General features: G+C 40.2%; 2 protein-coding genes across 2 annotated transcripts in view; both read right to left on the bottom strand.

The window, feature by feature from the left end:
• Positions 1-23545: 23545 nt before the first annotated feature.
• LOC311289656 (potassium voltage-gated channel subfamily A member 5) lies at positions 23546-84986 on the bottom strand. Its single transcript, XM_084407858.1, has 2 exons — positions 81621-84986; positions 23546-23793 (listed from the first exon to the last, which is right to left on the bottom strand). Exon 1 carries the CDS (start codon positions 84215-84217, stop codon positions 82580-82582), a length of 1638 nt encoding a protein of 545 aa, XP_084263984.1. The 5' UTR covers positions 84218-84986; the 3' UTR covers positions 23546-23793; positions 81621-82579.
• A 58867-nt stretch (positions 84987-143853) lies between these two features.
• Positions 143854-144179, bottom strand: part of kcna1b (potassium voltage-gated channel, shaker-related subfamily, member 1b) — a 5545-nt gene continuing 5219 nt past the window's right edge. The window contains exon 2 of the mRNA XM_084407859.1: positions 143854-144179. This exon is cut by the window's right edge and continues 4407 nt beyond it. The gene's annotated coding sequence lies outside the window, so the exon portion shown is untranslated.

The following is a 144179-nucleotide window of genomic DNA, read 5'->3' as shown; positions in this document are numbered from 1 at the left end:
TAAGTGTTAATGATGAGACTCCTTTGGTGATATAGAACCTGGCAGAATTTAATAGGTTATCGTAATGGGAGTTTAGTCTAGGATCAGCTCGGCTAGGTCCGGACATGGTGTAGGATTCTGGTTTGCTGCTGGGCAAAGACGTCGGAAAGCCTGCAAACGAGAGCGAGAGAGAGCATCAGCAATGATGTTAGATTGTCCTGGTATATGTACGGCTTTAAGGATGAAATTGTGTGTGACGGCTTGCCAAGTTAGGCGTCGAAGTAGAGACATAATTGATGGGCATTTCGAACGCCCTTTATTTATTATATCAACTGTGGCTTGGTTGTCGCAATTCATTTCTATACGTTTGCGGGACCAAGCGGAGCCCCAGAGGACGCACGCTACGACGATGGGGTATAATTCGTGAAGAGCAATTGAGGACGAATTCGCGCTAAATGAATGAAAAGCATCCGACCATTTGCCTGAGAACCAATGCCCTTGAAAAAATCCCCAAAACCTTTAGAAGGGGCTGCGTCAGTATATAGCTCGAGTGCGACGGATGATTCGGGAAGATCGTTATAAAAAAAAGAGATGCCGTTCCAATTGTTAAGCAGGTGAGACCAAAACCTAAGGTCTGATCGGCACCCGTCATCTAGGAGGATTACGTCGTGCAGGCGGTCGACGGAATGGGCGAGCGTAAGGAGGCGAGAAATAAAGGAACGACCTTGGGGAATAATTCTCATGGCGAAATTAATATGCCCGAGTAGGGAGAGCATGTCACGTTTAGAGACCGTGCGTGCTGCGAGAAAAGATTCCAGAAACGCTCTTATTCTGGAAAGTTTATCGTTAGGAAGAGAGGCTTGCATCAGAACTGAGTCGAGAACGATACCCAGAAAAACGAGGGAAGTAGCAGGACCCATGGTTTTCTCGATAGAAAGGGGCACGCCTACGTCGTTGAATAATGATTTGAGCGAGTCGAGTGCTGAGCTGTGTGGTGAGGGAAAATCTATTAGTAAAAAATCGTCGAGTAAATGTAATACGAATGGAAGCTTGCAAACGTTCAACAGGATCCAACACAAAGCCTCGGATAAACAATTAAAAATATTAGGACTACTTTTACAGCCGAACGTGAGTCTTACAGCAAAATAGAGCAGAGATTCCCATTTGACGCCGAAAAGATGCCAGTCAGACGGGTGGATAGGCATGATCTTGAAAGCATCGGTAATGTCTGCTTTGGCTAGCCAAGCACCATGACCTGCTATTTTGATTAGATGGATAGCGTCGTCGACCGAAGCGTAGTACAGAGAAAAAGGCTCTGAAGGAATGCATTCGTTAACGCTCGCGAGGCTATCAGAATGGGGAGAAGACATGTCGAATATCAGGCGCTTTTTCCCCGAGTATTTGCGTGTCGCTATGCCTATAGAATTTACACGATACAGGGAAAAAGGAGATGCACTGAAAGGGCCAATTAAATAGCCTTTATTTAGCTCCTTGTCTAGCAGGCTTGAAACTGTTTCAGGTTCTGCTAAAGCAGACTGAAGGTTTTTTGCGACATAGGAGGTGGAGAGGGGAGAGCAAACACCGACACGAAATCCTTGAGAAAGTCCAGTAATTAAGTAGTCAACGAAAGAGTAATCGGGATGGGAAGAAAGGTAGCTGGAGAGTGAAGCGATGTTGATAGGTGTAGAAGGGTGACCATTTAGAATTTTTTCTGAGGCGCCGCTCTTCCTCTGGCCGCTGGTCTGAAGCGTCGTGGGCAGACCGATTTTGGATGTGGGTCTCTGCAGTAACTGCAAATATGCGAAAATTTACATTTAGCATAATTACAAACAGATTCGTTAAAGTTATTGCATAGAGGAATGCCATTGAAAGAGATTATAGGTCTGCCTTTTACATCAAAAGTCACGTGTGCAGGGTCAGCACCATGGACAGCGGCAGACTCCTTTGTTGCTATTCCTTTGGGGCAAAAGGCGGCCGAGTGACCGTGCGAGCTGCACAAAACGCAAGCCAGAGCTCGTTGACCACCGAAATGACGAACCAGAAGTTCGGAGTCGGCAACAGACCAGTCCAGTCTAGTGTTGAACAGGGTGGTGAAAGAGGCTGATTTCGCGGAAAAGGATTTGTGATACTCGTAGAAGAGCGTGCCTCCGTATCTTTGATTAAAATCGGCCAACATGGCAAGGTTAAGATCTAATTCTTCCCTGCGGTCAGGGAAAGCTTGGCATAATATGTCTCTGAAAATGCCGAACGCTATGACGAATTCGCCAAACGATAGGTTGCATTGCAGTCTGGGATCAGAAGATTTCAGGAAGACTGCCACGTCACCGCAGTCAACCATTTGACGATCAGCTGCAGGCGATGGTAGCAGTAAGGCAGCTAAATTAATATCCTTACCTAAGATGATATCGGATCTCATTTTTGAAGACACAGTGACTGCAGCGGGAGGGACGAAGCGCCTACCGAAATTTTGAGCTGGAGTAGCCGTGGAAAGACTGAAGCTCGGTGTAGATGCTGACGTGGCCGCGTTCAGGAATGGCGGTTGATTTGATGAGGAAAAGGCCTGAGCTGCTGACGTGGCGAGGCCCGTAGGCTGATCTACCACACCCGGAAAAGTGGGGTAAGCAGAGAATAAATCTGAAGATGTTGATGGCATAGTTGAACCAGTATTTTTCGAGGCAAAAGCAGTTTCAAATACTCGTAGCCTTGATTCAAATCCTTTGACTGTCTCCGTAAGACCTTGGATAGATTTTAAGAGCTGAGTGTTGAAACCTTCTGATCCTGATTTAGGTGAAGATAATGGCGTTGGTGCAGATGACTTAGCCTTTTTGGCTTGGACTGGTGGAGAAGACTTAGCAGTGCGCTTTCTGCCTGCTGGTTTGGGTTGAGGGGCTGGAGCCGCGATGGCTGGAGTATCCTCGTCGGGTGGGGCAGCAGTGGTGCCCAAAGTGTTTGAAGCCAAGAGTATTAGGTCGTTACGTGAGAGATCGTTACTGACCCGCAGCCCGCTTTCTTCCAAGAGAGCAACGATTCTCTCGGAGGTCAGTTGAGCCCAGGGGGAATCCCGGGTTTGAATACGGCTGCTCCTACGCACTGACTGAGGAGAAGGTGGTAGTAGATTGTCGTCTGAATCTGAGGAATCGAAATCCACGATTGCAATTTGGGACATATTGAGCTGCGTGAAAGATGCGTGTACAAGCGAAAACTTTTCTACGACACCTACAGCAACGAAAGGGGGAGGTAAGGTCAGTCTTTTATATCTGATGTTGAACTGTGATTGGTGGTGCGAAATTACATATTAGTGACGTGGCAATAGAGTCTTTCTGGTAGAACTTACGCTGACGCTTCCATTTCCACACAATGTTAATGTTTCTTAATGGTCCAGCCCTGGTTTTTTAAGCAACCTCAGGTCTGCACCAAGTGCACAACATTACTCTAATCGGGCTTCACAGAGAGTAGCTAGTTAGTCTTTATTAACCTTAGTCTGCAACTCCCTAGTCGGGTACTACTTAATCTCAAATAAAGCAATGTCTCGGAAAGCCTAGAATTAGCCTAGTCCTCATTTATTTTAAACTCTGTCTGGGAAACCGCCCCATAGTAACTTAACTGAACGTTACAAGAGTTATTGAATAGAATAAAGAAGGCATTTTAAACTACATTGTAAACAAACATTTAATGAAGATATGTATGTTAAAACTTCATTAAGTCATGGAAGTGAATATATATATCGTGTCGCGGGGAAGCGGTTAGTGTTAGCTGCGAAAGCAGTTATCTCGGGAGCACGTCCGTAGGAGCTTGTGTGGTTGTCTATTGCAGATTGCTTCACAAACCTACTGGTTTATAGTGCATAAAATCCCACCACAGAACCTGCGTGAAGATTAAGGGTTGAGTTAGACAGGTGAGGTTTTGTTAGGCAGGAATAGCTGGGGGGGATGCAATGGTTAGCTCTTGGTTTATGTTGTGCACTAGCTATTTTGAATAACCACTTGACTTTACAGTGTATTTGTATTTTTTTGCGATTACTTTGTATTTTGTTGTTGGCGGGTTGAGGCTTGACGCGGTTTTTTTTTTTTTTACCGTGTTTCTTGGTCTCATTTTGGAATTTAATTTAGAGGACTTTGTGGCTCACTTTGTGTAACGACTGAGACAAATCAGACACAATTATTTGTTATATTTAACAAACAATCTTTAAAACTCACTCTGGGATCTATGGTCCCAGCCCCCCAACCAGGGCAAGAAGGGTCTTGGTTACCATGACTACGATCAGATAAGTTAGTTTTATTGCTGTTAAAAATGTGGTCACGTGGAAAAAGCAGATGCCATAGAAAAGACCCACAGCCTTTAAATCAGATTTTCCTGCATCAATTTATGGATGAACTGATCTATAAATGAACATGTACCCCAGGACACTGTGTGAATGATTTACTGTCTTGTGTACTATTATGTCTTTGATACTACAGTATGTATTTTATGATACAACCAATGGTCAATGTAACCCCACCTGTATCGTGTCTCCTATCTAATTAATCCTCATTCAATGACTCACACTTTAGTGTACATCACCTTCTCTTAGAATGCAGTGTGTGTTTGTTATATCTATCTGAGTATAAATGGACACAAACAGCAAGGCCTATGTCTAACCACACTTGAGATAGAGTCATAAATCCTCCCAACAGAGGAATCTCCCGCTTGGAAATTCCCCCTTTCATATTGGTTGGGCACACCCTGAAAGGCGGGACCTATCTCAGGCTTGAAATGGTCTCTACACAAGCCCTTCTTTCTCTTGGCCTTCTCGGTACGTTCGGGGTGCTGTGCTGTCCTGCGTGGCCTCAGCAGGCCCTAGGGCAGCAGGCCTTGACTCACAACCAGCCATGTGCTCATGGAAAGAGAGAACTTTCAACCAGAACAGAATCGAACTAACCATGCAAGTTCATCATATCTTCTTCATCCAACGGAGAAGAAAAAAATTGCAACTTCAACGTTTGACACTCACGGAACCATCAACATCCTTTTTCAGGAACTTCAAGAATTGTTTCCACTGCAAAGGCCATGCAAGTATACATTTAATGAGGTGCTCTGAAAATGATAAGCTGATGGTTCTTTTCATAATTAAATGTATCTTTTCCATAGTTCCATTTGCTGCTTCCAGTTTCATTCTCTCTAGGGATGGGAATTGAAAACCGGTTCCACTCGAGAACCGGTTCTAAGTTTTATGAACAATCGATATTGTATGCCCTCGACGTTAACGATTCCTCTTATCGATGCTCCTGCTCCGAGTCCCAGCCATAGACCGTGAACTCACAACTTTCCCTTTTGTCCTTTATCGGGCACCATAGCACGCCGTCCTACACATCTGTGCGTCATGACGTCAAAGTGATTTGAGCAGAGGAGGTAATCATGGAGAGGAAGAGGCGATTTAAAGCTTGGCTTTATTTTACTAAACGAGACAAATTATGCCGTTTGCAATAGTTTTTCCTGCATTGAACATGTTTTATCGCCCGCCAAAGCGAATTTTTGTCCCGCCAAAGTCTTATTTGATCGGTGAGTAATGTAGATGAACTGCTGCGCTTGTGACAGGGCGCATGTTTAACTGAAAGAACGAGCAGAGAAAGAGACCTGGTTGCGCGCACGCACTCTACAAGACTTCACCGTCTCCAAACTAAGCACTGTCTTGCTCTCTCTCCCTCGCACATATTAATCAAAATAAATCGGCACGGTGGTCAAATTATTGCCTTTATTGTCATTGCATATAACAACGAAATTTTAATTGCACTTCCCATGGTGGTAACACATAATATGACAAAACTACTGTACATTAATACATAAATACATTATAAGAGAGAACAGATAACATAATAAAATAGCTAAAATATAGTCATTAAAAATGCAGAGCAGTCTAAATGCTCATGAGTTCAGGTATTTTATAGCATTTGGATAAAAACGATTCAAAAGTCTTGAGGTGCGACCCGGGAAAGATCTGTAGCGCCTTCCAGATGGCAACAAAATGAAGAGGCCGTGACCTGGATGGGAACAGTCCTGAATTATATTTTTTGCCCGCTGCATGCATCTGGTGTGATATATGTCCATGAGTGAGGGGAGCTGTGTGTGAATTATATTGTGTGCTGATTTCCTTACTCTGTCCAGCGCTTTTTTGTCAGCAGCGGTGCAGCTACTAAACCACACCAGAATATCGTGTGAGATTATACTTTGGACAGAACAGTTGTAAAAGGATAAAAGCAATTTCTGGGAGAGGTTAATTTTGTTGAGTGACCTGAGAAAGTACAGTCGCTGCTGAGCTTTCTTCACAAGGGCTGTAGTGTTGGTTGCCCAGGTGATGTCCTGTGAAATGTATGTCCCAAGGAATTTGAAGTCCTTAACCCTCTCCACAATTTCTCCATTAATGTAGACGGGGGCAAGGTCAATCTTCTTCCTGCGGAAGTCTACCACCACCTCTTTGGTCTTAGAGGCATTGAGAGACAGGTTGTTGGTGGAGCACCAGGCGGAGAGTTTTTGGATTTCATCCCTGTAGGCGGACTCATCATTGTTGTGAATAAGTCCAACTACAGTGGAGTCATCTGCAAACTTGATAATAGTATTACTTTCATGAACTGGGGTGCAGTCGTGAGTGTATAAAATGTAGAGTAAGGGGCTCAACACACAACCCTGGGGTGCCCCAGTGCTGAGTGTGAGAACAGATGAAAGTTGCGAGCCCAGACGAACTGACTGGGGACGATCTGTAAGGAAGTCATGGATCCATCTGCAGATGTTTGTGCTGATGCCCAGTCCATGTAGCTTGGACACCAGTCTACCAGGAATGATGCAATTAAACGCAGAACTAAAATCCACAAACAACAGTCTTGCATAGGTGCCAGGATGTTCAAGGTGGGTCAGCACACAGTGCAGGGCTGTGTTGATGGCGTCAGCGGTTGACCTGTTCGCTTTATAGGCAAACTGGTGCTGGTCCAGTGTGGGGGGAAGGGAAGATGTTATGTGTTTTAGCAGCAGTCTTTCAAAGCACTTCATAACAGTGGAAGTGAGGGCCACTGGTCTATAGTCATTGAAGCTACTCACAGCTGATTTTTTCGGGATCGGCACAATGATAGCAGATTTAAGGCACTTGGGAATGGAACAGGTAGACAGAGAGAGGTTAAAGATGGAAGTGAATACCCCAGCCAGCTGATCTGCACAATCCCTCAAGACTCTCCCAGAGATCCCGTCGGGCCCGGCAGCCTTCCTGGGGTTCATGCCAAGAAATGCCCTCCTGACCTCCTCTTCTCTCAAGGAGAATGTCGGGGCATCTTCTTTGGGCAAGAGTATTATTGGTCCGGCCGATGTTGACTCAGTCCCATTCGCCTCAAAGCGCGCAAAGAAATGATTGAGCTCCTCGACCAGATTGCTGCTGGTACTTGGGCTTGGGTCTTTTGAACCCTTAAAGTTCGTGAGGTGTTGTATTCCCTGCCAAACGCACCGTGAATCCCCTTCGTCAAAGTGCTCCTCTATCTTCCTCCTGTAGGCCACTTTTGCTTCCTTGATGCCTGTCTTTAATTTGGATCTGGCGGTGCTGTATAATTCCGTATCTCCGGACTTAAAGGCTTTATCACGTTTTTTCAGCAGCAGCTTGACCTCCCTGTTCATCCATGGTTTATTGTTTTGATAACATTTGACCTGTCTTTCAACAGTGACATTATCAATGCAGGTCTTAATGTAGTGCAAAACAGTGCAGGTGTAATCTTCAAGACTCTGCTGTGAAAAAAGTGCCCAGTCAGTGCGCTCAAAACAGTCTTGCAATTGTGGAATAGCACTAGCAGGCCACAGTTTTGTTAGTTTCACAGTGTGCACGGATCTCTTAAACACAGTAATGTACGCTGCTGTGAGAAAGAGGGTCAAATGGTCAGACTGCCCTAAATGGGGGTGAGCTGAGACCTTGTATGCCCCTCTGATATTACTATAAACATGATCCAGAGTATTATCACCTCTGGTTGGACATGTTACATACTGATGAAATTTGGGAAGTACAGTACACAGGTTAGCATGATTAAAGTCCCCTGCCACAATAAAGATTCCATCCGGGTGGGTGGATTGCAGTCTATTCATACTAGTTTGCAAGATGTCCATAGCTACATTAGCATTAGCGCTAGGTGGAATATAAACAGCCGTGATAAAAACAACAGTGAACTCACGCGGCAAGCAGAAGGGCCGGCATCTCAGTGTGACAAACTCCACATCTGGTGAGCAGTGTCTTTCAGTCACTGTGGCATCGGTGCTCCAGCTGTTGTTAGAGTAGATGCAGAGCCCCCCTCCTTTGCTCTTTCTGGAGTTGCCGGTTCTGTTGGCTCGGTGTGCTGTACGACCCGCTAGTATAATAGCTTCATCCGGAATCCCAGAGTGCAGCCACGTCTCTGTGATTACTACCAGCGAGCAGTCTTTAGCGTAACTGTTTGCCTCGATGATCATCGCCAGCTCATCCATTTTGTTGCATAGCGATCTGGCGTTGGACACAAAAAGGCTGGGCAGCGCGGGCCTGTGTGGTGCCCTCCTTAGCAGGACTCTAATCCCGGCTCTGCGGCCTCGCTTCTGTCGTCGATCTCTGCGCCGCCTCCTGCGTCTATCTCCTGGGGTAATAATCCACTTGCTCCCCGCTGGTCGCGCGATCTCTGGTGGTAAGTATTCAAAGTTGTAAGTTTTGCTTAGAACTAATTCACCATACACTGTCCCAATCTTTAACAGTTCCTGTCAATTAAATGTCCGGGTGTTTGTAGACACGGACGTAAACAAAACAAACAAACACAACCACATAGGGAAGAGCAAAGCCGCTGCAGTTCCCTGCGCCGCCATCTTTCCGCCAAAAGGTCGGAAGACCAAAGTTTCATGTGGAGCATTCGGAGATTTTTTTTTTCCTGAATTACTGCTGGGTGTGAATTGTGCTAAATAATTGCCTTATCTTCTCTGAAAAGCGTTCCGGACATTCAGCTGACATAAAACAACACTTTAATCAAACGAAAAAAAACTATCCAGTGATGAAATGTTTTCTGTGTTCCGGATGGCCCGTAACTGGATCTCTCTGTTCACAGGGCGGCAATGGAGATAGCAGCCAGACACAGCTGGGACGGGCTTCGAGGGGGGAAAACTCTGAGCAGCAGATGATTGGATATCTCCGTTCGTGGAATAACAGTATGAGGTGAACGGAGGAACAATGGCCCTCGAGTAAAGAACCTCCACAAGCAGCCAGCAAATTTTCTCCGTTCTCCAGGACACAGCGATGGAAACCAAACACCACGGTAGGTAACCGAATCTCTCCGTTCACAGAACTATGGAGGCAGAATACAGCAGTCAGCGAGAGAGGTATTCAAAGCAGCGGCACGCGGGCTTTCACCATTCACCGGACAACAGCAGATAACTGAGTGTTCCTTTTCCACAGGGCAGCAGAGGTGGAATACAGCAGCAGATAACAGGGTCTCTTCGTTCACAGAACAGTGGAGGCAGAATACAGCAGTAGATAACAAGGTCTCTTCGTTCACAGAACAGCAGAGGCAGAATACAGCAGTCGATGAGAGAAGTATTCAAAGCAGCGGCCAGCGGGCTTTCTCCATTCACCAGACAGCAGCAGGTAACTGAGTGTTCCTTTTCCACAGGGCAGCAGAGGCGGAATACAGCAGAACAGTGGAGACAGAATACAGCAGTAGATAACAAGGTCTCTTCGTTCACAGAACAGCAGAGGCAGAATACAGCAGTCGATGAGAGAAGTATTCAAAGCAGCGGCCAGCGGGCTTTCTCCATTCACCAGACAGCAGCAGGTAACTGAGTGTTCCTTTTCCACAGGGCAGCAGAGGCGGAATACAGCAGCAGATAACAGGGTCTCTTCGTTCACAGAACAGCAGAGGCCGAATACAGCAGTCGATGAGAGAAGTATTCAAAGCAGCGGCCAGCGGGCTTTCTCCATTCACTGGACAGCAGCAGGTAACTGAGTGTTCCTTTTCCACAGGGCAGCAGAGGCGGAATACAGCAGCAGATAACAGGGTCTCTTCGTTCACAGAACAGCAGTGGTGAGTACAGAATCCAGCAGTTAATAACTGAGTCTTCTCTTATCACAAGACAACAACAGAGGATGCGGCAATCCTCTGAAAAGGAATCTCGGGCAACGTGAATGACTGGATTTCTCTGTTCTTAGAACAACAATGGAACATAATACCATGAGCTTGAGTAGAGATCTTCACAACGGCACACAGGGCTGAACTTCTCCTTTCTACACCACAGCAGCCTGGACTGGGACACCTGTACAGAGCTTTACACACAGCAGATCAGATTATTTCCTGACGCCCCACCGGGCTAGACGATCCCCGGCAAAGGTTTCAGAGTGATGGTAACGTTCAATTCTCCCACACTCGTGCATGCACCAAAACACTTTAAATCTTTACACGTGCTCACTTCAATCTTCAAACACTGCAATGACACACTACCTCACAGTGAAAAGTAAGCCTTCACTCCGTCTTGCCAGGGCTAGCCAATCCACAGCCGTGATCTTCAAAGGGGGATATCAGGTTACATAAGCGATACGAGGATCGGGTCTCATTCATCTGCTTTGACGACACATAGCAAGAGGACACGTTGGCAGCAAACACAAGTCAGTAACAAAAATGCTCTTCCCGAACTCAAGAGATGTTATCTGTCACACAGTTGCCATTCGTGTACTTAACTTCTCTCACGATGATAACATGTACGTCCAGCAATGCTTTCACTCGCTCCACTCTCCCAGTCCTACTTGCCAGTCACTCGCCCGTTCTCGATCCTTACTGTCTTTATCGTGACTCACACTTTGATCGCGACTGCTCTGCTCTGCACCTTCAAACCGCCAATGGCTGCTTGATTAGCCGCTGCAGCTGCCGCTTCTCAACACGGTCGACCATGACATGTCACCGGAACCGGCCTGGTGCCACACCGGAAGTTTCTCCCCCGGATAATTCGTTCCACTCTCATAGTTCCCTCTTTTTCACCTGGTGACACTATCGTGCAGGGTATAGAAATGGGTTTCATCACTGTACCTCTTCATCGCATCTGGGTGACGTCTGCATTAGTTTCTGGATGTTTTAATGTAGCGGCTCGTTCTTCCCTACCTGTGAAAGGTATTGATTTTATCATGGGAAATGATCTTGCTGGAGGAAAAGTGATGCCAGTTGTGCATGTTACCAAAATCCCAGTTACTGATCAGCAACCAGATGCGCTCGCACAACATTTCCCAAATGTTTTTGCTTCTAGTGCAGTTACGACACGCGCTCAGGCGAAAAGTCTCGGTAAGGAGAATGAAGTGAATTTAGGTGAGTCTATCTTTGCAGAGATCTTTGAGAAAAATGCCGTGACAGAGCATGTGGATGTTAATTCGATCCAAAAATCTGTTTGTCCCAATCCTGACGTATTTTTGCCTATTTCGTGCGATGTTCTTACTGCAGCTCAGAAAAGTGATCATACGTTAGAGAAATGTCGTTTAAGTGCTGACACTAAAAAGTCATCTTCGTATAACCATCAGTTCTATTGGAACAACACTGTGTTAATGCGTAGCTGGAATGCTCGATTATCGAATGATGAAAATTTATTGGAACGTGGTCCATCAGATTGTGGTACCCTCGAAATTTCGACAGCATATTTTAAGCTTGGCACATGATCATCCTTGGTCTGGGCACCTTGGTATAAATAAAACTTACCATCGGGTGCTCCAGCATTTCTTTTGGCCTGGGTTGAAAGCTGATGTGTCTCGATATTGTAAGTCTTGTCATACATGTCAAGTAGTAGGAAAGCCCAATCAGATTGTGCCACCTGCTCCACTTCGCCCTATTCTGGCTGCAGGTGAACCATTTGAACGTGTCTTGGTAGATTGTGTTGGGCCGCTGCCGCAAACTAAATCTGGTTCTCAGTATATTTTAACAATTATGTGCACTGTCACACGGTTTCCAGAAGCAATTCCATTACGGAATATAACTGGCAAAAGCATCACCAAAGCTCTAATAAAATTTTTCACAACATTCGGATTTCCGAGAACTGTTCAAACAGATCAAGGTACTAATTTCTTGTCAAAAATATTCCGAAATGTGTTGAAAGGTTTGAGCGTGTCACATGTCACATCCAGTGCCTACCATCCTGAATTGCAGGGGGCACTGGAGAGGTGGCACCAGATGCTGAAGTCCAGTTTGCGAAAATATTGCCTGGAGGCAGGGAATGAGTGGGATGAGGGAGTCCCTTTGGTTTTATTTGCACTGCGTGAAGCGCGACAAGAGTCACTTGGTTTTAGTCCGTCGGAATTGGTCTTTGGACATAATGTACAGGGTCCTTTAAAAGTACTGAAAGATGAATTTTTCTCTACCGGTGTGACTGAGAAACATAATGTGCTTGATTTCGTTTCTCGTACCCGTGAACGATTGCGAAATGCTTGTGCTGTTGCGAAAGAAGCTCTTTCTCTTTCGCAGAAGAAAATGAAGCGTCGTTTTGACAAGCGCGCGGTTGTGTGTAATTTTACGCCTGGAGTATGTTGCTTCCTTTGCCTGGTTCTGCTTTAGCTGCGCGATTTGCAGGTCCTTATGTAATTAAGAGCAAGCTGAGTGACACTGATTATATAGTCCATACCCCAGAACGATGATGGAAGACACGTTTGTGTCATGTAAATATGCTGAAACAATATGTAGCTCGAACTGTGAAGACTGATGAGGTGACTGATTTGTCCCAGAGTGAGGTACAGCCGGTGTCAAATGTCGAATGAGTATCTTTGCTGTCCAGTACCATGGGTGCTGAAGATGTAGAAGATGATGGTTTGAAAATGTCAACGGAGATGTTCAGTGGCGGTCCTCTAAAGAATTCAGAGATTTTAAGAGTTTTACCATCTCATTTGTCTTATTTATCTAGCGACCAGCGTCAGGATGTGATTGACTTAATAGAAGATTATCCTAGATTATGATATTGAGGTGGGTAACGCACTTCCCATAAAACAGCATGCGTATCGTTCTCCAGTAGGTAAACGGGAGATCATGAAATGTGAAGTGAACTATCTGGTTACAAATGGTTTTGCCAAAAAGAGTAAAAGCCCGTGGAGTTCACCGTGCATTTTAGTACCTAAAGCTGATGGTTCATTCCGTTTTTGTACTGATTTTCGCAAGGTGAATTCTGTTACTGTGCCGGATGCATTTCCGTTGCCTCGAATAGAGGATTGTATTGACAACCTTGGCACTGCTCGGTACATTACGAAATTAGATCTTTTAAAAGGCTATTGGCAGGTGCCATTGACTGAACGTGCTTCTGAGATCTCCGCATTTGTGACTCCCGATTCTTTCTTTCAATATACGCGCATGGCGTTCGGTCTTCGGAACGCGCCTGCTACCTTTCAAAGGTTAATGTTTACAGTTTTAGGTGATGTTCCAAACTGTAATATTTATCTTGATGATTTTGTTATTTATTCTTCTACGTGGAATATCTGGCACATACATGAATATACATGGCACATCTCTACCTTGCACAATGTTTTTAGCCGATTAACAGCCGCCTCTTTAACTTTAAATTTGACTAAATGCGATTTTGCGAAAGCCTCCGTTACATACTTGGGGAAGCAGGTTGGAAACGGTCAAGTACGTCCGGTCGACGCAAAAGTGACCGCTATTCTTGCATACCCTGTGCCCACTACGAGGAGGGAGTTGCGACGATTTTTAGGCATGTCTGGCTATTACAGGTGTTTTTGTAAAAATGTCTCGTCTGTGGTTGCTCCCTTAATGAAGATGTGTAGCTCTAAAGTGGTTTTTAATTGGACTGATGAATGTCAAAGTGCATTTCTGTGTGCAAAGTCTCTCCTTTGCAGTGCTCCGGTATTGTCTGCTCCTGATCTGGCTCGTCCATTCAAGCTCGAGGTAGACGCGAGCGCGACCGGAGTTGGAGCTGTCCTGCTTCAGAGTGGTGCTGATGGCATATCCCATCCAGTATCTTATTTTTCGGCTAAATTCAATCGTCATCAGTTGAAAAAGAGACTCTAGCTATGTTGCTTGCTTTGCAGCACTTTGATGTGTATGTTGGATACAGCTCTACTCCCGTCATCGTCTACACGGACCATACCCCGTTGTTTTTTTTTAATAAAATGTACAATCATAACCAACGTTTGATGCGCTGGGCGCTAATGGCTCAATGTTATAATCTTGAGATCCACCACAAGAAAGGAACAGACAACATCGTGGCAGATGCCCTTTCTCGGGGCTAGGTAAATGTATAATTTAATTTATATGTAGGTGTGTAAATTTGTGTTATTGTGACTATGTTCTTGTTTGCTTTTACAGTTCGCTTCATCCAGAACCTGTCTAAAAAAGAAGACTGGTTCTTTCTTTAAGTGGGGAGTGTTACGGTTTGTGTCTAGTGTTTCCCTCTCCTTGGGATGACGTCATAACTCTGTGGGTTTTTTTCCGTGTGTCTGAGTTTATCAATAGGTTCGCACCTGCATATCATTATACACCTGCGGCTCGTTGGAGTCGTTCCTGATCTACTATAATAAGGACGCTGAAGCGGAGCATGGCAGGAGAGAGGAGAAACCAGCAAACAAGTTTTTTTTTTTTTGTCTTTTCCTTTATTTAAATTACTTTGCTGATCGTCTTGTTAATGTTTGTTAACTTTATATATTTGAAGTATTGTAGTATATTATTTTGTTTTCTTTATGATACGTGTTTCTCGAGTTTTTTCATGTTTGTGAGTATAATAAATGCCAACGCAGCGCACTCGAGTTTCACGTGTCCTTCTTTATGTTGTGAAACCCCTACATAGCCACTTCTAACAAAGGGTTCATAACAATTGGATACAGACATGTTATGGAAGTGTCATGTTATTCAAGATAAAACCAAAAGCGTCAATAAGTAGTTGACTAATAAATAACTGGATTCAACCTCGTGATAAACATGCAACTTTGTGTAATAGATTAAAGTACTGTCACACAACAGCCAACAGCATAGTTCTTCAGTCAAGCAGATTTAGGGCATTTTCTCACGTCTGTTGCGGTCCGAGTCCAAGCGCGATTGTTCCCAGTGCCCCCCACAGATTTGTTCTGGTTTCACACTCAACTTGATTCTATCGAAACCTGGTGCACTTGCGTTCATCTTACGTCATCACAAACGTGCACGCCACATGACAGAAAACAGAACGTGGGTCAATATTTTGTGGTTTTTTGATTAATTTGGTGCTATTATGTGCAGCTGTAGTTGGGTGCAGCCGAACTCAGGGCGTTTTCACACTGGCAGTTTAGTTCTGATCGGGGGACGATTCGCATGAAAAATAGAAAGCTGTCATACGGACCCTGAAGGAGGTGGTCTGAGTTCAGTTGCTCTCTTAACTGTTGCGTGTTTCGCGTGAATGTGAAAGCAGCACAGACTTGGGTGCGAGCTTGTTCAGTAAGTAAAGTAACCTGCGCATGCGTTTTAGCCGATTACGATGTATTTAGTTAAATAAAACACATGTAAGGGATGATAGTGTTGATGATTTACCTTTCTGCTGAAAGAGGAAGAATAGCCAATTGTGTTTCGTTTATATCACAGCTCGGCCAGAGCCGTTAAAGTTGATAAAGCACCACATTTGACAGCATATGACAGCTACAGTGTAATAGATTCCTCCTTTTAGATTTAATATGAAACTGTTACTAAAGCAAAACGGTGAACATAATCATGCTGAGGATGTGTAGTTTGAAAAGTGTGTAAGTTTTGTTGATGCCTGGCACTGGTGTTATCTCTTCTACTCGCAAGTTCTGTTTTTAATGCCAAGTCTCTAACCGTTTCTCCTCCTAATCTCCTCCATATCGCTTTAAAATCTAGCATTCTGTGTAGAATTCAAATGGGTCTGATATGTTTTATGGTCTGCGCTGACTCGATCATATGATCCGCTTTGTGCATCGTGTCTTTGGACTGAAGCAGACTGTGTGCATGCTTTGGCGGTTCACGTGACAATAACGTGAAACCAGACGTCATACGCCCCAATGGAAAGCATATATTTACACTGTTTGAATTGTTCCCTCTCTGCTATATAGTGCACTATGTGCCATTCACCATGTAGAAAATAGTAAATGTGCCGATTCTGTGCCGATTCAATGCCGATTCTGACTCGGTCTTGGATCTCGCGTGCGCAGAGGTAGCCCGTAGATTACAGGCTACAATAAGAATCTAGTGGCTTGGATCTCGCGTTTGCTGAGGCAGCACGTAGATTACGAATCTGCAATAAGAATCTAGTGGCTCGGATCTCGCGTTTGCTGAGGCAGCACGTAGATTACGGATCTGCAATAAGAATTTAGTGGCTCGGATCTCGCGTTTGCCGAGGCAGCGCGTAATTCCCCTTTCTCTCTTTTCTATTGTGTGCAAACTAATTATGTGTGTTGCAGACTATTATTTTTTATTATTATATGGTTCTTTTTGTGTTTGAGATTATAACATGAATATTCAGCCTGTCAATCAGACCACGTATTCTTGTCTGCTTGTTTCTTGGCTGCATCTAATTTTGAGGAATTAAATGAAATATTTGTCTGGCTTTGGAAGTTAGATGTCTGTATGAAAATACTATTATCAGCCTTTCATCCAGACCAAGTTTTTCATCTGGTTGGTTTTGGCCTGTGTTTAATTTTGAGGAATTAAATGTTAAATACTCATCTGATTTTGATGTCTGTATTAATACACTATATTCAGCCTTTCATCCAGACCGTTTTTACTTGTGTGGTTGATATTTGGCTGCATTTAATTTGAGAAAATAAAAAAAATATTTACTCATCTGACATTTGAGGAGTTAGATGTCTGTATTAAAATATTATTCAGCCTTTCATCCAGAGTGTTTTTACTTGTTTGGTTGATATTTTGCTGCATTTATTTCGGAGGAAATCTCCGAGATAGGCTAGAGATAGGCTTATCCCCCTTCACTCTAAAGGTTTATGTGGCGGCCTAGATGCTTACCACACATGTTTGGGTGGTGTCTTTGGAGAGAAACCGTTGGTTTATCGTCCGTGGTGCGTCGGATCAGGAGGAGTATAGCGTCTTTGTAAGCCTTATAATGGGGGGTATCCCTACAAGAGGTGTGTGATGCAGCGGGCTGGTCCTTTCCGCACACATTTGTCAGGTTTACAACCTAGATTTGGGCTTTACCCTGGGTCCCAGGTGATTCTGTCTTTGTTGTGCTTGCCTGATTTCACACAAGACAGGCACTGGTCACTATGGCAGCGTTGAAGCCATTGGAACTATAGACGTTCCCATAGCGTCAATCTCGATGCAGAGCGAGTTCCCTTGAAAGGGAAAGCCTCGGTTACAACTGTAACCTCGGTTCCCCGAAGAGGGAACGAGACGCTGCATTGCCCTGCCATACTTCTGGCGTGCCTGTGATCGACTTGCTTTGGCCTATCAGAAGCTGACAATGTTTGGTCTTGGTGCGCTTTAACGCAGAGATTCTGCACGTTCCCATAGCATCAATCTCGAAACAGCGTCTCGTTCCCTCTTCAGGGAACCGAGGTTACAGTCATAACAGAGGCGTTTTGAACACTTATATCTTCTAAATTCTAACTTTGTCATTGTTTTGGAGCACACTAGCTTATAGATAACAGTAAAGCTAACATATTCATACTAAAAGCCAAAAAATGTATTGGTTAAAAGTAACACATGATCACACAAATAATACTTCATATGAATAATAAATGAAAGACTTAATAGTTGTTGATTGTAAAAGTTCCTTACAGCATCCAAAATAAATACAAAGGTAAAGATGCATTACAATTTTTTTTCAGCACTGCAAGGTTTTTATTTGCATTATCCACTTCCAAAACCCCAGTAATAAAGTCTTTAAGAGTTTAGAGATAACTTGCACACAGAGGAGGGTGCGTCTTCCAGGCAAATGGCCCCCTGCTCTCAAAAGGAGTAAACCCTGAATGCAAATTCATTGTTAGCAAATGTTTCCATGCGAAAGAAGTTTCTATCTTGGTCTGGGTATATAATGAATTGCAAAAGGTTTTGCGTCAGATTAGTGACGACTAATATTTGGCGCTAATTCAAGTGTACGTGTTTTGCAAAGACAAGAAGTGAATTTCCGTTTAGGGCAGCAAAAGTGCTGCTTGACCAATCTAAATCTGGGTGTGTCTTACTCTGATTTAATTTAATGTTACTTTAGATAAGTGTACATGGGAAACCACGGCATGGCCAAACCAAAGCTATTATAAGACAGATAAAGTTGGGTGACTTACATCTGTAGTAGTGGCCATGCCTCTACTGAAGTAAACGTTACTTTAATTTCAAGTATGCAATCACGGGGGCTATACCAAAGTATCTTTGAATATGTAAGCGTGAATGCGACCGATCTCAGGTATATAGCAATTACCTCTGTTTAGTGACAGCTTTCTAATATGAATGGGTAAAATATAAGTAAAGAGTTAAATAGAACAATCAAATGTATTGCTAAACTATTATATAATTGACCAATAACCAATTGGCAATCTAACTTAAATTCGAGGTTGTGATAAAATGGAGTCAGATATAAAATGAAGTCAGATAAAAGCTTAAATGGAATGATATTACTTTGCCACGTGGAAAGACAGTAACATGCAGAGACCTTCACCCGTTCTGGCGGAAACCCCCATTTGGACCGATAAACGGGCTTACAGTGTAAAAACGGTATATTCTATCCCCCAAAACTTACCCATCACAGAAAACTTTATGGGTGCCATTTCTATACCCAGGACACTGTATGTATAAATATGCATGAACATTTACTCTAAAATACACTTTAATTTTAAGCAAAGTGTCCTGCATATTAATGAAAGAAAAAAATAAGGGAAGCGAAACAATCTAGGGTTACACTTTATTTTAAGGTGTATTTGTTACACTGTAATTATACATTTAAGTACTGATTAATATAATAATTAACTATAAGGTTATGATTAGGGTTTGGTTTAGGGTTAATTGCATGTAATTATGCATCATTTATAGTTATTACTATAGTAACTGCATGTAACATACGTATGTAACAATGACACTGTAGAATAAAGTGTTTAAACTTTATTCACAGAATAAAGAAACTTACCAATTCACTAAACTAACAGAATGCATAGCTGATATAAAAAATTGGATGACTCGTAATTTCCTACTTCTAAATTCTGAAAAAACAGAGATTCTAATTATTGGACAAAAAACTTCCTCACGTAATAACCTAGAATACTGTCTAACACTTGATGGCTGCTCTGTTAAGTCTTCGTCGTCGGTTAGGAACCTGGGTGTGCTCTTTGATACTAATCTTTCATTTGAAAGTCACGTGTCTAGTATCTGTAAAACCGCATTTTTCCATCTTAAAAATATATCTAAATTACGTCATATGCTCTCATTGACAAATGCGGAACAATTAGTCCATGCGTTCATGACCTCAAGGCTAGATTATTGTAATGCTCTACTGGGTGGTTGCCCTGCACGCTTAATAAACAAACTACAGCTAGTTCAAAACGCAGCAGCTCGAGTTCTTACCAGAACCAGGAAGTATGAGCATATTAGCCCGGTTCTGTCAAAACTGCATTGGCTCCCTATTAAACATCGCATCAATTTTAAAATATTGCTGATTACTTACAAAGCACTAAATGGTTTAGCTCCGCAGTACTTGAGCGAGCTCTTAACGCATTATACTCCTTCACGTCTATTGCGATCTCAAAATTCCGGCCAGTTGATAATACCTAGAATATCAAAATCAACTGCTGGCGGTAGATCCTTTTCCTATTTAGCACCAAAACTTTGGAACAGCCTTCCTACCATTGTCCGGGAAGCAGACACACTCTGTCAGTTCAAATCTAGATTAAAGACACATCTCTTTGACATAGCGTTCACATAATACATTATAGACTTCTATAATTCAATATTAGGCTGCATAGATTAGGTCAGCTGGAACCGGGAACACTTCCCATAAATCCTGATGTACTTGTTACATCATGAGAAGAATGGCATCTACGCTAATTTTAGTGTCTTTGTTTATCCCAAGGTTTTCCCGCAGCCTGCCGGATCCAGGCCGTTTCCAGATCTGATGAAGGACCTTCGCCTGGACCCGGTGTCAACGCAGTGCTGAAGTGCCAACTAGTCTCTCCCTATGGAGGATCCCTTTCCCACTCTACAGATAATGCGTCGTCGGGAAAACTCAATTTGCGTATCTACCCCGAATTGATAAAATAAAATAAAATTCTGAATCAAAACTATAAGGAAACACCAGTAATTTGTTTAGGTTTGGTTTGTAGGGAATTCCAAACCTGCACACATATATTCAAACGCACATAACTATAGAACCCGTTCTTAATGCGCATCTGAACGCCATCAGCGTTTCTCACAGGTTCGCGTTTAAAGTCTGTGTAGAGAGAATGGTGTCGTCTTGGCGGCCCTAATTTAAAAACAAATGATCGTTGCGACGGAAGCGAATCAATCAAAACTAACTTTAGCTGGAAAATAACTTTATTAAAGAACCGCTATAAAGCCAAAACAATCTTACGTTAAATTATACATTTATCTCTGTAAAGCTGCTTTGAGACAATCTACATTGTTAAAAGCGCTATATAAATGAAAATGACTTGACTTGACTTGTTACCCGATCTAGTTCTGTGGATAAAACCAGTTTGGGGTTCCTGGGGAAAATGATTCAGATCCATTCAATTCTCACAACCTCTATTCAGTGACAGGATGAAAAATTAACATACTCATCAACAATTCATATAAACAACATGTTCATTAGGACAATGACAAATTTAACATTTTATTGAGATATTTCCCTCTCATAACAGAACAGAATAAGCAACACTTGACAAAGACGTGAGTGAAGTAACAAATAAATAAAGCACTGTTTATATAGACACGACTGTATGATTTTGTAAAACACTACATCTATTCAGATAAATCAGATCAGTTTTCTCCAGCATCTCCATAAAATCCCAGTACAATTGCATGACCCGTACATGTGTTCTGAGAACTTTTGTGCCATTTCATCCAACAATAAATATTTCCGCTACTGTAGCCAGAGTACAAAATTACCTTTCTGCCAATGACAGGTGAATGAAGAAAATATACTGGCCAGAAAAGTTTTTTTTTTCTCTCAAACCAGGGCACCTGTCATAAATAAATAAATAAATAAATAAATAAATAAATAAATCATTCATTCATCAATCAATCAATCAATCATGATTTAGTGTGTCATATTTTCATGTTGGTGGTTTAATAGTGTGAATATTGTACAAATGTGTCATAACATGGACATACACAAAAAAAAAATATATATATATATATATATATATATATTCAGGCATCCAAGATCAACTTCTGTTAGATGTTCTGTTAGAGTCGCAACAGATGACGCACTGGATCCTTGTATAGCCACATCCTGGCCAAACGGTCTAAAGACAGCAGCTTAAAGGACACAAGTGTTCTCTACACTTCTAATCAAGCATTTGGAAATAATCCACAATGTATTTCAAAGCCTCAGTATACTTTGTTACACAGATATCAATGTGGATATGCAGTAAATAGCAATATACTTACTGGTACATATCAAGGAATGCATCCACAGGGTCAGATGACACAGATGTTAAGATTTTAATCAACTGATATTCTCATGGGTATAGGTATCAGTAGGTATAGTAACGTTTTTTTCTTTATTTTTTTTATATTTTTTTATATAAGCTAAATCTACAGTATAGATCAGTTTCATACTTTTGAGTTTGGTATGCAAAAGTCCTACCTGCGGGGATATAAAATGCACTTTATAGCATGTCAGAAGCAGCATTTTCAAGTCAATTTAAGTCACTGACAATGTAAAAAAAAGGTAACAGTTGACATGACAGTTGACAAATCTGAACATTATTTAATTTGTATCTTAAAGATATATTTTGCGCAGCAACACAATGACAATTCATTCTTCAGAATGAATGACAATAAAATAAATAGTGATCTATACTTAATATTCTGAGTAACATAGTTGACAGTTTTTTTTTTTTTTTTTTTTGCTGTAACTTCAGCATTAGGCAAGACTTTATATATTCTACAGTTGAAACATATAATCCAACTTAATTCATAAATTCTATAACCATTATTATTGAAAATCAGAGCCCCCTCGTCAATTTGTCATCAAAATGTCTGTCACTAAAGGTAATGATGTGAAGCACACATATGGCTTTGGGAGAAAAGGTTGCATATTTGCAGAATATATGTATTAGACTCAACATTTGTGAACAACAGCAAAGTGAAATATTTTGATTTGCTAGTGTAGTACAATATAAAAGACTATGTTCTTATTTCTTCATTTAGACCCAGATAAATATAAAATAATATAGATATTTCATCACATGTGCGTTTTGAGACCTAAACACGAAAAGCACACATTAAGAAAATCAATAAAAGCTGTTGATTTGAAACATGATAATCCAACCCGATCTCAAGGCAATTCATATGTATTTTACAAGGTGGCTAATTCATACGAATTCATACGATTTTTGCTAAATTTTACATATTCTACGAGTTGGCCAATTCGTATGAATTCGCACTAATGACCTACCCCTGACCTCACCCCTAAACCTACCCATCACTGGGGTTTAGACAAATCGTACGAATTTGTACAAATTGGTTTTGAGATAGCGTTAGCCTGGAAATAACCTGGCCTGGAATCTGAAAGATTAAGGGTCTGGCATCGACTAATGAAAATCGATTAGCCAGCTCGAGGGGCGGCACCAAGCATGCATTTGAAAATCTCACTGCACGCAATTGGATAACACTACGACCAATCACAACAAGTTATCGCTTAGCTACCAGCGGAGCAAACTGTTAGATTAGACTCTTACCGTATCCGGTCGGCAAAAGAGCAAAAACGCCCTTCTTGCAAAGGAACGATTTGAGCGCCGTCTTCTGCTCCTCTTTTAGATAAAAAGCCAAGTCTAACTCGTTCATTGTAGCGACCAAAGCCGTTTCAAACAACTGGTGTTCATCCATAACCACCTTGCAATGTTTACTAATGACTTTGACGTCACAGCGCTGTCGTGCTCACCTCTGACCCTCCTATATCAGATAACCCGATGTGATTGGTACAGCTCGGACACAAGGGCATATTTAATGAGCATCATTACTCGACGCCAGAGTAACTCGCTGAGCAAATTCAATTTGTGCTCTTGCGAGAACTCTGGATTTCCAGGGTAAGATAGCGTTGGATAATCGTATCAAAATCATGATCATTTTTTACTAAATAAAACATCAGATCCAAATATTAAATTTCTCTTAATCATCAAATTGTTTAAATTATAGGGCACACATACAGTATGTAAGGATGACACACAAATCAGCTAATGCCATTCTTAACATGATCACTGTTGTTGATGAGAGGTACTATGGCTTTTCCCCTGTTTAAGAAAGGAGGCATTTTCTTTGCCTAACACTATTTTATCTATAGGTGTTCAGAAGTGTCTCCTCCGTTGGAGAACAATATTGTTTTAGAAAAATATACATCAGGAAAAAGCTTTACAAAAATAAACCAACTGAACATAGTCATCCAAAATCTACTTAGAAATAAAGTTCACTCTAAAATAGACTAATATTGCACATGGGATTTCCTCTAACATGATTTATGTTCTACACATATTTGTTGGAATCCATGGATTTACATGACACCTGTTCAGTCCATAAAGGTGTCTGTCAGAAGTGGAGTACAAGTCATCATATGTTGGTCCCATAAATGTCCAGAAAACGACTGATTCACAGGGTTTGATCAAAGGCACAGGTTTTCTGCAGAGGTGTTTAGAGAGTCTGAAGAATCTGTTGTCATGATTATGAATTCCTCTTCTGGGATCTGTGACAAAATAAATAAAGAAAAAGAAAATGTTATTTTTTTTCAAATATGCAACTCCGAAATAGATTCCAATCATAAATATTTGCTAGCGCAGGTTAAAATCTCACATATTCTGATAATTTCATCCTTACATCTACTATAATACAATAGAATACAATAAATCTAAATATTTTGCTCGTCTGTGTGCGAGCCACCACCACTGATAACAGCATGATTGCTCAGCATGATTTAAAAACACCAGATTGCCCCTTATTTAACACAAAGGAACAAAATTAATAATGGGCTAGTCAACTAAAGATTTTTCAAAAAGTGAAAAAATCTTTTTTCCATAAATTATGCCTACGTGTGACAATTATTACCTTCAAATGTGTGTCCGTATGCAAGTTCGAGAGACTTAATTTAAATAACATACATACACCTCTTTAGCTATTCGCTAATCACACTAAATTATTAATTCGTGAATTGGCCTGATCCAATGGCATTTGTTCTTGAGTCAACAACTCACTGATTCAATTGATCTGGAGTGCGTTTCCCGAAAGCATTGTTAGCCGACTATGGTCGCAAGTTACGTTGTTATCAGTATATTTCAACGAGTCGGTGTTTCCCAAAAATATACCCAGGTGAAAAAGATGTGGTATTAAATGTATTAAAAATATACTTGAAATTCAAGCAGTATGTTTATAATACATTTGTATTCCCAACATGCTTATTTGAAGTGCATTAAAAATACATTGAACTGCATTTTAATATATTTCTAAAAAAGTATACTAGAGGTACATTGGTAATAAATACATGCTTAGTTACACTTTTAAGAAAAATGCTAAACACAAGCATACTTTTAATATATTTCTAACAAGTGCACTATAGGTACATTGGTAATAAATATATGCTTAGTTACACTTTTAAGAAATATGCTAAACACAAGTAAAAGCTCAATCACAAAACAAGCTACTAAAAAGTAAAAAAAAAAAAAAAAAAAAAAAAGCAGATAATAATAAAATAAAATACTAAGGCAATTCAGTATAATTTATTCATGCTGCAATGCATGCTGTTTTTTTTGCCCATAAATTTAAGTCCCGTAAAACATAAAAGGTTGCCACCATATTTTTTAAGGTAAAATACTGGCAACCACAGCTGCCGTTTTTTTACCGTAAATTTCAGAGTTTTTTTTTTTGTAATAGTGTAATACTCACAGGTTGCTTTATTGCTGCAAATAACTATATCATTGACTTTTTGATTGAACTTTGCTCACTGTAAGTTGTGTTGGGCTAATCTCATGTTCACTGTAACTCATAGAGTGCTCTATAGTGACGACAGACAAGAGGATAAAAATGGACACTCATGTCCAGCTTGATGAGGATATAATCAAAGCTTTGAAATGTAAACTGAGAAGTCAACAGAATTCTAATGCATTTCTATGCAAATTATTACACATATATTCAAACATGGATACAAAAATGTTAATCATTGGTTAATTTTATATAAATTCTTCTTCCCTTTCACAGATAAAGCAGTCTTCAAATACTACAGTGTCTTAACCACAAGCCCTCAGTTGCAGAAAATGCGAGTCGTACTCAAAGAAGTGATCGTCCACTTGAAGATGTGACAGTCAAACTCTTCTTCTGTTTCTTTGGTTCAGCCATTTGTAGGAATAAGTTTGTAAATAATGCATTATTCACTTCTGCACATTGTTTTTCCGTAACTTTTATTTTTCAGAAAATTTAATTGAATAACTGAAATGTTCTACAATTTTTTTTATAAATATAGCTCTGCCATAGCATTTCACTGATCTTTGTTATAATGTATTTTGTTCAAGAGAACATGCTGCTGTACTTTTTTAATGTACTCTTATGTATTTATTTTGCAATGTACACAACAATATACTATATTAAAGTTTTCTTGATTTCAAAGTCTGTGTATGTCTTAACATTTATATTAAATTATTTTTGCACTTTTAAAATACCATTTTGAATGCTGATTAAAACAGCTTTATAATAAACTATTAGTGTAATGCTAATACTGAGAGCTGAAATGCTATTTAAATGTCCTTGAAGTACATTAAAATTAAGCTTCAAATATATTATAACTGTAGTTTAAGACATATGAAAGTATATTTTAAATTAACTGTAAAGAAATACACTTAAATGCACTAAATGTACTTGAAGTGGTTCCATTTTAGCACAATTTAATATATTAAAATATAGTGCAAATAGCTTAAAATTGATCTTAAGCATATCTTGAAATACACGTAATATACTTGAAGTTGTTTCAAAATAATACATTTAATACTTAGTATAGTACAATTTAAATATATTTCTCTTTCACCTGGGTATATTGCTTGTATGTTTCGAAGACACTCATAATGAATTTGTAATGTACTTGTAACACAAATAAAGTACACTTTAATATCACTAATCAAGCAGTAACACTGAAGCGGTGTTAAAGGTAATGAGATAATTAAGTGATTAATTGAGTGATGATTGAGCATTATTGAAGACACCTAATGTAAATTAGTTGTTTCAAAACAGTACACTTCAAGTTAACTAATCATTAAAACACTTGAAGTATACTGATAATTAGTCTGGCTGCAAGTATACTTAGCTTTTTTTTATTTTATTACCAGGGTAGTCCCTACACACAGCAAAACTCCCAGTGTTAAATTAACACTGCTCAGTGTTTATATAATCCACACTCTCAGAGTGTTATAAGTAACACTGAAGCGGTGTTAAAGGTAATGAGACAATTAAGTGATTAATTGAGTGATGATTGAGCATTATTGAAGACACCTGATGTTAACAAGCAGAATCACTGAAGGAGAAAAAAATAATAATAATAATGAAGTCACCATTGTGGTGATCGGTGTTTGCTTTAGTTGGGCTCTTGACCCTTACATTTTTAACTTTAGATTTAGTTCAGCTGCTATGTCTGAGTTATAACTGCCAGATGAACAAAGAGAAAATGTGATCTGGTGGTGTTGGTTATGTTTTAACATAATAAGTTTTACTCTGAGATTTACTTTGTTGATTATAGGAGCACTGGCCTTGTCCAAAGGATTTCTTAAGTTATTCTGATACAAAAAATAAATAAAAAATTTTTTTAGGCACACACAGACATCAAGAATCAGCGTATGAATCTCAGCAATGGTGATAAACAGCATATTCAGATAAACAGATCAACTCTGAACATTAGAAAACAAGCGACTGAAAAGTCACATAAAAACATCAGAAATAAAATAAAATAGTAAGAATAAAGGAAATCACCAAGAAAATTAACCTCATTATTTATTCATGCAGCAATGCATGATTAATGAGTTTTGATTGGTGGTAGCCAGAATGCACTGCAACATGCATTATAATTGTCACCATTGTTGAGATTCACATGTATATGTCTAAATAACAAATAAAAAAATAAAAAACTTTGGTTTCAGAACAACTTTAAGGAATCCATTGGATTACATTGAAAATGCTAAAAAAGATGATATGCTAATGCAAGACCAGCGCTTTTATAATCAAAGTAAACCTAACTCAGTGATTAGGCTCTAAATGAGTTCAGTGATTCATGTTAAAAATGATTGTTTAAACACAACCAACACCACCAGATCACTTTTTCTCTTTCTTCATATGGTTGTTATAACTGAATTACAGCAGCCAAACTAAATCTAAAGCTAAAAATGTAAGGGTCAAGAGCCCAACTAAAGCAGACACTGATCTCCATACTGGTGACTTAAAATTTCTGATTTTCTCCTTCAGTGATTCTGCTTGTTAACATCAGGTGTCTTCAATAATGCTCAATCATCACTCAATTAATCACTTAATTATCTCATTAACTGCTTCAGTGTTACTTATAACACTCTGAGAGTGTGGATTTTATAAACACTGAGCAGTGTTAATTTAACACTGGGGATTTTGCTGTGTACAGGCATATACTTAAAGTATACTTAAAGTTGTTCCAATTTAGTTCACAAAAGTACATTAAATACACTTAAAGTTATGCTTTACTACAATTTAATTACTACTAAAATATACTTAGTACAAAATGAGTTGTTTCAAAACAGCACACTTCAAGTTAACTAATCATTAGTACACTTGAAGTATACTGATAATGAGTCTGGCTGCAAGTATACTTAGCTTTTTTTTTTTTTTTTTTACCAGGGTAGTTCCAACGAACATTCACAAACAGCATTGTAAAGTTTTGTGGTTGGAACTGAGGTGTATAGTCCAGGGGTCAGAAAGTATAAGTCCTGCTATATGTTTATTCCACCCATGAACTCAGCCAGCTGATTTCACTAATTAGTATCTCCTGACTGAATTAGCAAATCCAGGTGATTGGAACAAAATACTGAGGAGGACTTTTACTTTCTGAACCTGGACTTTACACCTCTGGCCACATGTCAGCCAAGAGCAAAATAAATAAACCAGAACTCGACCTTATCTGAGCCACAAAACCTGTGTATATTAAATATGGAGTCATCTCAGCCTTAATAAGCCTGTTAACAAGCAGAATTACTGAAAGAATGAAGAGAACCGAAAAAGAGCCAAGCAGAAACAACTACAACTGACTTCAGCCACAGCCTTAGATGAAATCAACTGAAGAGAAAAGAAGACATTAAATCTGTGAAGATCTCAGCAGAGGAGGATTAAACAACTCCACAAACAGCATTACCAGCTTCACTTATTACTAACCAGATTGACTTTATTTCTGTCAGACGTCTACATAAGTTGTTATTAAGAATTAACAAAGGTTTAACTTTAATGTGTTTCATTTGAAGTCACCATAACAGTGATTAGTGTTTCCATTAGTTGGGCTCTTAACTCTTTTTATATCTTTTGTCTTTTTTGGCCACTGTGACAGTGTGTTTGTTAAAGAAAGCTAAAGTGAAATGAGATCAGGTGATGATGGTTATTGTTGATGGTTTTAAAATCATCATGAAATAGCCTGAATCACTGATGTCATTTATATATAACAATTTTGTTGCTCCATTAATATTCACATCACAAACCCTGTGTTACCGCATCATGAAATCCAGCAGCATTATACCTATCAGTTAAAATATTTGGCTGCTGGGTATTTAAATTGGGATAGTATTTAAAATATTTTAACAAAAATGTTACCTACAGTGACACGCTCAGTTATCAACAATCAGCGTATGAATCTCAACAATGGTGACAATCAAAAATATTCAGATCAACTCTGAACATCACAAAAAAGCTACTAATGGCGCTTTGCCACTACACAGTAGTGTAGTGGCAAACTCGTCTCGCCTCGACTCGACTCGCCTTTGTTTGGTTTTCCACTGTGTAAAAGTTGTACCTGTACCTGCTTCCAGGTACTTTTTTTCGTATCACCTCCGGCATGGTTCTGAGCGAGCTGAGGCGATACTAAAATGTGACGTGAAAACACGGCAGACTGCTGATTGGTCAGAGAGAATCGTCACTATTCACTGCATCATCATTGCACGCGCCAGATGGAGTATCCTGAATAAAAAACAGCAAAAACAAAAACATCCAAAAAGAGCATACACTCGATTTCCTCCATTGTCCTGTGTGTGTGGGTAGCGGGTGTGTGTCGCGTATAAGATTAAGTCACGGCAGTTTCCTGCGGCGTCGCTATGATGACCAGGTACTATTGTGGAGGTACTATCTGCAATGGAAAACGGAGCGAAAAGCGAGCCGAGACGAGGCGAGTCGAGCTGGTACTGGTAATGGAAAAGCGCCATAAATGTCACAACAAAAACAACAGCAAAAAATACAAAGCAAATATTTAGAATTAAACAAAATAATAGGACCATTCAGCTGCATAATTTATTCATGTTGCAATGCATGCTGGGAGTTTTGTACTATGCTGGTACCCAGCATGCATTGCAACAAGGTATTTTTGATTGTTTCCATTGTTGAGATTCATGTGCTGATTATTGATGTATGTGTTTGTCATCGAAGATTAACATTTAATGCTCAAGTTTGTTAAAATCTTCTAACCGATGCTAATGATTTGGCTGGATCTCATGCTGCAGTAACACAGGGGTTGTGATGTGAAAATATTAATGGAACACAATTGTTAGATTTTAAAAACATCAGTGAAGCAGGCTATTTCATGATGATTATAAAACCATCAACAGGTAACCATCATCACCTGATCTCATTTCACTTTAGCTTTCTTTGCTGCTGTAAATGTGTTTGACAAACACAGTCACAGCAGCCAAAAAAGGACAAAATATATAATAAGAGTTAAGAGCCCAACTAATGGAAACACTAATCACTGTTATGGTGACTTCAAATGAAAAACATTAGAGTTAAACCTCTGTTAATTCTCAATAAAAACTTCTGTAGACGTCTGACAGAAATAAAGTCAGTCTGGTTAGTAATAAGTGAAGCTGGTAATGCTGTTTGTGGAGTTGTTTAATCCTCCTCGGCTGAGATCTTCACAGATTTAATGTCTTCTTTTCTCTTCAGTTGATTTCATCTAAGGCTGTGGCTGAAGTCAGTTGTAGTAGTTCTTCTGTTTCTGCTCGGCTTTTCTCTTCTTTTCTTCAGTGATTCTGCTTGTTAACAGGCTTATTAAGGCTGAGATGACTCCATATTTAATATACACAGGTTTTGTGGCTCAGATAAGGTCGAGTTCTGGTTTATTTATTTTGCTCTTGGCTGACATGTGGCCAGAGGTGTAAAGTCCAGGTTCAGAAAGTAAAAGTCCTCCTCAGTATTTTGTTCCAATCACCTGGATTTGCTAATTCAGCCAGGAGATACTAATTAGTGAAATCAGCTGGCTGAGTTCATGGGTGGAATAAACATATGGCAGGACTTCTACTTTCTGACCCCAGGACTATACACCTCTGGGTTGGAATGACAGCTCTCAACCTGTGGTTAGAAGCATAGTTTCTTGTTTGCATGACATGTGGACTCAATAAATCTTAAGCAAAATAAGCATGCTAACATTCAGTACAATCTATATATTTTATTTAGAATAAATACAAATGTCATTTAGGTGTTTTAGTTTGTCAAGAGATTTAAAGCACTGTTTTTGAAGAGTGCGCATGTGCGAACGTGCTCTAGTACATAAGAACAATCTGATGAATTCACAAGTCTGACTCAAAATTAAAGATCCTCAGAGTTTGAGTGAATGTGCGACTGATGGCACGAAAACTAAGTTACTAATGCAGAATTTTAAGATTTATTATTGTAAATGAAAATCATATTTAGGTCACGACTGTCAGTTGTTTGTGAACCAAATCTGCTGTAAAAGCTGTTTAAGCCCATTGTATGAAATGCTTGAATGGACATGTCCATATAATAATGCAAATTAATGCCCATGCATCTTCCCCCACTGAGGGTTGTGTTTAGGGTCAGGGGATAGAATACTGTTTGTACAGTATAAAAATAATTGTCTCTGGAAAGTCCCTATAAAACATGAAAACCCAACATGTTTGTAAGAATACATGCATTTGTGAACAGTGACAAACACATTTTGATTTTGAATTTGACTCCATCAATGAAGCTAATGTGTTTAAAGATGTATATATATATATATATATATATATATATATATATATTTTTTTTTTTTAAATACCTTGCAAATATTCAATATCAATCACAGGTATGCAGTATATGAACATGTAGACAATATAGATTGTTTCGTAGGCAGAGTTAAATGATCGGTAAAGTACATTAAATAAAAAAATAAAATGATTAATTGAAGAATGAAAAGGGTTGACCAAGATATAACATCTACCAAGGTTTGACCAAGATATCTAATGATAAAAAAAATTAAATAAAAAATTAAACTGGAGCAAGGAGTTTACAAAAATAAACTTAAGATATATTGTCTGAAAACAAGTATTTTTATCTCATGCAATGTTTATAAATATTTATTGGTCAACAGTACAAAAGTACAGTATTTATTTTGAGAATGATTTTCTGCTGTGTAAGACTCAAACCTACAACAACACAGCACTCCTCTGAAATTTGACCCACTGTTCAACAGTCTCTTACTGGCTAGCTGATTCTCTGTCAGTGCAGATCAGTGAAGGTTTGCGACGGATAAGTGCAGTGACCGCGGCTGCAATTAAAGCACTTTGGTCTTTGGTGTGACAGGCATCCCACCCAGAGCAGTGCACGCTGATGCTGACCCATCTGAGGTATTAGAGAGTGCAGCATACACCCGCTCTTGGAATCTTCCTCAAAGTTAATCCGGTCTGGTCGGGTGGGCAGCGATGCCAGATGGTGGCTGTAGTTATGAATGATGCCTTGGTCTTAAGTATTAAGTTGGATCAGTGTAATCCTGTGCAGCATATGCAGAAGGCCTGCAGGCCCGATCCATTGAGGACACACTTGCACTCCCCCAGTCACTCATTGATACACTACTGATCTTCTTCTCCAGCATGCAGCTACAGCTACTGCTGTCCGCCTCATGTTCTTATCCACGGCCAGTCCTGTTTCTCATTTATAACTTCATCTGAAATACTACCATGGGTTCATATTCAGCGTTTGATTGGTCAAGCCACACAGTTAGAATTGCACATAGGTTTATGATCTGATAAACCCATAGGCCAATAAGAAAGCCCCTTGCAACTACTCCCAACACCCTCAACCACATAACAATATACTAACAAACTTAAAACTGACAGAAACACAATGAGTACTCAGAACATATTAGCAACTGCAATGCCCTGGCAACCTCTCATGGTACTTTAGCATTGTGGTGGAGGTGACTTTTGCACAGGAAAAACACCACTCATTAACTACCATCCAATTATCCTCAGAATCCAGACCATCTAAGTAACCTTATAAAAGCCACGCATATCATGATATAGCCATGACCATCGATGTAACCAGTATGCACTGATAAAATGATTTATTTGTACAGTAAATATAATTTAACATTTCAGTTGAAATGTTTTAAGCGAAGTATATTACAGTTTTTCTCAATCGCTTTGGCACATTTTTCAAAACAGTCTTAACATTCTTTAAACTGTAAGTGCAACTGACACAACTGTTTGCTGGAACATCACAACTCTATTGTCTGCTAAATGCAATTATTACTCACCCAAAACATTTAATTCATGCTTCAAAACCTAGTTATTGTTAGCCTGACGTCGTCATACTCAGATTCTAGTCAGAATATGAGTCTGATACTGCTCCATTGGGCTGTGATTAAGGGGCGTGTTTCAACCGAACCAGGAAAGAAAATGCCTCTGCACTCAATTGGATAGACCTACAACCAATCAGAGCAACGGAGTAAGTGACCAATGTTCTTCATTCATCTTTCCGATCGACAAATGCCTGGATCGCGGTTCTCTATTCCTCTTTTAAAATTAATGCGCTGTCGATATCTTCTATAACAGACGCGATGGCGTAATCTACACATCTCAATTCTCCAGCTGCAGTCTTCTTTGTTGTAAACGAATTCAACCCAAGCGCTCTATGGTGACGTGGATGATTACGTTACTGTGTATCATCTGTTCATCATCGTATAAAGCCCGTCCTGACAATTTGATTGGTCCGAACAGCTCTGGTTCGAGCATAGTTGTGTTGGCAGTAAATTTCCCAATGCCACCAAAATAAAAATTGTTTTTGTCATCATGTGAGCTACACTGGTCAAAATATTAAGATGTTTTTCACCATAAAAATATTTGTTATATGCAAATTTCATGTTTTCTATTTTTAGTTGACACTGTTTTCTACACTATACAAGAATGTCAGTTAATGTTAGCTAATTACCCTCCTCCATCCCCAGCTCCTCCTCTCGTCCAGTCAGAATTTGGGATTCTGATTCCCCTTGAATCAGACTAAATTCTTGAATTATGTTGTACATTAAAATCTTGAATTAATGATATCTGCAATACATTCATGTTTGTTCCGTTCTATTTACCCTAAGGAGGGTTATTGCTGCTCTCCCTGTTCTTATCCATGCTAGGCTGCATGGATGTGCAGGGAGTTCTTGCCCAGAACGGAACCATAACGCCAATCCAAACTGTATGCTAGTTGCCAATCGTATTTGACAATAGTGGTCCTGACTGAAACAAACTATCAAAGAAGATCAGAGTGGCTAAAAGTCGCTACTCTGAAAAGCTGAAAAACCAGTTTTCAGCCAATGACCCGGCATCAGTCTGGACAGGCCTGAGGACCATCACAAAGTACAATTCACCATCCCCCCGATGGCTTTTTTTCCCCCAAAAAAACCCACATCAATGGACTTAATGACTACAGACCAGTCGCTCTCACATCTGTGGTCATGAAGTCGTTTGAAAGGCTGGTGCTGACCTACCTGAAGAACATCACCGGACCCTTGCTGTACCCCCTGCAGTTTGCATACAGAGTAAACAGGTCTGTGGATGATGCAGTCAACATGGGACTGCATTATATCCTACAACATCTCAACAGACCTGGGACTTGCGCAAGGATCTTATTTGTGGACTTCAGTTCGGCCTTCAATACCATAATGCCTGATCTTCTCACAGACAAACTGACACAGCTCTCTGTGCCAACCTCAATCTGTCAGTGGATCACCAGCTTCCTTACAGACAGTCAACAGCTTGCGAGACTTTGAAAACTCACATCCAGGACTCTCACGATCAGCACTGGTGCTCCTCAGGGTTGTGTTTTCTCCCCCTTACTGCTCGTCTCCCTGTACACAAATGACTGCACTTCAAAAGACCCCTCTGTCAAGCTCCTGAATTTTTCAGATGACAGTCATCGGCCTCATCCAAAATAGTGACGAGTCTGCTTACAGACTGGAGGTTGAACAGCTGGCTGTCTGGTACTGTCACAACAACCTAGAGCAGAACACGCTCAAGAGATGATCGTGGACTTCAGGAGAAACCCCCCTGCACTGTGCTTAACAATAACTGTCTGGTTTGGTTCAGCTACCAAATCAGACATCAGGAGACTACAACAGACAGTCAGGACGGCTGAGAAGATTATTGGCCCACCCTCCAAGATCTTTGAAATCTCTGAATCTCCAGAGTGAGAAAAAGGGCTAAGAAAACCCCTTTGGACCCCAGCACACTCTTTCTTTGAACTGTTGCCCTCTGGCAGGCACTACAGAGCACCGAGCATCAGAACAGCCAAGCACAAGAACAGATGGTCTACCATAACTGTACATTTGTACATAACATCTAAAATTGTACATCTGTAAATTACATCATAAACTGTTGACTTGTAAATAACCTATCTGTACATTCATTAAAACAACTATGTAATGCATATTTTTTTCTCTATATTTCTACTACTGTATATATCACATTTTTTAAAATGTGTTTCTTATATTATTGTTATATTTTAATTCTACTGGGTAATTCCCATGTATGTCTGCACTATGTCTGTACTTCTGCACTGGAAGCACCTGTCATCAAGACAAATTCATTGTGTGTGCAAATATACTTGGAAAATAAAGCTCATTCTGATTATGAATCATTCTGATTCTGAAGATGTCCCTTTATAAGGGCTGTTGTACCCCTACACTCGTAAGAAAAATAATTCTGAACAGTGCCCAATTTGGGTTCTTCAGTTTGTAACAATAGCAGAACCCTTTTGGTGCTAAACAGAACAAGGTTCCATAAAGAACCATGTTTTGAAAGTTCTATGGAATTTAAATATTATATTGTTTTATAAGGAACCTTTTTAATAATAGTTTATTTTCATTAATATTAATTATGTATTACAAACCATGAAATGATTAGCCACATACACGTCAAACTACACACGGATGTGAAAAATGTAAAACACTACAATATTGTGTCTTTTGCTTGTTTAGTGTGCATTGGAGTGTACATGAGTTTGTCACATGTACATGTACAAATACACTGTGTATGTATGCACAATTGATGAACTTTACTGTTATTGAACTGAACTGACTTGAGCTGAATAATGACATAATTGGCTTGTTAGAGCTGCTTTACAGCACAATTTGAATTTGTTACTATATTGTGAAGCTGCTTTGAAACAATCCCTATTGTGTAAAAAGCAACAGAAATAAATGTGACTTGACTTGTATGCATATTCAGTATATATTTACAAAATAAACAGAAATGCAAGGGTCAAAAATGTATTTGTTTCTCAAAACATTGAGTTTTGATTTCTAAGTGATCAATTTATGTATAAATGTTTCCACACGTGATCGTTGGGTGTAAGTAATTTGGGAATTTGTTGTGGCATTTACTGTTAATGGCAGTGTTTTCTAAATGAAACACAAGAGCTTGTTAGTTTTGAGGGATGTGTCTAATGTAGAGAACCGTGTTGGTAATACTTTATAATAACTGCACGCTATTAATCATTAGTTAAGCATTAGTAAACAGTTAATTCATCATTTAAAAAGCATTAATAGACATTAATAAGCAGTTTATAAATACAGCTATAAATTATTTATTCTTAACTTATAAGCATATCTATAATGTGTTTAATAATTGCATTTTTATAATTTATTAATGATCAATTTATCATTTCTAAATTATTGCATTATTTACAAACCAGTTATTTAGTTGTCAGTGGTTCATAAGATCACTTAGAAAGTGTAAGTAAATGATTAATAAACTATTTAAATGTACATTCATAGGCCTACATCTTAAATATTTCTGTGTTCTGTATCACTGTGCTGTGTTTGTTTTCTTTTTCTGTTTAGAAGATACTGAGCCTTTAAATCTATAAGTCATAAATAGTCCTCACTGACCACTACTAAATGCTTTATAACTACCTGAATAACCATGAATTACATTAGAAACACGTTAATAAAGCATTTATTGACACATTAAGTAATTATTACAATTTGTCTGAAAAATACGACGTATGAATGTACATTTAAATAGTTTATTAATAATTTACTTACACTTTCTAATTTATCTTATGAACAACTGACAACTCCTAAATAACTGGTTTGTAAATAATGCAATACTTAATTTCCAATTGATAAATTGATCAGTAATAAAGTATGAAAATACAATTATTAAACACATTATAGATATGCTTTTAAATCAAGAATAAAGCATTTATAGTTGTAAATATAAACTGCTTATTAATGTCTATTAATGCTTTATAAATGATGAATTAACTGTTTACTATTGCTTAACTAATAATTAATAGCGTGCAGTTATTATAAAGTGTTACCAGATTGTTTTACAAATGCAAACTAAGTGTAAAGCATATAATGTGCTTGCAGTGTTGCAGACTTGGTCTGAAGATAAAGTACACGAGTGAATGGTTTCAAGTACCACTTTTAGTGTGTAAGCAATTCTAAAAAAACTGTAATATTATTCTTGTTACCCCTAGTATTATAATATATAATTATATTAGGGTATTAGGCCTCTATTAGGGTATTACATAAAAACAATTAAATGAAAGCAAGTCGAGTCAATTAGGTACTTTTATTGACATGGGAAAATTGTAGCAAAAAAAGACAGTGCTAAAACAACAGTTATTATTATATTATAAATAAATGGTAATTGACATTAATCATTAAAGGTGCAATAGGTGATTCTCTACAGAAACATATTTTGTTATGCTGGTTGAAAGTCTCCTCATATCCTGATAGCAATCACTGTGTTAAGCGGTCTAAATGTATTTTTATAAATATACATAGTCTGTGGAAGGCGTAGGACAATAAAATGTTCGTTCAATCATTGCATTCGGTCCGAATTAAATGAAAGTATGTGTTCCCTGTCAGTCAACGTGTGTTTGCATACCACTGCACAGCCTGTTCACGCAGACATCATACATCATCAGCGCGTTTCACGTACACTGTGCAGACGGAGCGAGAATGGCAGGCAAACAGTTGTTTACGTTCATTATTGTAGTACTGTTACTCACTGTAATGTTTTTTCACAGGTGAATGACACATGATGTAATCCAATAACGGTGTCTCTTGTCATCTCGCTTCTGGCCTGTGTGTGTTCATGGTGTTTTGGAGGAGGCGTGGCTTTGGACACGCGTTTCACAGGGAGGATGGGATCGTATGCTTTCAATGCTAGCAGGCTAAAGTTAGCATTTTCCAGATCACCAATAGCACCTTTAATGAATACATAAAGAAATGAAAAAATAAATAAAATAAAAATTCACACAAAATAAATGTAATGAAGGCCAAGTTCCAATATCTTCTCATATCTTTACAATAGTCTATGTCTATGATATCTTAATGTTTTTCATTATGTGTGTATTTTGATGTAATTGAGTCTCTACAGATGATGAGATTGTGGGGTGATACACTATTTGTTTGGGTAGAAATACACAAATGAGTTTAGAGTTGCAGTGTGTCTCTTCCATTTGATAATAAAATAAATTAAGTTTATGAAGACCAAAAGTAACCATTGTGAATGGACAGAATGTCCCCTCTATATTTAAATATATTTTTTTATATTCTTATTTTTCTCAAGAAGTTGTTAGATAAAACAAGTCAATTTGATCATTTATATGCTATTTTCATAATAATATTAAACATATGTATATATGCACGTTTAGTTTAATTGGGTTGGGGTGCCGTGAAAAAAAAAAATGCTATAAAGGGGTGCCATGCTTTCAAAAAGTTTGGGAACCACTGGCCTAGAGAACATGTCATCCACTTATTGTCTGTAGGGGCCGTTCAGCAGGCATCCCCGAGGCATGGCGAACGACGCAGTGTCTTGTTTCATGTTCTCAGGGAACATAGGTTACAGTTGTAACCTGAGACGTTCCCTTTTGAAAGGGAACTCGCACTGCATTGATGACGCTATTGGGGAATGATATATAGTACCCACGACACCATGCTGAGAGGAGTGCATGCCAATTATGGCTGTGACAAACAAGGCAGAAAACGTAAGTTTCACTGAAATGCCAAACATTCCCCCTTCAGGTCACATAAAGGTTGTCAGTGACAGTATTCACTAAGGCCACTGCCCGAGCTATAAGCCTCAAAGAGGCCTCTGATACAACGAAGGCCTACCAAGGCCAATCAAATGCTTGGAACCAACAACTTCAAAGGAAGGGGTCCTATGATATATGGAATATGGCCGGGGGGTCCGAAAGGAGTCCCGTCCTGTCACTTTCTGAGGGGGATATAAAGTCAACCCCACATGCCACCAGGGAGGCTGACCTGGTCTAATTTACTGATCTAGTCTTGCCAACAACCAGTCTGTTTCCTAAACAGAGTCTCAAACATTATTTGCCTCAACTTGTGGAGGCATATGATGGGGAGGAATGCATATAGTGGCATCCTGGAGAGTAGAACTCAGCATAACGCTTTCGAACCCTGGCAAACGAAGGGAGTAACTCTACTCGATCCTGGATCTACACAGTGCACTCTAAAAGGGGCTGATCTAACAGGGAGGCCTTGTGAGAGTCCTTCGACCTTCCAACCAGACTTAGCGAGCTAAGTATTCATACAGAGCGATCCTTAGATAGAGTCTGGAACACTATGCTCAACCTGACAAGTATTGACCAGAATCTGGGCTAGAATCAGGGAGGCTACATGGGAGCCTGCAACGTGATATTTAATGCCTTTGCAATACTAAGCATCCAACTGGTTGGGGAGCCGCCTTCAAGGAGGCCTGTTAAGGCCTAACTACTTGATAGCAAGACTGTTAGCAGAGCTAGCCTCAGAAGCCAGGTGCTCTCACAGACATTTCTGTGGGCCTGGTTATACTTATTTAACATTGCCAACATGCAGTGTACTCGGCAGAAATTCTATCGACCCTTTAAAGCAAGGGGAGTACAATCTTATGCTACCGGACTATCGAGGAGGCCTACTTTAAGGCCTACAGCTTTGAATGTCATGGACGTCAGCCCGGGCAGTGCTTTGACTTTGAGCATACTCAACCATCCCAAATGGGAGGGGGTAACTAATCTGTCTCTACCTGAGCCTGGGTGGTGAAGGGTGATAACATACGAGCAATGAGTAGCAAAGTACTCTAAATAATGACCCATTATTTCAGACTTAGCATGACCCTGAGAAATGTATCAGGGTCAAGGCATATTATCTTGAATTTTTTTTAAAACAGATTTTATATTCTCAACTAAACCCAAGGGAATGGATGCCACAGTAAGTGGCCAACGGCATTTTACCTTATGACTTGAATTATTTCATTCAACGGGCTCAGAGGAAAAATCCTTTTTCAACTTAAGGCATTTCTGGATATACTAGCTACTATACTCAGCTTTAAAGGGTGGGGGCCTGAGCATACTGCTTCTTACTTTCTAGAAAGAAAGGCCTGCCAACACCCATGAGATATCTGCATGTGAGGCTTTTTGAAGATAGCCACTAGTATTTTTACACCTAATGCAAAAGGCGGGCCTTGGCTAGACGACTTGTAAGAGGAGGCCAGTACTAGGAAAAACTATTACAGGAATAAAATCTCCTGATGGGCTCTAGCTCTAAGGAACCTACACTCAGATACTGAGAGGATCGAGGTAAGAATGCTTAGCAGAACGCCACCAAATTCCAAGTTGCCAAGCCTAAGCCAGATATCGAGGCTATGTCTGAAGAAACAAAGTTTGTCGCATTATTTTCCTATTATCACTGTAAAGCTGCTTTGAAACAATCTGTATTGTAAAAAGCACTATATAAATAAAGGTGACTTGACTTGAAGTTCAGAGCTATAATCTCAAAACTGCTGCTCTAGTATAAGGTGGCTTTCAAGGTGGCCCGACGAGGGCCAATGATCGACTTTGTAGTTATATCTGGAGCTTGACAGTGCGGTGGCACTTAGTAGAATAGATCCCAATAGGAAGGAAGCCATCTCATGCAGAAATGTCTGTTTGATGCTCAGATGAATGGTGACCTCACTAGAGAATTGTCCATATAATAAAGCCAACCTGTACACTACCACAGATTGGCACTACCCACTACATAAGCCTAACGACTCTAACATAAGAGGAGGCCTATGGGAAGGGTATGCATAGCCTACCTATATATGGGATCTTCAGGGTCCTATTTTCACCATCCTATAAAAACCCTACCTAACACACCCCTTAATAATTTCTAACAGGGAACCTAGGTCTACTGTTCAACCTTACTAGAACTCTCGTAAAGAGATGAGACCTACTGAACAACATTCGCAAAATGGAGGCCTATCACCATTAAGAGCTCGGAACAGTGCACTTACTACCAAATCCGACAGCAGAAGGGTCCTTCAACAGAAGGGTTCCAAATTGAAGGAATAACTCATCATAGGTCCAGCCTCAGGGCTGATGTGTTATGCAAGGTTTAAATGCAGCCAGAGGGTGCTTTTGCCTCTCTGAACTTTCCCACCACCGCCTCGACGGAGGTGCCGGAAAGTTCAGAAGGCAACACTGGTGCAACAAGAAGAAAGGCTTTTTCTTTTTCCCTGATGTCAGCCAAGTTCAACCACAGATGTCTCTCCGTGGCCGTGGACGCTCGATAGCGGAGGCTGTTTGTTTGGTGGCCCGGAGAGCTAAATCTGTGGTTTGGTGCAGCTCGTCCACTGCCTCAGGGGAAAGACCCTGACCGTGGTCCAAATCTTTCAGCAGATCAGCCTGGTATACTTACAACACAGCCATTGTGTGCAAGGCAGCACCAGCCAGACCCGCCGCCGCGTATGCCCTGCCATTTAACCCCCTGAGGTCGGCGGTATCGCCGGCGATACCAGCTCGCTTTTTTTTATCAGTGTAAAAGAAACTCAGAAATACTCTGTTGACTTTGATTTTCCATAGGAGTTTCATACATCAATCGATTCTGTTAAATGTGTATTATTTTTGTGTATACTCACAATAAAACCAAAGTGTGGTGCTTTTTGCCAAATAAAGAAAAATAAACACGAAGCTAGGTTCTGCCTTCTCTCTGTCCGTGTAGTCCATTCTGAAACGCGTCCGAAAATGAATCATAACTCAGCGAATACTTCTCACACAGGCATGTGAGTTATGTCTTTATGAAGCTTGAAATCTCTTCTTTTAAATGAAGTAATTTATATAAAACACAAATGTTTTCAACTCATGTAATCCGCTTGAAAGCAAGGAGAGTTACCGTTTTTCCTTCTCCCTTCATTATCTCTAAATGAGCTGCGGCCGCCCCGCCCCCGGCGCGATTCACATGTAAATAGTTTAGGTGATCTAGTATGCATCGCATACGCCCCCCGATCAATGCCATAAAAACACAGTTTCTATCAGACTTACTGATAGTTCATCGCGTTTTGAGTATGGCACGCTTCTCCGGTAATAAAGACGCCCTTCAGATGATTCTGGACAGCGAGGAAGAACGCACGATACCGGGTTGTTTCCTCAGAGGAAGATTGTAACAGACGACGAACGGCAGCATATTGAAGAGCGAATTCCGCCGAGGACACAATTTCGGAGTAAGTTTTACTTAAAAGTCTTTTGTCTTTTATTTTTCGTGTTCGCATTTATGAGGAAAAAAACAATATTACCTGACAGTTCTCCATTATGGACGCGAGCGCTCTAAGCACTAAAATACTTTCAAACATTCACAGAGACCTCAAAACAGAAAGTACAAATCCTTTCTTTAAAACGAATTTCGTTTAGTATCAATTGTATCTTAATTTTAATAATTTTTTCATTAACAAATTTCCTGGATTTAAAGTAAATATAGGCTAGCAATCACAACATAAGGTCTGAATGGGTTAGATTTGGGTACAGTTTTTACTGTAGAATATACTGCCACATCAAATAAGCTTTTGTTTAGCAATTTCTATATATAAAATAGCCTACTATTTTTGTCAAAAATAAAGTCATCAACTAAGATGTTAGCTGTTCCAATGTTGGCTATATTCAAAGTAATGAATACATAGATAAAATGTAGGCCTATAATCTTTTTTTTTTTACAAAAAAAGAGTACACTTGAAATATTGTTGAAATTGTAATTATTGTTGTTGTAACCTTTTTAACTTTGAAATATGTATGATAAAATGTATACTTTAGTTTTTACAAAGAAAGATTACACTTGAATTGTTGTTGTAATTGTAACCTTTTTAATAAAAATATATATTTACAAGGTAGATGTAAACAAACTTTTAAAAGGTAAATATAAGCCTTTTCTTTAAATAATTTTTATTGTGTTTTATTAGTGACAAATTTGGGGAGAGGATAAATATTCCAAAACTGAAAATACAGTATGAGAATTAACTGCACAATTACTAGACATGTTTTCCTTGGATATTATAGGCCAAATTGCAAGCACAATATGTGGAAAAATAAAAAAGAATTGAGATGCTTCCAACTGTTGCTCTTGCATTCTTGTGGCTTAGTGACTCACCTGAATGAATGGCTAATTAAGTATGCGGTCCCCATTGTCTCCTGAGGTGTGAACCACTACATATGCATGATCTGTGACGCCCACTCCGCATATGGCCTTTCCAAACAGAAAGTGCTTTGCAAAATTCAAATCAATGTATTGTGTTATGTGAATGATTAGGCAGGGTGATTTTCACATCATTTTGAAGAAAAAACACTAGGCAATGACATCTATTAGACAAAAGTCTTATTGGCACATATTTAGTATGTGTTTTATGGCCTTATTTCAGAAACTTTAGTTTTTAGTTTTTTCAATAACCACGCATAAACATTATTCTCTCAAAAATGCAGACATGTACATTCTTGTTGCTCACATATTATGGTAGCCCTGTTTGTGCTAAATAGTGTGTAATTTTTTTTTTGCCATTAATATGTTTATAAGCAACTGAAAAAAGCACAAATGTCAGGGCATGTCAGAACATCTCAAGGACCCCAAAAACACCTCAGACCCCAGAGGGTTAAGCACAATGTCATTTTTTTGTGGCTTAGAAGGCAGGGCCGGTGCACTCAGTGTCGGTGCCTCTCCAGCTGGGAGATAGTTTGCGAATGTCTCATCAACTGGGGGCATCGACACATATCCGTGTTCGCGCATCCCTTCAACATCAGCATAGGTTGCTCGCTAATGGTGATGGATGCACGCTGAATACAGGTTCTTCCATGACTTTTCGATCTCATTGTGTAGATTGGGCAGGAATGAAAGGCTCACAGGAGCTGGAGCGTTATGACTGTCAAGTCTGCCACAAGCGGTCTGAGATTACACTCAACATCTCAACATACGTGGGGGACAGGGTGGCTGTGAGGGTTCGGGTTCGGGTTCTACATCCTCTTCACCCTCATCAGCCATCTCCTGCTCTCTTGGACTGGGTGCCAGCAGAGCACTTGCTGCCAGATCAGAGGATGTTAGTGACAACACATGCTCATCTGGCAGCTCACTCTCACGAGCCTCCGGGGGGCGTGAGAGATTAACACCTCTCTCAAACTCCTCGGCGAGCTCCCTCTGAGAACCCCACAATTCTAGTCTCCGCTCTGCCTCAGCGCGAGCGGGACCTGAACTGGCTGGCACAATTGCCTGTCCCTCCTCCCTTGAGAAGAGGGCCAGACGAGAGCAGAGTTTTCTTAAGGGAAAATCCCTCAAGAACTGATTGTGCATGCTCTTCGCCCAAACAGTAAATGCACAAGTTGTGTGTGTCATCAGGTGTCAAATATCTTAGACACGGATCCACACACTTCCTGAAGCGTTTTTCACAAGCCATGATTACCTTTTTAAGTTTCAGGTTGAAGTGTACAAACAACAGTCTCTGAAGACGAAAAGAGGATGACATGTTCTCTAGGCGCCCCTTACATACTTCCAGGTCGCATTAGTAGTGACGACATAGGCTGTTGCCGGTCAATACGATTGCCGTGATTGGATAAGCGTTTCAGACACCGGTTCACGCGAAGGCGTTCCCTGATAGCGTCATCGACGCAGTGCGAGTTCCCTTTCGAAAGGTCGCAATTTAAAAGTTAACATTTATAGACATTTTAAAGAACATGTCTCGTGTCTCGTTCCTGGTTTGTTTTCACAAGGACCCTTTAGTACTGTAATGTATTTCTCCTTTATTCACTTGCTCTCAGGTCACTGAGTCTGAAGAAAAAAAATTTTCTCACACACTGTCATCTCATTCATCTTCAAAGAAAGAGAAATCCCTCGCTCTGGGATGAGGACAGCTGCTCCAGCTGCCAGAGGGGACATTTGTGAAGCACTGCTCATGTGTACCGCAAAAGCAGCGAAAGGCGAGTGCTTTTGAGTCAATCTACAATAGGTGATGAAGAAACACAGTATGCACAATATGATTGAAGAAATGGCCACAATATTTGCATTAAAGACATACGCTAAAAAATATATATATATAAAAGACACTGTCATGACACAGTAACAAGGCCTTGGTTACATCAGGGGGGAAATAGTTTCAGAGATTCAGACCATAGCCCATGTCGACTTTAAGTGCCTCTCTTAAGCTACATGTAAACAATCCCAGGTTTTCATTTAAATGTGTTAAAAAGATCCACATCACACAGGTAAAAATATATATAGTTCTCTCTCTCTCATGAGACTCTTGTGGTCAAATTCTGCTTCACTGGGTATTCTAGTTAGTTTAATACTGCTTCAGTGGATACATGCACATAAACACTCTGACAGCACAGAAGCCACATGTCCACCAAAGCCCACAGCATCCACTGAGCTCCTGGCACTTACCATCAATAGGCTACAAAACAAAGCCTGAAACTTTTACAAAATGAAGAATTTTTTCTTTTTCATTTTCAACACATGGTCAGCTAAAATGCCTATGGCCCGAGATGCTGGAATCGGCTCCAGCATCTCTGCGACCCTATAGGACAAGCAGTTTAGAAAATGGATGGATGGGTCTGCTAAAGGAGATGCTTAACCTTTAGCAGACCAAAGTAAATATTATATGAGGTGTTTCTATTCATTTTATATAAACATAAATGTACAGTATCAGTTTTTGCAGCCCTGTTACAGCCATTTGGATTATCTAAACTAATTTTATCTAATTTGTGTGATTGATTTATTTATTTTCTGGCAAAAATATAATGTAATTATCAAAATGAAATAATAATAATAATTAATTTTTATATATTGTCTTTCAGGCACTCTATAGTGCTCAAGGTCGCTTTACAAAGGGGAAAAAAAAGAAACAACAAATTAATAGTATATAAGTCTGAACAGAGACCAGCAGAAATCAAAACAAATAGATAATCTAAGCAAACAATAGCAGAACAAAAACGAATGAAGTGAGAATCGGGACAGAGTTAGAAACAAGAAATATAAGAATAACAGAAGTGAAGTGAGATTTCTTTTGAGTTTTGAATATCTGAGATTTCACTCTTCCATTTAGAGGTTGTGATATATTTTTCCAACATTTAGTAGTAGTGACTATGTAGGATCTATCCTATTGGAGTGACTTACTAGTTTTTGTGATAACATGAGCAAGTTGTAAACACTGAAGTATTTTAGGTAAACCAACTAAAAGGGAATTGCAATAATCTAATGAAAGCATGAATAACAGTTTCAGCTTCCTCAAGGCAGGACTGAAGACAAGCAATATGGCGGAGATGAAAAATGAGGACCTGATGAGATGGTTATAGTTTTTTACATTTCTCAATACTTAACAGTGAGCACAACAGAGATCTATGTGGGCTAAACTATGGATAATTTATCATTGATTTAGCACAAAATGTATTCAATGATGATGCCATACTCTGTGTACCTCAGGCCAATTTGCACATGAATACATACTGTAGACTATTGTTTTCAAAACTGTTAAACTTAAATTCAAAACAATAACATAATACAAAACTGAATAAGAAATAAAATATGCTAAATTTCTACAGTAATATAGAAATGAAATATACTGAATCTAAAAAATCAAATACAATCAAAGTAATTAGATAAAACTGAACACCTACACAAGTGTTAGTCTTTCAATTTCATCATCATTCATTCAAAGGGTAAAACTTTGGAATAATTTTGTACTGCAATGTAAACATCAATCATGTAACATAAACTGCAGTGAATTATAAACAGTAGAGAGTGTCATTCTTGTTTTGTAAAGAAATTGTACAAAAGAAAATATTGTATAATGCTACCTGATGTTAGTGTTTTTTAGGTCTGTGTTTTATGATTGACAAAGTGTGTTTGGGTAAAAACCTTTGCTAGTGTTCTGTAAGAATGAGTTCATTTGAGACATGAATGAACTGTTTTGGTAGATTAGTGCATTTTGAATGTGAAATTAACTGCTGTGCCTAGATGAAAGTTGGTAAGGAGAACTGTGTGAAGAGTTTGTAAAAAAAAATGACCTAAGTATTGAGAAATGTGTCCTAGCGATTGTATAAAATAAAATAAAAAGCGGCTTCAAAACTGAGAGAGGAATCAAATACCACTCCCAACATTTTTAACAGTTGGTGAGAGAATAAGCAAACCACCATCAAAATCTAAATATAACGTGTTTGGGGACAACTAACAAAATTTCAGTCTTGTTGGTTCAAAGAATCAGAAGCCATACATTTTTTTTTCAGAGCTTGAATTCTGTTTGTTAGGGAAAGAAATTAGGTATACAGATAGAATTGGAGGCTATGATGTAGATTTGAATGTCATCTGCATATTTAAAACGTGCTGACAAATAATCTGACCCATGGGTAGCATATAAATTAAAAAGAGAGGTGGACTGAGAAGCGAACCTTGAGGAACACCTCTAGAAACAGAAAGAAACAGATACATTTGTAAAATGTGCCAGTGTACATTACAGCTAGCCTAAATTAAGCTCACTCAGTGGGAGTTAGTTAGTTAGTGATTAAATGTTGATTTTTAATTGTTGTAAATGTGTATTTTTCTTCAATTAAAGATAATTCTTTGTTTGACATTTTTTTACTTACAATAACTTTTCTTACAGGGTTAAAATGTTTGAGCTTGATGAACGCAGCAACACTAAATTTGAATAAATATTGAAAACATTATTTATATTAATTGGAAAATTACATACAGTATGTGTAATGTTGTTTTTCGCCTCAGTCTCACAGTCCTTCATTGACCACCTAATATTGCATATTGCACATAAAAAGAATAGCAGGCTGAAATCACAATCTCCAATCTGATTGGGTGGCACTTTGAAACATTTAGAAGTCAGGATATACAGGTTTTTATCAGTCAGCTAGGAACAGGGTTCAAGGAAAAATATGAACTGTTGGAGCTGTGTCCTCAGACGGTTTACAAAAATGATGGACCAAAATAGACCAGACTTCTCTGTCTATGCTGCTACACTAGTGTGCATATATTGAAGGTTGTGTTGATATTGTGTGGACATGACAGTTAATCTACACATATAGCCCTACAATTTGAGAGATGCCATTTGATGCCAAATTTTTCTTTTTCCTCTTTTTTTCCCCCCAAAAAATAATGTTATATAATTATTTTGATAAAGTTGAAAATATGAATATGAAAATATGATTGTAGGCAACCAATTTATTTATAATTTGTAGTAGTAGTTGATTAATATCCAAATACATTGTACATTGTCTACCAAAGTTTTGCCTAACGCCACTAGGTGACACTATTCAACTGTTCAAATCTTGTTTCTGAACAAGGTCCCATATCTCAGTCTGCTTCAACTGCAAACTCCACTACATGTTTGCCAGCTGAAGTATGTTATCCATGAGAAACAATGGTAAAACAACAAATAATTGTAGAATCCTCTCATGTATGTATTTTCATGACTTTGTTATTCTAGTGGACACAAAGCTACTTTTGTGAAGACTGTAAAAAAAACAAAACACTCAATATGAATATGACTCAGAGTGCTCTGGCTCTGCCAAGCCTGTCAACTATTGCCGCCTACATGTGCCTATGGAGGGCAGATGAGCTGTGTAATCTATATTAAGATTGAAATGGCAGTGTCCACATGGACTTATTTTCCTAGGACTCTGCAGCACTAATGTAACCTCCATGTAATGATGCAAAGCAGATTAAATACAGCTTTATGGGGAAATCTCCAATGGAATGGTGGGAATTTACCTCTCAGGGATGCGTGACTGGGGTCAATAGTTATTGACGTGAATTTAGGAAACACATTTGCACATGATCTACACTACATGGCCTAAAGTATGTGGATGCCCCCTTCTAAATAATGGGTTGGCTATTCCAGCCATTTCTGTTGACTAATCATAATGCACCAGATTGTGTACTTCTGATTTTGTTGGAACAGTTCTGGTGTGGAAGAACTTGAATGGCCTGAATAACGCCTAGACCTGTTGAACATCTGATGAAAAGCCAAAGTGAAAAGCCAAAGAACATTGGAATGTGTTTGTCCTGTGCTGATCTTTGCTGCATAATATTCTAGGGATCATAATGCAATGTATTCAAATATGGAAAAAAGAGTCCATGCTGAGGTCAAACCGAGGCTGACCAAAGCCTGATCCCAACATAAATTCTATTGTTGCATAGAATCTGTTTTTATTCTGAGCTAGTTATAAATACTACATCTGCACACGGATGATGATGTGCATTATATTGGATAATCTCTGCCTGAAAGGGTCACATGACACACATGTGTTCTCTGTTAAAGGAAATCAACATCATGTCACAGTAGCCCGGCTTGAAGGTTTGGTTTGTGACTAAGACATGTCATATAAATAAGCCTAGTTTGTGTTAGAGATTTTGTATGTGGTTGCATGTGTTTGGTACATGCAGTCAGAAGGGCTGGTTCAACTGTTTTGTGTGATTGCTGTGCTGTATGTGGGTGGACTTAAGCGGAGCGGGCTTGTGTCATATCACAGCATGGCGTTATTCACATAGGACACTTAACCACAGTGTTTTGAGTGTAAGAACATAATGAAATGTCCAAAAATAATAATTTTCAGGTATTACCGGGTACTGTAATCTCATTAAACAATTTTAACATGCAGGACACATTTCATCCCAAAATTTTAATTAAAGATTACAAATATTGTCTGGTCAGTCTATTCATTTAATAGAAGATGGACCATTAGGATTTTTTTTTATTTACATCATCAATCTATTCTTCAAAAACGTGTCCTATATGTAGGGTCGTGGGGATGCCGGAGCCCATCCCAGTGTCTCGGGTCGTAACTTCCAAGTAATGCATGAAAGGGATGTGATTTTAGGTTAAAGATGTGCTTAAATGTTTGTGCATAATTCACAATTTGAACATTCTCATTTCTCAGTCTCTTATTCATTTGAATGTTTGTAGTGTAGTATACTCTCAGCTCAGCTCAGCTGACAGGATTGTATCTCTCTCAGCCATTATGACTACTACAGTAAAACCTCCCAGTGTCTAAATCAGAGCCTGAGGATTTGAGATTGAAGTAGGTAGACATAAGCACTGGCCTTTATGCTCTTTATGTTCAGTTTAATTCTGCATTTATTACAGCTGCATAAATCCTTCTGCTCACCACAAGAGGAACACAATCAGCAAAACATAATATCTAATACATGTTCAGGAAATATTACAGGCGGTTTGTTAGAATAGCAGGGCCTGAATTTCATTTTGGAAAACACCTAAATGTTTTTACAATTTACAGAAGCACAGAAAAATACAATAGAATAAAGAAACTTTTTTTTTTTTTTTTTTTTTTTAACAGCGCTGTATGGTTTTCAGGTAGGTCTAACAGAAGTATTCAGGTAAGAAATACCACAGAAACTGAATGATCAAATATAAAATAACTCTGCATAGTCTTTATTGTAAAAATGTCATTTAGATTTAATCTTTATTAAAGCTACAATAGTTCTTAATTTAAAGGGGTCCTTGATTATAATTTCACTTTTTGAACTTTAGTTGGTGTGTAATGTTGCTGTTTGAGCATAAACAACATCTGCAAAGTTACGACGCTCACAGTTCAATGCCTGCAATCCCACACTGGAATTTAGGCCCTGAATAGACTGTAGGACTTCTCAAAAAGGTTATAACATGCACACTTGGGTTGATAAGTAACACCTTAGCAACTACCTAGCAACACCTTAGAAATTACATCCAACACATTAACAACCTTGCAATACCTTATAAACCTTAGCAACTGCATAACAAGCAAATAGGATATCCTAGCAACCTCATAGCAATGTGATTAAAACACTCAACCAGAGGTGATAATAGTCCAGGGGTCAGAAAGTAAAAGTCCTGCCATATGTTTATTCCACCCATTAACTCAGCCAGCTGATTTCACTAATTAGTTCTATCTCCTGGCTGAGAAACTGTGCTAATTAGCAAATCCAGGTGATTGGAACAAAATACTGAGGAGGACTTTTACTTTCTGAACCTGGACTTTACACCTCTGCACTCAACACACCTTAAAGGTAAAGTATGTAGTTTCTGCAACACTAGTGGCATATAGGGGAATTACAAAAATAAAGCATATTTTGAAAAAAACTTGCAAATGCGCTTTCGCACATTGAATTTCTTTATCCATGTAAAGCATCAGCCAAGATCTCAAGCCCAAATTCTACATAGTTTTTTACTTGTACACAAGTGTATGCGTATAGTCAAATGCGTAGCCTTTCAAAGTAAACTCCATTTGACGCAGGAGGTCGATACATGCACTCTAGAAAGTTTCATCTTTGTCAAGTGTCTGCACTATTTATCGCAAGAATTTATGACCAATCAAAATGTCTTCGTTTTCTTTTAAACAAAAGTTGCAGCTCTCTCTTAACACCCTCACACAAGCGCTTGTCAATGCGGCTGTCTGTTGTTTTTGAAGTCTCCGGTTATTTGTTGTTGTTGTTCCTTCTCTTTATTTTCGTTTTCTACTGTAAAACAATGGCCTGGGCCAAGTGTTGCCACCTTGTGGAACTACTGATTAGTGCAAAACAAATTCAATGCGCCCGTACAAAATTCGGGTGGTGCGGGTCCAGGACACGCATACTATTCTGTGTGATGAAATTTGTGGGCCGTCACGTTTGCGTAAAAAACCAAAGTATACTTTGGGCTTCATAGTGGCTAAACACCCTCTGGCTCCGCCTGCAACAGTAGCCACGCCCCAAACTCTCGCTATAGGTTGAAGCTGGAAAGAGACTGAGCAGACTGTTCTCAATTGGCGCTTTTCCATTACCAGTACCAGCTCGACTCGACTCGCCTCGCCTCGACTCAGCTCGGCTCGGCTCGCTTTTCGCTCCGTTTTCCATTGCAGATAGTACCTCCACAATAGTACCTGGTCGTCATAGCGACACCGCAGGAAACTGCCGTGACTTAATCTTTTACGCGAGACGCGCGAGACACACCCGCTACCTACACACACAGGACAATGGAGGAAATTGAGTGTATGCTGTTTTTGGATGTTTTTGTTTTTGTTTTTGCTGTTTTTTATTCAGGATACTGCGTCTGGCGCGTGCAATGATGACGCAGTGAATAGTGACGATTCTCTCTGACCAATCAGCAGTCTGCCATGATTTCACATCACATTTTAGTATCGCCTCAGCTCGCCTCAGCCCGCTTAGAACCGCGCCGGAGGTGGTACGAAAAAAAGTACCTGGAAGCAGGTACAGGTACAACTTTTACACAGTGGAAAACCAAACAGAGCCGAGTCGAGTCGAGCCGAGCCGAGTCGAGTCGAGCTGGTACTGTGTAGTGGAAAAGCGCCAAATGTCTCAAAGTGCCTGGGAGACGTAATAACTCAAACGTAAAAATGTAAAAGGAAGTAATAGTGCTGTTTAACTCAAAAAATAAACCATGCAATCAAAATGCAAAGAAAATGCATGATCCTTCAGAAATCAGTCTGATATGCTGATTTGCTGCTCAACATTCAATATTATTATTATTATCAATGTTGAAAACAGTTGTGTACACATTTTTTTTATGGATTCTTTGATGAAAACAAAGTTCAAAAGAACAGCATTTATCTGAAACAGAAAGCTTTTGTGGCATTATACACTACTGTTCAAAAGTTTGGGGTCAGTAAGAATTTTTATTTATTTTTTGGAAAGAACACAAAGAATTTATACATTTATTCAACAAGGATGCATTAAATTGTGCACAAAAGTGACAGTATAGACATTTATAATGTTACAAAAGATTATATTTCTGATAAATGCTGTTCTTTTGAACTTTCTATTCATCAAAGAATCCTGAAAAAAAAAAAAAAAGTGTTTTCAAGCATTTCTTGAGCAGTAAATCAGCATTTTTTTTCTTAAGGATCACGTGACACTGAAGACTGGAGTAATGATGCCTTTAATCAGAAGAATAAATAATGTTTTAAAATAAATTCAAGTAATAATAATAAAAAAAAAACTTATTTTAAATTATAATATTTCACAATATTACTGTTTGTTTTGTATTTTTAATCAACTAAATGCAGCCTTGGTAAGCATAAGAGACTTCAAAACATTAAAAAACATACAGATCCCAAACTTTTGAACAGCAGTGTATGTCATCTTTTATTTTATTGAGTAACATTATCTGAGAGACGTGATTGCCAGCACTGCCAGTCATGAGATTCAAGTTACTGCCAGATGGAATAATTGGACTGATTTAATTAAATTTTTTATGTTATGATATTACCACACCCATTATTGTCTACAGTATAATGCTATCCGATCATTGCACTCAAACACAGAGGATTTGACTCGTTTACGATGATCAAACCACTTATTTTTGGCCTGGAAATAGTCCTTTATTTAAACAACTTCAATTTGATCTAATTATATCGTAAAGTAAGTGCATGAAATAAAGCGAACATTATTGTTTACTACAATATTCCCCCAAACCTTTGATTTAATCCCCCCAAAATAGACTTTAGTTGTAATTATTATTTTAAGATTTAACTAATTCTAATGCTCTTTAATGTGATTTGTTGTTTGTATTGTATTCTTGCAGTTCTGCAATAAAATAAGGTGATCAGACTCTGAAGTATTGAGCAATACACATACATTATGGTTTGACCGCTCCCCTTTAAATCACTCTCTGAATATTATGACACCTTTTTATTTGCTTCACAATGCTCAATTAATGATTGTAAACTGAGTTTGGTGTCTTTAAAAGAAGTATCTGTGCTGAATTTTACAAAAATAAATCACAACAATCCCGTGTTATTTGCATTGATACAGGCTGCAGAGGAAGCTTTTTTCACGTTCCTATTTGAAGCTTCTGCTTTTCGAACGCGGAACTGTGATAAAGGCCTATTGACGGGATTTACATGTACTGGTATCTGCAAGTACCAAAAATCAATCAGCCTAGTTCTGGAAAAAGTGGTATTGGTGGTCCCCTAATAATTTCTGATAAAATAAGTCATCTAAATAGCTGTAAAAGTAATCTCTTGAGAATTAAACTGACCTTAATAGGAATTTGTTTTCCTCATCCCCCTCACTGCCTCTGGGAATCATTATGCCTTAATTTAACCTGATAAAGAAGACACAACACTCGCTTCGCTGGTCGTTCTGCTTTTATATGCTGCTTCAACTTATATAACCAGTACATCATGTATTTAAGCTAAAAATAAAAAAATAAAATGATTTTTTTGTTTTTTTTTAGTGGCTAGAATGCACTATAATCCTCATTTTTGATGCTGAACATGTTGAGTGATCTAGATCAGCATATCAGATTCCTTGATCAAACACACTCATTTGTTTCTGTAAGCAGCTGAGCTCAGTTTCCCTGAATAATTCAAGTGTGTCTGCGGCTCATGAGGTTCTAGTGTTGTTATGTCAAGGATGGATTATTATCCTGCAAGACCCCGGGGCACCAGACGCCTGGATGCCAAAAAGAATTGCAAGCACCTTGGAAGGAAAGGATATATGATACAAGAGCTTGTGACTTCTATAATGCCTTCAAAGACTGACTATATATGAACAAACAGCATCCAAAGTCTGAAGGAACATTTCATTGTTTGATTTAATCGAAGTTGCTGAACACTATTTTAAGCGGGACTCTGAGCGAGACATTTCATTCATGAACAAACTGAATCAACTGGAACATTTCCTTTTTGAATAAGAAGAGAAAGGAATCAAAAGAATTGTGAATGTATATGACTGAGATTACTGATGAACATATACAATTAAAACAAAATCCTGATTAAAATTCCTGCTTTATTTAGGCCATAATTTGTGTCCTTTTACTATATCCTGTGTTGATGTGAAGTCTCTTGAGATTTGTAGACACAAATGTCAATGAAGAATAAGTTCTGCTTGGTCGACTTGGGCATAAATATTTGAAGTGGAACACAGCCCGTCCCTCACTAGCTTCCCTTTGTCTCGAGGAATCGGATGTATCTCATTGTTTACGTTGAGCGAGTGCATATAGACAAAGGCATATATAGAGACTTATCATCGTGCTTTACTGAGACAATGGAAAATCAGTACACGTACGATCGACAAAGACAAAAACAAGTGTAAAAACTGATACGGCATACACGATTGCGTAGACCACTTTCTTAACTGAATCAACACCGAACTGACTTGAGTTTAATAATATTGTCTTCTGTAGAGCTGCTTTACAGTAGAATTGAATTTCTCAAATTGTATGCAGTTTGCATGACTGATTTCCTGTTTATTACTGTGAAGCTGCTTTGAAACAATCTGTCTTGTATAAAACAATGTATAAAAATTGGTGACTTGACTTAAAGATTTGATGATGGAGAAAATCCTGAGTAGAGATTCTCAAGCTGCTTCTCTTTTGTTGGACAGAGAAGATAATTAATTATTGAGTAGTCACTCTCTGAAACTCCTTAGTATCTGTGTAATTCACATAAAACGTAGAGATGATCATGCTAAACCACGTTGATAGATTGGAATGCAGAGTGTGGTATTGATACTTAAGGCCAATTCACACCGTAAAAACGCCAACAAACAATCAAGTTGGCCGTTGGATTTAAAATTTTATGAAAAATAACTGTCATTTTCACACTGCCCCAACAGACACAGACAAATGTTGCCTGAACATGTTCAGCAGGGTGAAAACAAACCCTGACCAACGCCAACAGACGCCGACAGGAGTAACACACTGATCCGACAAAACCCAACAAACGTGTTTGTTGGCGTATGTCTGTGCAGTGTGAATTGGCCTTTAAAGTACACAAAGAATAACAATGCTAACTCTAGTAAAATAACCACTGAATGCTGAATTAATTAATTAAGGGAAATAAACAACAGTCACACTAGAATTTGGCCAAGCAAAATTTCTATGAACACAATGGCTGGCGCCAAGGCATTCACAGGCCATGCCCTCCCAAACAAGTTACTTTGCAGAGAAGAGTTCACCAAACTTAGGCTGTGGCCATGGCCCCCTATACCATCGTTCACTATTCCCTACATTAGTCCGCTATTATAGTCCACTTGAAGTAGTGAATGAAAACGAGTGAGTGAAGTCAGACACTGAGTGCGCCGAAAGGGCTATCGCTTTTTCAAAGTTTGTGCTTGCTGTTTAATAATTATTTAAAACTTAGCAAACAGGCAGTTCCAGTAGTAATGAAACTATGAACTATGTATAAACCTTAATTAAACAATTTAATAATCAATAATTTAATAAGGCGAGACATTACAGGTGAATAGGGTTACATTTTTAAATAATAGATATCACCATGAAACTTCCTCAGTTGATTACTTACACAAGAATATAAAAAAATGTATTACAAGTTTTTGAAATTTGTATGTTTAATTATGCAAATTAGGCATTATCTCATTAAATATGCGCGGTTTTGTATATATTTTCGGTAGATAGATCTGAACATATGATAGAGCCAGGTGCAAAATTCTTTTTTCATTTTGTTTACACACAAGATGAAAAAAAAAATTCTGAGGGATTTCAGGATATATGCTTTCATTACCTAGGAAATCAAAATATATTGTCCATAGCCTTAAATCGATTTTCTCCATTTTTTTTAATTAAAATGTCACATAAATCAGGCCATGAATGATTTATTAACAAATCCCTCTGAAAATATCTTCAGAATACTGCTAAGTGTATAACTGGAAAGTTTGGTGTACACAGGTGCTACATAGGCTGAGATGTTTGTACTGGAGAATGACAAAAAACTCATTTTGAGAAAATGGCATTTAAAGATTTAAATAGCTCTAAATGAGATTTCGTCATTAGCTTTAAATCCCCCTTTGGACATTCACGATTGGTTACTGATAGAAAGGAAATGCATGCCCATATTTGGGTTACATATAGCGTTGTGCAGGAGACTCAGAGCTTTACAAAGATAGGTCATGACAGACTTCAGCAAACAGACATAACTCGGCATGTCGCGTTGGAATGCCAACTTCTCTGGAAAATTCGGGAGAAACTTACTACTGCAAGTAAACAAAATGTAATAAAATAAACATCTTAATGTATATTTTCAACGTTTCCTTTATGGCAGCTTGAAAGAACACATACTGAAGGATGTTTTTGCCTGCCGTGTCTCACCTTAAAAACAGAATTTATACGTGTATGATATTATGCAGTAGCCACATTGGAGCGGTTTGGAAATGGATGGATGGTAGTGATGGGTCGGTCATGAACGATTCATTCATTTTGAACAAATCTTAAATATGACTCAGGAACACCGAGTTGTCTCAGAGAGTGATTCGTTCATTTTGTGTTGATCATCTTATAGGTCCTTGTACAGGAAACAGAAATTATTAGTTCACCTCTTGAGTCTTCGGGTTCGGGTACGAGTCATTCGTTCATCCCGTGACAGCCCCATAGAGGCTATGCTGTCTGTACCAGAAAGATAAATGATTAGTTGACCTCTCGAGTCTTCGGGTCTGAGTCTTTCATTCTTTTGTCACATGACATGACAGCGTATTGGACACAGAAATGAGTTAATAATTCTCAAACTTCCTTACAAAAAAAGCGCGTAGTCAGTTTTTTTTAACTCTTACAGTTACATGCTGTGTTTCTGGTCTCAAATTGTAGCTTTTTTATTTCTTACAATATATATATTTTTTTTAATTTATGTCATGGTTCTTTTCCATTACATTGAATGTGGTAATAAAGAGTTTAGTCAGGTCCGAATCTTCAAGATTGTGTAACCCTGTAGGCATTTTTGAGGAAAAGTTGTTATACCACATTTTTAGAAAGTTCAATGTCTCCTGAATAAGGATCCACCGTATAACATTGAAATAAGGGTCCCATTTTCTTGTAATTGTTATTGAAACAATAGGTGCATTATTCACAGCCGAAACACTACAGGTGGATAGGGTAAAAATTTTAAGTTATAGATATCACCATAAAACCTTTCCAGTTTTTCACTTACATAGAGACAGACATTTTTTGTATTACAAGTTTTCTGAAATGTCATGTTTACATATGCAAATGAGGCATACCAGTATATATATATATATATAATTTGAGGGGCAGGCATACCAGTACACGGTTCTCCCTTTCGGGCTAGCCCTGTCTCCTCGCGTCTTCACGAAGGTTGTCGAGGCAGCCCTTGCTCCTCTCGACGACTGGCTGATCCTAGCTCACTCTCGAGACAAGGTTTGCGAACACAGGGACCTAGTGCTCCGGCACCTAGCTTGTCTGGGCCTTCGGGTCAACTGGGAGAAGAGCAAACTCTGCTCCGTGCAGAGGATCTCTTTTTTCGGTATGGAAATCGACTCGGTCGCCATGTGCACGCAGCTTACAAGCGAGCGTGTGCAGTCACTGCTAACTTGCCTTCGTCAGTTCGAGGGCAAGAGTGCGGTTCCACTGAAACTATTTCAGAGGCTTCTGGGGCATATGGCATCCGCAGCCGCAGTAACGTCGCTCGGTTTGCTTCATATGAGACCGCTTCGCGATCAAGTCCCGAGATGGGCATGGCAACACGGCACGCTCCGAGTCCCAGTGACTTCGACCTGCCGTCAGACCTTCACCCCGTGGACGAACCTCAGTTTTCTATGGGCTGGAGTGCAGGAACGAGTTTCCTGGCATGTTGTTATATCAACAGATGCCTCCACAATGGGCTGGGGCGCCATGTGCAATGGACATGCTGCCGCGGGCTCCTGGACAAGACCCCAGCGCCTTTGGCATGTCAATTGCCTCGAGTTGCAGGCTGTACGTCTCGCCCTGCACCGCTTCTGTGCGTTGCTCAGGGGTTAGCACGTATTAGTCCGATCAGACAATACCGCCACAGTAGCGTACATCAACCGACAAGGTGGTCTGCGCTCCCGTCGTATGTCGCAACTCGCCCGCCACCTCCTCATATGGAGTCAGAAGCATCTGAGGTCGCTTCGAGCCATTTATATCCCGGGAGACCTGAACCGTGCAGCCGATCTGTCTCGGTTTCGGCCTCTCGCTGGAGAATGGAGACTCCATCCCCAGTCGGTTCAGCTGATTTGGGATCAGTTCGGGGATGCACAGGTAGATCTGTTTGCCTCCCACAACTCGTCCCACTGCGACCTGTTTTATTCTCTGACCAAGGGCACGCTCGGCACAGACGCACTGGTGCACAGCTGGCCGCGGGGCCTCTGCAAGTATGCGTTTCCCCCAGTGAGCCTTCTTGCGCAGACTTTGCGCAAGATCAGGGAGGACGAGGAGCAGGTAATTTTGGTTGCCCCGTATTGGCACAACCGCACCTGGTTCCAAGAACTAGTACTCCTCGCGACAGCACCTCCCTGGCCAATTCCTCTGAGAAAGAACCTGCTTTCTCAGGGACGGGGCACCCTATGGCACCCTCGTACCGATCTTTGAAATCTCCATGTGTGGTTCCTGGACGGGACGAGGCAGGTTTGAGTACCCTACCACCAGCGGTGGTGGCTACCATCACTTCCGCTAGAGCATCGTCCACGAGACATGCCTATGCGTTGAAGTGGAACCTCTTCGACCTGCAGGCATTTTCGGTTGACGAAGCATGCCTGGAATTTGGACCAGCTAACTCTTACGTGATCCTGAGACCCCGGCCTGGATATGTGCCAAAGGTTCCCACCACACCCTTTCGTGACCAGGTGGTGAACCTGCAAGCGCTGCCCTCGGAGGAGGCAGACCCAGCCTTGGCACTGCTCTGTCCAGTACGCACCCTCCATGCTTACGTAGACAGAACGCAGTGTTTCAGGACTTCAGACCAGCTCTTTGTCTGTCATGGTGGGAAGCTGAAGGGAAAGGCTCTCTCCAAGCAAAGGTTGTCTCACTGGATAGTGGACGCCATTGCTTTGGCTTACCAGCAGCAAGGTCGACCATGCCCCCTTGGTGTGACGGCCCACTCCACCCGGAGTGTGGCATCCTCTTGGGCTCTAGCGCATGGCGCCTCGCTAACAGACATCTGTAGAGCTGCAGGCTGGGCGACACCTAACACGGCCTCTGGGCGACCCCCACGTGTGTAGTCCACTGTAAGCCTCTCTGAGCATGTGTCTTTCCCTCGGCAAGCCACCTTGCCACCCCTGGGTTTGAAATATTCCACCTGCGGCTGGACACCCCAGTGATTCTCAATATGCAGCCCCCTGGGGTCATGTGTATTCCAAGTTCCCCCCTTCGGGCTGGGCATTATTGCATATTTCCACTGATATATGCTTCCCAGTGTACCTTGGCATAATTCCAGCAGCCATTAAAAACTGTCCCTTTCATGTTAATGTTGTTTTTTCATTGTCTACATGTTTAAATATTCTGAGAATGCATAGTTTAGTTATAATGTTTAATGTTTAAACTGCAATAAATGCATTAAAAAGTTTTTTTTTTTTTGCAGCCATTTTGTTTTTATTGTTTATGCCAAAACAGTGATGTTTAGAACTTGTTATATGGCAGAAATGGATTCAGCACCTAAAAATCATATAGAAACAACACTTGAAGTACTTTTCCTCAAAAATGCCTACTGCATCTTATCCAGGGCTATTTATCTATTTTGGGACTCGACTAGTTGGTAAAGCTTTAAACTTTATCTGTATGATGGGGAAAATCACTTTGATAAAGCAAAGATACCTACATATAATAACAACTTACAGTTACGTGACAAAAGACAGAATGACTCGAGAGATGAACTAATCAATTCTGTATCCGGTACTACAGACTGCATAACATCAGTATATGGGGATGTCACGGAATGAACAAACAACTCACATCAGGAGGTGAGGTAAACTATTAGACTGCATAGCCTGAAGACCCAGATAAGCAATGAATTAATTGTTTCTCATAATTTGGCCTTGTCCTTGCATTGCAATTTTTTTCTTATTCTAAATGTGATCAACATTTGATGTGTTTGGGGAATTTGGCAATTAACATGTAACAGTTCAATTATATTCTGCTGGAATGAACTAAATGACTTGCAAAAAGATTTGTTCATTTTGATGAACGAGATTCAAAGATCCGAGTCAGTAAAATGATCCGAACTTCCCATTACTAATGGATTGATGATTCAGCTGCAGGCGCCATCTTCTGGTCAGACGCGGGAATTCATTTGGCGTCTCACAGTGCATTATGGGTATTCTCTAGCCATTGAGCGTACATCGGTTGTACTCTCGTTATTGCGGTGCATTGTGGAATTGAATGAGTGCTCTCTACAAATGACTGTCTCCTCAAATATAACCCATTTGAGGGTATAGGGGGCGATGTCGGACACAGCCTTAATCTCTGGAATGTGGCAAAATTCTAATGAGCTTGTGTTCCCCGTCACCCGCATTCACATGCATATGAATGAGAGTCAATGGAACGAAATGTGTAGTGTGACCTCTTTATGCGGGAAGAACTATGCGGTTACATTGCAAAAAATAACTTCAAAGTATCATACACTAGAACTGTGTGGGGTGGGGGTAAGTTTTAAGCACAACCTACTATGACATCACAAATTGTTTGGATTTTGGGACCAAGTGTATATATGTGGGTTGGACTACTTCCCTTGCACACACTTCCAAAATAGCTATCAGGAAATGCTTAGGAAAGTTTGCGAATGTATGTCTAAAGATGACTCACTATACTGACATATAACGCTGTTACCTACAGTTAGAGTAACTGAACAAATCAATCAATGAACAAATCTTTTTTAGTAAACAGATTGAAAAGATTCAAATTACTGAGATAAATCTCCACTACTAGAAAAAAAAAAATTGCCAATTACATCTTAAAAATTATTTTATTATAATAACAGCATATGGTACGCGCACAATACAGAAACCACAATACAGCGTCTTTTTCTAGGATTCTTTGATGAACCGCACTCAAAGATGCAGAAGTTATTCAGCAGTGAAGGGAAACACTCAGATAAACCTTAAATACACTGCAAGTCACTTTGGATAAAAGTGTCTACTAAATATCACCTGCCATCTAAAGAGGTCACCAGCCCCGACCTTTGAACTTATAAATCTGATTCAGACGACCATGTTCGACTGATGTGAAAAAAAATCTATACAAATAAAGAGATTAACATTCAAAATGATCAGTAGCACTGAACTGTAATCCCATTGTTTTGTTGTTGTCATGGTTGGGACACAGAGATCATTTTTTCCCACAATAACGTCTCGGTTACGTATGTAACCCTCGTTCCCTGAGTAGGGAATGGAGACGTTACGTCAGTGACGACGAATGGGGTTTCGCTTAGAAAGCCTATCACCTTCGAGTATATAAAACGAGCCAATGGCAATGAAATGCCATGGGTCTCCGGAATTTGCATAGCGTAACTCCGCCCGACCTCGTGGGTATATAAGGAAGTACGGCGGCAACATGCAGATATGTCTTCGCTGAGAAGCCGAGACTGAACTCAGGCGTTCCAGCGGTACAGCGGAAGTGGCAGGGAGATATAACGTCTCCGTTCCCTACTCAATGAACGAGGGTTACATACGTAACCGAGACGTTCCCTTTCGTGGTCACTACGAGTTACGTCAGTGACGACGAATGGGGTTCCCAGTCTAATCACGCCACCTCGGCTGTCTTCCAGTGCCCTGCGTAAGTCTGAGCTCCCTGTCGTGAGACTGGCACGGACGAAGGACTCCTACTTAACACAGGAATACCAAGGTACACTGGGAAGCATATCTCAGTGGAAATATGCAATCATGCCCAGCCCGAAGGGGGGGACTTGGAATACACACATGACCCGGAGGGGCTGTATGGAGTATCACTGGGGTGTCCAGCCGCAGGTGGAATATTTCAACCCCAGGGGTGGCAAGGTGGCTTGCCAAGGGAAAGACACATGCTCAGAGAGGCTTACAGTGGAAATACACATGTGGGGGTAGCCCAGAAGGGGAACCATGCACATGGAGGTACCTAGCCAAGCGCGAAAGCTGCAGGTGGCATAACTCTGGCGTTGACGTCAACAGTGCTGGAGGAAACTCAGGGCTTATTAGGCTCACCTGAGGAGAATATCGCACGTATCCCGTCCGTGGAGAGGAATGGCGAGCAAGACACCTGAGCAGAATCTAGTACCGGCTGGTTGAAGCGAGTACATGAGAAGAAACTGGCTCCACTCAGAGATTGTAGAATCTCGCGAATGTGTTAGGTGTCGCCCAGCCTGCAGCTCTGCAGATGTCTGTTAGCGAGGCACCATGCGCTAGAGCCCAAGAGGAAGCCACACTCCGGGTGGAGTGGGGCGTCACACCAAGGGGGCACAGCAGCCTTGCTGCTGGTATGCCAAAGCAATGGCGTCCACTATCCAGTGAGACAACCTTTGCTTGGAGAGAGCCTTTCCCTTCAGCTTCCCACCATAACAGACAAAGAGCTGGTCTGAGGTCCTGAAACACTGCGTTCTGTCTGCGTAAGCACGGAAGGCGCGTACTGGACAGAGCAGTGCCAAGGCTGGGTCTGCCTCCTCCGAGGGCAGCGCTTGCAGGTTCACCACCTGGTCTCGAAAGGAAGTAGTGGGAACCCTGGGCACATATCCATGCCGGGGCCTCAGGATCACGTGAAACACATACTTGCGGAGGCCCCGCGGCAAGCTGTGCGCCAGTGCATCCGTGCCGAGCGTGCCCTCGGTCAGGGAATAAAACAGGTCGCAATGGGACGAGTCGTGGGAGGCAAACAGATCTACCTGTGCGTCCCCGAACTGATCCCAAATCAGCTGAACCGTCTGGGGATGGAGTCTCCATTCTCCAGGGAGAGGCCGAAGCCGAGACAGCTCGTCGGCCGCACGGTTCAGGTCTCCCGGGATATAAATGGCTCGAAGCGACCTCAGATGCTTCTGACTCCATATGAGGAGGTGGCGGGCGAGTTGCGACATACGGCGGGAGCGCAGACAACCTTGTCGGTTGATGTACGCTACTGTCGCGGTATTGTCTGATCGGACTAGTACGTGCTGACCCCTGAGCAACACACGGAAGTGGTGCAGGGCGAGACGTACAGCCAGCAACTCGAGGCAATTGACATGCCAAAGGCACTGGGGTCCTGTCCAGGAGCCCGTGGCAGCATGTCCATTGCACATGGCGCCCCAGCCCGTGGTGGAGGCATCTGTTGATACAACAAGTCCCTGTGTTCGCAAACCTGATCTCGAGAGTGAGCTAGGATCAGCCAGTCATCGAGATAGTTCAGGATGCGAACCCCGTGTTCCCGTAGAGGAACAAGGGCTGCCTCGACGACTTTCGTGAAGACGCGAGGAGACAGGGCTAGCCCGAAAGGGAGAACCGCGTACTGGTATGCCTGCCCCTCGAAAGTAAACCATAGGAACGGTCTGTGTCGAGGAAGAATGGAGACATGGAAGTAGGCGTCCTTCAGGTCGATCGCTGCAAACCAATCCTGCGGCCGCACGCATTCAAAAATGCGTTTGGCCGTGAGCATCTTGAACGGCATCCTGTGAAGGGAGCGGTTCAAGACGCACAGGTCCAGGATTGGTCGTAACCCACCGGATTTCTTTGGTACAATGAAGTAAGGGCTGTAGAAGCCGGACTTCATTTCGGCTGGAGGGACAGTCTCGATCACACCCTTTGCCAGTAGGGTGGCGACCTCCGCTCTCATGACAGGGGCATTGCCACCGACCATAGTAAAGCGGACTCCCCTGAAGCGGGGAGGAGACCGCGCAAACTGAATCGCATAGCTGAGCCTGATGGTTATCGCGACCCAGTGGGACACTCTGGGAAGCTCTAGCCAGGCTCCCAAGAACTGTACCAGCGGGGTCATGCGAACCACAGACGTACCCTCGGTGGTGCAGCGAGGCGGAATGACCGGCCCAGGCGTGGGTAGCATAGCGGCCCGGTGCGGGGGCACGGTCATTAGCCGCGTCCTGCCAGAGGAGGCCTGGGAAGGACCAGCGGAACACGGGGGCGTGCTCTGGCGACAGAGGGGGACGAGAGTGGCGAGGCTCGTGAGCGGCACGCACTGTCATCCGAGAACTCTGTGTGCTCAGAGATGGGTGTGTCAGTTCTTTCTTTAACTGATATAGGGTGCTGCTCGTCAGTGGGATTCGGAACACCAAGGATTCTCCCCCGGTCCTCCACCAGGGGAAGGAGCGGCCCTGCTACCGTCTCCTGAAAAGAACTGATTGCCATCTCTGAGCAGCCCGTCTCAGGAGCGCCGCTTAGCCTGGCATTTAGATTGGGCTGTGGCGCCTTCCTGCGGCTTCCTCCACGACGCGGCCCGGGTGAAGGCTGCTGCTGGGGCCGTGCGGGAGGGGTGGGAGCCGCGGGAGGGCACCCTCGGCGGCAAGCAGACTGAGGCACCTGTGCCGACGGCACCCTGGAGGCAGCAGAGGGCTGTCAGGGCAGGACATGTTTTAAAGCCTCAGTCTGCTTCTGGGCAACCGAGAACTGCTGGGCAAAGTCCTCGACTGCCCCGTCGAAGAGGCCAGCCTGGGATATGGGGGTGTCGAGGAAACGGGTTCGCTCGGCCTCCCGCATATAGGCCAGGTTTAGCCACAGGTGTCTCTCCTGGACCACACATGTGGACATCACCTGACCCAGGGAGCGTGCGGTCACCTTCGTCGCTCGGAGAGCAAGGTCGGTGGCGGCACGCAGCTCATCAAAGAGCCCTGGGTCAGTCCTCCCCTCGTGCATGTCCCTGAGCATCTGGGCCTGGTAGACCTGCAGAGTGGCCATGGCATGCAGTGAGGCGGCTGCCTGCCCCACAGCTCTATAGGCCTTCCCCACGAGAGTGGAGGAGAACCTACAGGCTTTGGAGGGGTGCTTTGGGTCACCGCGGGAAGAAGCACTCTGCGGACACAGCTGCATCGCAACAGAGCGTTCAACCTGGGGAATCCCAGTGTACCCTTTGGCAGCGGCCTGATCGAGAGGAGGAAAGGCAGAGGAGGTCGCGGCCATTGGCTCGTTTTATATACTCGAAGGTGATAGGCTTTCTAAGCGAAACCCCATTCGTCGTCACTGACGTAACTCATAGTGACCACGAAAGGGAACTACTGTTTCTGTTAGTAAAACATATGCAAACAAGTAGCATTGTCACAATTAAAACAGAAATACCAGAGAAAATATCTTAGTCAATATGGGTGGCATTCAAATATAGAGTAGGCCTACTGCAGCCCTAAAGGATGACAAATTTTTTGTAAGCCAAAACCTGGAAATCAAATCTGGAAGATACGTTTTTATTTTTTTTATTAAGCGTCATAAGCCGAACAGGTAAACTCATCTGCTCACTAGTTTAAAAAAAAATTAAGACTGAAAGAGTCGTCGAAAGCTAAATGGTGGTGATGGTGGTTCTCATTTCTGTATAGAGAGTGAAAAGGACCCATTAAAAGAGTAGAATATGTTTATGTGTTAGGGGTTGCACAGACTTTAGTTTTGTCATTAGTTGACATATTCATTCATGTAATCCAGAAGAAACACAACAATGCAGAGCCATAAAACAACCAGCCCAACGATTCATCTAAAGTCTCACAAGCTGTTTCATGCTGCTCATATAGGCCTAATCTCTTAAAAGCAAAACAAGCCATTTCTGATTGCAAAGCATATCTGAATTCATGTTTCTTAACCAGCAAACTACCAAGCAGGCTGAGAAACCTGACAGAATTTTAAGGTATAATGTCTGTTGTCATTTAAACTACAGAGCTCAAATAATACAAATCACATAACAAAAATAACCCTCATGTTGTTCCAGACTACTTGATTACTTATGTGGAACACAAACAAAATTTTTGAAAAATATTCTGGACAAAACGCACCATTAGAGCACAATAAAATAAATACAATTTAATGATATTAAAGGGATATTTCACCACTGGATGATACAATCCTATTTTTTGTGTGATACGTGTATCCCCTGTGATCTTTGTTCAATAATAAAAAAATAATAATAAAAAAAAGGAATTGATACAACTAGGCTACTAGTTGACTCGCACGGTCATTCGAAAATCACACTGGGTTTCTACTGATGCAAAGCTTAATGCTAATCGGTGAAGTATCCCTTTAAATGTACATATCTTTTGCGCTCGTCAAATCTTTTGTTTTACTTGGAAATATGTTAGAATTCAGAAGTAAAATCTGTTGAAAACAGAGAAATGGCACTTAGAGGAACATATTAAAGTGATAACATAGTTATCTGAATTTTGTCTGTCTTAAAACAAAATGAAAGCCAGAAAGTATATATTTTTTAAAGTGATATTTTAATCCACTTCCACTCAGATCATGAGGTTAAATCTGTTTCCTTTCACATCACATTTCCTTTCCTTTTAAGACGTTCTTTTTTCTTGTCTAATTGAAAGGCCATTTACGCTCTGTGAGCGGCGGTCAGAGAAGAAGTGCCACTTATATAAGAGACCCGGAACGGTTTTCTTGCTTCAAGCCTTTTTTTCTATTACAAAGACAAGATAAAACAGCCACATCAGGATAAGCAATCCAACTCTAACACACAACCTAACAACAGCACAACCAACCAATGGCTTTACTTCTACTCTAAAAACAACCACACATGATAACTAATTATATATATATATACATATATATATATATATATATATATATATATATATATATATATATATATATATATATATATATATAGATATATATATATATATATATATAGATATATAAACAATTTGTAATTTATACAATTATTGTAATATAATTTCTTTTGGTTTTCAATTGCAAAAAGTAAGGGTAACCATTTAAAAAATTACAGTAATATTTAAATACTCTTGATAATTTTGATTATGAACACTATCCAGTGACTATTTTCCTCAACTACTTTTCATTTTCCTGACAGTTTATTCCTCATAAGAATGACTATGTTGGACCACTTTTATGAGACTTCTTAAAGGGTAACTAAACCCTAAAACAACTTTTTTTAGTTAATGATCTGTAAGACTGGGGCTTTATTAGTGCTGTTCATTGATTTGAGTAAAAAAAATTACATTTGGGTATAAAGTGTTTTAATTCTACAAAATATGGTGTAAAAACGTCTGAGTGCTGCCCCTTTCAGGTAGAACGGTGGCTAATGCAGTTGAATTGTCCTATTGGAAGTTGTTTCCACACGTGACGTAAGCAGGCACCAGCTCACCACCCTTGGCATAGGCTCAGCCCCTGGTATAAAAACATCTTGTTCCGTCAAAACCACTGTAGCAAGTCAGGAGTTGGAATTGCGAGTATTGAAAACGATCAGGATAGCGTATATTAACATCTAGTTAGCATAGCATATATATAGTTATTTAGATTATTTTGCGTAGCCTAGGTAGTTAATTAGCATAGTTGTTAGTGTAGTATTGTTAGAAGCATAGTTAGTTAGTAGCATAGCATTGCATCAGTTAGGATAGCTTCAAGTTAACATCGAATTTTAGCATTAGCTTTATCTGTATTTAGTACAGTGATTGGGATGGGATGTGGGTGTAGTGTTGCTGGTTGCAACAGCACTGCTGGACTGCATAGCTTTCCAGCAGACTTGGAAATTAGGCGCCAGTGGTTGCATGCACTTGGCCTGGAAACCGAGAGTTCCCACCTAGAGCTGGAGTGTGCAACCTGCATTTTAAGCGGGATTGCTTCTCCAACGCAATGGAGGTGGAAATGGGATTTTCCAAACAGCTTGCGCTGAAAAGCGACACAGTGCCAAATGCTGCTCCTCCTGCATGGACTCCACCACTGCAGCGGCATCTTGATGTGAGTGAGCATATATGTTAAATCACAATTTATGTTTCTTCCTATTAGGCTAAAGTTAGGCTAAACCCTGTGGGGTCGACAAACGTGCCGGCGCGTTTTGCTGGATTTTTTCACATAGCAGCAAAATAGACTTAAAATAGTCTGTCATTTATGGTCATATAGACTTAAGAAAAATGAAAAAATAAACTGTAAAATGTCTACTTTTTTGTGTCCACTTACAATCGAAACAAAACATTGTGCTTTTGTAAAATAAAGAAAAACAGAATATGCTTTCTGCCTCTCCGTCTCCGTGAACTTTTTTATTCTGGAGCAGGTCTCTAAACTTAAACAAAACTCAGCGAATACTAGTCACACAGGCATAAGCAATATATCTTTATAAACATTTAAGTCTCTGATATTAAATGATCTAATTCAAAACGAAAAAAACTATTCTCTGTTTATGTAATCTGTATGAAAAGAGAGAGATGTCAGTCGTTCTCATGGCAACTCATTATCTGCTAATGTGAACATCCCACACCCCACGTCACAAACTACCTTGTAACCAATTAGGTCAATGTGTGATCGTCAAGGAGCCATGTGGAGCCATGTGGAACACTTCTATCATGGATAGATGTACTTTTATGATGGATAGATGCACTTTTATGGACTTCAAAACAGAAACAGCAATTCACTTCCATTATAAAGCTTGGAAGAGGCAGGACTTTTTTTTTTTTTATAACTCAGATTGTATTCGTCTGAAAGAAGAATGTCAAATATACACCTAGGATGACTTGAGGGTGAGTAATCTCATTTTTGGGTAAACTATCCCTTTAAGCATAAACAAAACATGATGCCTCCTTCGACTGTGCCTTAGGTAAAATTGCAGAACAAAGTCTTTTGTCACTGTAATTTTACTGTGGTCAAAATAGCGAAATGCCCAAAACCTTGCTATGGTTACCATGGTTTCAATCATCGCAGTTTCAAGTCATGTTCCGTACACACATGGAACGATAATTTAGGGGACTCATTCTCGCATTTAAATCCGGTTGTCACTCCTGTAACTTTACATTGTGTATGTGGAGAACAAGGCATTTGTATATAAGTCTCAAACTCACACATTTTATTTGATTTTTTTAGGGTCAGTGAGGGGACATGCTCATGAAAATTAGGATTAGATCTAATTTTAGCTGTGTTTCCATCTGAGTCATGTTTGACATTACCATGTATGATGTGTCTACAGAAAGGACTTGGAATTTTTACTTTCCTAGTTTAAATGGTAATCTTTTCAAGATTCACAAGTCAAATTGGTTACTGATTTACCAGTAACTCTATAACAGCTTTTAACAATCCTCACAGTGTCTTTGTAGGCTGATGTAGGCTGTAGTTTAGCAGCGCACTTCTGCCAGATTGAACCTGATTTATCCTGCTAGCTTCACTGCGTGTGACACTTCCTGTGAAAATATTAACACGAGAGGGAGGTGAGAATCACGCTGCTTGTCAATTCTATCTAATATAAGAGTTTTTTCTGCATTCCTTTAAAACGGAGTCACATTGTACTTTTGGGAGTCAAACATTTGCTGATCTTTGTAAGATTAAAAGGATGTTCTGGGTTCAATACAAGTTAAGCTCTATTCACAGTATTTGTGGGGTAATTTCAGCCTGTTCCTCAGTAAAAAATAAAATAAATAAATAAGGGTGTAACAATATATTGTGTCACAATATATCGCAATACAAAAATGCATAAATATGTATTGTGGATATACTGACAATATGTACTGTGGATAGTCTACTAAATAGGATGTTGAATATCATGTATGATAATGCAATGGGGGATATTTGTGGGTCCTGATAATGCCAAATGTCTTATGTTACCAGTAAAAAGTGGCCAACATTATTTTAAATATATCTAGTCAGTGACAGAGTTCAAGCAAATATTTCTGTATTTTCAGCTTTAGAATCATCAATATTTTTATTCTGGTGTAAACTGTCCTGTGCATTGGGTTACTAGCATCAAGTACAGGCCTATCCATTTACACCCACAATGTAATAACAAATTTAGCATTTTAATCAACAGTCATTTTTTGTTAAACTTTTATCATATGTCTTGGAGTATCGCAATAATATCGTATCATGAGTTCAGTATCATGATATGTATTGAATCGTGAAATGAGGGTATCATTACACCCCTATAAATAAATAATAAAATACACAATATTTAAAAAATGTGGAGGTTTCTAAGTGGACGAAACATTATACTTTTTTTAAAACACATTTTAAAATTATAGTTCACCCCAAAATTCTGTGATCATTCACTCAACCTCTTTCCAAACCTTCTGTGGAACACAAAAGCAGATGCTTAACAGAAAGTTGCGGTAAAAGAAGTCTTTGTGACTTTGTGAACCATATTCAAAGACTTCTGAAGTCCTTCTATAATTCTGTGTAAGGAACATACTGAAACTTAAGAGTACATTTTTATTTTTCACTGAAAATCATGCTTGAGAGTCATGGTCACCATTCACTTCCATTGTATGGAAAAGAGCATCTTGGACATTCTGCTAAATTTCTCCTTTTAGTGTTCAACTGAAAATAAGTCATAAAGTGAAGTGACATGAACGTGGGTAAATGTATTTAATCGAATTATATTATTTATTTTATTCTATTGTAAGTGCATTATAATAACTGAGATTTTTGCCTTTGACAAGTCAAAAACTACTTTCAGTTAAGTCCAAAGAGCATCTCAGTATAAACCTCTGAGACGTTAGATCGAACGTGACCGACTGAAAGGGAACTGCAGTTCATTGAAACAGTATTGAACCTTGAACATTCCTATAAACGTCATGCTCAAATTGTAACAAAGCTGCAGGATGCTGTACTGCCACACGCAGTACTGTGGGTCATAAAGAGTGTTTCACCTGGACAAATCAGTTGAACTACTGATTTGAATGAGAACGGCTAGAGGTTAAGTCTTAGATAAAGCCTGTCTAATGCCATTTTCATCGGTTATATGATGACTGTACCATTCAAAGGGTTTCTTTTTTAAATGCCTTGCAAATGAATAGCATCCTTTCTACAAGCTTGGCAAAAATTTATGGAGCTGTCTGTGGTGCTGAAATCACACTTTATCTGCAATATTGATGCATTTGACTGAAGAATGAGGAAATTAAAACATACTGAGATCCAATTCACCAACACACAGATGTTTGACTGTGAATAGACACAAAATGACCTAGACCACATTTATGCTGATTTTACACCAGCAAACTGTAACCCTTTTCTGAGCCAGGGTGGCAATTTTCCATCCTTAAGGATTTCAACATTAAGTTGAAACCAAGATATACATGAGTAAATAAAATGCCTAAAAGCGCTTCAAAGCTAAACTAATTATTGACCACCTAGAACACTGTAGCCATTGCATAACAACATGATAAAACACTAAGAAAACTATAGCAATGCTTTATTTATAACACCCTAGCGTTGCACATGCAAACACCGCCCATCTTTGCCTCATAAAAATCTTGTTAATATTCACTGATGACAGATGAATCGTTGTGTTAAATAACACTCTACTGATGCTCTACTAATATTTTCAACATAATCACCCCAAAAAAGTGAAATGCAGATATAATTACTAACAGGTATTACTAACTCCAGCCAGATGTTCACCAACAGCCAGATCACACTGACAAAAGCTTATCTATCGGTGTGCAGTGACAGGTTAGATTCTGAGTAATACAACAGCCTTTTGATTGCAAATGAAGCAAGCATTCTATGGTCAATACAGATAACTGATTCAATAAAGGCAAGCAATTCACAGTCACAACTGTTCAGTTTGAAGGGCCCCATTGACTTTCATAGTAAGGAAAAAAATACTATGGAAGTCAATGGTGCCCCACAACTGTTTGGACATTCTTCAAAATATCTTCTTTTGTGTTCTGCAGAAAAAAGAACCTCATACAGGTTTGGAACAACTAGAGGGCATTTTAGCACTTCTGGTTCTGTTGTCCTGAAGTCAATGGGATTTTTGAATGGGCTTTTGGTTAAATACCTGAAACTGGACATCAAATGACATCAGTCGGACAGGTGAACTCATCTACTCACTAGTTCGCTTTTATAGCCTCGTTGTGTTATTGCAAAGAACTCCAACTCAGACTTTCAGGGGGAAAAAAAAGTTTAAATAAAGAGTCGTCAGAAGCTTAATGGTGGTGACTAAGTCATGTGACTGCGGTGTAGCTTTTTACTTCTGGCGATTCTATTTAGACTTAAAAATTCGGAAACATGTTCATTTGTGAAGATTATCATTATGAACAAAAAGTCTAAGAATCATAATCTTTTGTTGGACATAGAGCTTATTTTCTAGAATTGTCCTAAAGCAAATGGAAAAATCCTTTTTGGATCTAGTGTAATGTTAAGGTCTGTGTTTGGCCACTTGGCCTACAAAAATTCGTCATAACTGCAGCAATAGCTATTTGGTTATAGTAAATCTACGAAATTGCTGTTTAATGATTGTGATGCAATGAATTACATTTAAACTTTTTTTATACAAGGACATTAAAGTATGGAGCACAGGTGATGTCAGAATATGTTATTCATCTCACTATAATGGCAAAGGTTTGTGCTGTTTTTGTACTATTGCAGTGCAGTGAATCTTGCTTTGAAAGCCTCCGTTGGTCCTTGTCAAATTCGTCCCCATTCGCAGCCTAACCATTATGTTAATCATGTTATATTTGGTTGAAAAGAGGGGTCTGAGCTTATCACATCTCCAGCGAATGCTTATGATGAGCTCAGACCCTCCTCTTCAACCAAATTTAACATGGTTAGCTTGCACACATAAAAAAAAAAAACAGACAGTTGTGACATGTTTGCAATCATGAAGCACTTTCAAGAGCTTAAAGGCCCCCTGAAATCTAAAGTCTTTTAGCTTTTAGTATGAATATGATTGCATTAAAGGGTTAGTTCACCCAAAAATGAAAATTCTGTCAGTAATCACTCACCCTCATGTTATTCCAACCCCGTAAGACTTTCGTTCATCTTCGGAACACAAATTAAGATATTTTTGATGAAATCTGAGAGCTGTCTTACTTCTCCATAGGCTTCTATGTTATTGCATCTGCCTGCCCAGAAAAGTTAGTAAAGACAATGTTTAAAATAGTCCAAGTGACTACAGTGGCTCAACCTTAAGTTTATCAAGCGACGAGAATACTTTTTGTGCGCAAAAAAACAAAACAAAAATAACGACTTTATTCAACTATTCATTTTCTTCTGTGTGAGTTCACAAGAGCGCCACGCCAGAACATACAGCCTATGAAGGAATGAGACAGCTCTCAGAAATAATCAAAAATATCTTAACTTGTGTTCCGAAGATGAATGAGTCTAACGGGGTTGGAACAACATGAGGGCGAGTAATTACTGACAGAATTTTCAGTTTTGGGTGAACTAACCCTTTAAGCCAAATTTATATTTCTGCGTCTGACCTACGGCGTATCCTCTATGCCATTGATTCTCAAAGTGTCAAAGAACGGTCAGTGCATCACGTGATCAACTGCTAAATTCAAACTGTGCTTTCGCGCGTTGGCTGACGCTGAGCCAGAGACGGACGCGCTCAGCGGAGTCAGCGCTTGTCATATATCATTCACAACTATTCAGGGATGCGTTTCCCGTACAACTATATAGCTCGCTGCTTAACTACCATAGTACGATGCATCGATGGAGAAATCAACTAGCTAGTCACGACTGTTTACCGAAACCGTATGTGGCAAAGTATCGTTCAACCACGTTGGTTTATGACGTCTCGCACATGGTGGACTAATAACTTATTTTAATTAATCTGTTTGAGATCGAATTAACGCTAGATTTTGTCATATAAGCTACAGACATGGCATCTGAAGACCATTTCAAATTTTTCTCAGTTATTACCAGACTCAATATTTGGCTCGTTCTTACATAGTAGAGCACGTTCGCACATGCGCAGTCTTTAAAAACGGTGCTTTAAATCTCTTGACAAACTAAAAGACGTAAATTACATTTGTATGTATTCTAAATAAATAACACGGGTTGTACTGAATGTCAGCTTGCTTATTTTGCTAAAGATAAGGATTTATTCAGTCTACATTTCATGTAAACTAGAAACTATGCTTCTAACCACAGCTCGAGAGCTGTCGTTTCAACCACACAAGTTTGCGATGCTGTTTGCGAACGTTCGTTGGAACGATGGTTTCGGGAAACACCAAATCGTTGAACTATGCTGATAACGACGGAACTTGCGACCATAGTTGGCTAACGATGCTTTCGGGAAACGCACCCCAGGGTTTTCAACCACATAATGTTTATTTTCAGGTTTCAGACATTTAAATTCACATAAGTACTAAAAAAACCAATACATTTAGAGTTTGTAAAATACACACTGATGTCTATGGAAGCAGCAATAATAATCCTATCCATTATAATCAGGTGGTGCCCATCGCGCATAGGCCTTTAGCTCAACTAACGTGTTCATTATAAAGGTGATGTAATGCTATAGCTAACAAATTTGTGACTATTTTGAATAAAAAAAGAAATAAAAGCAGATCATCAGTCATTCAGTGGCTGTGGTCACGTGACAAGCAATGATGCATCACCTTGGAAAAAATAAAGTGATACGTTCTAAATAACGGTCGCCTTGAAAAACTCATGCTTGGGGGACAGACAAATTTTTTAAACTTAAGTGTGTGAAAAGGTTAAAGATAAATGAATGTTAGGTGGGTGATAAAATTATGAAAAGTTCAAAACTGCTATCGTGGCTTCAATCTGTCGAGAAGTTCTGATCAGGAGGAGAATGTTTTAAGTACAAGAACTGAAGAGGATGAGAATGAACCGAGCACAGGTGCTAACAGTGGCAACTTTGATAGCGCCGGTGAGCAGAAAGAGAGAGCATCTGCAAGCAGCAGCAAACGCTACAAAATAGTGAGAAATTATGACCCGAACTATATAAAATTTGGATTTATTTGGAGCGGGAGAGAGGAAGAGCCCAGGCCGCAGTGTGTGGTATGTGGCAAAGTTCTTAGCAATGAATGCATGAAACGATCGCATCTCAAACCGCATCTTGTAACTAAACACACGGCGCTTAAGGACAAACCGGTGTTTTTTTTTTTTTTTGCGAAAGCGTGATGAACTGAAGCAGTCAAAATCCACCATTCAATCCTGTGGTACACCCATAATCAAAGCACAGGAAGCTTCATATCGTGGCAGTCTCCGGATCGCCAAAGCTGGTAAGCCGCACACAATAGGTGAACAACTGTGTCTACCTTTAACCAAAGAGATGACACGCATCATGTGTGGAGAGAAAGCTGCCAAAGAGTTAAACTTGGTGCCGCTTTCAAATAACACTGTGTCACGGAGAATAAAAGACATGGCTGACGATGTTAAAAAGACACTGATTGAGCGCATTAAAAAGTAAATATTTTGCCATCCAGCTTGACGAGACTACAGATGTCGCAGATTTGGCCAATTTATTGGTTTATGTGAGATAAGAAAATGATGGTGCAGCTCAGGAGGACTTACTTGAGACCAGAACTACAGCAGAGCACATATTGCAGGTACTGGATGCGTTTATCCAAGAGAACAGACTGGACTGGAAAAAGTGTGTGGGAGTATGTGCAGATGGCGCGAGGGCTATGACAGGTTGTCACAGTGGAGTTGCAGCTCATATCTGAGAGGTAACACCTGAGATGCGCTGGACTCACTGCAGCATCCAGTGCACTGGCAGTGAAGGAGATGCTTGATTACCTGAAGTCTGTGCTGGACTCTGCTGTGAAAACTGTGCACTTCATTAATGCCAGACCGATGAATTCTCGCTTATTTTGTGTGCTCTGCGAGGAAATGGGCAGTGAGCATGTCCAACTCTTGCTTCATACTGAAGTAAGGTGGCTTTCAAGAGGAAAGGTGCTTTCGAGGCTTTTCGAATTGCACAAAGAGGTCGAGATGTTCTTACAGGACACAAATTTCCCCTTGTCAGACATTTTTGAGGATACTGTGTGGCTTAGTCAGCTGGCATACTTGTCTGACATTTTTTCACGTTTAAACAAACTGAATTTGGGACTACAGGGACTCTCCATCAATGTCTTTGACGTGCTGGACAAAATCAATGCACTGCTGGTTAGGAACCTGGGTGTGTTCATTTGAAAGTCACGTGTCTAGTATCTGTAAAACCGCATTTTTTCATCTTAAAAACATATCTAAATAACGTCATATGCTCTCAATGAAAAATGCAGAACAATTAGTTCATGCGTTCATGACATCAAGGCTAGATTATTGTAATGCTATTATGGGTGGATGCACTGCACACTTAAAAAAACAAACTACAGCTGGTCCAAAATGCAGCAGCTCGAGTTCTTACCAGAACCAGGAAGTATGACCATATTAGCCCGGTTCTGTCAACACTGCATTGGCTCCCTATTAAACATCATATACATTTTTAAATATTGCTGATCACTTACAAGGCACTAAATGTTTAGCTCCCCAGTACTTGAGCGAGCTCTTAACGCATGATAGTCCTTCACGTCTATTGCGATCTCAAAATTCCGGCCAGTTGATAATACCTAGAATATCAAAATCGACTGCTGGCGGTAGATCCTTTTTTTATTTAGCACCAAAACTTTGGAACAATCTTCCTAACATTGTCTGAGAAGCAGACACACTCTGTCAGTTCAAAGCTAGACTAAAAACACATCTCTTTGGCCTAGCATACACATAACAAATTATAGACTTCTATAATTCAATGTAAGGCTGCATAGATTAGGTCAGCCGGAACCGGGAACACTTTCCATAAATCCTGATGTATTTGTTACATCATAAGAAGGATGGCGTCTACGCTATATTAGTCTCTCTGTTTATCCCGAGGTTTACCGCAGTCCGCCGGATCCAGGCCGTATCCAGATCTGATGAAGGACCTGCGCCTGGACACGATGACAACGCAGTCCTGAAGTGTCAACCAGTCTCTCAACCAGAATGAACACGTAATGCGCATGTGCGCGACGTCTCATTTTCAAGGGTTTACGTTTTTGAGGTTTGCGCAGACATAACGGATAATCATTTGCACCTTCGAATATATTTCAGGGAGTGCGTTCTCGAGACACCAGGCACTGTTTTGTGCGGATGGGCGGCCGGAGCGCATTAAGGATTTTCCTGTTAGAACGGTGTTCTGTTAGCGGCCCCTAAGTTAATAACCAATGATCTTCGCAGCGGAAGTGAATCAATCAATCAAAACTAACTTTAGCTGGACAATAACTTTATCCTAGAGCTGTTGTAAAGCCTAAACAATCTGTTACGGTAATTTCCTATTATCTCTGTAAAGCTGCTTTGAAACAATCCATATTGTTAAAAGCGCTATATAAATCAAGGTGACTTGACTTGACTTAAAAAGTTGGAGTTATTTGAAATCAAAGTCAAGACAGGTGATGTTTCAACTTTCCCTGCTTGGAGAGTTTTCTGTCTGACAATGACCTGACGCTTGTTGGTGGAATCAGGGAGGACATCACTGCACACCTCGTGTCGCTCAGACAACATTTCCTTGATTATTTCCCAGTGATGCCTGAAGCTGAACCTAGCAGCTGGATGATAAGCCCTTTCAACATCGACACCTCTCAAATGGTTTCAAGGGATAATTCACCCAAAAATGAAAATTCTATCATCATTTACTCACCCTCAAGTTGTTTCAAACCTGTAAGAATTTATTTTTTCTGCTGAACACAAAAGAAGATATTTTGAAAAATGTCTCAAACCAAACAGTTGATGGACCCCATTGACTTCCATAGTGGGGAAAAAAAATACTATGGAAGTCAATGGGGTCCATCAACTGTCTGGTTACAGACATTTTTCAATATATCTTCTTTTGTGTTCAGCAGAAAAAAGAAATTCCTACAGGTTTGAAACAACTTGAGGGTGAGTAAATGATGACAGAATTTTCATTTTTGGGTGAACTATCCCTTTCAGAGGACTTAACTGTTGGTGAGCCGGAGAGTTTAATAGAGTTGTCTTGTGACGAAACATTGAAGGCAGCTTTTAGAAAGCAGACATTGTTGGACTTTTAGATAAAGCAGCACAGTGAATACTCTGTGCTTTCCGACAAGGCCGTGTGTTTTCTCCCTCCTTTTGTGACAACGTATCTGTGCGAGAAAGGCTTCTCTTCACTTGTAGTCATAAAAACAAAGTACAGAAGCAGGGTGGATGCTGAGCCAAACGTGAGACTGAAGCTGACCTCCATTGACCCAGACATCTCAGGACTGTGTTCACAGAGGCATGCGCACACATAACATTAAGCTCATGTAAGTTGTCAACAACATGTACTTTTAAGTGCAATACATTTTAATTTAATCTTTAAGTACAGTTTTTATTTCGCTTTTAGATTCAATACATTTTAATTTAATCATTATTTAAGTTTTTTTTATTTACTTGTATGTAAGCAGCACTGTGCAATGTTGATGTTAAAACTGTGTTGTTACAATGTTTAAAGTTGCTGACAACAATAAATATTCTTATTATAAATAAAACTGCCTGGTTTTTGAGCTGTGCATAGCTTTAGCTGAATAGTTAGGCCTACTACTACTGTATTTTAATATTGGTCATAATGGTGGTACTTGGAGAGCCAAATATTTTCTGAGGTGGTACTTGGTGTAAAAAGTTTGAGAACCACTGCTCTATGCTGTGGAATACGCGACGGTTTTCATTTATACTTCTGCGTCGTTGCCCGCATTGATGTGCAATTACACATGCAGAGGGAGCATGTGAAACCTGGGGGAGGGGCTCTAGCAGACCAATCACAGCGCTTGCGGTCCGCATAGAATTGACGCGTTGTTACATTTTGTGCACGTCAGGGTATGGCAGAGGCTACGCGTGCTACACACAGCTTACGACGTAGCTACGGCGCGAGTTCGACACAGAAGCACAAACTGGGCTTTAAAGGAGAACTTGGTAACTTTTTTAACTTAATAAAACTGTCTAGAAATCATTTGGATGGTTAAACAACCTGTTCTGGTGATATTGGTGACTTTCCCCGCTCCCCCCAGCGTTCCCAGGCGGAAAACCAACCTTGCAACTTGGGCACTACCGTCCCGGCAAGATAGAAATTGCTTTACGGCAATTCGACATAAACACACACGCATGTATGATGTATTACCAGATTACCCACCTCGGTAGACATAGCTCCACACGATACAGTTGGCTTGCTCTGATCAAAACAAACGCACATGAGCAGCGGTAGAGAGGGGGAGGAGGCCGCCTACGACTGTGTTGTGAAATATACGCCCCCCCACAGCTGTAGGGGGAGCTCGTGGGGAAAACATGCGACAACAAAAGGGAAAATCAGCGAAGAAGTGACTAGAGTTCGCTAGAGTTACCGAGTTCTCCTTTAAGGTTATGAATAAGCTGGTGTGCTCCAAAACAATGACAAAATTTGCATTTAGGAGATATAAGCATTCAAAACTTATAGTCTCTCACTTCCGCTAAATGGATCTTGGATTTTGATGACATCACCGCGGACTTCAGCTTCTCATCACATCTTCTGTCCAATCAAATGCTCTCTAGAATCTAGAGCGTCCCGCGACTCCCGCCCCCTAAGCTATAAATGCCTCCTAAGCTATAAATACCACCTGGCCAAAGCGACCGTTGACACGTCATGGAACAATATGGGTTGGAGAAGTGTGTTCGGTTGCTCAAACGCTTTCGTTCCGTTTTCCAACAGTACGTTGGTTATGAATGAAATGACTAGAATTTATTCACACCTCTACTATTTAATCTAACGTATCATCAGCGCTCGGATTTGCTTCCATGGTGCTGTCAAGTCCGAATTGCAGTCTATGAGGTAAACTAAACGCTATTGGCTATTTAAAAAGGGAGAGGAGCCATTCAATATGTCTCGCCTTAGCTTCCTGTTTCAGTGGAAATTACATCTACGCATCATACAAAGCTGCGTGTTACAAGGCACTTCAGTGGGCCTTTAGACATAGCTGATGAAGAGCAATATTCTTTAGTCGCCACATCTCTTTAAACACTCCTCTACATCGCAGTTAGTCTATTGACAAATAGAAGTCCTCATGATATTGCAAATATTCCAGCAATTGTGATGGTTTGTCACCTGCTGAAAAACGAGGAACTGTGCTACAATGCAAAAAATGTTACGTAAAGAAAACCTAAATGCAACATTATGTCTAATTTAACTGACTAAATCAATCAGACTACATTAAACACACCAACAAATTATTATCAGTCAACAATTATCATTATAATGCTATCAGTCTTTATACTTTATACTCCTGACCTACACTGCCCACTGTCCAAAATGCAGCTGTCTCATGTATCTATGCAACCAAAATAAGCATGCAGTACACAAACTCAAACACTTTCTCGAAGGTTATGTGATATAACCTATAACGGGCATATCTAATCCTCTGTGAAACAGGATATGTCACTCCTCATAGAACAACCCTGTGTGTGATTGCCAGGGCCACAATCACACACACTTATTTTCTGGTTTCTGGCACCTAATAACACCTCACTCTCTTTCAAGCACTTGCATACAGGAGGTTCACACAGCATCAATAATGACTCTTATTTTGTCCATGATATGTCATTTAACAGCTCAACATGAAATAATATGAACTAATTATCTGAATTTTAGATCATTTCTCTGTGTAAAAATTTAAACACTTGTTTAGAACAATTTAAAGGGATAGTTCACCCTAAAATGAAGATTTTGTCATCATTTACTCACCCTCAAATTGTTCCAAATCTGTATGAGTATTTTTTTTTATATATAAATGATGTAAATGATGACAGAATTAAACATTTTGGGTGAACGATCCTTTTTATGAAATACTATCTTCACAGCATGCCATTTCAGGTGCTTTATAGGGGGTCAGTGAGGTAAATCCCAGAGTATTCCAGAATCATGAAAATGTTAAGTGTGTGTGGGACAACTGCTCTGAAATAAACATAGGCCTACTCAAGAATATGTACGTGCACATTTTTGGGGTTAACGTTTTTTTACGCTGTACATAAACCTTTTTTTTTTTTTGGCTAGTCTATTAGGGTTAAATGAACAAACGCTAAAATATTATAATGTCATAAAATATTAATGTACAATAACTGTGGTTACAATTGTGTATAAAAAAACACAACATTTCAAACGCAAGAAAAGCATTGAAAGCAAATGAAACAGACAGTGAAGACTAAATGAGGAGACTGACCTTATATGAAATCGGATCACTGGATTTTCTTCAAGTTCTCCTCTGGTGTCAGTGGATTATCACGGTTCAGTCATTTGTAGAGGTTTCTCTCTCCTGTACACGGCCATTTCTGCTTGAATACATCAAACTTCAGGGATAAAATTGACAAGGCTTCATCGTTTGTTCATCCGATTCCTTGGAGTGCTTCTTAGATTTCATACACCAATTAGTTTTAAAATTGAGTGAAAAGATATTGCTATAAATAAATTAAGATACTGATAGCCACAAACTTCACAAAAACTGTGTTTTAGACTAACAATAAAAGCGGTATTGATCAAGACCCTAAAGTCCAAACAATTATTTTACAGAAAATTATGTACATGCATTATTTATTTATTTTAAATAATATGCTTTAAAAGAAGAAACCCTATTTTGGCTTTTCACATAAGTTGGAGACATTGGGGAACTATATACAATAAAATAAGCAAAAGAGTTAAGGCCTGTGATTTTTGAATTTCAAAGCATCCCATCAAAGCAAGTTCTTAATATTTTACTTATTTAATTCATTATTATTTTGTTTTCTGCTCTGAATAACAAATCTTAAAAGTAACGCTTAAAAGCTGTTGGTGCCCAAGAGATCAACAGATTAAAATGTACTTTAAAAAAATAACTGCAACTTTCCAGGATTTTAGCAGTGCGATGATCCTTGGATTGCACAGATTTTGGGTGCATTAAGCATGGATGGACTAGAGGTTTGTCTTTCTCAGGAGCATTTAATATTCAATTTATCACGTTAGTCTTCTCAAACATTTTTGATTCCTCACTATATTCTTAATCTCTGGAATTTGAAGATTTCTTCAACACATGACAACAACACAACGCTGCTCCTGGTAAGTATCCCTGAGATTAAAATAGCTGGAAAGTTGGAAGTTGGAAACAATGACGGGCACCAGTAGTGCAATGGGGTGGTGGTGGATGAACTAGAGGTCTGTTTCTCTAGCGTCCAAGCAAAATGTATAAAGGGAACGTTTAATATCCATTCTGCTGTTAGCTTTCATGTTAGTCTTTTCAACAGGCGTTGTTTCTTCATTGTGTTCTGTATCTCTGGAGTTGGAGGTTGATGATTTCCTCAGCCCATGAATTTCATCACATGGGTTTGAAGGGCCACCATTATTTGGCTCGTCTCTGAGAGATGCCTGGTCTTGGTCAGTTTCTCTGTGGTAGAAATAGTTGAAGTTAGACACGATGACGGGCACCGGTAGCGCAATGGTCAACACCCCTGCAATGGCACAGAGAGAGCCCACAATTTTGCCCCCCACCGTCACCGGTCTCATGTCACCATACCCAACTGTTGTCATGGTCACCACCGCCCACCAGAAGGCATCTGGGATGCTGGAAAAGTGAGACTCAGGTTCATCTGCCTCAGCAAAGAAGACAGCACTGGAGAACAATATGACACCAATGAAAAGAAAGAAGATCAAGAGGCCCAGCTCTCGCATGCTGGCTTTCAGAGTCTGACCCAAGATCTGAAGCCCCTTGGAGTGTCTAGAGAGCTTAAATATGCGAAACACCCGAACCAAACGAATGACCCTTAGTATGGCCAGAGACATGGCCTGTTGGCCATTGTGCTCCTGGCCCTGCTGTTCCGCCAGCTCTGTGCCCAGTGTGATGAAGTAAGGCATGATGGACATGATGTCAATGATGTTCATGATGGTTTTGGAGAATTCTGACTTACTTGGACAAGCAAAGAAGCGCACAAAGAGCTCAAAGGTGAACCAAATCACGCAGGTGGTTTCAATGATGAAGAACGGGTCGGTGAAGGTGAGCGACGGGCGCTCTAGAGTACCATTGATCGCGCGACTGGTCACTGGAAGCTCTCGCTCGTCGCGAAACTCGGGTAAAGTTTCCAGACAGAAAGTTATGATGGAAATGGTGATGACGAGGACGGAGACGATAGCGATGCCTCGCGCAGGACTGGAGCTTTCAGGGTACTCAAAAATTAGCCATACCTGTTTCTGAAACTCATTCTGTGGCAACGGTTTCTCCTCTTCTTTGATAAAGCCCTCGTCCTCGCGGAAACGGTCCATCGCTTCTTCTCCCAGCTGATAAAAGCGGATTTCGTCGGCAAACACGTCGATCGACACGTTAACAGGTCGCCGGATTTTCCCTCCGGACTGATAGAAATAAAGAATTCCGTCAAAACTCGGTCTGTTACGATCAAAGAAATACTCGTTCCTGAGGGGGTCGAAATACTTTATTCTCTTGTCAGGATCTCCCAGTAAAGTGTCGGGAAACTGGTTCAGAGTGCCCAACTGGGTCTCGAACCTCAGCCCGGCGATATTAATAAGAACTCGTTCGTTGTTCTCATGGTCCATATCCATATCCAGAATGTCCTCATCAAACAAATGGGGACTGTAATAATCCACCGTATTCTCAGTGGAGCCCATCATTGTGTTGTTCATGTCGTTCATTTTCCATGAGCTCTGTTGTGGACTTCTAGAGTATATTTCTTTGTTGTGGACCAAGCGTGGACGATCCAATGAGTTTTGGTTCTGGTAGGTTTCTCCATCACTGCCTCCATCTCCTCGCTTATCAAAACTCACCAAAGCTATCTCCATTTCCAAGCCATTAAATATTCATTAATAAAAGACCTGTAGAATTAAAAACCAAAAAGCCACTCATAAATCCACACTCGTTTTCTTTGCCGTTAGATTCTGCGTTCGGATAAAGATGTGCATCATAATCCAAACATCCTCCCGTCACTCTGGTAATACATGTGTGTGCTCTGAGCGTAAGTACTGGAGTGATTCACAGGACTCGGTTCTTTTGAACGGATTCTTTTGAAAGAATCGATTCGCAAAGCGTTGGTGTATCACTCGGCTGAGGTGGATGGATATGGAAATAAATTCGCAGTGATAAACAAACTAAATTTTGATTTTATTGATAAGAAGCAGCCACCTGCTGCGCGGGGACCAGAACAAGAGTGGTCACACAAATTAATTGAATGAAGCGAATCATTTTGCTGAAATGTGTGGGGGGAGAGATTCCCTCCGTTCAACAGTAGCTATTTATGTTTTTTAATACCAAACATGCTATAAAATTAATTTTTAATAGCCTATTTAAGATTGAAGGTTTGAGTTTTTAATTGTTGATCTCTAACCCATGTAGCAAAGCCTTTTTTTTTTTTTTTTATGTTTGTAAATTTAAGTTAAGATTTCGTTTTTAATGTAAGCCTCAAGATTTCTATAAGCTAGTGTGCTCCAAACAATGACAAAATACGCATTTAGAAGATAGAAGCATTCAATACAGTCTCTCACTTCTGCCAATATGTATCAATGATTATGACATCACTCTGCACTTCAGCTTCTCATCAGATTTTCTGGCCAATCAGATGCTCTCTAGAATCTAAAGCGCCCCTCCGCCTACATTATAAATAGACGCTGAAGCTGCTGCTGAAATCAGTCACTTGTTCACACATTTACTATTTTCTACATGGTGAATGGCACATAATGCCCTATATAGGGAATGGGGAACTATTCAGACAGTGTAAATATGCTTTCCATTGGGACGAATGAAGTCTGGTTTCACGCGAACCGGCACACCACGCAAACAGTCTGCTCTGGTCCAGAGACACGATAGCACAGAGCGGATGCACGAGTTGGCGCAGACCAAAAACGTATATCAAACCCATCTGAATTCTGCACAGAATGCAATATTTTAAAGCGACGGAGGAGATTAGGAGGAGAAACGGTTAGAGATTAGGAGGAAACTGCGGCTTTGCCGAGCTCAACGGCTCTGGTCGAGCTGTGATATAAACTAAACGCTATTGGCTATTTTAAAAAGGGGGAGGAGCTGTTCAATATGTCCCCCCTGTCTTCCTGTTTCAGTAGAAATGACCTCAACACATTGAATAATGCTGTGTGTTTCAAGGCACTTCAGTGGGCTTTTAACCCCAAGCAACACTGTTAATGAAAGGATAACTAAAGTGAAAGCATTAATAAAAGATAAATATAACTATTGTCTTTGTTGTAGATTCTTTCATCATGCTCACTAAGCTTTTTATTTACATGTTTATATGTATGCATTATGCAATATACAAGACACGTAGGTTATTGTCTACAGACAATGGTGTATGAAATATATGAAAGCCTGCCAACTGCCATTTTCTGACTCTTCTCATGTGATTTACTTTCTGGCATCTGTGAGTTATTTTGAGAAACGGTGCACATATTCAACTAACCGAGCACAGAGGAATTCGCATGGATGATTCCTGTATGTGCATTAATTTAGAATTGCAAATGATGCATCACAATGCTCAATTTTACTTCAGAAATCTCACAGGACCAGATACTTTCTTCTTCAAATATTATGTAATGTCAACTTGCACACATTTTAAGCCTTGCATGAACACAAATGTCAAAGCTTTTGATTTGAAGCCTGATTTAAAATTAGATTTTCAAAATCTGGAATATTTTCTCCCACAGGGATAAAACTATGGCAACAGCACTTCTGATTGAGACACGTGAAGCCAACTTCATGACTCAGGTCATTAAGGTACCAAAATAGAATATGACTAAAAAATCTTTTTGACCAAATCTGCATGAACTATCAACCAACCATGTCCTAAATAAAAGTTTAAAATGATTAAGGACTTTTAACATTTGTTTTTCATTAAGGGTGGTACAGTAACACCACATAGAGTGTTTGACATCAAACCCTTCTTAAATAATAAAACCATTGAAGAGTCTTTAATTCAAGTTATTCAAGTCAATGTCAGTGTGATTTTTTTAAAAAAAATCTAAATGAACATCTTATTTTACCTGAAAGCCTGATTTACCTTAATTCGATTTACGAATATATATCATTACAAATGCCTTGCACATACTGTGTCTTGACTTGCCTTCATGGATTATCATCTTCTTCCGCTTCTTCGGCCCGTAGGCGCAAACGACAGTGAGAGACCTATCCCCGACCCGAAGGCACAGGGAAGCGACCCTCTCGTTCACCGGGGTGAACTCCTACACATGGTGGCTGAGCTGGGGGGCTATAAGCAAACCCTCACCAGCCCGGAGCCTCTCACCATGGGCAACTCCAGAGTGGTAAAGAGTCCATCCTCTCTCAAGGAGTGTGGTTCCAGAGCCCAAGCCGTGCATGGAGGTGATCCTGACTATCTCTAGTCGGTACCTCTCAAGCTCAGGCTCCTTCCCCGTCAGCGAGGTGACGTTCCACGTCCCTAGAGCTAGTTTCCTTGTCCAGGGATCAGGTTGTTGAGCCCCCCGCCTTCGACTGCCGCCCGATCCACTTTGCACTGGTCCCTTACGGTCCCTCCTGCCAGTGGTGAGCCCACGGGAGGGTGGCCCCACGTCACTCCTTCGGGCTGAGCCCTTCATGGATTAATACAGCTTTATTTATACTTTTCCTGTAGCATATATGCATTTCTATGTTGCGATTTGATGCATTTTAGGTACAACGTTTTACTGAGATGTTACTTTAAAACTTAAGATGTTACTGAAAATCCAGAGTACACAATTTCTCAGTCACGCTGAGTGAGACATGTCCCTTTTATCATTAGATTTTTATTTTATTTTTTGCGGGGAAGCTGTGATATCTTACAGAATTCCTTTATCCCTCAAAAACTGGCTCATTTGCCCTCTCCATATGCCTGTGTGGAAATAAAACACTGAAAAACTGCTGCCGTTGAAGACGAGTAGGGAAATGATAAATGCTTGAAAAAAGGAATGAGTGGGTTAAGTGTAAGAGGAAAGGAGAGAGATTATGTGTTGAAGGTGTCAAGCGGGTAACAGGTGATGGAGAACTGATCCCGGTGGAGTATTAGCAATGAGGTGGCTGAAGATCTGCTGCTGCTTCTCTTATCGTGGCATTTGCACTCTTTCTCATTCACTCCATTCTGTGGTAAAATATGGCTCACATGACCTCAGTCTTTATTCATGCTTCAAGATAATCTCCAGAGCTATATAAAACAGTTTAAAATAGAACTGCATTCACCTGTTTCTGTGTGTCTGTAGTTTGTTGAGGCTATCACTTGTTAAACCAGATGTATAAGTATTGTGACATTGAAATCAGGGTCAAACGTTCATCTAAAGCAGGGATATTCAATTAAAATTCCAAGAGGTCCAGTCTCTATATTTCCTTCCCAGCAGAGGTCCAGACAATACTTTTTTGGAACAGTCATACATTTCCATCGGGGCCAGCCGTAGTACTTTGTAAAAGAACAAATCCAAAACACTCAAAATATGAATCAAAGATGAGAATCTTGGGCCCTGAGAGCCAAAGCAGTAATGTCTAAGAATTTTTACCAATATTTACCAAAAAAAAGTTAATATTTCTCCCAACTAGATATGAATATAAAAAAGTGAGATTAGATCAGGCTATTATTTATTTATTTACATTTAAACACTTATGTCTATGGCACATAGAAGGCAGTGGGACTGAGAACATTCTTAGAACAACATTCCCAGATAACAAAAATATGTTCTTAGAATGTTTTTCTAACATTCATTAAGTTATGAAAACGTTATTTCTGAAAGTTTTCTCAATGTTCAAAACATCAGGGTTTTTTTTAAGTATTAAGAACTTCTTCTTTTTTTCTTTTTTTTTATGTGAACGTTAGAGGAACTTTCAATTCTATAATTTTGGAAATGTTAGGAAACCGTTTTTTTCTTTGTTTATTTCATAATTTTGGAAATGTTAGGAAAACGTTATTTCTGAATGTTTTCTCAACATTCCAAACATCCTTTTTTTTTTTAAGTATTAAGAACGTTTTATCATTTTGGAAATGTTATGAAAACGTTATTTTTTTAATGTTTTCTGAACATTCAAAACAGCCAGTTTTTTTAAAATGTTTTGAGAATGTTTTGTCCTAACATAAGAACGTTAGCGAACGTTATGGGAACGCTCTCTTTAGGTTATAAAAAAACTAACTTGCAGGGAACATTCTGGAAAGCTCTCTTTAAAATATACTTTAAAATAAAACCTAAAAATAACCTGCAGGGAACGTTCTGGGAAGGTTTTCTTTGGGTTATAAAATAAAACCTAAAAATAACAGGAAAAATTCTTGAAAGTTCTCTTTAGGTTATAAAAAAAGAACATACAGAGAACATTCCTAGAACGTTCTAATTTGGTTCCCAAAACAATAACCACATGGGAACCATATGGGAACGTTAGGGGGAAAGTTCTGTGTTTGTTGGGTTCTTTGTTAGCTGTGATTGAACCTAATGCATTACTAATCAATCAAGACTTTGAATTTCCCTTCAGTAACATAATTTCATCTGATTCTGAACTAAATTATCTCATTGTTTTTTTATCACTCACAACTCTGCGCATGCGCTCCATTCCATGCCATCTTTAAACCAAACATCCAGCGTCTCCAGGCAACCATTATATTCTAAGGTCTCTCTTCAGCCTGAAGCATCACTGTAGCCTGAAGCATCACCAAGAAAAATTGTTTTCCTTTCCTAATGGGAATGTTAGCAAAACGTTCTGACAACGTATTTTTGTAAGCTGGGAGGCTGCGGCCTTGTCTTTCCATCCACCAAAGATCCTCTGACTCCCACTGGTTCTCTCTCATCAAGACCACATCAGCAAAGATCAGCTGGAGCCTCAACAAATTGCATCAGGACAGTTTAATTCAAATGGGTGAGACATGCAAGTATCAAACTAAGTCTCATTATTTGATACATTAAGTATCCTTACCCCATTTAAAGAAGGGTGTGTTAGAACTAAACTAATGGTTTGCTCAAGGCTGTTGATCTGCTGAATTTCAAACAATGCTATAATTTCTTGCTTTCCTGTATTCTGCTTCAGCTCTCTTTCCCTCAGTAAACTGTACGCATGTATGTGTATGTTAGAGTAGTTTAAATGTTTAGTCTAGTTAATAAAGTCTTGTTCTCAAGCTCATATACTGGGGTCCCTAATCATAGATTTTGACTACAGGCTCTGAATAGTACTGTACAGTAAGAAAGACATATCCCATGCCCCAGAAATGTACATTTCTTAGAATTAATAAACAATTAACACTGAGGGCCCTATTTTAACGATCTGAAACGCAAGTATCAAACGCAAAACGCAAGTAACTTTGTGGGCGGATCTCGGAAGTCTAAAATGGGTTGGTCTGAAGTAGCTACATTACTCATAGGTGTGGTTTGGGCGTAACGTGAAATAAACCAATCAGAGCATCATCTTACATTCCCTTTAAGAGCAGGTGTGCTTGTTCCATGGCGGTTTGCTATTATAACGGCGGATTTGCCAGGCGCACGCCAGGAGCGGTTCACAGCCGAGGAGACCAACGTTCTCATCAGGGCCGTAAAAGACAGAGAAGTGACATTGTATGGGGATGGGAGAAACCCACCCAAATTGGTTAGTTACCCAAAAATTTGTTTCGGTTAAACAGGCGTATAATAATTTTGGTAAATGTGTAATGCCTATTTTTTTACATCTTCATCCACAATGACATCTTCATCCACAATGATTTCCCTCATGTGGAATATTTTTCCTTGTAATTATGTATGGTTTGCAAAAATGGCAATTGCTGCGTCTGTGTGTAGATGAGAGAAGCAAAGTGTATGCGCGTTGTGTACACGCTACATTATGGCCAAGCATGTGCCCTTAAAATAGCATCTGAACACGCCACTGAAAACGCGCCATTGTTTTCTGGAACTGCAAAATAGCACCAGGGAACGTTTGCGCCGGAACACGCCTCCTCTTTTCGCTGAACCGCCCCCGGGGGCGCAAGTTCATTCCCTAATTTACCGACATGCGTCTGTGGAGGGAAAAGTCCGCTGTGCGTCGGGTGCAAAATAGGAATGATACATGCGTCGGTGTACAAGTACTTGCCCTGGGTGCAAGATAGGTCCCTGAGTGTTCACGGCACAAACAGGTTAATTGATTGTAATATTAATTTTACTACATTAAGTTAATTCTATTACCTGATCCAAATATTCATAATCAATTATAACAAGTTATTATTGATTATTAATATTTCTTAGAGCTAATTTGCTATACCTGTGTTCCCAGTTACTGCTGTCACGGCCAAGGAGGCCAAATATGAATTCTCTCTCTGCCCAGTCACAGCCAAGGAGGCCGAATATGCCGAATATGATCTGTCTGCCCTGTCATGACAAAGGAGGCCATCTATAAAATATCTGCCTGTTTTTAACTCTCTGAGCTCCCTGTTACAGCCATTGATGCCATCAATAATCTCTCTGTTCTCTATGTTTAAGTTTTGCCGTGGTATCCAGCACAGACTGTACTGACATCATTCTATGATCCATGGTGTTGTGGTAGATTTTTCCCCTACGCACCTGATTTAGGTTGAACCGAGTGTCCTTGACACCTGAAAATATTATACTTAGTTGAGTTGCCTAAGCGTAGTCTGTTCTTACCGCATAAATAAAATGCCCAAGAATTAGAGTTACCTGACCGCAATTTAACCCCGCCTAAGAGTCTCACAAAGAGTCGAACGACGTCTCGCCCCCTATTGAACACTATCACTTGGGAATAAGGTCTCTAGTGTTCTTAACCCGCTCCACACTATCACTTGGTAGTAAGGTCTCTAGTGTTTCGCTAAATAACTTGTTCCACAAAATAACTTGCTGTGCAGCAATAATAACCAGACAGACTTGAGCAAATGTCCTTTAAATGCTTTAATCATGGCCGGGAGAGTTCTCGAGCATTTCCTCCGAGAATGTCCCCCAAGAAGAAGCTTTAATCACGGCCGGAGGATCTCAGACAAATTTCAGAGAGAATCCTACCAGCAAACAGGAATACAACTGTTTTTATAGAATAGGAGCATGGCGAAAATGACATGATACATTACATAATTTCCCTACAATTTGATTGGGTCTTCATAGACAAACCCTTCTGTTACTAGGTAGATGCAAACTCTGTTTTTGTGATTACTTCATAATCACAAGTTTTGAACCGTAGACATCTGTCTAGTTCAATTCGCCTATTTGTTATTTATACACTCACACACTCAAAGTCACGAGTTTTCGCCAAAGAATTTTGAAACATTTAAAATTCAAAAGCATGTGAATGTTGTTTCTGCAAGAAAAATAAATGTTAGTTATGATTAATTAAAAAATCCATCACAGTGGTCTTAAGAAAAGCCAGATCCACCGTGGTCTTCAGTCCTGTCTGCTCAGCCGTGGGGGTCTTCTGCTCTACTGTGGGGGTCTTGGGTCCCATCTACTTTGCTGTGGTGATTTTCTGCTCCACCAGGGGGGTCTTCAGTCCCATCTACTTGGCTGTGGTGGTCTTCTGCCCGGCCTGCTTCACGCTGGTGGTCTCCTGAGATCTTCAGCTCCGTCCTGCTCCACCTTGGGGGGCCCTTCTACTCCACTGGTTCCATCCTGGTCATTGCCAGCTCTGCCTTGGCTCTCGGAACTTCCGTCTCCACCTAAAGGTCCCTGCACACGAAATTCCGAAACATTCCGGACACACAAGTCCGAAATTCGAGTCCGAAATTTTCACACGTTAAAAAATAAATACTACCTAATGTTTTGTCAATCACGCTTACACACTGCCTCCGAAACTTTAGTCTGTCATAAAAAAAATCCAATCGGGTTCGATTTTCTGCATTTTTCGCATCCAGAGCAAGCATTTTGAATGGTGTTTTGACAATTCAGAGCCAACGAATCACAAATACGAAAAAACGCATACGAAAAATTCAGACTCAGTTGTGCAAGAACCTTTAGTTTCCAGGCCCACTTCCACCACACGGGCCTGGCCCTCCACACCGCCCTCAGGATCGATCAATCTCTCATTTTTATAGTGCTTCATTAATAATGATTACAATTCATGCTGCCTTACAACTAACAACATTTCATTCCTACAACGTTCTGGAAATTTGTATTCATGGTTATAAAAATAAAACCTTTAGAGTTTGTTGTGTTCTTTATAACTTTAATTAAGCTGTCATACAAATACCTCTCTGCAACATTCTGAAAACGTTCATTTATGGTTACAAATAATAGAACCTAAAAAGAACCTAAAACATTAGGAATTGGTTCCCAAAAAATAACCAGAAACCCAACTCACAACAAAATGGCATGCTAGACTTCCGCTGTTGTTGTTTTTTTCTGCTCAATCAGCTGTTGAACAGATAAGAACAATTGGTGGTTAATATGCTGTTTAATCTTATTTTTCCTAATATTTCTCAAGTTTTACTCTTGTACTATTGATTTTTGTTTGAGGTGGTACTGCCAGCCAGCCCCCATATATATTTACACAGGAAAGAGCTTTATTCTTCTGTTGCGTTAGCTCCCTTTAGGCATTCTGAATGAGCGGTAAGTCAACGGAGATTTAAAGAACCTCTTTTTCTTGATTCAGCAGGAGCTGAGAGTGCAGCAGATGCCAAGGGCTGAAGTCTGAATACATGGCTTTTGTGAGAGACTCTAATCTGCACACGTGACACAGCTCTTCTCGTCTTTGCATTAACTGTCATGAAAGCTCGCCTGGAGCAATAATGCCAGTCTTCAGTGAAATGCAAAAAGACACAAGCTCTGGACATGATCGAGAGATGACCGCAGCTCAGATGACGGCTGCTTCCTTTTTATGTATGTCATGTTTAAAATCTTCTTGTGCATTTGCTGCTTAGATGACTGCGATTGTTAGATGTATGTTTATCTGCTCATCCAGTTTAATCTTGTGAATCTGCATGTTCTTGACTCATATAAAGGTTTTGTCCGCAGGCCTGTGCTAAAATAAAAGCACACAACAGCAGCTAATGTGGCAGCGTAATTGGCCTCTAGCCGCATTACAATTTCATGCACTAGATACAAAATTTTCTTATCGCATGCATCTTATTTACCAACCCCAAACACCAGAAATACACTATTAATATATTTTTTATATTAAGTCATATATACAGTAAAAAGGTCTTAACTGCTTAATCATTTATCTTAGCAATAAAAAAAATGTAAAAACATATGTAAAAAAAAAATAGATTAATGCATGTTATCAAACTGTAAACTGGTGCAAAAATGTAAGTAAAAAGCGTAATTACCTGGATGCAGGTTTACATCTCTAACTAAAAAATAAAAATGTGTGAGAAATTTTTTAATAACCTTTGTATAAAAAACCTTTATAGTAAAAATAATTTTACCAAATAATAAAAACAAATTAAATAAACATATAAAGCAGAATTTTGTTGTTCCAAGTTTACAAATCTACCAAAGCCAAGATTGTGGGTTTGACTCCCAGCCAATGCAAAAAAAAACAAAAAAAAAAACTATTATACCTTGAATGCAGTGTGCGTGTGATGGATCTGTCAAAATATACAGTAACCAAATCGCCTCAAAATAAAAAATGTGTTGTTGTTGTTAGAACAAACTATGCATAAACAAACATGTTATGTATGTTTACTGTTTTAATGTTTGCATTAAATTTCATATTTTTATATTCCATTTATCGACAAAAGTGTGTGGTCCTGATAAACCCTACGTCCCCAAAAAGACAGCCATTTCAGAAATCCTTGACTTTGTGGGAAAAATTTTTGGTCCCCATGAGGAAAAGCGCTTATAAATCATATAGAATGATGGTTTTTGAAAATGTAAAAATACATGTTTTTTTGATGGGTATGTTTATGAGTAGGGTTAAGGGACAGAATATACAGTTTGTACAGTATAAAAATCATTATGTCTGTGGAACGTCCCCATAAACCATATGAAACCCCAACATCTATGCAAGTCCTCAAAATAGACAAGTGTGTGTGTTTATATATGCTGAGTAACTGTCTGCGTGTGTCTGTGTCTGCTGCACATCTCAGGGACAAATGCCACGTTCATACAGTATGCAGTGTCTTGGTGCTTACACAGAGCTCTTGGGAGATTTTGTTGCGAGGAACGAGGGAAATGGTAACCATAACAACAGGTAACCACTAACAACCAGCGTTGTTCATGTTGAGCACACTGGTGAGCACCTCTAATTGCAGTGGAAGAATTTAGTTGTTCAGATCAGCAGGCTAGAGGTGGTAATATCCACGAGCACAGCTCCCTTCCTATTCATGAGACATGAGACCAAATGTGCCCTACAATGTTACTTGCCATTAGCTGGTAGAATAACAACTTGAATATGATCATCACTACAGTACATACACAAATCTCAACTGATATTATAAATATTAACATCATAATTTTCTGTAAAGCTGCTTTGAAACAATGTCTATTTTGAAAAGAGCTATACAAATACATTTGCCTTGACTTCAACTACAGTGTTCTTAACACAAATTCACACAGAATATAATACTACCTCAAATACCTCAAATTTAGACCATACATTACTCAATACATTATATAGATTCAATTACATATTACATATTATATTAAGAAAAAACATAAAAAATAATAAGTAACATTATGATATTCTTACGGAAGTAGTAGTTCAGGTTACAATTTATTTTGATGGTCCACTTTTGACATTCTAAGTAACTTACAACTACATGTCAACTAACTCTTAGCAGTCTAGTAGTAGACTGTTAGTAGATTGTTAGGCTAGAGTTAGTAGAAGCTGATGTAGTTGCAAAGATACTTATAGTCAGTAGAGTGTCTAAAGTAGACTATCGAAATGAAGTGTTACTGAAGTTCATTGTTTTAAACATTTTAAAATCAGGAAATATAACAGTTGGTCTTCATTCCTTCATTCAGTTAACCAGGTGGTTCTAAATAGACTTGATTAGTTAGATTTACTTTTCAATGTCTATTATAAATATCTGAACATGTTGAACAGATTATTTCATATTTGTTAAGTCTTTTTTCCCAGTACTTCAGAATCATTTTGTTTATATTCAATTAATCTGTTTTTGGAGCAAGTATAGAAAAAGCCACAATTCACAAAGAAATATAACAAAGCTTTTTCAAAGTTTCACAGTAATAAACAGGAAAAAAAATATAATGTTAATGAAACAATGTTAATGCGGAAAAATTCATTATGAAACTCATGCAATTTCAGCTGTATATAATTACTATACAGCTATTGGTCATAAAGGGTGCAGAAATTCAATACACATTTACACAATTAAACAGAATGAGTTACAGCAAGATTTCTAGTTCCCATCACGCTTTGCTTAAGACGCTATAGTAAATGTTGAAATTAAGTGGTATTGCATGTTTTTGCACAATTTTAATATAGGGGGAGATCTGTTAGTGTTAATGTTCTGTTATGTTTGGTTTTACATTGTGCTGAACAGTAGAGCCATTTATAATGAATGTAAGCACAGTTTTCACAGTTACAATTCATGATGATATTGTGTCTGAAATATTGTGTATTATTAAATGTTTCGGTAGGGATAATGAGTCAAATTACAAATAATTATAAACCAGGCTTGTTACAGATTACAGTAACGTGGTTAGGTCGAGGATGGACCTACAAACATTAAGACTATACTGCTTTATTTAAAAAGCTGTAACTGCACTTGTTGATGCAGTGGTAGGCTGTCTGTTGGTTATGTTCATTTATTCATTCATTGTTCATTTACAAAGCACATTTGAAAACAGCTCAAGGTTGACAAACGTGCTGTACAGAAATAACATGATCAATAAATAAGGAAAAACATATTAACAATCCATATAAAAATTAACATAGAGACTAAAGATTAATGGAACAAAGATTAAAGGCCACAGTAATTAAGTGAGTTTTGAGCTTTGATTTAAAAACAGAAAGAGATGACGCTGTTCTGATAGATACTGGCCGGTTATGCCAAAGTTTAGGGCCGGTAGTAGCAAAGGCTTGGTTCCCTCTATGTTTCAGTCAAGAGCTACGGACAGAGAGCATTCTTAAATCCTTGCCTTATTAAAGCAGCAGCTGTTTGCTCCTACTGCATGGTAACGGTGGCGCATGTGAAGGTGGCAAAATGCATAGCGTTGCTCACCTCACTTTTATATATTGCTTATTGAACCTTTGGTTTGGTTTTCAGAGTGTCACCACAAAACAACACTTGCGTCAATCTGCCACGGATGTATTGTAAATGTTCCAAGGAACAGAATGAGAAATACATTCTCTGCTTGCATTGTAGTCATGCTTGCCAGGAAGGGAGTGAAACACACACAAACACACAGTTTCATCAAATAATACGCCATCAATAGTGGCTTGCTTCGATGATTTAGTACAATTGCGTTCTCATCAGCAGCGATCCATACTGGAGATCACATGAACTGTACCCCAGACCACCCTTTTTGTAGCTCTCTTCACAACAACATAGACACAGGTCGGTTCCTTAAAACGGGCGTTTTAATTATTTGGCTCGTCTTGTTAACGCCTGGAGAACTGCATTCATAAATGAACATAATACAAACACATCAGCCTATCCTCCTGAGAACCAAGGGAAAAAAATTGTTTCCTAATCATATTTTTTTGTGATTCCATACCTGTTTAGGGTTAAAAAAAACATCCTACAATTTACACATTTTTATTTATTTATTTATTTATTTTTTACAGCATGTCCACTCTAGTGGACAACAGGATAATTTGAGTACGAAACCAGACACATTTGATAGATACAAATTTTCTTTTTACAAATCTTTCTGCATGCTTGGTATCCATCATCTCAGGCATGTGCATGGCTCCTAGTCTGCGCACAGATGGCTCTGGTTGTGGGATCCTCATTTTAGATGGTGGCTCATACTCATCCTCACCCTCTTCACAGCTGTTATCCAGTTCCGGACTCTCCAACAGCTCTTCAGCTAGGACTAATCTGAAGTCCAGGTACTGATGTGTGTTCTTGGATGATCTGTGCAGAGCTTTGCTGTCAGACTTGTATCCAGGAGTTTGTGATGGCAACATCAAAGAAGTGACTGATCACACGCGATGTCCATTTCTCTTTCTGGCCACTGACACTGATGTTCCTCTCCCCTCTTTTTTCAACTGTTTGTCTTCTGGGAGCTGGCACAGCTTTGGGACACGGTTCTTCATTATAGTTCCAGTTGCAGGAAGGCCCTTTGCCAGCAATGCGTCCAATATAGAGCTGCATGATAAATCGCATGAGATTGTTATGTGCATCTCGTCAGTAAAGCCGGTTCCTTGATTAGTAGTAAATCGCCATCACCTGCTTTCAGATGGAGCGGCATTTACTACAAAGAGCCGTAGTTAACTGACAAGCTGAGCCATATCGCATTAATTATCGCTGGCGATACGTCCGCGATATTAATGCGATATGGCTCAGCTTGTCAGTTAACTACGGCTCTTTGTAGTAAATGCCGCTCCATCTGAAAGCAGGTGATGGCGATTTACTACTAATCAAGGAACCGGCTTTACTGACGAGATGCGCATAACAATCTCATGCGATTTATCGTGCAGCCCTAGTCCAATAGATCTATTGTTGTAAAGTACCTGTCGAAGAATATGTGGCTTCCTGTTGGAACAGATTCAACCATGCGTAGAACTGCTGCAGCTCCAACTCGTAACCTTTGGACTGTAAAGGTATTCTTCCCTTGGTAGACTTCAAAATCAAGCATCAGACTATTTGGGGATGCGAGGACAAACAGAGGCTACCGTTGAGAGAACTCCTCTCCTTGTTAGTAGATTTTTCTTGACTACAACCCTGAATTGGAATTCATCTGCTTCGACGCACCACTGAACTCCAAGTGCTCACTCAATGTGAAGTTCTCCAAAGGCCATGTCTAGATCTTTAGTTTCTGCACATTTTTCGGGCGGTATTTCTGGCAATCACTTCTTTATTATTAGACATGAATTTGTGTAGCCGAAGATTTCCTGTTTTGCACAAGGCTCTTGCCTCCTTCACAATATGTACAGCTTCGGTAGGTGACCACACGCTTGTTAAGCCCTCATCGACATAAAAGCTTCTCTGGATAAACTTGATGGACTCTTCGCTGAACTTTCCATGACCCTGCGATGCCAGATACTTGAATCCAAAGTTGGAGCAGCCGGGGGATGAAGCTGCCCCAAACAGGTGTACCTTCATCCTATACACAGAGGGTTTGGAATCCAGATTGCCTTCGTCCCACCAGAGAAATCTCAGGTAGTCTTGGTGTTCCTTTGCAACATGAAATTGATGGAACATTCTTTCGACGTCGCACATTATGGCAATTGGACCCTTCCTAAATCGACACAGTACTCCAACTAATGTGCTGGTCAGGTCTGGACCATTCAAGAGGTGATCATTCAGAGAAGTTTCATGGAAGTGTGCTGAACAATCAAAAACCACTCGGATCTTTCCTGGTTTGTGGGGGTGGTAGACTCCGTGGTGCAGAATATACCAATGCTGGTTGGTTTTCCATTTCAGACTTTGGAAACTTCTCAACATCCTTTCGGGCTATTATGTCATTTATGAAGTCAACATAATTCTTGTGATACTGTTTGTCTCCCCTCATTCGCCGCCTAAATGAGATGAGTCTATGAACTGCAGATTGTTTATTATCTGGGAGTCTAGGTTTGTCTGTCTTGAAAGGAAGTGGAAGTTCATAGTGTCCATCTTCCTTCTGCCTTATACCTTCTCTCACCTTGGATAAGAAGAGCATGTCTTCCTGAGAAACTGGGTTATCATCTGCACTGTGATCTGTGAAGTCGAATTCAAGTGCCTTGATTAAATCTGTTGGAATGATTTCCTTCACATGGGTTCTGCATACAAAATGCACTTCTCTCTGTAGATCAACTGATGGCTTCACTGCAGGCATCACTTGTTGCACTAAGGTTCTGAGACTGATTCCTATCACATCACAGAAATCACTTGCCGGGTACGAGCAGCCGACAGTACTCCAGCTGAGGTCAGTTCGAAGTTCCTTCAAAGGGGAAGTGCTTTGATATTCTTTGAACTTGTCATCATGCAAACACGTAGGATGTCTCTTCTGACACCTTTCACATGTGCTCTTATTCTCACATCTTCTTGAATGATGACCAGTCTGCAAACATCCAAGGCAGACTTTCTCTGCACGCACAAACTTGACACAATCTTGAACTGTCTTCTCACCTAACCTTCTACACTTAGCCAAGACATGTCGGGTACTTTGACAAAAAATGCATGATGAGACACTGCTCTGTGCCGTGTTTGTGTACAATGCCTTTGCTTGAACAGGTTGGTTTCGAGAATATGCACAAAACACCCATGTGCAGCACAAGACAGGACAGGCATGTGTCATTACCCCCTCCCTACGGAGCGGCTACCAGACGCTCCATAAGACCAGGGCGGGACGGGAGGGACAGACCAGGGCAGGACGGGAGGGACAGACCATTTGGGACGCCAGAGCGGCCCGCAGGGTTCGGGAGACCAGGGCGGCTCGCAAAGTTCGGGAGGCCAGGGCGGACCATAGAGTTCTGGAGGCCAGGGCGGACCATAGAGTTCGTGCAGACGGCCAGGGCGGAGACTTTCCCTCGGGCGGCCAGGGCAGGGACGACCCTTCAGGAGGCCAGGGAGGAGACAACCCTTCAGGAGACCATGGCACAGGAACAGGCTCAGGTGGCCATCGCTCAGGAACAGGAGCGGACACCGGCTCAGGAAGAGACACCAGCTCGGCGGCGGCCATCTTGTCTGGAGACACAGGCTCGGCAGACGTGCCGTGAACAGTGTCTGGATCGGCAGACGTGACGTGAACAGTCTCTGGATCGGCAGACGTGCCAGGTCGCTGGGGTGGCGCCGGCAGGGCGAGCAGCTTGGGCGGGGCCGGCAGAGCAGGGCGCCTGGGCGGCGCGGGCAGAGCAGGGCGCCTGGGTGGCACGGGCAGAGCAGGGCGCCTGGGTGGTGCGGGCAGAGCAGGACGCCTGGTCGGCGTGCTATGGATGGCAGTCACCTCCGGGATGGTCTCTGGGTTAGGAGCCACCGGACAAGTTGTTGTGGAGTGGTTTCTCCTCCTCCGTCTCCGGACCACCGGAATCGAGATCACCAGACTCGGGACCACCGGAACTGGGACCACCGGAACTGGGACCACCGGAACTGGGACCACTGGAACAGTCACGGAGGGAGTCTTCCTTCTCCTCCTCCGTTTCGGGACCACCGGAACTCGGACCACTGGAACTGGGACCACCGGAACTGGGACCACCGGAACTGAGACCACCGGACTCGGGACCACCGGAACTGGGACCACCGTACCCGGGACCACCGGACTTGGGACCACCTCCCTGGCAATTCTCTCCCGATCGCGAATGAGACCCTCCACCATCGCCCCAAAACTGACCCAATCGAATGCTTCTCTCTGCTGAGTCCTCATGTGGTCGGTATGTTATGTCACGGCTGGGTGCAATGCAAAAAGGTGCGAGGACTCAAGTGCAGGAGAAATTATATTTATTTACAAAAGAAACAAACACAAAACAAAACCCACGAGGGGGAAAACATAACTAATAAATACAAAACAGAACATGAAACTTACTGGAGGATCACGGGGAACGGAAAACATAAGACAACATACCAACACAGACTGCAAACAAGAAGGGACTTATAAAGGGAAACTAATCAGAAGGGAACAGGTGGATGAACTCAAACAATAATCAGATAACAAGGGGGAGGGATCAGACAATGACCCGAGCACATGGCCCAAAATAACAAAACACCCATGTGCAGCACAAGACAGGACAGGCATGTGACATATAGTTCTACCAGAAAGACTCGGGAGATAAAATGATATAACAAGAGTAAATTTATTAATAGCTCAGCAAGCATAGTCTTTGGCGTAGGCCCCGTCCTTAGCAAGCAATGCGAGGGAAACGGAATCTGCAAATCCCGCCTGAAGATGAAGGCAGGGGCGCAGCCGACCCCCTGGAGGTAAAGGAAGGGACCATCCTGGTGGTGGTGGGGAGGATGGAGGGAAAGGACCATCTTGGAGGTTGTTGGGGAGGATGGAGGTAATTGGCGCCGTCAGTATCTGCGAACTCAGACGGATGTAAGTACCATTCTTTTATACTGAGAGTGTTAACACATGATTGGTGAGTTAATTCATGAAGCGCTGATTGAGTCTTCCTGGCAGAACTTAACGCTAAGCTTACATTTCATGAAAGCTAGCTAATACATCCTTGTTAACAAAGTGTTACCTATGAAATGTACATATGTTTCTAGGTTAAAGCTAAAGAAACACACATTTGTAATATTACCTGTAATACCTGTAATATTTTAATGTTTAAATTATTTTCTGTAGAGTTCATTCTGTAGGGCTTCTCATTTTAATATATTCATATTTATATATTTATTTCATTTAGCACATTTCAGTTCAGCACTGGTTTACTTGGAGTGTTATGTTTGTTTTTAATCCAGTATCCATTTAAAAAAATATCCGTTGAATAATCGGTTATTGGCATGTACGGTCAAACCTAAATATTGGTATCGGTAAAATCCACTATCGGTGGATTACAAGTATATTACAGTAATATTACAGTATATTACAACAAAAATCCAAGTTTACCCTGGATCACTTCCCTAAGATCTTTTCTTATCCCTTTGGTCTCGCCTTCGAGTGTGCCTTCGCCTCTTGAGGAGAACGTTTTTCTCCTTCTCCCTGATGTCAGCCAGGTTTTCCCAGAGATGTCTCTCCGTAGTCACCATAAGAGCAAAGGATTGTTTGGCTGCAGTCTGTTTGAGAGCCAAATCTGTGGTATGGCGCAGCTCTTCCACTGGCTCAGGTGGGAGCACCTGGCCCTGCCGCCTGGCAATGTCAAGTTCATTGTCGTGTTTAGACTCATGCTTCAGACACCTGTCATGCCGGAAGCATTCCCCATAAGCGTCCCCCAGAGGACGCCGTGTGAGTTCCCTTTCGAAAAGCATCATCCAAGCAAACCGAACTCTGACATCAATCAAACCAAGAGCGGACCAAAGTGAAAGTGTGAAAGCACCCTAAGCGATCTCGATTTATGTGGAATATCAGCATTTCAGAAAGATATCCAGGAGCTAGCCCATTTAGTGATTTAATCGAAAATCTAGAATTTAATCGGCAGCCAGGACAAAGTAGTTAAGATAGGGGTGATATGTTACGTATGCCCATCAACAGCCTGGCTGCGCCATTCTGAACCAATTTTTTTAAATGCTCTATAGATGAGTGATTAACTTCATAGTTACTGCGAATTGCAGTAATCTAGTTGAGCTGAAATTAAGGCATGAACTTTTTGTGTGAGGAAGGATTTATCTTGTACTAGGCGTAGTAAATGGAAAAAAAATGTCCAGCACGCTATATATATGCGCGCTATATCTAGCTGGATGATTGAAGCACTTCATTTACTGGAGTAACACTTACTTGGCCTTTTAAGGCATTTGATTTGCATGGTTTCAACAAGTAAATCAGATCACTGTTCAAGTAAATACAACTGAGAAATTCTAAGTTGGAGGACATTAGTTAGCTTTTTTACAGTTTTACAGTTTTAGTTACAGTTTTTGCCTGTAGTGTCTGGCCTTAAAGTAAGGATAACTACAGGGATATGCTTTATCCAAAGCAATTTACATTGCATTCAAAGTATGCATTTTATCTATTCATTCATTGCCTGGGAATCAAACCCCATGTCATTGGTGTTGCTAGCATCATGCTCTACTGTGTGAGCTGAATATGTGCAGTTTATTTTCAATAAATGGATCGACGCTCGAAATGCATAGTATGTTTGAAGTCTTTTATCTGAAAAGATCAAAGGAAATGAGTTTCCTCACGACACAAGCCCTTTAAAGTGCTGTTATCCAAAGTCCCTTTCAGTGCACTGAGTAAAGACAGAAGTTGGAATGAAAAAAAGAGTCATGAAGTACCTGCAGGGAACAGAAGGGCTGATGACTAACACTGACCATCATGCACTCAGAGCAAACACAGAGAGCCTGTGGCATCTGTGCACTGAGAGAGAGAATTAGCCGGTGAGGGCTGATTTGAGTGCACTGCTATGAAGGTAAAGCGTCCTGACAGCAGATCTGAGCTGATGTCAGGGCATATATGTACCAACAAAACGCAACGGCATGCATAATACTCCCTTAAACACGACACAAATATGTTTAGAAATCATTTCTTACTATTATAAAGCTCTATAGTATTATCACTTTAAACCTTGTTTCTCAACTGGTGACATTTTTTTCCACACTCTACTGTAAAACATAAATAGATCTGGTGTCGCTGCCTAAAAATGTGAAATCGAGCATTCACATTTTTACCAAGCTTGTGAAGATATTACTTTTTTAAATAAGCTTTTGATTAATATATTTTAAGTCTCTGTAATCACTGTAATTTTAAAATAAATTTTATGCCAATATTTTTCCTTTTACACTCCAATATATGAGGCACAAAAATAATAATAATATTAACAATAACAATGTTTGTTTATTGTTTTGTTGTTATTTATAATATTTGTCCATTTATTGTTTCTATGCTTTCATCCTAATCATTTTGGGTGTGATGCTTAAGGGTGTGATGATATGTTTCATGTGAGCATTACATAAAGCATCAGTAATATGAATTCTTTTGAAGAGTCAGTCAGCAGCTGCTGTCATCGTTGGGCGTCCTGCCTGTTCCTGAAGCTCATGAACGGGTTAAACCCTTCTGCACAGCACAGACAGTTGAGTCATCCCCTTCATCATGTCAGCGGAAGGAAAGGTCTTTCTCTTGCTCTAAACAAGACTGAAGTCTGTCTGCAGCACTTCTTGTAGCAGTAAAAATGTAGCCACTCATGCACAGCCTGTATCTGTCTACTAAACTGCCCTTTACATCCAACATGAATAAAACAATTACTTTCTAAAAGGTACACTGTGTAGTTTTTTAAGTATTTTATTAGCTAAAATCAATGTCTTTATTCATAAATATGTCCTCATTGGTGTAAAATTACCTCTGCCAATGATCTGACTTATCCTCGAAAGCGAAGAATTTCTTATCTTTATTTACATTGGACGGGTAAGTCCAAGGAGGCTTCCATGTCATTCCGCCATTTTGAAAAACTATAATAGCAGAGAGGGACAAAAAGCACTAGCCTACCTCGTGTTTTTCGTTCAGAGCCAGCGTCACGTGACTGAAACCAGCTGAAACAGATAAGGAGATCAGTGAGAGGCGCTTGTCACTGCCCCGGCAAATTTGAAAGGCTGCACTGCACGGTACTTCATAATGCAGGATCATACTTATGCCGAGCCACAGAAGAAGGAATCCTCGTCGCCAAAAAAGTGAAATAACGAATCTCATCACCCGGAAGAAAACTCGATGAAGTGCTATTGGAAGACATGTTGTCATTCTTGGTACATAACAGCTACCATAGTTGCAACATGCATTTGAAAAAGCGAGGCGCTAGAATACAAAATACAAAATACAATTTCACCGCTAGATGGGAGAAATTCCTACACAGTGTACTTCTACACATAGACTTTCATGGTTGAACAGCATTATGAATTAGCATCAGTGCAAGTTATTACAATTGTTTATAAATATGTATTTAGTTTGCTCCACCTCTGAAACGACTTTCCTTTTCTGATATCATAATGACTGTGTGGGCAGGGGAAATGGGAAACAATAGATCTAAAGTATATTTTGGTGATAGGTGATTGATTTTGAAATACTGATTTTTCTAATACTGATATACAGACATTTTGTGACAAGGGTGGACAATGACCTATTAATATTATGTTATTTTATTTATTGTTAGCATGAAAATCAATGCATATTGTAATTAAAGTTTACATTTCATACCACTTGATACTGAGATGTATTAAAATAGATTTTTTTCACCATTTGAATACAACTGTTATTTTGGGGAATTAGGCTATGGGGAACAGAATCGATGTGACCGGTGTCTGAAGCACGTGTATACACACGACAATTTCACTGGCCGACGACAGTGCATGACGTCACTACCAGAGCGCCCATGTGTATACGAGGGCACCTGCAATAGATGTTCTCAACTCTTTTGTCTTAAGGAGATGCTCGTTTGTATACCTGTTTAAAGCAAACACTGTGAGAGCATTCGACTCCTTGAGGAAGCCGGATGTGCTTATTATGATGCATTCGTGAGACTGACTGAAAGAGACAAGAAAGAAACTTCCTTGATTCTCATCTGAAGTATAGTAGTCAGCATTTATACAAGCTCGTTCGGCTCTCGAGGGAGTTGATGACACTCATAGCAATGCATTTGTGGTAGCAGACTCTGTTCACGCTGCAATTCTGATTGAGTGATAAGAATCTGGCTTTGAACGGAGCTTGTTCGGGTCTCAAAGGAGTTGAATGAATGCTTTGTGATGCAGTCACAGTGAGAAGCTCCACCTATCCTTGACTCTTTTGTGAGGGATGAGAGTTGAGCACCTACAGCCCATGGTTCGGGTCGGAAGGTAGTCCTTGAATTGAGGAATTCCTGCTGAATTGTGTTTAAACATCAGGACTTATACAGCAGTAGGTCAGGCCGGTGGTTCCTTGCACACGATGACGGTGTTGCAAGCTTACCAGGCAGATCTGCTTAAAGACTTGGACCAGGGACTGTCTCCTGTGAAGCAGTCATGGAGCCATGCTGCACCATGGATTTAGACCTCCGGGACACTAGGAGGAAGTAATTGAAGGAAGCCATGTGGTAAACAAGACCAAATCACAGAGGAGAAGTAACATCCCTTTTAAAATAGGATCCTCCACCCCCTGTTGAAACTCAAACGGCCCCGTAGAACCTAACAAGCAGGGATTAATTTGCCTATAGCAGCTTTCGTTAGAACCCTCCCCTACAGTTTAGGTTTTAAAGTAGGGTCCTCAACTAGTCCTGTGGAACCTAACAGGTAGAGGTTAAATTGCTTTTTAGTAGCTCTTTTTCTTATCAGGCACCTTTGTCAGGTGCTGGGAGTATTGGTACCCTGGACAGGTCTGGGCAGTCTTTTCTGGGATGAGTGTAGAGTAGAACCCTCCAATAGTGTCAGGGTTTTAATGTAGGGACCTCTATTCCCTGTTGGAGCCTAAACCACTCCCTTAGAACCTGGCATCCTGTTTCCTCCCTCTTGTGGTAGTGGTAGGCCAGGGTAGCTTATAAAAATCATCTGGGTCAGTATTCATGAATAGCTGTGTCAAGCTAAAGAAGCTAACATAGCTAAACCTTAAAGCTCTGCTCCTGGGCCGCACATGGCTAAGGCTGGGCCAACAAGGAAGGGAGGAAGGTTGAAAAAGGTTGGGACTTTCCTTGTCACGGGGCATATGAGCTTGGAAAATGGTCAAGGGATTATTACCACTTGACAGATCTATGAGTTTTAGGATGCACCCTGTATGATTGACACCTCTGAATCTGGCTAAACAAGTCCGTAAAGTCAATAATGCTATGCCCATTGTAGTTATGCATAGGCACAGTTAATGAGGCACGCATTCCTTCAGCATGGCGGAGTGGATATTTGTTCTCCATAGCGTCAATCCAAGATGCAGAGTTCAGTTCAACTTCAAGAAGTTCCTGAGAAGGGGAACGAAACACTGCATCTCATTGCCATGCCTCGGCTTGCCTGCACATCTCCTTCAGACAAAAAAGTTGTATTACTATTGTAGGCACCCTCTTATACACACAGACGCTCCGGTAGGAACATCATGGACTGTTGTCAACCAATGAAACTGTGTATATAAGTGCTTCAGACACCGGTCATAGACATCAAGGAGAATGAGAAAAACTTTCTCCTTGATGTACCAGTCTCGCCCTCTGAACATTTTGGCACATCTATAGAGACAGTAGTCAGAAGGTTTAGAGAGGAGGGAGAACGGTCGGCAGCTTTCAGAGGAAACTTCCTGTACCGGTCTAAGTCTTCGCCTAACACCACTGAGGGACCTGGTCCATCACAGTCTTAGGATTGGAGTCAGGGCCAGAGGCAAAGCGTGGCCACTCGTGCTCCTCCTCCGGTAAGGAGTAGATTACAGAGGAGACAGGACACTAGGAGGAAGTAATTGAAGGAAGCGATTTGGTTAACAAGACCAAATACTGTCTGAATTTCTTTCTTTTGTTGAACACAAAATAAGATATTTTGAAGAATGTTGTTAACCAAACAGTTGATGGACTCCCCATTGACATCCATAGTATTTTTCCCCATAATATGGAAGTCAACTGTTTGGTTACCCATATTATTCCAAATGTCTTTTGTGCTCAGCAGACGAAAGAAATTCATACAGGTTTGGAACAACTTGAGGGTGAGTAAATGATAACAGAATTTACATTTTTGGGTGAACTATCCCTTTAAGTACAGCTAATAAAGTAAAATACTTTGTTACTGTCCACCACTGCCAAAGTCCAAGATATGGTGCAAAAATGTCTCTGTTCTTGCTTTTAATATTTATAAGCAATACCACGCGAGCAAGAGTGCTGTTTTCTTGAATATCAGCGAGTTTGCAAATGATGATATTGATTTAATACAGTTCAATAAACAAGAATATTAGGTGACATATTAGGTTACATTTTAGACACAATATTGTCAATATTGTCTGGGTTTTTTTTCTATTTTGCCAACCAAAATAGTTCTAAACAAATCCACACAACAGCCATTGTGTGTCTCCAAGCAATACAGTGACGTTTGGTTCCTGAATTAATCTGCATTTTTGAACGAATCTTTCTAATGAATGACTCGACGACTCACTCATAAAGACAGTGGCTGCATCCAAAAGCTTAAAAATACTGCCTTCGGAGGATGCATTGTAAGGTAGGAAGGCATCAAGGCACGTCTGAATCCAAAGTTAACTTCACTTCCTGTCTTCATACCTTCATCTGACTGATTTTTGAAGGCAGCATAGATGTATCCTGTGCTTTCCATTTCCATGACAGTTAAGCAAAAAAATAAATAAAGAAGGCGCCTGAAAGTTGTGGTTGGTGGTCAATTTGTGTAAATGTAAATTTTTGACCAATGATTTCTGCTTTTGATGTCATTTCTATATGTCACCCCCTGTGGGTTTTTAATGTTGTTTATATGTCTATGTGGTGTTTTTAATATTCTTTAAGACAAGCCATTTGCAAATTCCTAAGTCAACATCATTGCTGAGTATTTTCACTGCAGAAACTGCAGTGAAAAAAAGACAGTCTCAAAAACATGGTTTATAATAGCCTGTCTTATGTCACAAACTACTTTGTAACCAATTGGGTCAATGTGGGGGTGGGCTTTAGCATATCATTAACTATACTCAGGTCAGTCAGAAGTCAGGTTATCCCAGTATACTATTTTCTGTTGATATGAAAAATTGGGTAAATTTAGCAATATAGCTGGTGAATTATTTATATGTATTGTGTATATTACGATGTTATGATGAACTATATTCTACATTGTTCAAAGCTTTTCTAAGGATGCTGATTTTTATAGGTTGCTGTCTGACTCTGAGGTGGCAAATGGGAACATGGTTTGTGTAACATTAGTAACACATTATTAGCTGTTTGATAACATAGTCAAGCCAAAGGCTAATCATATTAATTACCGTTTTGTGTCTGATGTTGTAGAGAGCGATGCATAAAACACATTACCATTCTGATACATCGACTTGTAGATTAACCTGTATGAGTGAGTGGAGGCGGAACTCATTTGCATATTCATGAATCCACGTATACTAAATGAAGCAATGGTGTAGAGTTACATTCAAGCTATTTTAAGGCATAAATTAAAACAAATTCACAGGATCAAAGATGAGTTTTAAGGGATACAATTATTGACTACAGGGGACTTTAAGAGTGAAATATGAGATAACGGTAAATATAACAGAGATAATAAAGTAATTGCTGTCGCATTTTTGTCTGTCTTTTTTTTTTCTCATTAGGAGGTCTCTGACCGTTTCTTTGAAATGTGCTTCTGAATTGCAAAGGTCGCCTCTGACTATTTCACATTGACTTTAAAGACTACATAGCCCCAGTGAAGAGACGAAACAAAGGGAAAGGGAAAGCAGTGAATAAAAGAGAAAGAGAGGGGGAGGGAGAGGGGGAGGGTTGTGTCAAGGGATTTTAATTGACAGCTGTACAAATCCCCTAGATAGACAGCTTTCCCCTCAGATTAGGAATTAAGAGGAGCGACAGGAGGAAATCATAGCTAGAGCATTCCTGCACGCTGATGTCCTTTCCTGTCTTTCTCTTCCTGAACATGTTAAAAGAGCGTGTGTTTTCTGCAGATAACACTGTCTGATCACTGCTTTTCAATCTACTGGGATTTACAGAGATGCCCTCAATGCACATGCAGCTGTCTAAATTATGAGCAAATACTGCTGTATGCTGGATGAACTTTGAATATGAACATGCATGGGCAAACATTTAAATTGACCAGATACTGTAAACAATCATATTCTTAATGAGTATCTTTGTCTTTTCTAGTAAAAAGAGAATATATCTAGAACCAGGCATCAATTTAAAGGATTTCCATTAATTATGCAGTAAATGTTGTTTTAAGCATGTTTTATTTGGTACTTTCTTTTAGAAAAATCATATGCTTTTGTTAATTACAAAAAGTTTTAGTATGTGTCACAGTATTTAATTATGATTGTACTGTTTGTGTATGATAATAAAATTGGGCTGTGGATGGTGGCAGATGTCAGACCCCTATGAGACTGACGGAAGGAGTGACGTGAGAGCCCTACAGACGGCCCACTGGGATTTGGGACAGAACTCAAGAGGACGCCCCAATCTGAGGACTCTCTTCGGTTAATAGAGATTGAGAATGATATAGCACAATGTCCCAGAACCTCCTATTTGTCAAGACAGTCAGAAAAAAACTTTTTTTCATATATTTGTGAAAAGTATATATATATATTTATATATTTAAACAAATTATTAATAATAATTTCATGTTTAATTTAATGTTTATTCAAATTAATCAGTTAAAAACAAAGGACGCTTTACATACAAAAGAACCCTTAATGTTGTCAGAAAAAAACATTTATATCGGAAGGCAGACATTTTTTTTTACAATTTTTTTTTTACTGTGTGTATATATATATATATATATGTGTGTGTGTGTGTGTGTGTGTGTGTGTGTGTGTGTGTGTGTGTGTGTGTGTGTGTGTGCATCATCATAGACACCCTTATTGGGGAATTCCTGGAATATAGTTGACCATTTTATGTGAAAAGTATAGCAGTAGTTTTTAGCATCAGTTTCATTATATTAGTTTTACTCCTTCTTATAACATAATTTCAATGTTACTAACAGCTCATATGTGCAGCGTGGGAGAGGCATGAAACATCTAGCCCATCATCTGACGCTCCATTTGGTCATTCTTGTGTTCCATATCCAGAAATGCTGGAACACTGTAAACAAACAGGCAGAAAGACAGAGCGCAAAGCACATTATAACACCGCCGGAATGAATGACAAATACAAAATACTGCAATTCTGTTGATAAATACTAACTTTCAGTGTGTGTTTCAGGTCAATGAGACATCAGTGTCCCAATATGTAGTGGATTAAGGCCCTTGTTAGTGCCCAAATTAGTGTTCATGATACATTATTCACATCTCAGAGAAATTAGGGTTTGGTTGGTTAGCATAGACAGTTAGCCCCTGGTATATGCTAACTGCATCATTAAGGAAAAACATTTCTGCCAGAAAAAAAGCCTCAACAGCCATTAAAGGGAAAGTTAGTCTTTCAACTAGGGATAGTTAAAAGACTAAATTAAATCTGTTTAATCATATAAAGCGATCGAGTCTCTTCAGAAAATTTGGACTAAACCGCTCAATTCATATGGATTAGTTTTACGATCTCTTTATGAACTTTTTGCATATTGTCAATGGAGGGACAGAAAGCTCTCAGATTTCATCAAAAAGATCTATATTTGTGTGCCGAAGATGACCGAAAGTCTTACGGGTTTGGAACGACATGAGGAGGAGTAAATTTTCAGAATTTTCATTTTTGTGTGAACTATCCCTTTAAGAAGCAATGTGATATGTTAAAGTTAATTGGAAGCTCTTGAAAGCATGAAATTGACTTTTTCTGCCTGCTGTCTTCACAACTCATTATAGCACTACCAGGGCTTTATGAGCAATCAGTGAAAATGTCCTTGAGATGAATGGGAATGTAACAGTAAACAGTAAGAATCAAACACATTCAAAGACAACCAGATTAGAAAATGTACACAAATACTGAGTGACCCCTACTGGTCATTAATGGAAAATACACGCCAAGTTCTTTATCAGGAGGTGCTTAAATGTAGGCTACTTGAAAGAATAATATGGCTACTTGAAATAATAATAATAATAATAATAATAATAAGCACCAGGCCTAAAGTACTTTACTTCAAATATATTTCACGATGCTGTTAATAAAGTGAAAACTACATGTTCATGACCAATGAAAAAAAAAAAATTCCCATGGTGATGAATTACAAAAAAATCTGACTTTGTTTCTTGTCTTTTTTTTTCCTTCTTTTTTTTCTTTTTTTTCTTTATTGCATCATACTTAAAGAGTTGATCAGATGTTCTCTAATCAGCTTTTGCACAAGATGTCATCATTGCACATGAGTAGGTGCAGAATACAGGACATGTGAATTGGAAATTTCTGATTTATCATACTCACAGCGAGAACCCTGTGCCAACAAGTACTACTGAAATGCACAATGAAACAGACAAATAACCTCTAATGTACATCAAAGTGTGCTTGCTGCAATCTGATTCACCTCTGTAGTCAGAGCCAAGTCAATAAAAAATTCAAACTCCGCCCTCTACTGGCGTCATGTGTTACTAAGAATTATTACACTCATTATTATAAGAGTTAAACCCATCGACCCATAAATATACATAAATATAAATATACTCTAAATTTTAACTATCCAGTGTCAAAAAAGTCAGCCTATTAAAGTTAATCAGTGTCATTATTCAGAAAAATATGCAAATGCTTAAAATGAATAGATCTGAAATTATTATATTTTAAAATAAAAATGAATTTAAAAACTAAGAATTGTCTTTTTTCACTAAATTCCCATTTTTCCTTATAATCTTTGTTCAATGCCTTTTGTTCAACTGGTATTTTGGTATTTAAAATTAGTTTAATATGCTGATGTCACTATTATGTTCAGTTAGTTTGCTTTCATGGACTTTTAGTTTGTTTTCATTCATCACATGTGTTTCTTTGTCTTTGTTTTCCACACTCATTAGTTCCATGGTCACTGTTATTAGTTAGTTTGGTTCAGCTGTCTACACCTTGTTATCTTTAGTATTTAAGTTGATTTGTGTTCCCTTTTAGTTTGCACTGAGACTGTTTCATTAACCTGTTGGGAACTGGAATAACCGTCATTGATCTCATCAAGCCTACCTCTGTCACCATCACAGCAGAACTCAGTCAAGTCCTCCAACCCTGCCTCTGTTGGAGGTTTGCAGCCCTTCGCCATCTCTAAGGATGCCCTGCTATGATGTCGAGCCTCAGGTCAAGCAACCACCATCAGTGCCTGAGCAAGTGGATCCTGTGGCTCCACCTCTGATCCCTTCGCTCCCATCCCATCTCAGCCTGTCAACCTGTTGGCTTCGCCTTGGCTCCTTCCACCTTCGGCTCCACCAGATACCCTCGGCCTTGTGGCTTTACCGGGTTCCCTCGTCCCACCTTGGTCAGTCGTCAGTCTGCTTCCACCACAGGTTCTTCCGCTGCGCTCTATTCCTCCACCCCTACGGCTGCAGCGGGCTCCTCCTTCCCTTCAGTGTCGCCTCTGTCCTCCATCAAACCGGCTCCGCCTCAGACGCTCGTCGCCGCGGCATCGCCAGCAATGTCGCTCAGTTCCATCGGATCTCCATATGCGCCCTGGGATCCATCAGCTCCGCCTCCATCAGTCGTCACCAGGATGTCATCAGCCACAGCTACACCTTGGCTCCTCCCTCCCTTGACTCCGCCATGAGCTGTCATCTGAGAAGGCTGAGCTCTGGCTTTGCACTATCGGCCAACTACCATTTGTTGCCGCCAGGGTGTGTTCCCTTTTAGGGGCTGTTTACACGACACGATTTTCAACTGAAAACGTAAAATTTGTATGCGTTTTAGCCGTTCATTTACATGACAACAGCGTTTTGGGTGCGCAAAAAACACAAAGTTTTGAAAACAGGTTTCAAAGTACAAGTTTTTGAAAACGGTCTCCCAAAACAAAAACGCAAATCTCTGAAGACATTAACATTATGCACATGTGTATTACGTGTTCAATCTATAATGTTTCATCGCCATCTAATGGCCTGGCAGCAGAATACAGCGTTTTTAGTCGTTTTCGTGGATCGTGTGAACGGGAATCATTTTGACAATGGTCTGACAAAAACTTCTCCGTTTTAAGCATATCGTTGTTGTGTAAACGTACCCTTAGTTTGTCCGGTTACGTTAATGCTTAATGCTAGTGTTGTGCAGCTAGCTCTGCCTTTTGTATCGTTTGCTCATGTGGATTATTAAAGCAATTTTGAATCTGATCTTCATCCTCCTGTTCTTCCTGCAACCAAGCATGACAGCTATCCAGTAAAATGGAAACATAAGGATGGTTTGATTGTTTAATACATTTTAATCAAATTCTAGGGGAGATAAAACTGCTTGTGTGTAAAATTCTGGAATGTTTAAAATTGAGCAAAAATATGTAACGTTAGGTGATTAAGAAAAATATTTAAAGATTCAGCTGTAATGCTTTATTAATATTAGTTTATAAAAAAAAAATAGACAATAAGAAATGTTTGATCTTTCATATTGGCCTCTATTTCCAGGGAGAATTTTTTTTCTTTGTTTACTTTATTATTTTATTTCAAGGTCTGAAAACATTAGTCAAGTAAAGTCACATTTATTTATATAGCGCTTTTTACAATACAGATTGTTTCAAAGCAGCTTTACAGAGATAACAGGATAATAATGCAAAAAAGTTTGTTTCCAGAAGAAAATAGCGTCACAGTCCAGCTTAAGTAAGTTCAATGATGTTTCATTTTTGTTTAAAAAAAAAAGTTAATTTAGTTCATTTATATATATATATATATATATAGCCGCTCTGGAGTAAACCGTGATGTCATCGTCCAGCTCAGTTCAGTTCTTGTATAATAGTGTCAATGCAGGCAGATCAATATTATTGTTGAATATTAAATTTAATGTCCCCAACTAAGCAAACCAAGCCAATGGCAACAAACGTGGAAAAAGGCGACAGTGGCAAGGAACCAACACTCCATCAGGTGGCAGAATGGAGAAAAAAAACCTTGGGAGAACCTAGGCTCAGTCGGGGGGCCAGTTCTCCTCTAGCCAATGAATGAACAGTGTATAATTATGATTCAGGCAGCATTATAGGTCAGAAGTCAGATTGGTTTGGAACAACCAGAATATTGACCAGAGTCATGCCAGCATGGGACGAGTTTGTTGAGGATCAGTGGTGATGGCTGTCGTGTCGATGAGGCCTTCACAATGGAGAGTCTAGTTGACACAATCTCTGCTGACACTTCAGGGATGCGTTGTGGTCGTGTCTAGGTGCAGGTCCTCCATCTGGTCTGGATATGGGCCGGATCCGGCTGACTACATCATGCATTGTGGTCATGTCTAGGCGCAGGTCCACCATCTGATCTGCATACGTCCTGGATCCAGCTGATTACAGTGAACCTCGGAATAAGCAGAAAGACTAACATTAGCGTAGATGCCATTCTTCTTATGATGTAACGGGTACATTGGGTGTTATAGGAAGTGTTCCTGGTTCCGGCTGACCTAATTTATGCAGCCTAATAATCATTTAACTGATTTGAATAATAGGAATGTATAATTTTCTATGTGTATGCCAGGTTAAAGATATGTGTTTCTAGTCTAGATTTAAACTGACAGAGTGTGTCTGCTTCCCGGACAATGTTAGGAAGACTTTTCCAGAGTTTAGGTAAATAGGAAAAGGATCTACCGCCAGCAGTCGATTTTGACATTCTAGGTATTATCAACTGCCCACAGTTTTGAGATCGCAATAGACGTGAAGGACTATAATGCGTTAAGTACAAGTTAACTCAAGTACTGGGGACCTAAACCATTTAGTACTTTGTAAGTTATCAGCAATATTGTAAAAGGTGTACGATGTTTAATATGGAGCCAATGCAGTGTTGACAGAACCGGGCTAATATGGTCATACTTCCTGGTTCTAGTAAGAACTCTAGCTGCTGTGTTTTGGACCAGCTTTAGTTTGTTTATTATGCGTGCAGGGCAACCACGCATTACAATAATCTAGCCTTGAGGTCATGAATGCATGAACTAACCGCATTTTTCATTGAAAACATATGTCGTAATTTAGATATATTTTTAAGATGGAACAATGCGGTTTTACAGATGCTAGAAACGTGGCTTTTAAATGAAAGATTGGTATCAAAGAGCACACCCAGGTTCCTAACCGACGACGAAGACTTGACAGAGCAGCCATTAATTGTTAGACAGTATTCTAGGTTAGTACGTGCAGAGGTTTTTTTTTATAATTAAATAATAGTAAATTACTAGTCATCAAAAATTTTATATCAGCTATGCATTCCGTTAATTTCTTGAATTGGCAAGTTTCGTCAGGGCACGAAGAGATATAGAGCTGAGTATCATCGGCATAACAGTAAAAACTAATCCCATGCTTCCTAATGATATATCCCAAGGGTAGCATGTACAGAGTGAACAGCAACGGTCCTAGTACTGAGCCTTGTGGTACTCCATGCTGAACTTGTGATCGATAAGACATCTCTTCATTTACTGCTACAAACTGATTACGGTCAGATAAGTATGATTTAAGCCATCCTAATGCAATTCATCATTTGCCAACATCATTTTCGAGTCTATTTAAAAGAATGTTGTGATCAATGGTATCAAATGCAGCACTAAGAGCGTCCTTGCACCGTAGATGGTGAAACTAGGGAGGAGGGGAGGCGGGCGTCCTGGTCTCCTGAACTGCCGGTACCGTCCTGGAGTCATCAGTCCCTGTTTACCCTCCAGAAGAAGACTCCAGGACGGTACCGGCAGTTCAGGAGACCAGGGCGGAGCAGGTTGTGCAGATGGCCAGGGTGGAGCAGGCTGAGCAGGCGTCCAGGGCAAAGCAGGCGACCTTCGGGCGGCCATGGCGGATCGGCCTTCGTGGCCTTTCCGTGGCAGCCCGGTCTGGCCACTATGGTCGAGGACGTATAGCCAGTCTCTGGCTCGGCAGGCATGACGTGAACAGTCTCTGGCCTGGCAGGCATGACGTGAACAGTCTCTGGCCCGGCAGGCATGACGTGAACAGTCTCTGGCTTGGCAGGCATGACGTGAGCAGCCCGGTCTGGCCACTATGGTCGAGGACGTATAGCCAGTCTCTGGCTCGGCAGGCATGTCGTGAACAGTCTCTGACTCAGCAGGCATGACGTGAACAGTCTCTGGCTCGGCAGGCATGATGTGACGCTCAGGCTCGGCAGGACTGACGTGTTGCTCAGGCTCGGCAGGACTGACGTGAAGAAGCTCAGGATCGGCAGACATGACGTGAAGAGGCTCAGGCTCAGGAGGACTGATGGATAGTTCTGGGCAGACTGATTGAACATATGGAGGAAGACAGGGTACATCGGTGTCGAAGTCTATTAAGTCTATTTCCTCTGGACTCTGGACGAGGACAGGAACCGGGGTACTCGGGATGAGTGATCTCGACGGGACGAGACTCTGGAAGGGTAACGGCCATGACGGAACAAGGTTCTGGAAGGGCAAAGTGGACAGAAAGATGTGCAGGTGGTGTGGCGAGGAAGATGGCTGGTGATGGTGGTTGAGTGGAGATGTCATCTTCAGCCTCACCCACGGTGAAGGCTGATCCACTCAACAACAGCACACGATCCAGGTATTGTGCGAATGACTCTGGTTTTGCGGCTGAAGCTGGCTGGTGCAGAGGATTGTCCAGTCCAAGCCCGAAAATGTTCATTAGGACGTCATCTGTCCAGTTGACCTGGTGTGAAATCTCTAGGAAATCTTGCACATATACTTCGATTGGACGGCCATCCTGGAAACAGTTTATCATGAGCGGTTGGGGTTAGATGGATGCGGGAAACGTCCATACTTAGTTATTGGTCTGGTCTTCTGTCACAATCAGAAGAAGGCAGACAAGGTTAAAGTGAATAACAACAAGTTTTAGTGCAAGTGCAGAGGGTAAGCGATGCAGGGAAGGAATGCAGATGCGATGATTGCTGATTGTAGAACTGGTGATGACTTAGCTGATGGAATGATGAAGGAGTTTGCAGGATGAAGAGGACGAGATGAACCAGGGTGAAGAAGATCAGCGATGACAGGAAGAACGGGACTTCAGGTAAGTAGTCTGGAATGACGGTCACTTGGGTGAGTAGTCTGTAGCGCTTGTCAAAGACGAGGAAAGTAAACAGGAACGGCGGTATCTCAGGTGAGTAGTCTGAAGCGCTTGTCATAGATGAGACCAGACAACAGTGAACTGCTGAGGGAAGTGTTAAATAGTGCAGGATGATGATCAGTGATGATTTGTTACAGGTGACGGTGATCTGTGATTGGGAAATACATGCATGTGAGGGCCAAGGAGGATGGTGACTAACTGGAAACCGTGACAACTATAGATTACAGCAACACCACTCCCTTTTCCTTTCAGACGTGGCTCGTTTTTATAACATAAATCTTGGGGGGTGGACTCATTTATAGTAATGTAATTGTCTGGTTTTAGCCAGTTTTCTGTCAGACACAAAATGTTGAGGTTATAATCTGTAATCATATCATTAACAATAAGTGCTTTTGAAGGAAGGGATAGAATATTCAGCAACACAAGCTTTGTCATTTGTTCATCAGTATTATATCTATTTTTTATTTGTTGATCATCGATTCAATTTTTACCCTTAAATGGGTTGGGGAGTTTTTTGTATTTCCTAATTCGGGGAACAGACATATAATCTCTATATGATTATATCTAGGTGAAAGAGGCTCTATGTGATGAGATTTATCAGACCTCAGTGACGTGAGACAGCTAGCAGACAGTCGGTTTAGCCAGTCTGTCTGCTTCCTGACCTGAGCCCCAATTCATGTTTGAACTCTAAGACTATGTGCCTTATTACTAGAGAGAAGAGCGGCATCATCCCAGGAGGGATAAATACCATCTCTTTTCAACAGGTCAGGTCTGCCCCAAAACCTTTTCCAATTGTCTATGAACCCTATATTATTTTGCGGACACCACTTAGACAGCCAGCCATTGAGTGAGGACAGTCTACTAAGTATCTCATCACTCCGGCGAACAGGAAGGGGGCCAAAACTTGCGTACTTGCGAGTTCACACACCTCTTTAAAGTTAATTTTAGTGATCTCCGACAGGCGAAGTCGGACATCATTAGCGCCGACGTGAATAATAATCTTAGAGAATTTACGTTTAGCATTAGCCAGCACTTTTACATTTGCTTTGATGTCAGGCGCTCTGGCTCCCGGCAAACATGTGACTCTGGTAGCTGGTGTCTCTATTTTTACGTTCCGTGTAATAGAATCACCAATAACTAGGGCACATTCAGCAGGATTCTCAGTGGGTGTTTCACTGAGTGGGGAGAACCTGTTTAATGTTGTAAGCGGAACAGAAGAGCTGTGTTTTTTCCCACGACTACAGCGCCTCACGGTCACCCAGTTGCCTTGCTGCACGGGCTCTACAGCCGGAACCGAAGAATGTACAGAGTTCACTAAGCTTGTCGCATCCAAAGCAGTATCTAAAACCCTTGCATTCTTACTATCCTTGATTAAAGTTTGGATGCGTGTCTCTAGTTCTGAAATCTTCCCCGTCAGCTTTACTATCTCCCTGCATTTATCACGTGTAGTCCTCACAGCTGACAGAGAAGGCTATATTATACATGTGACACGAAGTGCAAGTGACAATAACAGGAGAAGACATTACATTACTCACCGTGTTTGTTGACTGATCCTACTCACCACAGGTGTTTGATTAGGTAATAATTAAGAAATATATATATATATATATATATATATATAAGGATTCAGCTGAAATGCTTAATTAATTTCAGTTTATACTTTTTTTAGAAAATAAGAAATGTTTCAGTTTTCATATTGGCCTCTATGTCCAGGGAGGTTTTTTTTTTTTTTTTTTTTTAAGGTCTGAAAACTTCAAATTTGAAGATTAAATCAGAAGGAAATAATTTTCAGATAAACTAAGTAATATCACAGTGTTCATATTGCATACATGGTGTAATAATTAAAAATGTATTGAACAAAATAATGAAATTCATCCAAAGTAAGATTACATGATTATTAATACAAATTACATGATAATGAATGTCCTAAGGCAGACTTTTTGCTTCAAAATCTGGTTGTATAATGTCTATTTGTTTCAAGTACAGGGGACATCTTCAAAATGTAGATGAAAATATGCGAAATCTGCAAGTTATTATCGTAATCCCCCAGATGCTTATAGAGTGTATCACTTGCCAGTAAGTTTGCAACATTTATGAAAATGAATAAGAAAGAATAAACTCACCATGCACCCCTCAGATCAACCATCACCTGCTATGACTAGCCTGTGACCTTGAAACCGATCGAATTCTGCCATCTTGAAGGACATCTCAATTCTCTGATTGCACCACGAGGAGGCGAGGAGCTATGAGCGAGGATGCACAGGTGTATCCTATGCGGAAGACTTTCTTGTCGAGAAACCTGACACACATATAAATTCTCCTCCCCCTTCACCCCCTTGCTCTTTGATACAAATCTTTCATTTGAAAGTCACGTGTCTAGTATCTGTAAAACTGCATTTTTCCATCTTAAAAATATATCTAAATTACGCCATATGCTCTCATTGACAAATGCGGAACAATTAGTTCATGCGTTCATGACCTCAAGGCTAGATTATTGTAATGCCCTACTGGGTGGTTGCCCTGCACGCTTAATAAACAAACTACAGCTGGTCCAAAACGCAGCAGCTCGAGTTCTTACCAGAACCAGGAAGTATGACCATATTAGCCCAGTTCTGTCAAAACTGCATTGGCTCCCTATTAAACATCGCATAAATTTTAAAATATTGCTGATCACTTACAAAGCACTAAATGGTTTAGCTCCGCAGTACTTGAGCGAGCTCTTAACGCATTATAGTCCGTCACGTCTATTGCGATCTCAAAATTCCGGCCAGTTACTAATACCTAGAATATCAAAATCGACTGCTGGCGGTAGATCCTTTTCCTATTTAGCACCAAAACTCTGGAACAGTCTTCCTACCATTGTCCGGGAAGCAGACACACTCTGTCAGTTCAAAGCTAGACTAAAAACACATCTCTTTGACCTAGCATTCACATAATACATTATAGACTTCTATAATTTAATGTTAGGCTGCATAGATTAGGTCAGCCGGAACCGGGAACACTTCCCATAACTCCTGATGTACTCGTTACATCATGAGAAGAATGGCATCTGCGCTAATTTTAGTGTCTGTGTTTATCCCGAGGTTTTCCTGCAGCCTGCCGGATCCAGGCCGTATCCAGACCTGACGAAGGACCTTCGCCTGGACCGATGACAACGCAGTGCTGAAGTGCCAACTAGTCTCTCCCTATGGAGGATCCCTCTACCACTATACAGATAAGGCTTTGTCGGGAAAATTTGTTTCGCGTTCCTACCCCAAAGCAACAAAATAAAATAAAATTCTTTATCAAAATTTATACGGAAAGACAAGTACTTTGTTTAGGCTTGGCTTGTAGGGAATTCCAAACCTGCGTATTTTCAAATGCACATAACTATAGAACCCATTCTAAATGCGCATGTGAATGCCATCAGCGTTTCTCACAGGTTCGCGTTTAAAGTCTGTGTAGAGGGAATGGTGTCGTCTTAGCGGCCCTAATTTAATAACAAATGATCGTTGCGACGGAAGCAAATCAATCAAAACTAACTTTAGATGGAAAATAACTTAACTCTGCTATAAAGCCAAAACAATCTCTGTTACCTTAAATTATACGCTTATCTCTGTGAAGCTGCTTTGAAACAATCTACGTTGTTAAAAGCGCTATATAAATGAAGATGACTTGACTTGACTTCACAATTGTCACAATTTATGCTTTACCTTTGCAGTTTAAATAAATCATATATCACACATATATCAGCAGGGCATCTTGCTTTATCTATTTCTTAAATAACTAAACTTTAAAAACATAAGGGCAGATCTTTTGAGTGCAGCTACTGACTCTTTGAAGTGATGCTTGAGTGATCAAGAATATTCAAATATAAATAAGTATTTAAAGTTTATTTAAACTGTTGCAAAAAGTAGAGGGACACTACTTTCCACCACAAATGAAGAATGACTCCACTAATATTTGACAAAAACTGTAGATATTTGTAAAATAAGAGAGACACTGTTTTAGAATTTCTAGAATATTTAGGGGACACCTAACCTGATTTACCCAAGTAGGAAATATTCCTGAATTAGTGGAGCATTTTGAATCCTCCCTGTGACTCATATTTTGAATCCATTCACCAAAGAGAACAGATTCATAAACTTATCCAGTGACCCTTTGTGATCAATTGTTGACAAGAATGTTGCTCCAGGATGAACAAAGCAATGATCCAGAAACATGTCTTACGTCAGTAAATCACGTTGCGAAGACTTTGTGGGACTTCAGGGAATGCCTTAAGAAAATCAGATGACAATGTGTTGGCATTTTGTATCTAGCAAGTGCTAGATGTGTGTTTCTATATTAGTCATTAGTCATCTTCACTTATGAAGTCTCTTATGTAAGTAGTATGTAAGTCACCCACAGCACAGTGGGCTATACTTGTCGATTCTGCATGTAGCATGCCTGCTGTTTCTATCGGTCTAAACAAGAACACGTGAGAGAGATGTGTGAACTGTAGTTAAAATGAGATCTTAAAGGAATAAGTTCTGTCAAAAAATAAACAATTAAAACAAACATGATTCCACACCAGTGTATAGGCAAACGAAGAACGTTTTTCTTGACCACATGGTGCTATTTTTACCTGTCATGTTTTGTCTCTCCATTCTGTCTTTAGCTGAGATATGTCATTAATGAGGTGATGACAAAAGAAGTGTCATGCATAGCTAAACTCAACGTTTTCTCATATGTCAGGTCTTTACACTCCCAGCCACAAGGCCTCACAGTCCAATCTAAGATAGGAACATGCAGTCTCAGTTCTTCTAGAGTAAACAGGGTGAATATCAGTCATGGACAGTTGTAGTTGGATAATTCACCCAAAAATGAAAAATCATTTACCCAAAAGAAGAGATTTTGAAGACTGTCTGAATGAACATTTAATGACAATGAGGATCAGCGTCAGAAATTAACATGTGACAAAAAGGCAGTAAAATGAACTTAATGGCCCCCAAATTCAAGATAAGGGGCAAAAAAATGCCCCTGCAAAATTTTACTAAATCTGTTTTTCACGATTAAAGTGAAGTGTGAAATTGAATGAAAGTGTTGATTGCAGCATTACATTTAAGTTTATTCCGCACTACAATCCATCACGCTCTTTAAGATCACAAAACTCTGGGCTTTTGGTTGTACCTAGGAAGTCCACTAAAGGATGGAGAGTGTTTTCGCCATTGGCTCCCAGACTCTGGAATAACCTTCCTGATAATGTTTGGGGCTCAGACTCACTCTCCCAGTTTGAATCTAGATTAAAGACACATCTCTTTAGCCAAGCATTCACAAAATGCATCTCATAACTATGTAGTCCAGTTATATCAGATCAGATGCACATGATTATCTTTTGCTTGAAGTGTGCACACTGCCAGTGTTTTCACAGATTCGCGTTTTTGAAGTTTATGTGGAGATAACGTTTTTAAAAAAAATGTCAACGCTTGCACCTTGGAACCTATTTGAGGGTATGCGTTCTCGAGCCACCACTGTTGTTGTACAAATGAGCGGGCCAGAGCGCGTTAAGCTGTGTCGTGTTAGCGGCCCCTAAGTTAATAACTAATGATCTAATGACTGATGACTAATGAAGTGAATCAATCAAAACTAACTTTAGCTGGACAATAACTTTATTCTTGAGCTGCTGTAAAGCCAAGACAATCTCTGTTACTTAAATTTCCTCTGTATAAATATATCACTGTAAAATATCTATATCTATATTGTTAAAAGCACTATATAAATGAAGGTGATTTGACTTGGCTTGAAATGTTATGAGCAGCAGCTACACTAATTATTCTTCATTTGCTTTTCTGTTTCTTCCCGAAAATTTTCGGACCTCAGACACCATTTTATTTTTCATGCAACTAAGATAACCAGTGTGAAGTCTTGATCTTCTAAAAGGTAGAAAAATAACTCTCAATGGTTCTCAAATTGTTTTGTCTGTGTAGCCTACGACATCCCCACACCCAAAAAACGATTTTTATTATCTTAATCAACATTAATAGTCACTATTACAACATCAAGGAAACTAACAATGTGACAATAGTGATTTTTGTCATAGTGCAGCTCTAATCTCTAAAGTTCTCCTAGTTTTTATTTTAGAATTTATGTAGGCTTATTTCATATAGGCTGAAATGAAGTACAAGTACATATCTCATAACATTATGAAATTGATGTATGCCACATTTGAGCAGCATTAAGCAGTCTGAGTGAATAAACATGTCATGTCAGATGTAGCTTCTATGCCACCTTTGCAGTGTAAAGATGACTTTTGTTGATGTTTATCACATTTGTTTGGTAATGAACCCTTTTCACAGACTGTGTTCTCACAGACACCTTTTAGCGGTCATCAACATCACAAATTCAGCAAAAAAAAAAACATTTTCATAAAAAAAAATATGTATCTGCATTTAACGCTATACTTTGTATCATATTACCTTTGCATCATATTACAAGAAGCTAGTTAAAGCTGCTGTGAGGGTTTCTAATACAGCCGCTGTGGGAGTGATGGTAAAATTTAAATCTTTCTCTCTTCTGACTGCCATTTATCAATCTCTCTTTTGTCCTCTTTTTGAAAGTTGTGAGAACACTATTATGGTGTTTTCTTTTGCTATTTGAGCAAATGGGAACACAAAAAATAAATGTAATGTAGTCTCTCATTCACCGCTATAGAAGTTTACCCAATTATGATGACTTCCGCTTCTGAGAAACCCGGAAATGTAAAAAGGGTCCATAGCCTTATTCTTTCTGACTGACTGAAATAATTAATACAAGTATTAGACATAAAGACAACACAGATACATTTAATAAGATGATTACAAAAATTATCTTTACAAAGGTATCAAAAAATGCCCCTGGCAATCAATTCCAGGGGGCAAATATGAAAAAGTAAATGTTTGACCCTGATGGAGACCAACAACATTGGACCTCACTGACTGTCATTGTATATACAACAGGTTCTGTTGTGACATCTAACTCCATGTACACAATTCTGCATCTTGTTTACTACCGCAATTGGAATTTAAGAATTAAAGAAGTCATTGTCAAATCAGTTCTGAATTGTGCCCAGTGTCAGAGTGTCATAATCTCAAACACACACACAACCTTCACCCCATGCGACATGGTGTTTCCTGTCTAGCTCCAGCCTGACAGCAGTGATGTCTGACAGCTTTCCGCCAGCAGCGCTCATCCATCTTTGACTCACACCAATAACTTTAGCATTCCAGACCTCTCTCCTACACACACACACACACACACACACACACACACACACACACACAAATATGCTTTAAAAATTAAACAGCATTTTTCCATTTAGAGGTGATAGTGTGTGAATGAGACCTCAGGCAGTTTGAAAATCTGTGCCCTTTCAAAAGCTATTATCAATGCTGCGCTGAGTTAGCGCTATGGGAAACATCTTTGTTTGACCTGTTGTGAAGCACGCCAAGAATTTTGCTATAAATAGAAATGAGACAGGTGTGCTCTTAGGTTTCTTTGTCTTCAGAGAACCGCATTGTGTCGTGTGTGCTACTTTTTCTTAAACCATACCCTTTGTCAGGAGTTCGTTTTGTCAAGCAGGAGTAAATCCTTTCCTATTTTCTTTCTCTGTCCGAACTGAAAGAAAATATACTTATTTGGCATATGAATCCACTAAGAGATACAAGCCACCCTGTTCACGGCCCATCTCAGAGGATGATCCGCATAACTCCTGCATTAACTGTCTGGGGGATCATCATGCTGTATCACTGTGACACTGCGAATCATTTTCCATCAAAATTCCCCACTTCTTTTCACAAAGACTCACCTTCTTTTGTGAAGAGCAAGCCTGCGCGTCCTCGATGTTAAGATCTTGGGGCTCGCATGTCAAACTGGCTGAAGGGCAAGAGGCTGGTCCTCCCCTTTCTCTTGTCCTCTCACCAGATCGAGAAGTCCTCCAGCTTGCTTCTGGAGCATGAAAAAACCATCACACCACCACCTCAAACAAAGAATTCTAGATCTTTTGGCAGCTGTGTCCACAGTGATACCTATGCACATGAGACCATTTCAGTTGCGGCACAGAGCCAGGAGATTCGTACCCTTTCTATGTGGCTCAGACCCTGATTCCTCACCTTGGGTACCACTCTAGGAGTGCTTCTCATTTCTTATTTGTGCATCCTCGTTTCCATTCCTCTCGTCTCAGCTCCACCCCCTGTAGGATGCAAGGGAAGGCTGCAAGGAAAGAAAAGGAGGATGGAGGAATCAAAGGAAAACTTATTTATACATTGGAATACTTGATCACTCGAGCGTCACTTCAAAGCGTCATCAGCTGCACTCAAAGGATCTGCCCTTATGTTGTCAAAGTTTGGTTATTTAAGAAATTCATTATAAATAATAATAAAGCAAGATACCCTGTTGAAATATGTGAGATGTTTGGTTTATTTAAACTGCAAAGGTAAAGTATAAATTAAAATTATTGTGACGTGAAAGGGGAGGAGAATTTATACTAGTGTCATGTTTAGTCGATAAAACACTTTCGCAAAGGATACACCTGTGTATCCTCACTCATAACTCATCTGAAAGCTTCCTCACTCCTCGATCCACGCCTCCTTGTGGTGTAATGCGAGAATTGAGATGTCCTTCGAGATGGCTGAGCTCGATTGGTTTCCAGGTCATAGGATGGAGGATGGAGGAGTGAGGAAACGAGGAGAGATACTGAGAAGCAGCCTAGGTACTTCTTGTCGTCGCAAGATGTTAATGACAGATGTTTCCCTGACAGGCTGGGGAGCGGTCTTAGATGGCCGTCCAGCCCAAGGGATCTGGAGAGGCCCTCATCTCGATTGGCACATCAATTGCCTCAAATTGAAGGCTGTATTTCTGGCCCTGAAGTACTTCCTCCGGCAGTTAAGCTACCATGTGCTGGTGCGGGTGGAAAACACTCCGGTAGTCGCTTACATAAATCACAAAGGCGGACTGCCTGTTCCTGTCTCTCAGGGCCATTCACATTCCTGGAAGCATGAATGTGGTAGCAGATTTACTGTCGAGAAGAGAGTGCTGGAGTTTCTGCAGGAAAAGTTGTCAGCATGGATATGTCCTGCTACTCTCCAAGTATTTGTGGTCACCATTTCGGCTTGGCACGCTCTGATTGACAGGGTTTTAGTGGAGAAACACCCTCTGATGGCGATCATTCGTGGAGCTAGGCGACTAAGACCACCTGTCAGAGTGAAAGTTCCCTCGTGGGACTTAACTGTGGTCCTTGAGAGGCTAGTCAACAACCCCTTTGATCCACTTGAGTCAGCGCCAGGCAAGCTTCTGACTCTAAGGTGTTTTTTCTTATGGCTATTTCGTCACTAAAGAACTGGTGCAAGCAGCTGGTACAAGCGGCTGTTGACAAAGAAAACTATAGAGCAACGGGTGAGAGAGTCATTCATTCATAAAAACGAATTTACAGAAATGGAGCAAGCAGTAAGTATATCAGGGCCAGTATATATATATATATATATATATATATATACATATATATACAGGGGTTAAAGTGGGCCGGAACGGTCCAGGACCGGCGTTCCGGCACCTCAGATAAATTAATAAAAAAATTTGATTAATTAATATCAATGATAGTGCAATGGTAGGCTATTATAAAAATAAAAATAAAATGTTTAAATACATCCCCAATAAGGTGGGAGGTTGATCTTTTACATCACTGTATTAGTCCATTGAACTACTTTAAGTGTCCTGACCGCAGGGGAATCGTGGAGAATGACATATTGATGGAATCCCCACTTCTGCAGCACAGTGTGCATATAAAGTTGAGAAAACTAAACAACCGAGAGAAATGTCTACTACCTCAATTTAACGTTTTATTATCTGTACATCAGCATTTGGCAATAACATTATAATCTATCTCATTCACGGTAGAGAAAGCTGCTTACATGTACAAAACTAACTGTGAAGACTTAAATGTAAACACAGCTTTTGTGTCTTTATCAGCTTTTCCATATACACTGGCCCTGATAATCATCACAAATACTTACTGCTTGCTCCATTTCTGTAAATCCGTTTTTATGAATGAATGACTCTCTCACCCAGTTTTCTTCGTCAACAGCCGCATGCACCACCTGCTGGTGAGGTCAACTAACAGCTATGGAGATTATTAATCGGTAATCTACTGCTATTCCTGCCATTCCCAGAAGTCAAATGTTGAATTTTCTGTCTTAGTCTCTCTGTTTAACCCGAGGTTTAACGTAGTCAGCTGTATCCGGGCCGTATCCAGACCAGATGAAGGACCTGCACCTAGACACGACCACAATGCAGCCCTGAAGTGTCAACAAGACTATCCCCTGCAAAGGCCTCATCGACACGACAAAAAAAATTTCTCTGTACAGATGAAAATGTTATCAAAATGATTCCCGTTCACACGGATTTGTGGAAAAAACTAAAAACGCTATATTATGCATGCCAGACAAGTAATTTCACGATGTCACTTTGTAAAGAAAGACTACATGGTACACATTAAAAACCACATGCCTATAGACTAAACATGTAATACGCATTTGCATGCCATCACTGTTTTCACAGATTCCCGTTTTTGAAGTTTACAGTACAATTCACGTTTTTGAAGTATCGTATTCAAAACTCTATTTCAAAGTTTGCATTCTCTGGCCACCAAAACGCTGTTGTTGTGTAAATGAATGGCCAGAACGCATTTTCTGTTTTCAGTTTAAAAACTGTGTCTCATAAGCGGCAGTTATTAGTTAATAACTAATGACTTTTACAATGGAAATGAACTAATCAAAAACCTTCTTAAGTTGGACTATGACTTTCTTCTAGAGCTGCTGTACAGCCAAAACAATCTTTGTTGCATTAATTTCCTATTTTCACTGTAAAGCTGCTTTAAAACAATCTGTATTGTCAAAATTGCTATATAATTGAAGGTGACCAATTGACTTGACTCGACTTCACTCCTCCCGAAATTATGTTTAGGAACTTTAAAAATTTAAAATCCTCTATTCTATAAACCGTCCTTCCATGTACTGTTGATGTACTGTATTGAATCACCATAACATGGAGTCTTCCTCTGTCAGTGTGTGTGTGAGAAGCATCTGTAGGCACTTGAGGGCAAACACAGTTTTAGCTCTATCCATCTACACTCACTCATTATGTAATGTGCTCTCAATATAGGTCAGGTCTGAGGCAGAGGAATGCAGAGCTGCTAGCAATAGTTTTTAGCACTATTTGCAATTCTTCACTGTTGCCCATTCAGTTTGAAAGCATTGTTTAGCTGTTTGTAACATGCAACTTTGACTATTTATGCAGTTTATAGTATGAATTGTATATTGTGCACAGTGTCCACATTTTCAAAATGAAAGCAAGAGGTCTAGGTTTGATTGGTTAGCATGATCCAGTTAGCTTCTGGTATAGGTCAAAATTACACAATTGTGTTATAATTATTATTTTTGTATTTTTATTATTATTTGGTTGTATTTATGTTTGCCAATGAGTTATTGTTTTAAAAGCTTCTTAAAAACACTTGAGTCATCCACTGCATGATGTCCTTGTTGCTGTTGCTCCAGAATTGCCAATTGACAAATGCCAATTGCATGAATCTCATTTGTCTTCAAACATCATATTACATATTGTGCTACATTTAAAGGTAGGGTAGGACATTTCAGTGCGGCTACCAATAGCAAGCTAGCTTTGAAAGCATTAGATCCCACCCTCCCTTCAGAGCGTCTCCAAGGCCACACCTCTTTCAAAACACATGAACACGCAGGTCGCACACTGCCGGAGCAGATTCAGCAAAGCGTCACGAAAGATGGGGTTAAAATACCTCATGTCTCAAAGCACATAACATTACAATAATAATGAACGTAAACAACTTACAGAGCTCTGACTTGTACCACCTGACTGCTGCAGATTCGGCATTGATAGTGTTGCCAGAGTCTGAGCCGAAGACGTGAACAGCTCCGGGTAGAACATCACTGGTTACCATCTTGTAATTACGGTTACAACATGGCTCAAACGCAGCGTGAGCTCGTTGTTTTGGTTCATGAGGAACTGTTAAAGGTGGCTGCTGTTTGTTTGCGGCACACTGTGACTGTCTGTAGCCTTACGGAACATGCTGATGACGTATAATGTCTGCGTGAGCAGGGTGCGCGGAGGTATGGAAATACATATGCTGACAGGGAGGTAGGACATCACAACGAAACTTACCAATACACAAAATTAAAGGAACACATAGCTGATTAAAAAAAAAAAAAAAAATTATAATAATAGTATTTTCCTACTACTTAATTAAAAAAAACAGAGATTCTAATTATTGGACCAAAAAAAACCTGCATGCAATAACCTACAATACTGTGTGACACTTGATGGATGTTCTGTCAAGTCTTCGTCGTCGGTTAGGAAACTGGGTGTGCTCTTTGATACCAATCTATCATTTAAAAGCCACATTTCTAGCATCTGTAAAACTGCATTCTTCCATCTTAAATATTGTGGCAAGCAGGACATGGCAGAGGTTAATCAGTGTTAATCAGGATTGTATCTCTGTATAATATCAGTATTTAAATGCAAGATATTTAAAGTGAACCTTAAGTATACTTGCAATAGTTCCACTTTAGCACAATCAAGTATACTTGTTTATCTTTAGTTGGACTTCAGCACTACTTCTGCACAATTAAAGTGCATTAAGTACAAAATTTAGCAGACTTTAACTTAGTATACCAAAAGTATAATTGCAGGGTATTAATGCTTTGGTTACGACTGTAACCTCGGTTCCCTGAAGATGGAACGAGACGCTGCGTCAGTTGATGCTGTGGAAACACTCTGCGTGTTTACGTCTTGAAGCACATATGAAATCAGTCCAATGGTGTGGTGAAATGTCAGAGGCGGGTGACGTCACGAACCAGGAAACTATAAAGCCTGCCCAACGCTAGCTTCTAATAGGCTGGAGGAAGGCACTGACAGGCACGTAGTAGATATAGCAGGGCGACACAGAATCTTGTTCCCTCTTCAGTTAACCAAGGCGTTACCTTTCAAGGGCACTCGCGCTGCGTCGATTGGCGCTGTGGGAATGTCTATACCAACAAGTATAGCAAGAAGTGTCTGTCCTGTGTAAAAGAGTGTGTAAAAGTGAAGAGCAGCACTAGGACGAGAGCACCTGGGAACCTGGTGTAGAGTCCAGGTTCAGAGAGTAAAACTTTACGAATGTGTGCGGTGAGGACCAGCCTGGGGAAGCTGGTCATAGGAGGTTACGGCTAAACTGGCTAAGTAGGGGAAGGGCATACGGAGTAAGACAGAAGGCCTGCAGCATTATTGATCTAGCCACATTAGTGGGGACCTTAGGAACGTAGCCTGGCCCAGGGTGAAGGAATGCCTTGACTAACCAGGTGCAAACTCCAGGCACGAAGGTGAACCCGACAGGGCTTGCAGATCACTTATCCTTTTAAGAAAAGTGATAGCGAGGAGGAACAAAGCTTTCAAGATCTTTGTTTCCTTAATAGGCCTCCTCAATAGGCTTAAAGGTAGTGAGAACTCTAGCACTGTAGCAACAGGGCAGTTAACTGGGTCCAGCTAATGATCACTGCACCAAGGAATGAACACTCTCCACTTCAGGGCATACAGTTTCCTCGTGGAGGCAGCTCTGGAGTGAAGTATGCTCTCAACAACCTCAGTTGAGAGACTAAAATCTACGAGCTGGGCCCCCTCAGAGGCCAGGCCCAAATTTTTCACAGTTCTGGATGGGGGTGAAGAATCAAGCATAATTTACAGATATACTATGTTCAGATGGTGGTGAAAGAATCGTTCTGACGGGTAACTCCAGCGGAGGCCCGTCGAGAAGAGACACTAGATCTCCCCAACCCGTGAGAGAAGCATCTGTCATTAGTATCTTGCGACGACAAGGAGCTCCTAACACGGGACCTTGGGACAGGAACCAGGGTTTCTTCCACATAAAGAATGAGAGGGCACGAAAGTAATGCTAAATCTTTAGTCGAGGGCAGCCCTAGTTGTCAGAGAGTCTTTAGTGAGGCAAAGGAGGAACTCTTGACTGATTATTTGAAGGAAGCAGTGGACCTGTACAATGGATTAACAAGATAGGCCTTAATTAAAAAATGTGTTACTTGTATGTTTAAGGAAAATATTTTACTCCACAATTATTGTCCCCACTATGAAGAGGTAGAGTAGGGTTGTGCCGATGGACGATATCATCGTCCATCGTGATGGCTGACCGACATCACGATGGTGAGCCACCATCGTGATGCCACGCCCCCACCCTGTGAGACCAGCCCAGTCTCACGGCAGTTCGTGTTCGTGTGTACACCAGTGGTTGGGAACCTGGCTCTTAGGCAAAAATCATGTGGCTCGCAAGGTCTCTCACCCTTTACCAATGAACGATAAAAAAATTAAGACGTGCGTGTTCAGTGCTGTTCGCGAGTGTCACGAGTCACCACAGCAATCAACTAACCGCTTACGTTTCTGTGGTAACCTAACAGTTACAGCTCCTGCACTGGGATTCAAGCAGCTGCTGCTTGTTTAAGGTGATGGCAAAAATCATTTTAGAACAGCAGCGAAAATGTAAAAGTAGGCTATATAAACTTTAATATATCCTTTTATTGAAACGGGTGCTTTACTGTTCAAAGAGACATTTCGAAACATTTCACCCGCTAGCCGCAGGTAACTTTACTTTCACTTTTGCCGCAGAGACCCTTTATGTCCTATAAATGTGTCGTATTGTTGATAATCCGCGCAGATTTCAGTTGACGATTCTGTTTAAAGTTATTAATAATAAAACATGAATGAATGAGAAAGAAAAGAGCAGGATGTGCTTTATATTGAAAAGAAATATTAAAAGCGCGATAAGTCGCGAAAGAGACCTGAATTGTACTGACAGGATGCTGTGCGCGCGTTCCGAGCGCAACACGGACAAGCATAGTCTTTGTCTTCGGTTGCGAGCCTAAACGGCCAAATAAACATATAAATATTTCAAAATGCCAAGTCGAGTATTCCCGTGGCATAAACACAGTAGAAGTAGCTACTCTCTCTCTCTTCGTGATGGTCAGCGCGATTCCGTAGACCCCCCTCCCCCCCCCCCCTCCCCCGACGATATCATCGTCCATCACGATGTTTTACTGTAAACATCGTCAACTGCCAATTTAGGGGACATCGCCCAACCCTAAGGTAGAGACCAATAGATTTTCTGCTATGGTTGTTGTGGCTTGTTTATCACTGATTGCCCAAGGGGTCATACATCATTCATGAGGATAACATGTTTACTGTTGACTTGCTTTTACGTCAAGAAGTTTGCATACCAGTTGGCAGTGGACAGTAAATGTAAATACCCCCAGTCATGGGCTGAGAAATACATGGCAGGATACTGGATTTCAGGCTTCATGAAACATGCGTGTCAACCAAACTAGTGTCAAGAACTAGATTGGGGGACATCGGAGGGTACCCCACCTCTTACGAGGTATTGGAGTCTCGATCTCAGCATCGAGATGGTCATCTTCCCGCAGTGGGTGCATGACTCATCCACGAACGCTACCCTGCTTATGACTCAGACACAAGAGAATGTGGAATGACATCTTGACAAAGACGCAAGCACAGCCGTGTTACTCTTTCAGAATGGAAAAGCTCTTTTGTGTTGAGGTGCACAGTGGTAGATCGCCTGCACAGCATGCAGAGAAGGCTCTTTTTGTGCCTAGTTTCTCACAAACGAGATCACACCAACACAGGAACTGTTCCAGGTTTCTGAAGACCACACTCGTAGATGAAAAGCAGAGCTGAATCAACCAATAAACATTCGGCTCCAAAGCGAAAGCTTAGTGAGTGTCTCTCTGCACGCTTCCTATATACCCGCAGCAAGGGGCGTGGTTTGCGATGCAAATCTCACTCGCCAATGTCCATTGGCTGTTTCTGTTAACACTCGAAGGTGATAGGTCTCTCAGGCACGATCCCCATTCGTCAGTCACTGACGTAATGCGTAGTGACTGACTGAATGGGAACCACTAGCCACAGTGGCTGGTGAGCTAAAAAGTTAATGCCAAGCCCTCAGAGGGGTAGATTGTAACTGTTAAGGTTTCATTTCTCTCCGTCATGTCTATGTGCAATATGTTTTTGTCATCCATCCATTAAAGAAAATCCAGATAAACTTCTTAGTATTATTTATTTTGTTCGTTTACATCTCAACGCGCTGGTATAACATCAGCGCCCGAGGGAGCAGCAACACGTACTAAGTACTCAGTACTAAGATTCGCATTCAACAACTTGAGTCAAAATAAAAGTCCCGTTTGTTCACACATGCGCACAATGAACTCTTGCACATTTTTGGCATATGATACAATACAACAGTTGGTATAATCTAAAAAATAAATAAAATAACAGCAAGCTACATAACAAAATATAAATTATATGTTTAATGAGAACATATAACTCAACACCCCCACTTGTTCTCATCACCTTAAGCCATGCACAATGTCATCACAAATATTTAGTTCCCAAACAGAAAACCTTTGAACTTTAGAATTTTAATTTTTGAAACAGATTTTGTCAAAATGTCTGCTACCATGTCTTCTGTTGGGCAGTACACAATATGTATTCTTCCCTTACTGACAGCATCACGGATAAAGTGATATTTCACATCAATGTGTTTAGTTCTAGATCTATTCACTGGATTTTTACTCAGTGCAATGGCCCCCTGATTATCACCATACATCGTGGTGCAAGTGTAAACACTACTGTCCATGCCATTTAGCAGTTGAGTTAGGTACATGCTTTCCTGAGTAGTGTTTGCTAGACCAATGTATTCAGCTTCGCAGGTCGACAGTGCCACTGTCGGCTGTTTCTTAGACTTCCATGAGATAGCAGGGCCTTGTTCTGTTAGGCTGAAACAGTATCCTGAAATGCTACGCCTATCTTCTACAGAAGATGCCCAATCAGAATCACTGAATGCTATTAGACTTAAAGTCTTGTCTGTTTTCTTGAAACACAGCTCGTAGTCAGCTGTACCTTTTAGGTATCTCAGGACATGTTTAGCAGCTACTAAGTCATGTGTTTTAGGCTTTGCAAGGGTTTGTGACAGTTTACTGACTATCCAGCTAATGTCTGGTCTGGTGCAGGTCATTGCATAGATCAAGCTTCCAACAAGTTCACGGTATTCTTTGGGGTTCTCAATCTCATTGTTGTTTCCTTCCTCATTCCTATTACACTCCACTTTTAACTCACTTGGGGTAGCTTTTGGTTTACAGTTTGACATTCCAAACCTTTCAAGCATTTTGAGGATGTACCTTTTCTGATTCATTTTAATTTCTCCCTCTTTTTGCTCAAACTGAATCCCCAAAAAATAAGATATTTTCCCTAGATCCTTCATGTTAAATTTGGACTTCATTATTTCTTTAAAACTGTTGAGCTGATCCTCACTGCTTGCTGCAATTATCAAATCATCTACCCAGATGATCACTATGATCGTCTCATTTTCAATCTGCTTTCTATACACACAGTGATCAGACTGATTTCTCTCAAAGTTGTTTTGTTCCAAATGATCATTTAAAAGTTCGTACCAGTTTCTTCCAGACTGTTTTAGACCATACAGAGATTTTTTCAACTTGCATACTAACTTGTCTCCTATGTCAGATGTCTCTTCAAAACCCTCTGGTTGATCTAAGTATATGTCTTCCTCTATGGGAGCATGCAAGTATGCTGTTTTGACGTCCATCTGATGAACTAAGAAATTGTTCTGAGCAGCTATCTGCATTAATGCCCGTACTGAGGTGAGATTTGCTGTAGGAGCAAATGTCTCATGGTAGTCTATGCCTTCAGTTTGGTTGTATCCCTTTGCAACATACCTAGCCTTGAAGATTTTTCCTGTTTCTGCATTTTCTTTAAGGGCATATACCCATCTTCCCCCCACTGTCTTTTTGCCCTCTGGTAGAGTTGTCAATTCAAATGTGTCATTTTCTTTAAGTGAGTCCATCTCTTCCTTCATAGCATGTTCCCATCCGGGAGCCTCAGGTGACATAAGGGCCTCTCTATAGGTTTGGGGGACCCCACACACTGCCCTGTAACAATAATCAACACTCACATTGGTTACGTCATCTTTGGAGTATGTCAGATAATCTTGTAAATACTTTGGGGCTCTCTTTTCTCTTTTTGAGTGGTAATGTTTTTGACTAGCCGTGGCTGTTGGACCTGTACTGTTTTTGTTGTCTTCTGTGTCTACTTTTTCTATAGTTCCATCATGTTCTGACACCTCTGTATTGTCTGTATCAATACTCTCCATGTTTCCATTTAGGACCTTGTTCTCTGTGCTTTCCTCACTTTGTGGGGCATCACCACTGTTCTTACTATCCTGTGTCCTGTCTCTGTATTGTATTTCTAAGAAATCTTCATCGGTTTGTGTCTGCTGTTCAGCACTGCTCTTCCTAATGAATTTTACCAATCTATGTTTTGACACCTTTTCTGTCTGTGGATTGTATATCAGATAAGCTGGGCTATTTTTACTATACCCCACAAATATTCCCTTCTCACATCTAGGATCCAGTTTCTTATGATTGTGTTTGTACGCATAGCATTCTGATCCAAAAATCCACATTTTAGAAAGGTCTGGCTTTCTTCCTGTCAACATGAAGTATGGAGTATTCTTAATTCTGTCATTATAGCATCTGTTTCGGATGTGAGTTGCAGTTTGGACAGCATAAGGCCACAGAACCTTTGGTAATCCCTTCTCTATTAGCAGACACCTTCCCATTTCAAAGATGGTTCGCCATTGTCTCTCAGCTGTACCATTTTGATGAGGGGAGTACGGGGATGATGTATCATGTCTTATACCATTTTCTCGTAAAAGTGACTGAAATGCATTGCTTGTGTATTCTGTGCCATTGTCTGATCTTATGCATTTGACTCTACCGTATGGTGCACTGTCTGCAAGGAACTTCTCTGTCGCTAGAGTAGTGTCACTCTTGTTCTTAAGGAAGTAAACAGATACTGCCCCTGAAAAATCATCTGTGAATGAAATTGCATACTTATATCCATCTTGAGAAGTTGGTTCAATGGGACCTGCTAAGTCAGTATGTACCAACTCTAGGGCCTCACCAGCTTTTGTGTCAGTTTTCCTATTTCTGCTGTTGATGAACTTTCCCTCAGTACAAACATTACAGTCTAATTTGGTATTACCCGTGATTTTCATACCCTCAACCACTTCAGGTAATTTCAACACATCACTAACATTACAATGTCCCATGATCTCATGCCATGTTTTAACATCACAAGTTAGACTCACTTTGTCCCTGGACATCATATCTGTAACTGATGCATCAACACATTGTTTGTTGTTATTTACCGTTTTCAGATAGTACAGCCTTTCATGCTCTTCTATGCGGAACACAGCTCCATCCTTGCTTATCAGTTCATTCTGTCCTTCCTGGAAGATCACCTTGGCCCCGTCTGTTGTAGCAGCTTGAACGGAGATGATGCTCTGTGGGTATGATGGTATGAACAAGGCCTTCTTTAGAGTGATCCTGACGCATTTCCCTTCCACGTCCAGCAGTAACACCTCTGCGTCGCCCCGCTTTAATGCCACGTTGTTCATCCTGGCTCCATCCGCCAGCTCCATGTAGTGTGACTTTGGGTCGAAACTCTCGTCAAATTTTGTGAAATTGTTCTTGTCTGTTAAGATGTGGGATGTTGCTCCACAGTCTACCATTAGTCCATTTTTCGTAATATTATCTGGAAGAAATGTCTGACTTACTTTGAACACAAATGTTTGTTCTTTCTCACGCTCCTCTTGTTTTTCCGCAGCCTGTTTTGCTTCATCTTTGTGTCCGTCCTTTCTCCGGCGGCATGTCTCATCACTGTGTGTTGAACTTCTATGGTAGCTGCACCACTTAGGTACGCCTTTTTGGCGGCAATCGTGCGCAATATGACCGCGGTTTCCACATCCGTAGCAGGTCACGGATGCTATGTGCACTTTCATCACATTGTCAGATTTGGGTTTATCATCAAATTTTTCTGTCTCTTCGTAGCTTCTTAGTTTGCTTTTGAACTGGGAAAAAGTCAATTCTTCACTACTCTGTGTAGTATGGATAGCAAAAGGTTTGTAGGAATCTGGCAGGCCCTTTAGGATCATAGCTATTATCAGTCCGTCACTTATTACTTCTTTTGCGTTTCTTAGGGAAGTCACCGCTTTCTCAGCTCGGATAATGTAGTCTGTTATCGTCTCGTCAGATTCCTTCTTTAACGAAGTTAGTTCAGTGTATAGGGCGATAATTCGAGGCTTACCCTGACTGGCGTAGTGATTTCGAAGTATTTGCAGAGCTTTCCTGCCGTCATCAGTCGCCTCCCGCATCACCAGTGACAGGCTTTTATCATCGAGAAACTGGATTAATTCAGCGTAGCACTCCTCATTTGTTTCCTCGTCTATATCCCCGGTAGACAGTATTGTTTCTTTTAAACCCATTATTCTCAGATGGCCAAGAAATTTTACTTCCCATAGTTCGTAGTTGTTTTCGTCTCCGTCGAAAACTAACCTCTGCCATCTTCCTCCTGTAGCATTGGCGCGCCTGGGCCCATAACCTGTTAAGGTTTCATTTCTCTCCGTCATGTCTATGTGCAATATGTTTTTGTCATCCATCCATTAAAGAAAATCCAGATAAACTTCTTAGTATTATTTATTTTTGTTCGTTTACATCTCAACGCGCTGGTATAACATCAGCGCCCGAGGGAGCAGCAACACGTACTAAGTACTCAGTACTAAGATTCGCATTCAACAACTTGAGTCAAAATAAAAGTCCCGTTTGTTCACACATGCGCACAATGAACTCTTGCACATTTTTGGCATATGATACAATACAACAGTTGGTATAATCTAAAAAATAAATAAAATAACAGCAAGCTACATAACAAAATATAAATTATATGTTTAATGAGAACATATAACTCAACAGTAACAACAGAACTCTTTGTATTTGACATTAACTCACATAATCTTGTGATTGTGTAGTACATGTCCAAGTTGTTTGATTTGTAATAGACAAATGTGGCTTGCTTGTATCAAAGTTTGAGAGATCTAACACTTATATAATTGTTCAAACCAATATGTTGAATACATTTCTTTTATTTCATTTATTATTATTTGCATTTATGTTGTCTTCACTGTCTTTCAGATATAATAAATATTATAATAAATATAATTTAATAATTCACAATAGAAAAATGTTTGCTAAAATATCTAATATTTTCTAATATTTATTTTAATATATATAGCAAGTCCATGCAAAGCTTTAAAAACAAATTGTAGAATTTCCGAATCAACACGGAACTTGTAAAAAAACTGTAAAAAAATCAAGTCCATTCAGCATTTTATGTCATGAAGACATTCAAACAGACTAGACACAGAACAGCTGTTATTTTTAACAGGAAAATAAAGCTGAGTGTCATTGACATAGAAATGATATGTTGTGTTTCTGAATAATATGACCTGCGGAACAATATAAGAGATTTGAGCATGAGATGAGAAACATTTCCCTACTACACTTCAGCACATGTCCCTGAAACCCAGCTACATTATCATGCCCAGCTACATTAAGTATTTGTTAAAGGATTTCATGATCAAATGCTGCTAGTTTGTCATTCATGTGTAAGAATCATTTGCATTTAACCCAAAGATGCTGAAAATACAGAATCACTTCTCTGAAGAAATTGACTGCTCAAATCAAAAATGCTTTTCCATCACCTCAATAGATGTATAAAGATGTTCTGTAGCTGTATAGCTATTCCAATATAAGGTGACTTCCATGTTTTAAACAAGCCAAATAGGCTGATGTTTAAGGTTTTGAGGGTTAAAGTTACCCCAAAGCATACCTACAGTGTAAAGTCTCATGTGTACAGCTTTCTTTGTGCTCATGTGATGTCATTTGTTCTGTTGGCCTCAGTCTAAACACTTTCACCTGGCCTTCCCACCAGGCTAATGTTACATCAGTAATTAGCATGTCTCATCTCCTCTACCTGCCTTCAGCAACAGCTCAGTTTCACTCCCAGCGGGTCACGCACAAGTTTGACCTCTGTGTGTGTGCAAGTACAAGGGCCGCATGCCACTGATCAAAAAGATACAAGTCCCTCAGGTTTCAACTGAAGACATAATAGTAATAGTTTATGTTGTGTGAATTATAGCAAGACCACAACACCCATACGCTTTAAATTAAGCAATCTGTTTCTATTACTATTTTAAAAGTGTTGTCATTTTTGTTTAGTCTTATTCACATTTATTTTGAGGCTATCTATAGACAGATTCCTGGGAAGAAAACAAGTCTGTCACACCTGTATAACATGCCTGATACCATCCAAGACTAAAAAATATCATTGAATGGAGAAATGCTTGTTGACTGTAAATGGTCCTATGGCGTGTATATCTAATATGTATATATAATACAATTTTTATGGATATTTGAGTGCTCTGAGAGGTGAAAAGGTCAGAACACTGAAGGCTTTGAGCCTTGTTGGAAAGTCCAATTGCTCTCTGAAAGAATATACATATTTTATTACCTGATGAATCCAAGTGGAAACAGGACACCAGCTTCACACATCTTCACATGACTTGGCTCAGCTAGCGAATGTAAAAAAAAAGTCTTGTAATCTCTTAAACTCTTTATATATTTCACAAAGCTGTAAAATAAATGTAATTACACCATGAATACATTTGTAAATGTACAGAATCTGTTGCAACTACTGCTTATGTAATTAGCAAGTGTGCTATGTATACATAAAATGATTGTAGGTTTTCAATAAAGAACCTTTGCTATGATAGCCCAGTTCCACCTCAGAGTAAAACAATTAAACAGGTAGTTGTGAGATAAAGTTTAATAGTACAAATACAAGTTTTACATGTTGTAGCACATAATGTCTGTTACATGTTTTCTGTTTGTTTGGACTTTTATGTGGTATTTCCTGTTTCCTGTAAGGGTTTGTAGTCCCTTTGTAGTTATTTTGTGTCATTGGTTCCCTTGACTGTATCTCCAGGTGTTTCTTGTTTCCCTTTTTATCTTGTTAGATCCGTATACATTTGAAAACGGCGTTTTCATTTAAAAAAATACAAAACACACATGATCATTGTCATCTGTGAATATGTCCAATCATGAAACAGCTGTGTTGTCATCAGAGCTTGTGCGGTGCCTGACCCAGATGGCTCATATTGTTTTGAGAAGTAATTCTGAGCCCACCTAACTGATCCATGCACAGCAATCATTCTCACAAACCATTGTTGATGGCAGACCTACAAACTCTGTGGAACTTTCCAGATCTCCACTCTGCTTCAGGTCACATCCAGTGTGATAACATGAACGTGTACGATGGAAAATGAAACCTGAGGAGTTATTGAAGACTGTTCTGCTGAAAAAAATCCAGTACTGCTGGTCAACCAGGTGTGTTTTGCGTGCTGGGACCAACATGGGATGTTGGTTGCTGATGGGAAGTGGGAGTGCTGATGGACCAACTACACCAGCTCAGTTTTGCTTGAGAACAGCATGACTATGCTGGTTCACCAGCTAGACTATAACAGCTCTTTCAGCAGTTTCCCTCGGTGTAGAGGCCTTTTTGGTGGACTTACTTTCCATGGATTTTATCTGCGTTTAAAGGTTGTGATTGGAACCATTTGTAAATACACAAGTTTCAATGTTTAATGTAACATAATTAAGTTTTACAAGGTTGTGACTCAACATGTTCATTGTTTTGCCCAGATTTGCTTTGATAGCAGTATTTGGATACTGTAGGTCGAGACGAGTTCCTCTGCTTGAATCAAAGCTGGACCATTGGATCAATCGATCAATCGATCAATCGATCAATCAATCAATCAATCCAACAATTGTTGTCAGGTTAGATTATACAAGGGGGAAGTTTGGGGGACAAAGCCCATTCACAAGGGTTTGGTTTCACAAAGATCAGCTCACTGATTTCCACCTGAACAATGGAGATATGGAAGTACTCTCAATAATTGAACAGACCGGTGGTGTTACGCAACAGGCCTTACGAGTGGGCTGCCAGAGGGAAGGGCAGCGAAGCGAAAGAGAGGCGATCCAGGGGACGGGTGCCTGGGAGTGTGTGGGAAGAAGGTCTGTGGAAAGATTTCAAATATAAGTGTAAATTGCTGCTATATGGACACATCTTGTCACCAAGGTCATTACGGTGCTTTCTGTAGCCCTGTGATTTCACAAGTTAAGACATCAGTGACTATGCTCTCCTCCTGCTGTGCTTCCCCATATGTGAACATATGTCGGCATAAAAGACGCTGTATTTTTAGCCTAGTCTACAATAAGTCCCAGAATGCCTGTGGTAGCGAGCTTTTAGTCAGTGCATTCACGTTAGGTTGTGCATCTCTCGCACACACGCTAGTTCTCCCCTGTAGGCATGCAGGCCCCAGTTTCATCGTTCTATGGCTGAATCACTAGCTCTTCACTCCCTCTCCTCTTTTCTGCCTACCTCTCCTTCTTTTTTTCACTCTCATTTTTAGTCTTTCTCTCTCTCTCACCCTCTTCTCTTCAGGTCTGTATATTTTTTCCTGCTTCTCTCCTCCCACGCCAACCTCACATGCACAGAGCTCAAATGCTCTGCCAAACCGTCCTTCTTCTTAAGCCATGTGCATGAATATACTCCTCAATAGAAAATACACACCAGATCGCTTTTGATTGTACTGGCTATTAAAGGTAGTAAAAATAACAAGTGGACCATTATTAGTCTCTGCATTTGCCCTTTGCATTTGATGCTCATATATATATATAATGGTATAATAATGGCAAATGTCTGATTGCAGTAAGGTGATAGCAGGGCTTACATCATTTTAGTGGATAAACATACTCAATCAATCAATATTTGTTGAAAATGTAATAGGTATTGTGTATTGTGATGTAGAAACATGAAAAGATGAGTTCATCCAAAGACTTGCTCAAAATCAGGACATTTTTCACATTTTTGTACCAAACCTCACTTGTCCGACTAACAGTTTACCATTTGTAACCGGTCCTACTCGACCTGCTCTATTCTGGTGAAGGAGTCTCAAACCCTAGTCAATTATTCACTACAGAAAGCCAAAGTAAAAACTGACCACTGCATTAATGTCACAGATTCTTTCAGAGACGATGAGCGCTGAATCTACTTCAACGTGCTGATAACGGTGGGTATATAGGCCTTACTGTCTCAATTTATTTTCTTAATATTTCTCTTGTGGCCCATATGTAGTGAAAAAACGAGAAGTATTAAAGGGATAGTTCGGCCAAAAATGATATTAAACCCATGATTTGTGTAAGAATCTGTGACATTAATGCAGTGGTCAGTTTTTACTTTCGCTTTCTGTAGTTGCCTTGTACCTGTACTTGTGTAATGACAATAAAGTTGAATCTAATCTAATCTAATGATTTACTCGCCCTCAAGCCGTTCGAGATGCATATGTCAATAATTTTTCAGACGAACAAACACATTTTCAGTTATTTTAGAAAATGTCTTAGATCTTTCAGTGGTTATAATGTCAAGTTATGGGGTCCACTCCTTCAAGTCCCAAAAATGTGCATGCATCCTTCACAAAAGTAATCCATCCGGCTCCAGGGGGATAAACGAAGGCCTTCTGAGGGTAATCCGTGCGGTTTTGTCGTGAGAATATACATATTTAAAACTTTATAAATGAAAATAACTGGCTTCCGGCAACGGTCGACGCGCGTTCACGGGAGATGGATGCCGGCGTATGACGTAGGACGTAGCGTTTGATTTAGCTATACTTCGTTCTACGTCACGACGCTTCCTACGCTACGTCCTACGTCATACGCCGGCATCCATCTCCCGTGAACGTGCGTCGACCGTTGCCGGTATAAAAATAATATAAAAATAATTATTTAATACATTAATTGGAAATGCTAAAACTTGATATGGCCGATATGCTTTTGACGATATCTCTGGCTTTCGTTGACATCGCAAAATATCGTCCACAACCAAATGCAAACTGGCATTCAGATCTGCCTTCATTTATTTAGCAACGCCCAACTTCCTACGATACAATCAATTCCCGAGGGATGAAATCAAATCCCGCCCTACATTTTTCTCATTCCAGAAGCCATTTCACTTGGATACGTCACAACAGACTATCGCAACATCCGTTTCGTGCCCTTTAAACTTTTGAATTGGAACAGAAATAACAACTCTTTTTTGAGGCATTGAGGGATTTTAATAATTTTTATTTATCAATGTGAATCCTTGAAGCTTTTCATTTATTCTAAAGTTTGAGTTGAAATGAATTTAGAAAAACATTCTTTAAAAACTGTAAAAAAAAAAGTGATTTAAAATGGTCATAGTGTCATGTTATAGAATACATCTTATCAGCACATCAATAGTCAACACATATTAAAAGTATGCCAACCACCAAAAAAAAAAAAAAAACAATGAAGTGATTTGATTATTTAAGAATTAAAAAAAAGAAGCTTTTCCCAGCATTTGCATGATTCATGTCAGAGCAACATAAGCCC

This window comes from Rutilus rutilus (genome assembly GCF_951802725.1).
Source record: "Rutilus rutilus genome assembly, chromosome: 4".
Classification (NCBI taxonomy): Eukaryota; Metazoa; Chordata; class Actinopteri; order Cypriniformes; family Leuciscidae; genus Rutilus; species Rutilus rutilus.
The sequence above is the reverse complement of the archived record's forward strand: the minus strand, read 5'-3'. Positions and strand labels throughout refer to the sequence as shown.

What these genes read in the sequence shown, in the direction of transcription:
- LOC311289656 (XM_084407858.1), bottom strand. Translation starts at nt 84,217, where the DNA reads ATGGAGATAGCTTTGGTGAGTTTTGATAAGCGAGGAGATGGAGGCAGT.